The sequence below is a fragment of the Dasypus novemcinctus genome, chromosome 23 (assembly GCF_030445035.2).
Source record: "Dasypus novemcinctus isolate mDasNov1 chromosome 23, mDasNov1.1.hap2, whole genome shotgun sequence".
In the NCBI taxonomy this organism is placed as follows: domain Eukaryota; kingdom Metazoa; phylum Chordata; class Mammalia; order Cingulata; family Dasypodidae; genus Dasypus; species Dasypus novemcinctus.
In genome coordinates this window covers 4,133,499-4,277,677 of record NC_080695.1, presented here as the reverse complement: position 1 = coordinate 4,277,677, position 144,179 = coordinate 4,133,499, and positions in this window count along the sequence as shown.

Below are 144,179 nucleotides of genomic sequence, written 5' to 3'. Positions count from 1 at the left end.
AAGAACAAGGTGACAAAGAGAAGACATAACACACATGAACAACAATTAATTAATCCCCAAGACTAGACAAAGAAGCTAAGGAACTGATTAAACCCATCAAGAGAAAATGATGACCAGACAGCAACAAAAACTACAAACCAAACCAATAATCAGGAAAACATGGTGGAATCCAATGAACAAATGAAAAACCAGGAATGGGAGCAGAACATCGGGCAAGTAATTAAAGATCTCAAAAGATACATTAGAAACCAACTTAATGAAGTAAAGGAAAAGATAAACAATATGAAGAAAACACTTGGAAAGGAAATTGCAGACATACACAAAAAGATAACAGATATGATGGTGATGAACATCACAGTTCAAGGAATCAAAAATACACTTCCAAGCAAATAGCAGCAGATTAGAAGAAGCAGAGAAGAGAAATAGCAATGTGAAAGACAGTACATTTGAAATCAGATAGTAGAACTGATCAATAAAAAGAAAAAATCCAGCTGGGACTTAGGGACCTAGATGACAATTGAAAATACACAAACATACATATTATAGGCATCCCAGAAGGAGAAGAGAAGGAAAAAAGGGACAGAAGGGGTGTTGGCAGTATAATGGCTGAAAACTTCCCAAATCTACTGAGAGAATTGGATGTACATGTCCAGGAAGCACAACACAGCCCAAACACCATAAAACCCAACAGGCCCAACCCAAGATATACTTGACAAATTATCCAATGCTCAAGACAAAGAGAAAATTCTAAAAGCAGCAAGAGAAAAGAGAACCATCACATACAAGGGAGGCTCCAAAAGATTAAGTGCTGACTTCTCATATGAAACCATGGAGGCAAGAAGGCAGTGCTATGATATAGTCAAGGTATTAAAGGAAAAACATTTCCAACCAAGAATACTCTACCGAGCTAAGCTAGCATTCAAAAATAATAGAGAGTTTAAAATATTCACAGATAAATGGAAATTAAAAGAATATGCCAACAAGAACCCTGCTGTTCAAGAAATACTAAAGGCAGTTCACAGGAAGAGAGAAAAAAAAATGAGGCAAAGTTGGAGGAGAGTGTAAGAACAACAAAGACAAAAACAGAAGGAAAAAAATGAACAAACTATGATAAACACAAGTCAAAAAAAAATATGGCTAGCATCAATAACTCCTTGAAAGGAATAACACTGAATGTCAATGGATTAAACTCACCTGTCAAAAGATTCAGACTAGAAGATTGGATAAGAAAATATGATCCATCTATATTCTCTCTACAAGAAACATATCTTAGACCCAGGGATTCAAGGAGGTTGAAAGTGAATGGCTGGAAAACAATCTTACAAGAAAACAATAACCAAAAAAAGGCAGGAGTAGCTATATTAATATCAGACAAATAGACTTTAAATGCAAAACAATTGTGAGAGACAAAGATGGATATTACATATTAGTGAAAGGGACAATCTTTCAAGAAGAATGAACAATCATAAATATTTATGCTCCTGACAAAGGCGCCTCCAAATACGTAAGGCAAACACTGTAAAAACTAAGTAAAAGAATAGATGCCTCTACAATTATAGTGGGAGACTTTAATTCTCCACAATCAACTTTGGACAGAACATCTGAAAGAGAATCAATACAGAAACAAAAGCTTTGAACACTATATTAGAGGAGGTGGGCCTAATAGACATATACTGATCATTACACCCGAATACAGCAGAATATACATTTTTTCAAGTGCACATGGATCATTCTCCAAGATAGAACATATGCTAGTCCACAAAGAAAGGTTCAATGAATTCAGAAAGATCAAAATCATACAAAATAATATCCCTGACCACAGTGGAGTAAACTGGAAATCTGCAAAGGCCAGAGGCCCAGATTTCACACCAAGATGTGGAAATTAAACAGCACACTCTTAGAAAAACAGTAGGTCAAAAAGGAAATCTCAAAAGAAATTAATAAGTACCTTGAAACAAATGAAAATGATAACACAAAATACCAAAACTTATGTGCTGCACCAAAAGAAGTACTGAGAGGGAAATTTGCAGCCATAAATTCATACATCAAAAATAGAAGAAAGAGCAAAAATTGAAGAACTAGCTGCACATTTGGAGGAATTAGTAAAAAAACAACAAAGTAACCCCACAGGGAGAAGAAAGAGAGAAAGAAAGAATAAAGATAAGAGCAGAACTAAATGAAACAGAAAATAAGAAAGCACTTGAAAAGATAAACAAAACCAAGAGGTGATTCTTTGAGAAGATCAATAAAATTGATAAACCCTTAGCTAGACTAACCAAAAAAAAAAAAAAGAGAAGATGCAAAAACACAAAATAAGAAATGAGAAAGGAGATATCACCACTGACCCCACAGAAATAAAGACTATCATAAGAGCACACTTTGAAAAACTATTTTCCAACAAAAATGACAATTCAGAGAAAATGGACAAATTCCTAGAACCACATAAGCACCCTACATTGATGAAAGAAGAAATTGATGATCTCAAAAAACCAATCACAAGTAAAGAGATATAATCAGTCATTAAAAACCTCCCAACCAAGAAGGTCCCAGGCCAGACAGCTTCACAGCTGAATTTTAAAAAAACATTGTGGAAAGAACTAACACCAAACTTGCTGAAATTCTTCTGAAAAATCAAAACAGAAGGAACATTACCTAACTCATTCTATGATGCCAACATTACCCTAGTACCAAAGCCAAACAAAGACACCACAAGAAAGGAAAATTACAGACCTATTTCTCTAATGAACCTAGACGCAAAAATCCTCAACAAAATACTTGCTAACCGTATTCAACAACACTTTAAACGAATTGTACACCATGACCAAGTGGGATTCATTACGGGTATGCAAGGATAGTTCAACATAAGAAAATTAAAAAAAAAAAAAAAAAAAAAGATGGGATGTGGAGGCCTTTTTGGGACTTGGAGTTGTCCTGGGTGGTGCTGCAGGGACAATTACTGGACATTGTAGGTCCTCCCATGGCCCACTGAATGGAATGTGGGAGAGTGTGGGCTATGATGTGGACCATTGACTATGAGGTGCAGCCATGCTCAGAGATGTATTCAACAAATGCAATGAATGTCTCATTATGATGGAGGAGAATGTTGCTATGAGGGGAGTAGTGGGGTGAGAGAGGGTGGGGGGGTATATGGGACCTCATATTTTTTAATGTAATATTAAAAAATGAATACAGACCAAAAAAAATGAATACACTAAAAAAAAATCAATCAATGTAATACACCATATAAACAGATTGGAGGGGAAAAAATCACATGATTACATCTATAGATGCAGGAAAAGCATTTGACAAAATACAGCACCCTTTCTTGATAAAAACACTGCAAATGATTGGAATACAAGGAAATTTTCTGAACATGACAAAGAGTATATATGAAAAACCCACAGCCAATATCATTTAGAAAGGTGAAATCCTAAAATCCTTCCCTCTAAGATCAGGAACAAGACAAGGATGCCCACTATCACCCCTTCTATTTAACATTGTCTTAGAAGTACTTGCTTGAGCACTGAGGCAAGAATCAGATATAAAATGAACTCAAATTGGAAAGGAAGAAGTCAAAATTTCATTATTTGCAGATGACATGATCCTATACATAGAAAACACTGAGAGGTCTACAACAAAGCTTCTAGAACTCATCAATGAGTTTAGTAAAGTCACAGGTTATAAGATCAATGTGCAAAAATCAGTAGCATTTCTGTATACCAATAATGAGCAAGCTCAGGAGGAAATCAAGAAACAAATACCATTCACAATAGTCAATAAAAAAATCAAATACCTAGGAATAAATTTAGCTAAAGATGGAAAAAACTTATACACAGAGAACTACACAACACTGCTCAAGGAAATCAAAGAAGACCTAAATAAATGGAAGGATATTCCCTGTTCATGGATAGGAAGACTAAATATTATTAAGATGTCTATCCTACCAAAACTGACGTACATATTCAATGCAATCCCAATAAAAATCAACACAGCATTTTTTAAGGAACTAGAAAATCTGCTGATGAAATTTATTTGGAAAGGAAAGAAGCCCCAAATAGCAAAAGACATATTGAAACAGAAAGACGAAATTGGAGGAATCACACTACCTGACTTCAAAACATACTACAAAGCTACAGTAATGAAAACAGCATGCTATTGGCAGAAGGAGAGACACACAGACCAATGGAACCGAATTGAGAGTTCTCATATAGATCCTCATATATATAATCATATAATATTCAATAAAGCCACCAAACCTTCTCAACTGGGAGAGAATGGCCTATTCAACAAATGGTGCCTGGAGAACTGGATATCCATATGTAAAAGAATAAAAGAGGATTGCCAGCTCACACCACATACAAAAATCAACTCAAGATTGATCAAAGTCCTAAATATAAGAGCCAAGATCATAAAGACTTTGGAAAGCAGTGTAGGGAAGCATATACAAGACCTTGTAATAGGAAATGGCTTAATGAACTTCACACCAAAAGCACAATCAGCAAAAGAACAAATAGATAAATGGGACCTCCTCAAAATTAAAGCCTTCTGCACCTCAAAGGTGTTTGTCAAAAAAGTGAAAAGAGAGCCTACACAATGGGAGAAAATATTTGGTAACCATATATCTGATACCTGCATATATAAAGAACTCCTATACCTTGAAAATAAAAAGACAACCCATTTTAAAAATGGGAAAAAGATTTAAACAGACACTTCTCCAAAGAAGAAATACAAATGGCTAAAAAGCACATGAAAAAAATGCTCCAAATCTCTAGCTATTAGGGAAATGCAAATCAAAACTACAATGAGATATCATCTCGCTCCCATAAGATTGGCAGCTATGAAAAAAACAGAAGTCTACATGTGCTGGAGAGGATGTGGAGGAATGGGAACACTCATCCACTGCTGGTGGCAATGCAGAAGGATCCAGCCATTCTGGAGGACAGTTTTGCAGTTTCTCAAAAACCTAGCCATACATTTGCCATATGACCCAGCAATTCCACTGCTGGGTATATACCCAGGAGAACTGAAAACAAGGACACACACCAATATATGCACACCAATGTTCATAGCAGCATTGTTCACTATTGCCAAAAGTTGGAATCAACCAAAGTGCCCATCAACAGAGGAATGGATAAATAAAATGTGGTATATACATAGAATGGAATACTACTCAGTTTTAAGAATGAATACACTAAAAGCACACATGATAACATGGATGAATCTTGAGAACCTTATGTTGAGTGAAGCAGCCCAGGCATTGAAGGGCAAATACTACATGACCTCAATGATATGAAATAAGTAAGCCAAGCTGCCTCAGAGTGCTAGAGACTGGATGATAGACTTAAAGGAAATTTGGGAGTAAAGGAAGGATGTAAGCTGACACCTACGTGGGTGAAATCTATGATAAGCTGGAGGTAAGTATTTGTACAAGGAAGGGATAAAATGGGGGAATAGGGTTACCTTTGCATGGGGCTTGGCAGATTTGAGGGGGGCTAGGGATAGGAGGAGGGATAATATTGTCAAAGAAATTGGAGGGAGGGTGGGGCAACATACGAACATAGATTGTCAGGTATTTGTTTGAGAGTATAATGCTAAGAAAACTTTTTCAAAAATATAATAAGGAAAGTTGCCTGTTTAAGATGCTTAAAGGGCATAATCCGATGCAGGACAGGCTCCTAGGGAATATGTGAATGCTCATTTTGCCATAGTGGGTTATATCATTGGATATAGACCCATATAGTGAGAGTGAAGGTATACCCACACACTGGGGAGGACCAATGCTCTCAAATAGAGGGAATTGTATCTCTCAAGAGAAATTTTGGCTCCCAGTGCATTAGGGCAGTTGAGCATATCAAGTCCTCAACACTGTTACAAGTATCTCTGAACATGGCCCTTAAGCAATGAAGATTGGCTGTCACTGTGGGCCCTAAGGGGAGGGGGAAAGAGGTATTGAGTAGGTGGAACCAATATAACTGTGTGGGCAATAGAAGTGTTGGACAAGATTACGCAAGGATGGATATTAGACATGTTAAATTACACCAAAAATATATAGGGGCTGATAGGCTAAAGTGTAAATCATAATGTAAAACATAAGATAACTAAAAATTTAGAAAATTATATAGTCTAAAATATAAACCACAATGTAAACCCAAATGTTACCTTGTTTGAAAGCTATTGTCTCAATATCTGTACATCAGTTTCAGTAAATATAGTATGCATATGTAAAAAGATTATTGCTGTGGAAGGGAAAAGGGTTTTATGCTGGATATGTGGGAGTACTGTATATTTTATATATGAATTACTGTTATCTAAATATTTTGTGAAGATAAGCTTAATAATTAGAAAAAAAGAACAAGAAAGGACATAGACATTGAGGAAAAGATGGAAGCTGTTGCCTTGCCAATTTACATACAGAGCAACACTTATTGCAATGATGTAAGGCAAAACATTAAAAAGCTTTTGCATTTTAAATTTTTGATACCCCATTTTATTTTTACCTTAATTTTTCTAAATTAATATGTATTCTATATCTAACTTTTAAACTCATCATTAAATTTCATTTTACTATTAATGGAACCTGGCAATATATTGGGCTTCACTTTTGAAGAAGTTTTGGATCACAAAGGTTCAACAATGGTAGGGGAGGAATACTGGTGCGGGATGTTATTGATTGGTTGGCAGGGAGTCCTACAGGGCATATATTCAGGGTACATAAAAATGTATGGATATTTTCATAGTGGGTACAATTAAAAACAACAACTGAGGTAGTGCTGAGTTCCTAGCCAGGGGAGCTCTATCACAGTCCCTAAAGGAACAGCAACAATCCCCCAATTGCAATGGCAAAGACCAAAAAAGAAGTAAGGTCCAACAATCAGCCCTTGATACTAAGGACTATGCTTGTGAGTCTGTGCACCTGAAATAAGAACAAGGCCTTGAGCTGCAGGGTGCCTAAGAGTTACCTCCTGAGAGCCTCTGTGTTGCTCAAATGTGGCCAGTCTCAAAGCCAAACTCAGCATGTAAATGTGTTCCCTTCACCCCAGCATGGGACATGACTCCCGGGGATGAGCCTCCCTGGCACCAAGGGATTACTACCAAGTACCAGCTCATGATGTAACTAGAAAATGACCTTGAATAAAAGGGTCAACTCGGACCAGCAGAATATCTAAGTCTACATATAATACCAGGAGTTAAAAATGCTTTTTGCTCTAATTAAAAGGGGGAAATGGAAAGGACAAATGAGTTTATATGGCTATGAGTCTCCAAAAAGAGCCAGGAGGTTATCAGAGGTGTTACCCTTATTCACACCTGAGCAGAGTCCCAGAGACAGGTAAAGTAGATACAACCCCATGTACTGGTTCTTCTGAGGGCTACAGATACCCACAGGTTCTATGGTCATGGCAGATGGAGTTCAGTGCCTTGTCAGTTGGCCCTACTTTGGAGTTTGTGTTTCTGTGTGATGGAGTTGGACTCAGATGTGATCTTTGTTCACAAGCCTCTCCTGTTACTTTTACTGGAACGGTAGTTGATGCTGAGGTTTAATGTATACCAAGGGGACCTGAATCTCTGGACTGACCATGTGATAGTCAGGTCCTGAGCCTCAACAGACTTCAGCTCCTACACTCTGGTTTATTGCTTACCCCACTCAAGTTAACATGGAGGTGAAGAAGGTCAACCACCACACCATGGAGCCAAGAGTGCCTACAACTGAAAGCAGGAGAATTGCATCCAGTATCCATGTGGAATCTAAGCCCCCTCTTGATATAGATGTGGAGTGGACACAACCATCCCAATTTCCACAGGGTGGAGGAATAGAGTATGGATTAGAGTGGACTTACTGATATTCTATTCATGAACTATTTTGATTAGTAATTGAAGAAAATGTTGCATCGGTGTGGAGAAAGTGGCCATAGTGGCTGCTGGGGGTAGGGAGTGGGAGGAAGAGATGATAGGTGGGGGCTATTTTGGGACTTGGAGTTGTCCTGGGTGGTGCTGCAGGGACAGTTACCAGACATTGTAGGTCCTCCCATGGCCCACTGGGTGGACTGTGGGAGAGTGTGGGCTATGATGTGGACCATTGACCATGAGGATTAGCGGTGCTCAGAGACGTATTCACCAAATGCAATGAATGTGTCATGATGATGGAGTAGGTTGTTGTTATTGAGGGAGGTGGAGAATGAGGGGGTGGGGGATATATGAGAACCTCATATTATTTGAATGTAGTATTGAAAAAATAGACAAAAATTTTTTTAAAAAAATAAAGAGAAAGGAAAGGGCATGCCAGAATAAAGACTTGGATTGTACTTAAGACTGAGCAGTTCTCAGGTAGACAGAGTTGTTTGGCATAAGCAGAGGATTTATGTAAGGAGTTAATGGGAAGTAGAAGTGGAAATGTAGGATGGGGTCGCTAGTGTCATGAGAATTGTTAATAGATGGTTTATGAAAATAGAGTTCTTTGGTCAAATAAAGTTTGGAAATGCTGCATTCTAAAAAAAAAAAAAAAAGAATTTTCAGTAAGCACAGCGTCCTGCTCTCAGGAGCAGGGTTGGAAATTAAAAAAGGAAGCTCTGATGTGGTCAAAGTGTGAACCTTCAGGGGCAAGGTGAGTCATTAGCAGCAGTGCACCCTTCAAAAGATATCACAGAGGCACATAGTGCACCCACCACATGTGTGGTTAGCTAACACCTTTAGATTCCAGTCCCCACCCACTCCCTGGAACCATGGCCATACTTTTCTTGGCTCCCATGGTTCTTAAGCACCAGAGTATGAACTTTGATGGTTTTTCCAAGGACCCCAAGGACATTCACAAGAAGGACAAGTGCCAAGAAATAAGAATATCAGTATGGAAGTGGATTTGACTCAACTGATAGAGTGTCCACCTACCACATAAGAGGCCCAGGGTTCAAACCTAGGGCCTCCTGACCTGTGTTGTGAGCTGGCCCTCATGCAGTGCTGATGTACACAAGGAGTGCCATGCCATACAGGGGTGTCCCCCACATAGGGGAGCCCCATGCACAAGGAATGCACCCCTCGAGGAGAGCCAACCCATGTGAAAAAAGCACAGCCTGCCCAGGAGTGGTGCCATATACACAGAGAGCTGACACAGCAAGATGATGCAACAAAAAGAGACACAGATTCCTGGTGCTGCTGACAAGAATGCAAGCAGACAAAGAAGAACACACACAGCAAATGGACACAGAAAGCAGACACGGCGGGGGAGGGGAGAGAAATAAATTTAAAAATCTTTTTAAAAAAATCAGAAAACACAGAAGCGGAAGCAAGGCAGGCTCCAAGAGGTTGAGAGGGTTGGGTCTAGGATCCGCTCTGGGGAAGTGGCTGCTAATGCTATTTGAACAGCAGCCCCTCCTCCTCACCGAACTTTAACTCCAAACCAGGCTCTCCAACCCTGCTTCTCTTCCCAAGACTCTGGAAGAAGTTTCAAGGATATCTCTGCTTTTTCAGGGGTCCTGGGGCACCAATGCCTTTCCCATGTCTCCCACTGTCTCTTTTCCCTCTTTCAGTAGCATCTGGTCCTGTAATGTGACTCCACCCTTCCTACCCACAGCTTCCCTCTGGCTCTTGGTCAGGTTGTCCTTGGAGTGAAAAAGGGCAGAACTGGGTCAAATTCAGGAAAGCAAGACTGGACTCTAAGAGTTGGCAGTCTCAAATAACCAGGCATTGTCAAGGGGGGAGGGAAACAATGATGCCAGCCATGTACAGGGAAGGGTGTCAGCAGAGGGGCCCCCAGCAGTCTGTGGACTCAGCCTCTGAGCAAGCTGTACCTTTGTGTGATGTGTGCCATGTGCTTTATCCTTCCAGTGCACAAAGTGTGTTCATAGAGACACAGGAGTTGCTGAGATCAGGAAGAGGGGAGAACAGGTGTGATATGGGGGCATTTTTGGGACTTGGAGTTGTCCTGAATGATATCACAGGAACAGATGCAGAACATTATATATCCTGCCATAAGCCATTAAGTGGAATGTGGGAGAGTGTAATCTAAAATTTAAACTATAATCTATGCAGTGTAGCAGTACTCCAAAATGTATTCACCGAATGCAATGAATGTGCCACACTGATGAAAGAGGTTGTTGGTGTGGGAGAAATTGGGGTGGGGTGGGGGGTGGGGTGGGGGGTTATATTTTTAATGTAACATTTTGTGTGATTAATGTATCTTTAAAAAATAAGAAAATAAAAAAAATTCCAAAAAAAAAAAGAGCCAGGCAGAGGACCCTCTAAGAAGTGGAGGCAGAAGGAGCAGGAAGACATCTGGGACAGATGGAAACACTGATGTGTCAGTTCAGAAATTCATTCTCCAGAAAATAAATGGGTACATTTCAGAGGGCAAAGATTTGTGTAGACCTTATATTAAGTAGGTTGTCAATAGCCATATGTTGAATTCTGGACTTCCAGGTCTCTCTCTTTTTTTAAAAGATTTATTTATTTATATATTTTTATATAGTATTTTTCTCCCCTTCTGCCCCCCCCCCACAGTGTCTGCTCTCTGTACCCATTCTCTGTATGTTCTTCTGTTTCCACTTGCATTCTTATCAGTAGCACCAGGAATCTATGTCTCTTTTTGTTGTGTCATCACGCTGTGTCAGCTCTCCATGTGTGTGGCACAACTCCTGGGCAGCCTGCACCCTTCTCGTGCAGGACAGCTCTCCTTGTGTGGTGCACCCCCCCATGCATGGAGCTCCCCTACACAGTGGATACCCCTGTGTGGCACAGCTCTCCCTGCATGCATCAGCACAGCACATGGGCCAGGAGGCCCTCGGTTGAAACCCTGGACCTCCTATGTGGTAGGCAGATGCTCTTTTGGTTTAACCAAATCTGTTTCTCCCAGGACTCTTAAATGCACCAAGAGCTAAGGATCAGGGTCACCTTGACACAGGGCTCATTGATCAGGTGTCCATGAATGAAGGACCCACAGACTCCTACACCAGAAGCTAGCATGTAATTCCACCATGATGTATAAACTTTGCCAGCTTAAGTACAACCTCATGCCTGAATTGCAGGGAGTTTTATAATTAAGTGGTTCCTGAACTGTCTCCCTGTCATGCAATAGCACAACCGAGTAGTAAAAACCAAAATTTGTTCATAGACACCTAGTACTATTCTCTATGAATGCAGTGATTCCTGATTTTAGGACAGGGGATTCCATAACTGGTGTGTTAAGCAGAGCACCCAGCTGCCCTGAGTAGAGGCATGGTCTCCCTTTGCCCCATGACTCTTTCTGCTCACATGGGATTGATGCGGGCTATGGGTGGGAGGCTCTTTGTCTCTTCAGAGATAACCTTACCCTAAACTGTCTGTCCTGACTTGTGGGTGTGGAATGGTAAGAGGCTGCAGTCTGCTCTTGGTGACCATGGCAACGACTCCAGTCCCAGGAGGCAATTTAGCAATGCAGACTCTATAAATACCAGTCAGTCCAGGGAAACATGGTGGTAATGCCAAAACTTAAGGGAACTTAGACTTGGCCTCAAATAAGAAATATAATATAGACTGTGCATAAATTCAAAATCATCTAATTCTATATCCAAGTGTGCCTAGTCTCTAGAAATCCAGTTAAGTGATATGGGCTTTGAATGTTCAGAAAGGATGTAAGACTGAATGTGTATTCAAGGTTGCATCCAGATGGAATGTGGGCAAGATGCTAATTCAAGCTCACCTGAGGTGTGGGCGATATGTTCATTCAAAACCTACCTGGTACTCAGGCAAAGACTTAACTAACAAAGAAAGTAGTTTTCTTTGATAAAAGCACCATTTGTCTCCCCACGCTGTATAAAAAGAACTTGAAAATCTTGTTCGGGGCTCGGGTTTGAAACAGAAAGCACCCGAGTCTGGCCAGTCATCAATAAACCATTTTTCCTTCTCAAAATCATTCCTGAGTCCTGGCCTTTCTATACGCAAATAATTGAACCTCTCTCAAATTCTACAACAGGATGACCTGACCATTCCACTCTAGTTCTTGGGTCTTCAGGGAATATGTGCACAGGACTTTCTCATAGCCTCATGAGTGTTATTCCAGTCTCCCCATTCAACTCCTCAGCCTCTGGACCCCAGTGACTCTATATTTCTGACATATTTATGCATTGGAAGATGATGCTCATTCCCCCACTGCAATTTTTTAATTGCTTAACTCATTGCATTTATGCCAAAAGTTTTTATATGTGTTTTGAAAAATGGCCTAAACAGTCTACATTTAGCTAATAATACAATAAGGGCCCAATAATGAGTAATGTTTTTCATTATTCTATTATTTTATCATTAATAATTCCCATGTGACAGCAGTTCTTATTACTAGATGCAACATAAAGCAAGCACAGCCCAAGCTTCAAACTACATAAAACATAAATGTGAACCATGGAAGAATTTGACCTCAGGGATCAAAATCCCTGCTTATTTCCCACATTCATTTCCTTGGCTCAGAATCTTCAGTTGCCAGTGCTTGGAGTGTGAGACTTTTTAGTGAAAGAAAAATTGACAGAAGTAAAATATTCCCTGAATTTGAGAGGAAGTAGAAAGCAAAGTGCTGAGAAGGAGAGCAGATCTAGGACAACATGGATATTTCATGGGCACTGAAGGTGGGCAGACACAGATCTGCATGGATATGAGGCAGGATCTTAGAAACCCCAAGGGACCCAGTGGCCCACATCGGCTGGTGATTTTTCCCATCCAGCACTCATTGCTCTTCTGGCTCAGCCTCCATCTTCCTGGCAGTCTTGAAGGGCTCCTTGACACAGCAGGTGTGTCAGTTTCAACTGAGGTCACCCTCACAGGCTGGGTGTCCTGCCTACACCTCTGAGATGAGATGCAGCCCCAGGTTAAGAGTAAAGTCTGGAGTTGTGTGTGTGGGTTGGAGGTGTGTGTGTGTGGAGGAGTCATGGATGAGCTCTACTGAACAACAGCAGGGGCCTAGAAAGCATTCTAAAGGCCTACCCTTCCTCTTAGGGGCTGTGCCTCTCAGAAGTCCCAGGAAACCTCCTAGGAGAAGGGGGTCTGGATAAAGGGGCTAGATTTGTTTGATTTATTTTCCCTCAGTAGACTCCTGCAGTCCCATCCCCAGCACAGCTCATTGAGTAGGCACACTAGTATCTCCAGCCACCTCTCCAACTTTTGCTGAGGCTGAAGGCTGAGAACCACCCAATTCTTCTGAACATGACCTGACCCCATGCCCATCTCAGAGCAGGAGGGTCTGGAGGTGAGCAGGTGTCCTGAGAAAGAAGGAAAGTGACAGTCTGAAGAAACATTTAGGACTATGGCTTTTCACGAAAGTGACAATGGGCTGGAAGAATAAAGGACCCCAGCCAGGGTGGAAGTCAGGAAGGGATCCTGCTGGTACTGGAGGGGGGGTGGTCACTATTTGTCAGATGTGGGGCAGTAATCTTTGAGCTTCTGTGGTGTGGTGGGCAAGGCACAAAGTCCCTGGGCCTGGTCAAGCTTTGGGAGCAATAGGCAAATTGCCCAGACTGATGTAGGCTATGGGTGGGAGGCTCTTTGTCTCTTCAGAGATAACCTAAACTACCTGTGACATGTGGGTGTGGGATGATAAAAGGCTGCAGTCCTGCCCTTGGTGACCATGGCAAGGACTCCAGTCCCAGGAAACAGTTTAACAATGCAAGGTCTATAAACTTTAAGTATTTAGGGGAAATGCAAACCAAATATGCTAGAAGCTTATCTAGAATGCCTGAGGTCCATGCTAAAAGGTTACCTAAGATGTGGAAGATATATATGCTAATTCAAGCCTATTGAGAACTGAAACAAAAGGACCATTTGGCCTTTCCTCTCTGTATAAAAGGGACTCAAAAATCTTGTTCCGGGATCGGGATTGAAACAGAAAGCTCCCGAGTCTGGCCGACTGTCAATAAACCATTTTTCCTTCTCAAAATCATTCCTGAGTCCTGGCCTCTCTATACGCAAATAATTTGAACCTCTCAAATTCTACAAGACCTGCCTTCTGTCTGGGCCCATGCATGATGTCCCCATCTCCTGGCACTTTCCACATGTTCTTGCTGCCACTGGCAGACACTGGAACATTTGTGGACTGTTCAGGCTGCTCCATCCTTCACCTTGACCTGAACCCCCTTGCAAGAGCCAAACCCCAACCTCTCCTTGTTCTGCTCCCTTTGTGGCTCTTCTGGACCCCATGGCCAGAGACTCAGATCTCAGGCCTGGACCTTTGACTGATGACCTGGCCACAGTTGGGCACACCCTGGCATCTCTACCCAAGTCTGCAGCCCTTTCCTTTTGTCCCCACTCTAGGTTGAGCCCCAATCATGGAACCAGCACTTCTGTTCCTCTTGTCCAATGAAGCCATGCCCATTTGTGGCCTTAGTCAGAGGTTCACACTATGTGCTACATGTATTCAAACTCATATGACCCAGTGTAAATGGTACCTGGGTCAGTGCACAGGGTCAGTTTCTTCATGTGGTCTCATCAGGTTACCTGAGGCTATCTGTGTGTTGAGGTTTGGGTTAATAAAAATAACCCCTCCCTTGGTGGGGTTACAGAATGCCTGAGGGTGACTCAGGCCTTGCAGGTAGGTGTCTGGGCCTGGGGAGATGGCAGTATGGGAATGGGAAGCACAAGGAACAAGGAAGCCTGGGGTACTGTAGCACTAGGCAGGTCCTTGGCAGTCCAGGACAGGGACACCAAGGCCTTAGGTGTCAGCTCCATCTTCCCAGGCTCCATCTTGGGACTAGAGCAGTGACATTCAGTGTCTGGGAATTTGATTCAGATTATGCAGAGCTGCCCTTGGAGAAGCCCTAGAATTAAGTCCTCAAGTTGGAGGGAGTGAAGTGACTAAACTCTCTGGCTCTGGCCATGACTTCTGTACTACAATGGCAGGTTAAACCATGAGTAAGAGAGGCCTAAAGAAAAGAAAAAGAAGAAAAATTCAGAGAAGACAAAGGATATTGATGAAAGGAAGAAGTGAAAGGTAAAGAGCAGGGGCCTGGTTTGTTGGCCCCGCCACCACTGGGGAGAACCCCAAGTATGGGTCTGCTTTTTCCATAGGAAAACCTGGAATGTAGCAAAAAGTAAACAAAAATGTTAATTGTTTCTGGTCTGAGTTTATTAATTTTCTTTTCTAGGCCAGCCCTTTATGAGATAACTTGTAAGTTTCAGAAACCTGGATTAAGAAAATTCTCTGGAAAAGGATTTTTGTCTCATAACTTCATTTTGCCACTTAGAAACTGAGGCAGGAATATTTAAATTCCTAGTTGTTTCCAGTCTGGAGTGAGAATCCAGCAGCTCCATGGCCCTCATTACCTTGAGGCTGCCTCATAGGAAGATGAAAAGGAGCCCTAAATCAGATAAAGACACCATGGACTTTGACCCTGAGAAGAAAGCAGAGGGCTATAAGAGGGAGCCATCCTCAACCAGGTCAGTTTCAGGATTTCATCCAGACATTTCTACATCATCACAGCTTGTCTTTTTAATATGAGATTTGACAGAGTGCACTTTAGCTTTTAGGAAGAAGTACAGAAAGGAAGACAATAGGCATTTTATTTTCATTTTCAGGGCCTCACCAAGTGTCACCCTGCATCACAGTTTCCTGCCATCTTCCTTTTTGATTTTCTTTTTAACAAACCACAAGCTAAGAATTATTTATGTATTTTTAAAGACTTGCTATAAAAAGAAAGCATGACACAGAGACTAACCACACCAAAAAAGTCTAGAATATTTTTTATCTGACCTTTACAGAAAAGAAAATCCAATCACTTGTCTAAAAATTTTATATATCTGTCTTTACTAGCTCAAATAGATCAAATTTAGAAGAGGGTTCCCAGCTAAATCAACCTCCTAAGAGATAGACCTGTAAACCAAAGTGCAGATAATTCCATTTGTGAAGAAGGGAGGTCTCGCTTATGTTCAGGTCATTACTACCTGGTGTCAAGTCCACTTAAAGGCCCAAAAGACAGCTCTGAACTTACTGTAAGCATGCATTTGGAGCAAAGAAAGTTGAATATTCTTGATGAACTTTCTGTCATGATCTCTGGGAGAGATCACTGTATGCAAGGGATGGTGTTTGACTAGTATTTCCAACTGAAAATTCTTTCAGTATCGTGTCCCATTATATGTCACACACACAATTCACAGCAGTTACAGTATAAGTGGGGATATATGTACTTACCATGAAGGGTGCCTCTTCCTAGTGACCCAAATGTCCTGTGTTTAGGGTGCATCTCACAGATTGCAAGAAATTTTAAACAGTAAAGCCCATATGCACAACATCATGGACAGTTTGGGGATTCTGAGATTGGTTACTCAGACCACCAAAACTCACATAGCCATGCTGGTTTCCCCAAAGGAAAGACTTGGAATACTCGTGTGTCTTGTTATCCATGTGTGGTATTTTCCTGACACTCAAATAGTCAGATAGACAAGGTCAGTGAAAAGTTTGCTTTTTGACAAGGTCAGTGACAAAGTTTGATTTTAGGTTTGAGCATCTCCAATTAACAGGGGTGTAAAAGGTTCTATTGTATGCAGTAATTTGTGACAGGAGTGCTCTTTCTGGCAATGCTTCCATCCCTTATTTAGAGACATTGCCATGGTGAACAAGTAGAGCTTGTATGATTAAGGCCTTAGCTCTAAGCCCCAATGACCCACAGAAGAAGACTGCCCTCAGATGGCAAAGAAATGGGAGGAGGGATTGGAAGATTTTTCCACTGCCTCGGGTGGCCTCAGCCACTTGGGGAATTGCAGGGAGTATCCAGAGCTCCACCTCTCATCCCAGAGCCCCTGTGATCTGTAGGAACAAGGACACTCACAGTTCCCATCTCAGAGGGAATCTCCTCCCAGGTGGAGATGCCTTCAGATGGCCTGTCTCCAAGCCCATGGTCTCCCAGTCTACATTGGGGCTTATGGCTAGGGTTTCCTATGATAGCATATCTGATATGAGCCCCAACTTGGTTCTGACTGCTAAGAGAAAATCCCAAATGACAGTGAGTGTGTCCTGCATGAAGGCAGAAAGTTGGGCCAGGTGGGACCTTGGTGCCCACAGTCCTGCAGGCCCAGTCCTCAGGAAAGATATCAGCTTTCTGCCTTGGGTGGTTCCCAGTTGGGCTCTGAGGATGGAGCCTGGCAAGTGACAGGTGCTGTGCTCAATCAAGTTGGCCTATAGCAGGAATGCTGCAGCCACACTGGTGGGAGGATGATGGGTGGGATGGGTGGACATGATGGGAGGGGAGGGGAGGGGGAAGCCCAGTTGGGGCTCTCTAGATGTCCAGATCAGGCTTACTAGAGGACAGAATTTCCTGTGTATAGATGAAAAGTAAAGCCTCTGGCTTCCTCCCTTGTCTGCTGGTTCAAGCATGCTGAGTTGATGTGGCCCTGACCAGACTTGGTGGTAGACAGCATCCAAAGGAAGGCCTAGAAGGGCAGAATACCTCACTGCTGGGTGAGATGGCAAGCGTGAAGGTAGCTCCACGTGAGAAGTTGAAGAAATCTAGGTCCAGGCAGGGGTCAGCATAGGCTGGTGATGGGGTTGCACATGGTATTTCAATGGAATTGGGGCACCTTCCAGAGACTGAGCAGGGCTGAGCAGGGTCAGGTAGTGCTGCAGGACTGAAGGCACAAAACCCTGAATACCTGACCTGGTGGTGTGTTGGAAATCAAGGGGAGCCATGCTTCCTTGGAACCCTTATGGTGATTGTGTGCGACTCAGGGTAGGGACCTAAGCCTCTGGTCTACCTGAGAGGGAGATGGACACTGCTGGGCCTGCTCACCTTGAGCCTTGTGGCCACTGCACTTGCACTTGGAGTGTCAGCATTAGCAAGACTGGAAGTCTACCACAGCAGCTTGGATGTCTGACATAAATTTCTGTTGAGAAAGAAATAAGTAATTTATTATAAATTGTGCTTTTTTAAAAGCCACATTTCTTAGCACATACCTGTCACCTGGTGAACTGTGAGTATGGTGAGGAGTGTTTTTAAATTCTATCCTGGTCCACACTGACTCAGATTTGTATTGAGGTCCTTATCCTGTCACTTTTCCTGGGTCCAACTGTTTGCAGTGTACCACAGTGTCCCCAGACCCGAGAGACCATGATATGGTCAATACACATCCCAGTTGCAGACACACGATAGAGGGGATGCCACACTTTCAGAGGAATCAGGTCACAGGTTCTGCCTGGCATGCTGACTTGAATACTTATGGTTCTCATATGTCACTCTCCTCCTCTCCCACCTACTGTCAATCTGCCATGTGGTATCACTGAAGTCAGCAAAGCTTTCCCTTCTCATGACTATGTCCTTTTTTCTCTTCCAGTTCCCCCTAATTTCTGGATTCTGATGCCTTTGCATTTCTCTGTCTAGAAATGTTTTAATTGTGGTAAAATAAACATAATATAAAATTATTTTAACCATTTATAAGTTCATAATTATGTGACATTAAGTACACTGACAATTTTGTATAATATTTACCACTGTTTTTTCCAGAAACTCACTATCCCAAACAGAAACACACATTAAGCAAAATCCTCCGCACCCACCACCCACTGGTCACCACTCATCTGCTTACAGTCTTAACAAATTTGCTTATTCTATGTATTTCATATAAAAATCATGCAATATTTTTCTTTTTGTATTTGGCTTATTTCACTCAGCATGTTGTCATTGAGCTCATCCATGCTGTAGCACATATATTTTTTAAAAGCAGTTTTAGGGATTGTGGAAAGATGGCACTACACTAGCAGGCAGGGCTAAATTCCCTCACAAAAACAATGGGGAAGCATCCAAAAGATGCCTGTGGGAACAGCTTTGAGGGTCAGCAGAGTAGGACAGTGCTACAGAACTCCCAGAAGGGTGAGGGATAGAGAGGAAAAAAACTCAAAACAACAAACATGAGTTACCAAATCCCTGCATTGGCTGGGGAGGGTTTGCTTGCTGACCCCCAAGATATTAAGTTGGGGCAAAACCCCTGGCTCACTGACGCTGACAGAGAGGGGAACAGAAATCTTTCTCCATGTTGGCTACTTCAAGGGAAACTGGAGGAGTTGGAAAGATTTCCTTCGGTGAATTTGACCAGCAGAGCCTGCTTTAAATCTCTGCTCTGGAAATTCAACAAAGGAACACAGGAAAGCTCAGACTGAAATAGCTCTGTGGAAAGGTGCACGGATGAGCAACACTTGCTCACTAGTCTGGAAAATGCATGGACAAAAACTGTTTTTGGTTATCTCTGTATCCTAATACATGAGGGAAAATCTGTGCCCTGTTAGTGAGTCCCTGGAATGATTTTCATAATTTAAATTGGGCAATGAAGATTTAGGATAATTTGAATGAAATATTAAAGAAGTGCTGTGAAACAAAATAGGCAAGAGAGAGAAATTGGCCAACAGAGAAATTAACAAACATATTCAGATGCATAGATATCAGCAAAAACTTACAAGTCATAGTAGGAAACAGGAAAAGATGGCCCCATGAAAGGATCAAACTAAATATTCTGAAGAGATAAAGGATTTAGGACAATTAATCAGAGATAATCTCACAACTCTCCTGTCATTTCAAATAATTTAAAGAAAATATGACTAAAGTAATGGAAGGAATTGTAGCATTGATGTGCAGAAAGTGTTCATGGTAGTTGCTGAGGGAAGGGAGAGGGAAAAAGAGATGTGATGTGGGGGCATTTTCAGGACTTGGCATTGTCCTAAATGATATTGCAGGGACAGATGCTGGACATTATATAACCTGCCATAACCCACTGGATGTACTGTGGGAGAGGTAAACTTCAATGTCAACTATTATCCATGTGGTACAGCAGTGCTCCAAAATGTATTCACCAGATGAAATTAATGTGCCACAATGATGAAAGAGGTTGTTGATGTAGAAGGAGTGGGATGGGGGGTGGATATATGGGAACCTTTTATATTTTTTAATGTAACATACTTTGCGATCTAGGCATCTTCAAAAAAATACAATTAAAAATGATGGGGTGGGGAGTGGGGAGTTGGATATATGGGAACCTCTTATGTTTTTTAATGTAATGTTTTGCATGATCTATTAACTTTAAAAAAATAAAATAAAATAAATAATTTTTTTCTTATCCCTCCCCCCCCCCAAAAAAAGAAGATACTGGCTGAGCATAAAGAACAATTTGAAAGCCTGCAAAGAATAGTAACAGATCTTATGGGAATGAAAGAAATGATGGATGAGATTAAAAAGACAATAGAGGCACATAAGAGCAGATTTGAATTGCTCAAAGGCAGAATTAGTGATTTTGAAATTGGAACATCTGAACTGGAAAAAACAGAAGAACTGAAAGAGAGTAAGAGAATGGACAAAATGGAGCAAAATCTCAGAGAATGAATGATAAAGCAAAATGCACAAACATTCACATTATCAGTGCCCTAGAAAGATAAAAGAATGGAAAAGGGGTAGAAAGAATATTTTAAAAAATAATTACTGAGAACTTCCCAAATCCTTATGAAAGACATAAACATCAATATCCAAGAAGGGCAATGCACAACAAACAGAATAAATCTGAATAGACCTACCCTGAGACAACCCCTATTCAGAAAGACAAATATCAGTGATGGAGGATTCTGAAAGCAACAAGAGGAAATAAAAGCATCACATACAAGGGAAACTCAATAAGATTAAATGCTAACCTTCATCAGAAACCATGGAGGCAGGAAGAAAGTGGTATGATGTATTTAAAGTACTGAAAGAGAAAAACTGTAGTCAAGAATTTTATATTCTGAGTTCAAATTTTTCACAGACAAAAACTTGATAGAACACACTAACAAAAAACAAGAATTACAAGAGATACTAAAGGGAGTGGTGCAGACAAAAAGGGAAAAGAAAGGGTGAGAGACTTGGAGAAGAGTATAGAAGTGAATATTATTAGGAAGGGTATATTAAAGGGTAAAAAACCGATAATAGAACAGTATCACAGCAGAGAGCTAAAGAACAAAATGGTTGAAGTAACAAATACTTTTACTGTAACAGCATTGAATACTAATGGATTGAACTTCCTCATCAAAATACATAGACTGATATAATGGGTAAAAAACTATGAGCCATCTATATGTTGTCTACAAGAGACCTACCTCATAAGGTCACAACCAGGTTAAAAGTGAAAGATTTGGGGAGCTGATGTGATCAATGGTGGAGCACTGGCTTTCCACACTCCCACATAGGAGGTCTTGGGTTCAATCACTGGCCCCGGCACCTAAAAAAAAATGTTAAAGGTTGGAAAAAGATATTCCATGCAAATAGCAACAAAAAAGGACTGGAGTAGTTATACTACTAATGGACAAAATATATTTCAAATGTAAAACTGTTATAAGGGGTGAAGTTTATTATATATTGTAAAAGGGACAATTCACCAAGAAGAAATAACTATACTAAATATTTATGCACCTAACCTGAATTACCCAAAGAGACATGATGCAAACACTGGAAAAATTGAAGGGAGAAATAGATATTAATATTTGGAAAGTTTAATATACTACACTCAGTATTAGATAGACTATCTGGACAGAGGATAAATAAATAGAGAAGATGAATAATATGATAAATGAACTAGACCTAACAGATATCTATAAAAGAATGTATCCCAAAAGAACAATATATACAATCTTTTCAAGTGTTCATGGATCCTTCTCCAATATAGACTATATTTTGGGTTAAAACACAGGTCAAATTAAAATTTAAAAGTTTGAAATTATACAAAACACTTTCTCTGATCATAACAAAATGAAGCTGGAACACAAGAATGGATGGAAAAGGGGAAAGCCATAAATATATGGTGATTAAACAACATACACTTAAATAATCAGTGGGCCAAAGAAAAATTACATGAGAATCCAGAAAATATCTTGAGACAAATGAAAATGAGAAGACAACATATCAAAACCTATGGGACTCCATAAAGGCAGTACTGAGATGGAAATTTATAGCCCTCAATGCTTACCTTAAAAAAGAAGAGATAAACATGAAGATCTAACTGCACACCTGGAGGACCTAGAAAAAGAACAGTAAACTAATCCCGAAGCAAGCTGAAGCAAAGAAATAGTAAAGATCAGAGCAGAAAGAAATAAAATTGAGAACAAAAAAACATAGATACTCAACAAAACCAAAAGTTGTTTCTTTGAGAAGATAAACAAAATCGATAACACTTAGCTAGACTGACAAAGAAAGAAAAATACACAAATAAAATAAGAAATGAGAGAGAGGGGACATTTCAACTGAACACAGAAATAAGAGAGAGCATAAAAGGATACAATGAACAACTGTATGTCAAAAAAGTAGACATTGTAGATGAGATGGACAAACTCTTATAAATATATGAACCACCTACATTGATCCTAGAAGAAATAGAAGACCTCAACAAATCAACCATAAGTGAAGAGATTAAAACAGTCATCAAAAACCTCCCAAAGATTAAAAGCCTAAGACTAGATGGTTTCAAAGGTGAATTCAACCAGTATGTAAAGATGATCTAATGTCAATCTTGCTCAAGCTCTTCCAAAAATTGAACAGGAGAGAATGCTACCAAACTCATTCTAGGATGCCAACATCACCATAATACCCAAATCAGGTAAAGATGGTACAAAAAACAAAAAACAAAAAAACAACCCACACAAAATTACAGACCAGTATCAATGAATATAGGCAAAAATCCTCAACAAAATTCTTGCAAACAGAATCCAAAAGCACATTACAAGAATCATACAAGTGATCAAATGGGTTATATTCCAGGTATGCAAGGGTGACTCAACACAAGAAAATCAATTAGTGTTAGAGTTTCCCTCTTACAAGGTTTGCAATGATTAACAGGGAATAAGACTGTGACTCCATTATGATTTTTTAATTTTTAAAATAAATTAATTTATTTTTAATGTTACATTAAAAAAATATGAGGTCCCCATATACTCCTACCCCCCTCACCCCACTCCTCCCATAACCACAACCTCCTCCATCATCATGGGACATTCATTGCATTTGGTGAATACATTTCAGCACTGCTGCACCACACAGTCAGTGGTCCACATTATAGTTTACACTCTCCCCAAGTCCAGCCAGTAGGCCATGGGAAGACATACAATGTCCAGTAACTGTCCCTGCAATACCACCCAGGACTCCTCCAAGTCCTGAAAATGCCCCCACATCACATCTCTTTTTCCCATTCCCACCCTCAGCAGCTAACATGTCCACTTTCTCCATCTCAGTGTTACATTTACTTCCACTACTAATCACATTAGTTCCAGAATAGAGTATCAGTAAGTCCACTCTAATCCATACTCTATCCCTCCATTCTGTGGACCCTGGGATGGCTAAGTCCACTCCACCCCTCTATTGAGAGGGTGCCTTGACTCCACTTGCAGGATGGATGCAATTCTCCTGTTTGCAGTTGTAGGCACTCTTGGATCCCTAGTGTGGTGGTTGACCTTCTTCACCTCCCTGTTATCTGGCTGGGGTAAGTCCAATAAACCAGAGGGTAGGAGTTGCAAGTCTGTTGAGGCTCAGGGCCTGGCTATCACATGGACAGTCCAGAGATTCAGGTCCCCCAAGTATACACTAAACCGCAGCACCAACCACAGGTCTAGTAAAGTGACAGGAGAGGCTTGTGAACAAAGATCACACCTGAGTCCAACTCCATCACACTCAGGACCACAAACTCCAAAATAGGGCCAACTGACATGGCACTGAAGTCCATCTGCCATGACTGTAGAACCTGTGGGTCTCTGTAGCCCTCAGAAGAACCAATACCTGGGGTTTTATCTACTTTAGCTGTCTCTGGGACTCTGCTGAGGTGTGCATAAGGCAAACCACTCTGATGATTGATTAAGAAGTCAATGTGCAGAGTACAGCATATTTCCCCCCAAGGACGAGCCATATCACAGTGGGAATGGAGCAGATAAGGACCTTCATCAGGCCATCAGACTCTGCATGCCAAGAATACCCTACCTCCTGGCCCACTACCCCCAAGTCATGAATGAGAAGAATTCACTTTTACAACCCCTCCAAACCCCCTCCTCATGGACTAGTGTTTCTCTGCCTATTTTTGTACTGTATAAAGTCATATCCACCACATTTCATGAGCAGGCTGAAGTCTATTCTTCAGAACCCCTCTAATGGAAGAGTTTCCCAATAAATTTGCTGCCTGCCTGCAATCCTTAGTCTGTCTCCCGGTGACCACTGTTTTTTCTCTAACATTTGGTGTTGAAAACCCAGCTCTGGGACTATGTTGAGTCTGAATGATTGGTGAGGAGTTTCCACTCTGCCACTGTTGAATGCCCATCCAACACCAGACATTGAATCTCAGCTGGGTGATTTAAGGATTTCTCCACTGGAGAATCCTGCTGTCTCTCTCTCTCTTTTATCCATTGTCCAGAACAACCCACTGATTAAAGACCTAGTGCTAGGTCAGGATCCTCAGTGTTCCCTGAGGGTCACAGCAAACAAAAGACTTGTGTTTTTCTGGGAAGAGACCCGTGGCTCTTGAAATATCCAGTCCCAAGTGCAGTCTCCTCTTTCCTTGGAGATATCTGACTGATTCAGGGATGCCTGTCACAGAACCTCCCCTATGCTAGAGATCCTTAGTCTCACCCAGGCCACCTAAAATGGGGAAATCAATTTTGCCACACCCACAAAACCATGCCTCTGGGCTGTCTCCTTCAAAACCTTAAAATGTTGTACCCAAAAGGAGACATCCAACCCAAAAATCTCACTTCCTGTTTGACCTCTGTGTGGCTGCAATACCAATTGGACAATGTAAGTCAATGATGAGAAAATGCACTTAATTCTCAAGTTCTCTGAGACTTAAAGAACTTTATCCAGCATAGTGGCAGACCTGTGAGATTCCTTACACTCAGGCCTTCTCTCACCTTTGCATCCACCACTCCCTCTGTCAATCCTGTTCTTCTTTGATCTTAGGACAAAATAACTGTCTCTTTCCTTAACAATAAAAATATATTCTATACACCCTACATACATATGTTATTAAAATGATTTGGGAACTGTCTTAAAGCAAATTCTTACAACATACAATTACCATGATTACATTAGTTAACAGGTAGTTAACAGGTAAAAAAAAAACAAACCCTATTCTTCTTTTACATCAAAAACCTCCTCAAAAGCTTTCTTTTATCTCCTTTCTGTCCCCTAAATCCCCAAAAAACCTCGGCTGTAATCCAGCTGGTCAGGCTCCCCCTTAAACTCTTCCATATATACTTTGGACATCACCTCCACCTCACCCTCCTCATCCTCTGACTCCCCTTCCTCATAGTCACTGCTTTCTGCCCCAACTTTTTCCTCTCCTCATTCAGGCACCAGGGTTGGAGCTCTTCATAAAAAACTAGTTCTTGCCTAAATTGAAATGAATAGCTTGTTTTTCTTCACAGAAAGAAATGAAAGATGTGAAACTTTAATTGAAAGTTTGTAGCTGATTGAAATTTGATAAATTTGTTCAAGAAAAGTATGATTTTTTCCTAGGATGGGATGGCTGGTTTTCATAAAATCTGAATGGAAGTATGTAGGACAAGACTGGAATGAATATGGCAAGTTATAGAAGGTATTGTGGTGGCATTAGTTAAGGGAATGTGAAGGTGGAATTTGTCTTGAAATGAATCAACAATGCTCTATGTGGTTATAAATAGTTATAAGAGGTTTGTAGAAGCATTGCTTAAACTGAAATATTCAAATGGTTAATTAGAGGAAGTCACTTATAAACAGAAATTGAATTGATACAGAACAGGAAAACCTGTCAGAGGCCACTTCAATCTGAATATTAAAGTGGTGATAGGGAGAAGATAATTTAGATTCCATTGGGAATCTTAGGTTTTCATAAAATAATGGGGAAAGTAGTTTTTCCTGCACTGCTAAAATAAAATACCTGTTAACTAATGTAATCATGGTAATTGTATGTTGTAAGAATTTGCTTTAAGACAGTTCCCAAAATCATTTTAATAACATATGTATGTAGGGTGTATAGAATATATTTTTATTGTTAAGGAAAGAGACAGTTATTTTGTCCTAAGATCAAATTGGTTATATGAAGAAAAGTTAAAATATAAAACAAAATCTGAATGAATACAGAAATTTTTTGTAGTTAAAGTTGAGTAAAATTTATTGGGTCTATAAAGTTTCAAAAGCTGTAATATCAAATAGCATACTGATGCAAAGTTAAAATTTTGTTCTTTCTCTGTTAAAATAACAAAAACCAAATCAGTGGTCTGTTTCAGCAAAAGTTTGGAAAAAGTTTTTCTCCTGACTAATCAATATACAAAAGAAAAACCTCTTTTTATCAAAATAGCTTTATATACTTTAACCCTATCATTTCCTTGGCTGTTAAAAAATAAATAATCACTTTTAAAAGAACATAATGTTCAAAACCTGTCTTCTCAGAGTCAAGTCCTGAAAAATATCTTTCACCTTGGGAAATAATATAATAGTTGAGTTCATTTGCTATATTATAAGTTGGATGGAAAGTGTTTAAAAGTATTATGAAATTAAAAGGTGTTCTTTAACTCTCTGTTAATCAAAGTAGTATCAGTAAAATGCTCATATGAATACTGAAAAGAGTGCATCAAATTCCTGAAAACCTAAAAAATGTTTTGGCATAATATTAGCTACAGTATAATGTTGCTTATTTACTACTTTTTATTTATTTTTTATTTTTTATTTTTTTAGTATTTATTTATTATTATTTTTTAATTACATTAAAAAAAATATGAGGTCCCATTCAACCCCACCGCCCCCGCCCCCCACTCCCCCCACAGCAACACTCTCTCCAGGATACATCCATTGCACCTGGTAAGTTCATCTCTGAGCATCACTGCACCCCATAGTCAATGGTCCACATCATAGCCCAGACTCTCTCACGTTCCATCCAGTGGGCCCTGGGGGGATCTACAGTGTCCCGTAATTGTCCGTGAAGCACTATCCAGGACAACTCCACGTCCTGAAAACGCCTCCACATCTCATCTCTTCCTCCCGTTCCCCACACCCAGCAGCCCCCATGGCTACCATTCCCACACCCATTTCACATTTTCTCTGTGGACATTGGATTGGTTGTGTCCATTGCACACCTATGTCAAGTGAGGGCTTAGATTCCACATGGGTACTGGATGCACTCTTCCCGCTTCTAGTTGTAGACACTCTAGGCTCCATGTTGTGGTGGTTGACCTTCTTCAACTCCATGTTAGCTGAGTGGAGTAAGTCCAATAAGTCAAAGTGTAGGAGCTGAAGTCTGTTGAGGCTCTGGGCCTGGGTGTCATATTATCAGTCCAGAGATTCAAATCCCCTACATATATCTTAAACTCAGCACCAACTACAATTCCAATAAAGTAGCATGCAAGTCTTGTGAAAAGAGATCCCCTCTGAGTCCATTTCCATCATGCAGAAACACCAGCTCCAAAGAAGGGCCATCTGTCATGGCAGTGAACCCCTTCTGCCATGACCATAGAACCCATGGGTCTCTTTATCCCTCAAAAGAACCAATACCTGGGGTTGTATCTACCTTATCTGTCTCTTAGACTCTGTTCAGTTGTACATAGGGGTATTCCTTCTGACAACCTCCAGACTCTTTTTTAGAGACTCACAGCCTTATAATCTCATTTCTCCTTTCCATTTCCCCCTTACATTAGGTCAAACCGCTTCCCGAAGTCATGTTATTATATGTAGACAGGTATATTCTGCTGTTCCGCATTGAGTCTTTAATTCAAGGTCATTTTCTAGTTGCTTCTTCAGCTGGTATGTGGTAGTGATCCCTCGGTGCCAGGGAGGCTCATCCCCGGGTGTCGTGTCCCACGCTGGGGGGAATGCATCACATCTACACGCTGAGTTTGGCTGTGAGAGTGGCCACATTTGAGTAACATGAAGGCTGTCAGGAGGAAACCCCCAGGCACAATACTACTCTAGGTCTTGTTCTTATTGCAGGTGCATAGGCTCAAAAGTGTAGCCATTAGTATCAAGAGCCCACTGTTGGGCCCTCCTTCCTTCCTGGTTCTTGCCGTTGCACCTGGAGGATTGCTGCTGCTCTCCCAGGGCCCACAACAGTGACCCCCCAGCCAGGAGCCCAGTAACCCCCCAGCTGTTGTTTTTAATTGTTTCCACTATGAGTATATATAGACATTACCATATACCCTGGGCATATGCACTGTATAACTCCCTGTCAACCATATATATCCTGTCACTAACATCCCATATCAGTATTCCTCCGCTGCCATTGTTGAACCACTCTGTGATCCAAAACTTCCCGTAAAGTGAATCCCAACATAATGTCAGCTTCAGAAGAGTCTTAGATCACCAAAATTCATATATACAATATACAGTATTTCCCCAGATCCACCATAAAACCTTTTCCCTTCCACAGCAATAATCTTTTAACTTATTCATATCATATTTCCTGAAACTGATGTACAGATTCCGAAACTATAGTTTTCAAACAAGGTAACATTTGTGCCTACTATGTGGTCCATACTTTAGGTTGTACAGTTTTCTAAATTTTTTAGTTATCCTATGTTTTGTCTTATGGTTTTCATTATTAGTCTGTCATCCCCTCTATGTTTTTGGTGTAATATTAGCTGTTTTATATTCATCCTCGTGTACTCTCACATAACTCCTCTTTTGCCCCCTTATTTACCTTTGTTCTATCCATTGCACGTCCATTTTCCCCTCCCCTTAGGGCCCACAACGTCTGCCAATCTAATGCCCTGGGAGCTGTCCTTTCTCACGAGAGATACAGTTCTCTCTATTCGACGGCATTAGTCTTCCCCAGGATATGGATCCACCCCACCCAATGGTAGAACCCACCTTGGCAAAATGAGCCTTCAGCTATTCCCTCCGGAGTCCGTCCCGCATCAGACCATACCCCCTGAGCGTCCTAACCAGGTGACCCTCCTACTTATACTTTGATACGTTTTACTCAACATTTAGTTCTCAATGAATTTCTGGCACTCTCCCATGTTTGTATGTTGCCCCTCCCTCCCACCTATTTCTTGGACCATATTACCCCTCTTCCCATCCCCAGCCCCTCTCAAACCCAGAAAACCCCACCCGAAGGTAACCCCTTGCCCCCATTTTGTCCCTTCTTTGTGCTCATACTTACCCCCAGCTCATCACAGATTCCACCCCTACAGACATTAACTCACATCCTTCCTCCACCCCCCGATTTCCAGTAAGCCACTTTTCCAGACTCTAGCTCTCTGAGGCAGTTAACTTATTTCATATCATTGAGGTCATATAGTATTTGTCCTTCAATGCCTGGGTTGCTTCACTTAACATAAGATTCTCAAGGTTCATCCATGTTATCACATGCGATTGTAGTGTATTGGTTCTTACAGCTGAGTAGTATTCCATTGTGTGTATATACCACATTTTATTGATCCACTCATCTGTTGATGGACTTTTGGATTGATTCCAACTTTTGGCGATGGTGAACAATGCTGCTATGAACATTGGTGTACATATATCGGTTTGTGTCCTTGTTTTCAGATCTGATGGGTATATACCCAGCAGTGGTATTGCTGGGTCGTATGGCAAATCTATGGATAATTTTTTGAGAAACTGCCAAACTGTCCTCCAGAATGGTTGGATCCTTCTGCATTCCCACCAGCAATGGATGAGTGTTCCCCTTTCTTCACATCCTCTCCAACATTTGTATTCTACTGTTTTTTTCATGGCTGCCAATCTTATGGGAGTAAGATGGTATCTCATTGTAGTTTTGATTTGCATTTCCCTGATAGCTAGGGATTTGGAGCATTTTTTCATGTGCTTTTTAGCCATTTGTATTTCTTCTTTGGAGAAGTGTCTGTTTAAATCTTTTTCCCATTTTTTAAATGGGTTGTTTATCTTTTTGTTTTCGAGATATATGAGTTCTTTATATATGCAAGTTATAAGTCTCTTATCAGATATATGGTTGCCAAATATTTTCTCCCATTGTGTGGGTTCCCTTTTTACTTTCTTGACAAACTCCTTTGAGGTGCAGAAGGCTTTAATTTTGAGGTAGTCCCATTTATCTATTTGTTCTTTTGCTGCTCGTGCTTTTGGTGTGATATTCATGAAGCCATTTCCTATTACAAGGTCCTGTAGATGTTTCCCTACACTGCTTTCTAAGGTCTTTATGGTCTTGGCTCTTATATTTAGGTCTTTGATCCATCTTGAGTTGATCTTTGTATAAGGTGTGAGATGGTAATCCTCTTTCATTCTTCTACATATGGCTATCCAGTTCTCCAGGCACCATTTGTTGAATAGGCCATTCTCTCCCAGTTGAGAGGGTTTGGTGGCTTTATCGAATATTATATGGCTATATACATGAGGTTCTATATCTGAACTTTCAATTCGATTCCATTGGTCTGTGTGTCTCTCCTTATGCCAGTACCATGCTGTTTTCAATACCGTAGCTTTGTAGTATGTTTTGAAGTCAGGAAGTGTGATTCCTCCTATTTAGTTTTTCTTTTTCAATATGTCTTTGGCTATTCGGGGCCTCTTTTTATTCCAAATAAATTTCATAGTTAGTTTTTCTAGTTCCTTAAAGAAGGCTGTGTTGATTTTTATTGGGATTGCATTGAATGTGTAGATCACTTTTGGTAGGATAGACATCTTAATAATATTCAGTCTTCCTATCCATGAACAGGGAATATTCTTCCATTTATTTAGGTCTTCTTTGATTTCCTTGAACAATCTTGTATAGTTCTTGATGTATAAGTTTTTTACCTCTTTAGTTAAATTTATTCCTAAGTATTTGATTTTTTTATTTACTATTGTGAATGGTATTTGTTTCTTGATTTCCTCCTGATCTTGCTCATTATTGGTGTATAGAAATGCTACTGATTTTTGCGCATTGATCTTATAACCTGCGACTTTGCTAAACTCATTTATGAGTTCTAGGAGCTTTGTTGAAGATCCCTCAGGGTTTTCTACATATAGGATCATGTCATCTGCAAATAATGAAATTTTGACTTCTTCCCTTCCAATTTGAATGCCTTTTATGTCTGGTTCTTGTCTCAGTGCTCGAGCAAGTACTTCCAAGACAATGTTAAATAGGAGCGGAGACAAGGGGCATCCTTGTATTGTTCCTGATTTTAGAGGGAAGGATTTCAGGATTTCGCCATTGTAAACAATGTTGGCTTTAGGTTTTTCATATATACTCTTTATCATGTTCAAAAAGTTCCCTTGTATTCCAATCTTTTGGAGTGTTTTTATCAGGAAGGGGTGCTGTATTTTGTCAAATGCTTTTTCTGCATCTATAGATATAATCATGTGGTTTTCTTCTCTCAATCTGTTTATATGGTGTATTACATTGATTGATTTTCTTATGTTGAACCATCCTTGCATACCTGGGATAAATCCCACTTGGTCATGGTGTATAATTCATTTAATGTGTTGTTGAATACGATTAGCAAGTATTTTGTTAAGTATTTTTGTGTCTAGGTTCATGAGAGAAATTGGTCTGTAATTTTCCTTTCTTGTGGTGTCTTTGTTTGGCTTTGGTACTAGGGTAATGTTGGCATCATAGAAGGAATTAGGCAGTGTTCCTTCTGTTTCAATTTTTTGGAATAGTTTCAACAGGATTGGTGTTAGTTCTTTCCGGAATGTTATGTAGAATTCACCTGTGAAGCCGTCTGGCCGTGGGCTCTTCTTAGTTGGGAGATTTTTAATGACTGATTCTATCTCTTTGCTTGTGATTGGTTTGTTAAGATCATCAATTTCTTCTTTCGTCAGTATGGGCTGCTTATGTATTTCTAGGAATTTGTCCATTTCCTCTAAATTGTCATTTTTGTTGGAATATAGTTTTTCAAAGTATTCTCTTATGATAGTCTTTATTTCTGTGGGGTCAGTGGTGATATCACCTTTCTCATTTCTTATTTTGTGTATTTGCCTCTTTTCTCTTTTTTTCTTTGTTAGTCTCGCAAAAGGTTTGTCAATTTTGTTGATCTTCTCAAAAAACCAGCTCTTGGTCTTGTTTATTTTTTCAAGTGCTTTCTTATTTTCTATTTCATTTAGTTCTGCTCTTATCTTTGTTATTTCCTTCCTTCTTCTTCCTGTTGGGTTACTTTGTTGTTTTTTTTCTAATTCCTTCAAATGTGCAGTTAATTCTTCAATTTCTGCTCTTTCTTCTTTTTTGATATATGAATTTATGGCTATAAATTTCCCTCTCAGTACCGCTTTTGCTGCATCCCATAAATTTTGGTATGTTGTGCTATCATTATCATTTGTTTCAAGGTAGTCATTGATTTCTTTTGAGATTTCCTCTTTGACCCACTGTTTTTCTAAGAGTGTGCTGTTTAATTTCCAAATTGTCGTGTGAAGTCTGGGTCTCTGTCCCTTGCAAATTTCCAGCTTGACTCCACTGTGGTCAGAGATATTGTTTTGTATGATTTCGATCTTTCTGAATTCATTAAGCCTTTCTTTGTGGCCTAGCATATGGTCAATCTTGGAGAATGTTCCATGTGCGCTTGAGAAAAATGTATATCCTGCTGTGTTTGGGTGTAATGATCTATATATGTCTATTAGATCCAGCTCTTCTAATATACTGTTCAAATGTTTTGTTTCTTTAGTGATTCTCTTTTGAGATGTTCTGTCCAGAGTTGATAGTGGTGTATTAAAATCCCCCACTAGAATTGTAGATGCATCTATTCTTTCACTTAGTTTTTCCAGCATTTGCCTCACATATTTAGAGGCGCCCTTGTTAGGAGCATAAATATTTATGACTGTTCGATCTTCTTGACAAATTGTCCCTTTCACTAAAATATAGTATCCTTCTTTGACTCTCACAATTGTTTCACATTTAAAGTCTATTTTGTCTGATATTAATATAGCTACTCCTGCCTTTTTTTGGTTGTTGTTTGCTTGTATGATTGTTTTCCAGCCATTCACTTTCAACCTCCATGAGTCTCTGGGTCTAAGATGTGTCTCTTGTAGGCAGCATATAGATGGGTCGTATTTCCTTATCCAGTGTCCCAGTCTGAATCTTTTGATAGGTGAGTTTAATCCATTGACATTCAGTGTTATTACGTTTAGAGAGTTATTTATGGTAGCCATATTTTGGTTGGATTTGTGTTTGTTATATTTTGTTTGTATTATTTTATTTTTCCCTTCTATTTTTGTCTTTCTTGTTGCTTTTACACTCTCCTCCATCTCTGACTGTCCTGTTTTTTTCCTTTCTTCCTGCAGAATTCCCTTAAGAATTTCTTGAAGGGGAGGTTTCTTGTTGATATACTCTTTCAGTTTCTGTTTATCTGTGAATACTTTGAACTCTCCATCATTTTTGAATGCTAGTTTAGCTGGATAGAGTATTCTTGGTTGGAGATTTTTTCCTTTAGTACCTTGACTATATCGTACCACTGCCTTCTTGCCTCCATCGTTTCAGATGAGAAATCAGCACTTAATCTTATGGAGTTTCCCTTGTATGTGATGGTTTTCTTTTCTCTTGCTGCTTTTAGAATTTTTTCTTTGTCTTGAGCATTGGATAATTTGACAAGTATATGTCTTGGGGTGGGCCTGTTGGGGTTTATGACTTGTGGAGTGCGCTGTGCTTCTTGGATATGTACATCTGTCTCTTTTAGTAGATTTGGGAAGTTTTCATTCATTATTTCCTGCAACACTCCTTCTAACCCCTTTCCCTTCTCTTCTCCTTCTGGAATGCCTATAATACGTATGTTTGAGCGTTTTGCGTTATCATTCAGGTCCCTAAGTCCTATCTGGATTTTTTCTACCTTTTTATTGACCACTTCTACTATCTGTTTGATTTTCAATGCACTGTCTTCCACATCACTAATTCTCTGCTCTGCCTCTTCTAGTCTGCTGATATTTGCTGCAAGTGTATTTTTGATTTCTTGAATTGTGGTGTTCATTTCCATCATATCTGTTATTTTTTTGCGCATGTCTGCAATTTCCCCTCCAAGTGTTGTCTTCATGCTGTTAACCTCTTTCATTACTTCATCAAATTTGTCGGTGATAAATGTTCTGAGATCTTTCATTGCTTGTGCAAAGTCCTGCCCCCCTTCCTGATTTTCAGTTTGTTGATTGGATTCAGCCATGTTTTCCTGATTACTGGTTTGGTTTGTAGATTTTTGTTGCTGTCTTGTCAACATTTTTTCTTGACGGGTTTAATCAGTTCCTTAGCTTCTTTGTCTAGTCTTGGAGATTAATTAGCTGTTGTTTTTGCGTAAGTGTTATATCTTCTCTTTGTCACTTTGTTCTTCTTATTCCAATTTCTTATTGCTAGTTAAGCTCACTTTAAAGGAAAGTATTAATGCTGGGGAAAGTCAATTGTGTAAGGGAGGAAAAAGTGTGAAGTAGTATTGGTGATATATGTTTACAAAGCAACAATATGAGTTCTGGGAGGATGGAGGTTAGATCATGTAAATTGTGTAGAGTTATAGTAGTAGGAAAGTACCTATAATGAGGTAGACGACTGAATATGGGAGGAATGTGGTACGTACTAAGAGGCTATTGTTTTCGTGAGAGAGGGAAAGAGAAAAGAAAGGTAATAGTTTCAGGGACGAATACCAGATGGAAAACTAAACAAAGGTATTAGAAATTAAGAGTTAGACACTTTGTGGATCAAAGAAAGGGAGATGGAATATAGGAGAGATAGCAGATGGTGGAGGATATCAAGTTGTAGGGGAAAGGGGATAGTGTAGATAGGCTAAATCTATTCACAGAGAAATGAGGCATTGGAGGGTGAGGAAACCCAGCAAATGTGAGGTATTTCCTGTAGGACCTATTGTATTGTTAAGGTAAAATAGTATAAGAAGAATATTGGGGACAAGAAAAAGAGGATTGAAAAAAAAAAAGAACAATAAGAACAAGAACAAGAACAACAACAACAACAACAACAAAAAACCCCAAAGAACAGAAACCCCGCTGCCAGTCTCGGCTGGGCTCAGCTGGGCTCTGGTCCCCCACCCACCACCCACCGCGGCTCGGCTGGGCTCGGCTGGGCTCGGCTGGGCTCGGCTTCCCCTCCCGCCGCGGCTCGGCTGGGCTCGGCTGGGCTCGGCTTTCCCGCCCGCCGCCCAGCGCGGCGCAGCGTGGCTCGGCTCTCCCGCTCGCCACCCAGCGCGGCACGGCTGGGCTCGGCCGAGCTCAGCTGGGCTCGGCCCCCCCGCCCACCGTGGCTCAGCCAGGCTCGGCCGGACTCGGCTTCCCCACCCACCACCCGCTGCCGTGGCGCAGCGCGGCTCGGCTCTCCCGCCCGCCGCCCGCCGCGGCTAGGCTAGGCTCAGCTGGGCTCGGCTCCTTTGCCCGCCGCCCACCGCGGTGCTAGCTGCCTTGGCTCCGCCTACCCAAGGAGGGAGTCCTCCACACGTAGCTGGGATCTCCGTGTATATTTCACAGATGGATCCTCTCTGTTACCTTCCCTCCAAATCGATGTCCAGACACCTCCGGACCAGGAAAAATCCCGAAACAGCTGGTCCCAAAGAGTCTCCGACACCTCCCAGCCGATTCCCCCCAGGAGCTAGTAACCGGGAGGTTCACTCAGCCGCCATCTTGCCTCCCCCTCCTGAAAAGTCCCAAATTATATCTTATAGACCAGTCCTTTCCGTTATCTTCCCACCAAATCGATGTCCAGACACTTCCTGCCCTGAAAAAATCCTGAAAAAGCCTGGTCCTGGAGAACCTCCAGCGGTGCCCAGCTGCCTCTTCCCAGGAGAGATGGCAAGGCAAGCTCACTCAGCCACCATCTTGCCGGAAGATATTTACTACTTTTTAAAAAGTTTTAGGAGGTACAGGAATTGAACCTGGGACCTTGTATGAAAAGCAGCTATTTAATCAACTGAGCTACACCTGCTACCCTTTTTACTACTTAATACCATTCTAGGTAAAGAAAAAATATAATTTAAATTATTTGAAAGAATTTTATTGTTCATTATATTTATATTTCATTTTTAAATAGGATAAGAGCATTTAACGCATATGTGGAATCAAATTACACAATTCCTATTACATAGCTCTTATTTCATTGTACATGTATTTTATTTTTTGAAACTCTGTGCAAAAACAACACAACTGTTTTTATTTTGCTTTTTGGTATGTGCACATTTGACCTACACACTCTTCCTTTTGCTTGATGAATAAGAAAGCAAATGTGTGATGAATAAGAAAAGACTTAAGGAAAAGAACTATTAGTTGCCCTATCTTTCCCTTTCATTTTGTCCTTTTCATTAGTGTTTGACTAACAGAGTAAGAAATATATGATAGGGTTTACTGGTTGTTTCATGGTTTTAGAAGGCCATTCCCTTCCTTCTGCCTTGGAAGTAAGCTCTAATTTGGAAATGTTAGCATCCTCTTTTACTCACAGAGGTAACATGCTTACCTTTATACTCACATTCAGCCTTGCTGATCTCCCACCCATAATAGCTTCATTGTAATCTTGTGCTGCTGGGATATTGTTAATACTACATGCTAATAGGGTGGCAAGGAGTGGTAGATAAGCATTTTGTGTATATCTCCTCTGCTTCACTCCCTTTCTGTATTAACTAATAGAACACAAGTTCAAAGGTAAAATGGTTAAGAATTTCAGGATGATGAGAGCAAAGCATTAAAAAAAAGCACAGAGTTCTTCTGGGCATGATTCCCTGTGCACCTGCACAGGTCACAGGTCCAGGAAGTTGGCCTTAGCTCTGACTTCTTGCAACTGAAATAAAATCCAATCAAAAGCTGTCATCAAAGATGTCACAGGTTTGATAATAAAACTGAGCATCATAGATGTGTAAGTAGTGATGCATGTCAAAATGCTCTCTTTTTCATAATGCGATAAGTTTGGGTAGGGTATTTACCCAGAAACTGTTGGAAAAAGGCTCCAAATAGGAAGGTTCTAATTTTCTCTGAAGTGAGTTACTATGGTAAACAAATTAATAAATTTGAATTTTCAATGATCAGTTCTCCTCTTTCTTCAATGAGAGCTTTTGTTTAATGTTGTGTTTCCAAATCCTTTCCTCTGACTTACTTTTACCATCATGCCATACCCAGTTTTCAGACATTTTAATGTTGAGAAATACTGTGTATGGATGCCAGTCATGATGCTGCATGTTTATTTCCTCTACTTCTGACAAGAAGTTTCTTTCCACAAGAAAGTAATCAGATATGTGTAAGTTATGATTCTCAATTCCTGCCTCAAAAATATTTCAGTTAGTCCTTTCACCTCTTTCTCATCCAGAGAATCCTCTTTTAGTTTTACTTTGGATTAAATGGTACCTCTTCCTGACTGTCCAGGAAAAATTTGTCTCTCCCTCTGTGCTGTTCTTTGCTCCTCTCTCTTTGTGGAAATTACTGGTTTCTAATATAATGATAAATTTCTATGTCTGTTTTCTCCCCTGAGATTTCAAATATCCCCAGGGTAGGAATAGGATAATTTTCCTTTCTATGTCCCTGCTGCTTATGAAAGTGTCAAGCACATGGTCAACTTAAAAGGGAAACACTTAACAGCTCTTTATTCTTTGGGGCATTTTCTCACATTTTAGTCCTAGCATTTTTCTCAGTTGTGATGGCAAGTGTATTTAGCTGTTGAAAATGAAATGTAAAGATTGTCTCTTCAAAAGCTGATATGCGATTGAGGGGGAGGCAAGATGGTCGCTGAGTGAACTTGCCTTTGCGGTAGGTCCCGGGAGGAGATGGTTGGGCGCGGCTGCAGGCTCTCCAAGGCCGGGCTTTTTCAGGATTTTTGCAGGGCAGAAGTGCCTGGACATCGATTGGGTGGAAAGGTAACGGAGAGGATTGGTCTAGTAGATATAGTTTGGGTTCTATTGCCTGTGGGTGAGACCCACGTGCGGGCTCCTCCCTGCTGGGGGTGGGGGGAGTCGCGGTTCAGCCCAGCGGCACCACTTTTACATGGCTCTGAGCTGTTGAGGAGTTCACGAGCTCTGGGCGAGCTGTGCACGGGTTGATGCGATGGGTCGCCTTTGCAGTGCGATTTGGGAAGATAGACGGTGCTTTGTTGTGAAGCGGGAGAAACTTGTGATTGAGAACATAAACAATAGTGCTTCCGCCTGAAGCCCCGCCCCCAAAAGCCCAGCAGCCGGTCTCCCACCCAAATAGGCTGTAGGCAATAAAGAGACGTAATCGGAAAGTTGTATTAGGCTGCGGCAAGGGAGGGGGATACGTCTGGAAGCAGATTAGGGAATATTTTGCGAAGCTTGGGAAATCCGATTTTTGAATCTGTTTTCGGCGTCACAGGCCGGGCTTCAGATCTGTACTAGCAAAGTGGCTGCGGTGTAGAGGCGCCCTCTAGTGGCAGAGGTTTGGAATCACAGGACGGGAGCTGTCTAAAAGCTGAAGTGAAATATACTAATGAGCCCAGCTAAGTAAATGAATTGCAGGGTTCAGTCATAATATAGAGTTTGCGGATCTGACTTCCCCCTTAAGGCTGGCACCCAGCTGAGGGGATCCCTGAGGGCTGTGTTACACTGCGGGGCTCCCAGGCTTCCTGTAGACTAGATTGGAGGGTGCCAAGTCTGAATTCCCTAAAATCGGGTGGCCCACACCACAGAGACTCACATCTCTTGAGACCTCAATATCTCAGACTTTCCATCCCTGAATCCATCACGCACTGAGGTCCATCTGAGGTCCTTAAATGCCCTAGCCTTCAACGTTGGCGTTCTTTCCTTATCATTTCATTTTGCTTTGTTTTTATTTTCATTTTGACTTATTCTTTACTTTTTTCAATTTCCTGATTGCTAACACCGCATTATCCCCTAGTCTTCTCTCACAGCGTATCCCCCAAAGTCTTTATTTTACTCAGTTATTTGAGGCTTTTTTTCATGGTAGGTGCTGTGAAGTGGGTGTTTTAATTCTGGGTGATGCATATCTGTTTTTTTTTTTCTTTCCCCTATCTGTTCCCCACCCCTTGCCCATCCCCTTCTACTTTCTTCCTCTCGTCCCTTCCCCCTCACTTTCTTTTTTTTTTCTTTCTTTCTTTCTTTCTGTTGTCTCTCTCCCTCTTGTCCCTCATATTCTACTTAGTTTATTTTAACTCAATTATAAAATAGGTGCGGCAGGAAACACCTCACATTCGCTGGGGTTTTCTCATCCTCCACTGCCTCATTTCTGTGTGAACTGATTTAGCCTACCTGCACTATTCTCTTTCCCCTACATCTTGATATCCGCCACCATCTACTGGCTCTCCCATATTCCACCTCCCACCTCCCTTTCTTCGATCCACGAAGGGTCTAAGTCTTAATTTCTAATACCTATGTTTTGTTTTCTGTCTGTTATCCACTCTTGAAACTATTACCATTTTTTTTCTCTTTCCCTCTCTCACGAAATCAATAGCTTTTTAGCTCATACCATAATCCTCCCATATTCAATCACCTACCTCATAATAGGTACTCTACCTACTGCGATAACTCTACACAATTTACATAAATCTAACCTCCATCCTCCCAGATCTCATATTCTTGCTTTGTTAACATATATCACCAATACTACTTTACACTTTTCCCTTGCTTACACAATTGCCTTCCCCCAACACTAATACTTTCCTTTAAAGTGAACTTAACCAACAACAAGAAACTAGAATAAGAAGAAAAAAGTGACAAAGAGAAGATATAACACCTATGCAAAAATAAGAGCTAATTAACCTCCAAGAGCAGACAAAGAAGCTAAGGAACTGATTAAATCCGTCAAGATAAAGAGATGACCAGAAAGCAACAAAAATCTACAAACCAAACCAGTAATCAGGAAAACATGGCTGAATCCAATCAACAAACCAATAATCACAAAGGGGAGCAAAACTTGGCACAAGCAATGAAAGATCTCAGAACATTTATCACCGATAAATTTGACGAAGTAATGAAAGAGGTTAACAACATGAAGACATCACTTGGAGGGGAAATTGCAGACATACGAAAAAACATAATAGATATGATGGGAATGAACACCACAGTTCAAGAAATCAAAAATACACTAGCAGCAAATATCAGCAGACTAGAAGAGACAGAGCAGAGAATTAGTGATGTGGAAGACAGTACTTCAGAAATCAAACAGATAGTAGAAGGGGTCAATAAGAAGATAGAAAAAATCCAATTAGGATTTAGGGACCTGAATGACAATGCAAAACGCTCAAACATACGTATTATAGGCATTCCCGAAGGTGAAGAGAAGGGAAAGGGGTCAGAAGGAGTGTTGCAGGAAATAATGGCTGAAAACTTCCCAAATCTACTGAAAGAGACAGATGTACATATCCAAGAAGCACAGCGCACTCCACAAGTCATAAACCCCAACAGGCCCACCCCAAGACATATACTTGTCAAATTATCCAATGCTCAAGACAAAGAGAAAATCCTAAAAGCAGCAAGAGAAAAGAAAACCATCACATACAAGGGAAGCTCAATTAGATTAAGTGCTGATTTCTCTTCTGAAACCATGGAGGCAAGAAGGCAGTGGTATGATATAGTCAAGGTACTAAAGGAAAGAAATTTCCAACCAAGAATACTCTATCCAGCTAAATTAGCATTCAAACATGATGGAGAGTTCAAAATATTCACAGACAAACAGAAACTGAAAGAGTATACCAACAAGAAACCTCCCCTTCAAGAAATTCTAAAGGGAGTTCTACAGGAAGAAAGGAAAAAACAGGAAAGGAAGAGTTGGAGGAGAGTATAAGACCAACAACAATAACAAAAAAGACAAAAAAAAATATACAAACAAAATATGACAAACACAAATCCAATCAAAATATGGCTAGCACAAATAATTCCTTGATAGTAATAACACTGAATGTCAATGGATTAAACTCACCTATCAAAAGATTCAGACTGGGACATTGGATAAGGAAATATGACCCATCCATATGCTGTCTACAAGAGACACATCTTAGACCCAGAGACGCATGGAGATTGAAAGTGAATGGCTGGAAAACAATCATACAAGCTAACAATAACCAAGAAAAGGCAGGAGTAGCTATATTAATATCAGACAAAATAGACTTTAAATGTGAAACAATTGTGAGAGACAAAGAAGGATACTACATTTTAGTGAAAGGGAAAATCTGTCAAGAAGATCGAACAATCATAAATATCTATGCCCCTAACAAGGGTGCCTCTAAATACGTCAGGCAAACGCAGGAAAAACTAAGTGAAAGAATAGATACATCTACAATTATAGTGGGGGATTTTAATACACCACTATCAACTCTGGACAGAACATCTCAAAAGAGAATCACCAAAGAAACAAAGCATCTGAATAGTATATTAGAGGAGCTGGATCTAATAGATATATATAGATCGCTACACCCAAACACAGCAGGATATACATTTTTCTCAAGCGCAGATGGATCATTCTCCAAGATAGATCATATGCTAGGCCACAAAGAAAGGCTGAACGAATTCAGAAAGATTGAAATCATACAAAACATTATCTCTGACCACAGTGGAGTCAAGCTGGAGATTTGCAAGGGACAGAAGCCCAGATTTCACACCACGACTTGGAAATTAAACAGCACACGCTTAGAAAAACAGTGGGTCAAAGAGGAAATCTCAAAAGAAATCAATGACTACCTTGAAACAAATGATAATGATAACACAACATACCAAAATTTATGGGATGCAGCAAAAGCAGTACTGAGAGGGAAAACTATAGCCATAAATTCATATATCAAAAAAGAAGAAAGACCAAAAATTGAAGAACTAACTGCACATTTGAAGGAATTAGAAAAACAACAACAAAGTAACCCAACAGGAAGAAGAAGGAAGGAAATAACAAAGATAAGAGCAGAACTAAATGAAATAGAAAATAAGAAAGCACTTGAACAGATAAACAAGACCAAGAGCTGGTTTTTTGAGAAGATTAACAAAATTGACAAACCTTTAGCAACACTAACAAAGAAAAAAAGAGAGAAGATGCAAATACACAAAATAAGAAATGAGAAAGGCGATATCACCACTGACCCAACAGAAATAAAGACTATCATAAGAGGATATTTTGAAAAACTATATTCCAACAAAAATGACAATCTAGAGGAAATGGACAAATTCCTAGAAACACATAAGCAGCCCATATTGACAAAAGAAGAAATTGATGATCTTAACAAACCAAGCACAAGCAGAGAGATAGAATCAGTTATCAAAAATCTCCCAACTAAGAAGAGCCCAGGGCCAGATGGATTCACAGGTGAATTCTACAAAACATTCCGGAAAGAACTGACACCAATCCTGCTGAAACTATTCCAAAAAATCGAAACAGAAAGAACATTACCCAACTCCTTCTATGATGCCAACATTACCCTAGTACCAAAGCCAAACAAAGACATCACAAGAAAGGAAAATTACAGACCAATTTCTCTAATGAACCTAGATGCAAAAATACTTAACAAAATACTTGCTAATCGTATTCAACAACACATTAAACATATTATACACCACGACCAAGTGGGATTCATCCCAGGTATGCAAGGATGGTTCAACATAAGAAAATCAATCAACGTAATACACCATATAAACAGACTGAAGGAAAAAAATCACATGATTATATCTATTGATGCTGAAAAAGCATTTGACAAAATACAGCACCCTTTCTTGATAAAAACACTCCAAAAGATTGGAATACAAGGGAATTTTTTGAACATGATAAAGACTATATATGAAAAACCTAAAGCCAATATTGTTTACAATGGAGAAATCCTAGACTCCTTCCCTCTAAACTCAGGAACAAGACAAGGATGCCCACTGTCTCCGCTCCTATTTAATATTGTCTTAGAAGTACTTGCTCGAGCACTGAGGCAAGAACCAGAAATAAAAGGCATTCAAATTGGAAAGGAAGAAGTCAAAATTTCATTATTTGCAGATGACATGATCCTATACATAGAAAACCCTGAGAGATCTACAACGAAGATTCTAGAACTCATAAATGAGTTTAGTAAAGTCACAGGTGATAAGATTAATGCGCAAAAATCAGTAGCATTTCTGTACACTAATAATGAGCAAGATCAGGAGGAAATCAAGAAACAAATACCATTCACAATAGTAAATAAAAAAATCAAATACTTAGGAATAAATTTAACTAAAGAGGTAAAGAACTTATACACCGAGAACTATACAAGATTGTTCAACGAAATCAAAGAAGACCTGAATAAATGGAAGACTATTCCTTGTTCATGGATAGGAACACTGAATATTATTAAGATGTCTATCCTACCAAAAGTGATCTACACATTCAATGCAATCCCAATAAAAATCAATGCAGCCTTCTTTAAGGAACTAGAAAAACTAACTATGAAATTTATTTGGAAAGGAAAGAGACACCGAATAGCCAAAGACATACTGATAAAGAAAAACGAAATTGGAGGAATCACACTACCTGACTTCAAAACATACTACAAAGCTACGGTGGTGAAAACAGCATGGTATTGGCATAAGGAGAGACACATAGACCAATGGAATCGAATTGAAAGCTCTGATATAGAACCTCACATATACAGCCACATAATATTCGATAAAGCCACCAAACCCTCTCAACTGGGAGAGAGTGGCCTATTCAACAAATGGTGTCTGGAGAACTGGATAGCCATATGTAGAAGAATGGAAGAGGATTACCATCTCACACCTTATACAAAGATCAACTCAAGATGGATCAAAGACCTAAATATAAGAGCCAAGACCATAAAAACCTTAGAAAGCAGTGTAGGGAAACATCTACAGGACCTTGTAATAGGAAATGGATTTATGAATTTCTCACCAAAAGCACGAGCAGCAAAAGAACTAATAGATAAATGGGACTACCTCAAAATTAAAGCCTTCTGCACCTCAAAGGAGTTTGTCAAGAAAGTAAAAAGGGAGCCCACACAGTGGGAGAAAATATTTGGCAATCATATATCTGATAAGAAACTTATAACGTGCATATATAAAGAACTCCTATATCTTGAAAGTAAAAAGATAAACAACCCATTTAAAAAATGGGAAAAAGACTTAAACAGACACTTCTCCGAAGAAGAAATACAAATGGCAAAAAAGCACATGAAAAAACGTTCCAAATCTCTAGCTATCAGGGAAATGCAAATCAAAACTACATTGAGATACCATCTTACACCCATAAGATTGGCAGCTATGAAAAAAACAGAAGAATACAAGTGCTGGAGAGGATGTGAAGGAAGGGGAACACTCATCCACTGCTGGTGGGAATGCAGAAGGATCCAACCGTTCTGAAGGACAGTATGGCGGTTTCTCAAAAAACTAGCCATAGATTTGCCATATGACCCAGCAATACCACTGCTGGGTATATACCCAGCAGAACTGAAAACAAGGACACAAACAGATATATGTACACCAATGTTCATAGCAGCATTGTTCACTATTGCCAAAAGTTGGAATCAACCCAAATGCCCATCAACAGATGAGTGGATCAATAAAATGTGGTATATACACACAATGGAATACTACTCGGCTGTAAGAACAAACACACTACAAACACATGTGATAACATGGATGAATCTTGAGAACCTTATGTTGAGTGAAGCAACCCAGACATTGAAGGACAAATACTACATGACCTCAATGATATGAAATAAACAAGCTGCCTTAGATAGCAAGAGACTGAAAGATAGGCTTACAGGAAATCAGAGGGTGGAGGAAGGATATGAGCGGATGTCTGCAGGGGTGGAATTTTAGATGAGATGGTGGTAAGTATGAACACAAAGAAGAGATAAAAGGGGGGCAAGGGGTTGCCTTTGTTTGGGGCTTTGCGGGTTTGAGGGTGGCTGGGGAGGGATGGATGGGTAACATTGCCCAAAAGTGGGGGGAGGGAGGGCTAGCATACGAACACAGGAGAGTGTCAGGTGTTGGTGGAGAGTAAAATGCCGAGAAAATCATATCAAAATATAATAAAGAGGGTTACCTGTTTAGAATGCTCGGAGGGGAGAGTCTGATGCAGGACGGGCTCCTGGGGAATGTCTAAATGCTCATTCTGCCAGAGTGGGTGTCACCATGGGGTAGAAACCCAAGTAGTGAGAGTGGGGGTGGACCCACATCCTGGGGAGGACTAATGCCACCAAATAGAGGGAACTGTATCCCTCGAGAGAAAGGGTGACTCCCAGGGCATTGGGGCAGTTGAGCAAGTTAGGCCCTGAACACTATTCCATCTATCTCTGGAAGTGGCTCCTCAGGAAACGGAGGTTGGCTGTCACTGTGGGCACCAAGGTGGAAGGGAAAATGGACGTTAAATGTGTGGAACCAAGGTAAATGGGGGGTAAGAGAGGAGTTTCTTGAGAGTACACAAGGATGGATATAAAACATGTAATATTACACCATAACATATAGGAGATGACAGACTGATAATGTAAACCATAGGATAACTAAGAATGTAAAGAACTGTGTATCCTAAAGTATGCACCATAATGTAAGCACAGATGTCACCTTGTTAGAAAGCTAATGTCTCAGACTCTGTACATCACGTTAAGTAAATATGATGTGAATAGGATGTAAGAGTATCGCTGTGGAAAGAAAAAGGTTATGTGGTGGATGTATGGGAGTGCTGTATATTATATATATGCATTGCTGTGGTCTAGGACTCCTGTGAAGAGAAGCTGAATAATTAGGGGGAAAAAAAAAAAAGATAGGATGTAGAATTTTTTCAAGTCAACATTCTTTATCTAAGTTCTTTATCTAACTTTATCCAAGTTCTTTATCTAACCTTTAAATCTATCGCTATATGCCTTTCCCTACTAAGGGACCCTGACATTATATTGGGCTTCAAATTTTGGGGAGTTCTGGATCACAGAGTGTTTCAACAATGGCAATGGAGGGATACAGGTATGGGATACCAATGACAGGTGATACATGGCTGACAGGGAGCTGTACAGAACATATGTCCAGGGTGCATGGTAATGTTTGGATATACTCATAGTGGCAACAATTAAAAACCACAGCAGTGGGTTACTGGGTTCCTGGCCAGTGGTGCTCTGTCGTGGTCCCTAGGGGAGCAGCGACAGTCTCCCAGGTACAGCGGCGGGGACCGGGAGGGAGTGAGGGTTCAACAGTGAGCCCCTGATGCTAATGACTATGCTTGTGAGCTGATAAGCCTAAAATAAGAACAAGGCCTAGAGCAACATTGTGCCTGGGAATTTCCTCCTGTCAGCCTTCATGTTACTCAAATGTGGCCAGTCGCGAAGCCAAACTCAGCATGTAAATGCAATGCCTTCCCCCCAGCGTGGGACATGACACCCGGGGATGAGCCTCCCTCACACCGAGGGACCACTATCAACTACCAACTGATGATGCAACTGGAAAATGACCTTATACGGAAGGTTCAATGTGGATCAGCAGAATATCCCTGTCTACATAAAATAACATGACTTTAAAATGCTGTTAGACCTAAAGTAAGGGGGAAATGCAAAAGAGAAATGAGTTTATATGGCTACGAGTTTCTAAAAAAGAGTCTGGAGGCTGGCAGAAGGATTGCCCTCATGCAGAACTGAGCAGAGTCAGAGAGACAGATAAAGCAGATACAACCCCCAGATATTGGTTCCTTTGAGGGCTAAAGAGACCCATGGGAATTATGGTCATGGCCGATGGGGTTAACTACTAGGTCAGATGGCCCCTCTTTCGAAATGGTGTTTATGTGTGATGAATCTGGACTCAGATGGGATCTCCCTTCATAAGACTTTCATGCTAATGTGCTGGAGGTGCAGTTAATGTTGGGGTTTAAGATATATTTAGGGGATTTGAATCTCTGGACTGACAATGTGATAGCCAGGTCCTGAGCCTCAACAGACTCCAGCACCTAAAATATGATTTATTGGACTTACCATACTCAGCTAAGATGGAGTTGAAGAAGGACAACCACCACACCATGGAGCCTAGAGTGATTACAACTGAAAGTGGGAGGATTGCATCCAACATCCATGTGGAATCTGAGCCTCCTCTTGACATAGAGGTGCAATGGACACAACCAATCCAATGCCCACATAGAAGAGGTGGCATTGGATTGGCAAAAGTGGACATGGTGGCTGATGGGTATGGGGAAAGGCAGGAAGAGATGAGAGGTGGAGGCGTCTTTGGGACATGGAGCTGCCCTGGATGGTGCTTCAGAGGCAATCACTGGACATTGTAAATTGCGGTCACCCCTCGGGCTGAAGCGTGGTTTGCTGGCCTGGCAGGGGAGCGGCCGCGGTAGGCCAAGCCGCTGCCCCCATAATAGGGTGGCTGGTCGGACTCACCGCCACCCCTGAAGGAAGCTCAGCATGGGCGCAGAGTGCCCTCGGGTCTCCCCTTCTCGGCAGCCATGCTTCCGCGGCCGCCCCTCCTCCCAGATGGCGCCACCCGATGCCTTGTGGGGCGGCACCCTTCTTCTTCCTTCTCCCTGCACAGGCACAGGGCAGAAAGTTCCAGTCTGCCCTTTTCCCCTCCCCTGACAGCAGCAACAACCAGGTGTGGGCGGAAAAATCCAGCCCGCCCTTTTCCCTTCCCCCGACAGCAGCAACAGCCAGGCGTGGGCGGGAAACTCAAGTCTGCCCTCCACCCCAGCAACAGCAGCCACCAATCCCTGAACCCTGCCCCTTCCCCCAGCAACAGCGACAGCCAATCCCTAACCACCACCCCTCCCCCGTTCAGTACCGCCCACTGACCTTTCGCCGGCAACCAATCAGAACAGGGCATGGCTTCGACCAATCAGCCTTCCCCAGCCCCTATAAAACTGTTGCCTCTCCCTCAGTAAAGTGGACTTGCGTGTTTACCTTGTCTCCACGGTGGTTCTTCTGCCGTGCGCCCTCCAGTCCTGAGAGCCCCCGACAAGGGCCTGGCCTCCCTTGTCCCCAGTTCGTCGCCTGCTTCTCCGGGTGACCCCTTCGTCGCCGGCTTTGCTCGGTCGGTAGAGGTGGGGTCTGGCTGCGGACGAGGGGTCGGTCCAGCTCTGGACGAGGGGTCGGTCCCGCTTGGGATGAGGGGTCGGTCCCACTTGGGACGAGGGGTCGGTCCGGCAGCAGACGAGGGATCGGTCTCACAAGGGGAGGATAATAAACAGAAAGGAGATGGAGAGTAGAATTCATTGGCCGAGGTTCCAATCTTCTGGTGTGGTAGCGGCTAGACAGATGGCGGAAAATATTATCAAGAAAGCAAAGGTTATGAGGAAGAAATAAAGTATTAAAGGCTGTGGGGGAAGTGAGAAGATCACTTAGAGGATAGGGTTGAGAATGGTATGTTTAAGACAGAAGCTTTGTGGTTTGTAGGAGACTGCTTTATAAACGAAGGAGAATGAGGGCAGTAAATATAGTAACGATAGATAGGAAGATGACAGTGAGGAGGAGTCTTTGTTTAAGGTTCCAATCGTCCGGCGCAACAGTGGCTAGGCCAATAGCGAGGGGTGTTGCTAAATAGACAATGGCTGCAAAGACAAAATGATCTTCTGTTTCCTTAAGAATAACTTTTCTTTAAATACTTAGTAGCATGCAATATTAGAAACCGTTTCCTAAAAGCAAGTTGGCAGGGGAGCTTGGTTGCTGTTAATCTTTCCTGTTATAAAATTACCTTTTATTATTATTATCATCAATTCAGTTTTATATATATATATTTAAGAATGACCTTTTGGAATTAGCCATTTAATACCTTAATATAAACAATGCTTTATTAAACCTTTTATTATTATTTATAACCATATAGACTATTGAAGATAAATTTTATGTTTACAGAACACATTCCCTTACGTAAAGTTATCACAATACCTTTTACACTTGCCGCATGCAAATTAAATTTCAAGAGTTTATGAAAAATTAGCCATCCTACTTTAGGACAAAATACGTCTTTTTGCAAAACTTATTACATTTCCATTAGCATTTTTACAAACTTTTAACCTTTTTTAATATTCATATAAGTTTTACATTCTTTATATTGTCCTGTGAAGAAAAATAAGTTATTCATTTTAATCTAGGCAAGAACAACTTTTTATTAAGATGTACAGTTAATTTTGTTAATTAAGACTTACAATTTTTTTTAATTGTAGATATCTTATTAACATTTAAACTTATGTATTAATATAATAAACTTAAGTATTAATATAAGCGCTTATTTAATTTTTGGCCATTTGAATAGAGCTCTTTTAAAGATTTCTAGTAATTTATATTTACCATCCGGAGGTATCACAATATACGTTGACATTGAACGGACAGACAAACACAGAACAATTACAACACATTAACAGAAATATATAATTTATTTACAGTTGACTCATAATTCTTACTTTCTTGGTATAGCTGCTTTTAAATCCTTTTTTATATAGAAGCTGTTTGAAAGAGATCTTACACCGGTGAGTGTCTAGAAGACCGGCGAGGGCCCGAACTTGCGGGGCTTGCTTAGCAGATAGGATGTTACCCATTGCTAATGGCCTTTTGGAGCCGATAAGAAAAGGGGCCCTTACCTTGAGAGCATGGCGATGGGAGCCGAGGTGTGCGGTGAGATGAGGGGTCGGAGCCACTGGGGCTCCGACGGTGGTCACGGGCCAAGAGAAGGCCCCGACGAGGGGAGGGCGGGACGACGAGCAGTGGAGCAAGGCAAAGGGGAGCAAGCACAGAGGGGAGGAAGCAGAGGTGAAGGCAGGGGTGGAGGTGCTCAGGCACGTGCTCCTGAGAGTTTTATTGGCACCTCTTAATCATAGCGGGTCAGTATAAGCCCCCGACATGGAAGGAGAAAGCCATCCAGCGATTCTCCCAGACCGCCGTGGATCATATGAGGTCACCAAGGTTCAGGAGCAGCAATGCAGAGCGAAAAGATAGGGGTGAGAAGAGAGGAGAGTGTAGGGCTATGGTAGGGTTTCTTCAGACGTGCAAGCGCGCGCTCCCGAGAAATCCAAGGCTCCTCTTAATCATAGCAGGTCGGTATAAGCCCCCGACATGGAAGGAGAAAGCCATCCAGCGATTCTCCCAGACCGCCGTGGATCGTATGAGGTAGCCAAGGCTCAGGTAGCAGCAATGTTGCACGAGAGAAGTCCCACGGTGAGAAGAGAGGAGGGGGGGGGACGCCAGGTTATGGAGTGAGGCTGTGGTGGGGTTGCCTTGCCCCACGTTGGGCGCCAACTGCGACGGCTTGCTCGGTCGGTAGAGGTGGGGTCGGCTGCGGACGAGGGGTCGGTCCAGCTCTGGACGAGGGGTCGGTCCCGCTTGGGACAAGGGGTCGGTCCCACTTGGGACGAGGGGTCGGTCCGGCAGCAGATGAGGGATCGGTCTCACAAGGGGTTGTGCGGTTCGGCTGACGGGGTCGCCCGGCGAAGCCGGCGACGAAGGGGTCGCCCGGAGAAGCCGGCGACGAAGGGGTCGCCTGGAGAAGCAGGCGACGAACTGGGGATAAGGGAGGCCAGGCCCTTGTCGGGGGCTCTCAGGACTGGAGGGCGCACGGCAGAAGAATCACCGCGGAGACAAGGTAAACACGCAAGTCCACTTTACTGAGGGAGAGGCAACAGTTTTATAGGGGCTGGGGAAGGCTGATTGGTCGAAGCCACGCCCTGTTCTGATTGGTTGCCGGCGAAAGGTCAGTGGGCAGTACTGGATGGGGGAGGGGTGGTGGTTAAGGATTGGCTGTCGCTGTTGCTGGGGGAAGGGGCAGGGTTCAGGGATTGGTGGCTGCTGTTGCTGGGGTGGAGGGCAGACTTGAGTTTCCCGCCCAGGCCTGGCTGTTGCTGCTGTCGGGGGAAGGGAAAAGGGCGGGCTGGATTTTTCTGCCCACACCTGGCTGTTGCTGCTGTCAGGGGAGGGGAAAAGGGCGGGCTGGATTTTTCTGCCCACACCTGGCTGTTGCTGCTGTCAGGGGAGGGGAAAAGGGCAGACTGGAACTTTCTGCCCTGCGCCTGCGCAGGGAGAAGGAAGAAGAAGGGTGCCGCCCCACAAGGCATCGGGTGGCGCCATCTGAGAGGAGGGGCGGCCGCGGAAGCATGGCTGCCAAGAAGGGGAGACCCGAGGGCACTCTGCGCCCATGCCGAGCTTCCTTCAGGGGTGGCGGTGAGTCCGACCAGCCACCCTATTATGGGGGCAGCGGCTTGGCCTACCGCAGCCGCTCCCCTGCCAGGCCAGCAAACCATGCTTCAGCCTGAGGGGTGACCGCAGTAAATCCTCACAGGGCCCACTGGATGGAATGGAGGAGAGTATGGGCCATGATGTGGACCATTGACTATGAGGTGCAGAGGTGCCCAAAGATGTACTTACCAAATCCAATGGATGTGTCATGATGATGGGAACGAGTGTTGCTGGGGGGGGGGAGAGGTGGGGTGGGGGAGTGGGGTTGAATGGGACCTCACATATATATTTTTAATGTAATATTATTACAAAATCAATAAAAAAATAAAATAAAAAAGCTGATATGCTGGGAAACGGACTTTGGCCCAGTGGTTAGGGCGTCCATCTACCACATGGGAGGTCTGCGGTTCAAACCCCGGGCCTCCTTGACCCCTGTGGAGCTGGCCATGCGCAGTGCTGATGCGCACAAGGAGTGCCATGCCATGCAAGGGTGTCCCCTGCGTGGGGGAGCCCCACATGCAAGTAGCGTGCCCGTGAGGAGAGCCGCCCAGCGTGAAAAGAAAGAGCAGCCTGCCCAGGAATGGCGCCGCCCACACTTCCTGTGCCGCTGACGACAAAGAAACAAGACGCAGCAAATAGACACCAAGAACAGACAACCAGGGGAGGGGGGGAAATTAAATAAATAAATAAATCTTTAAAAAAAAAACCAAAAGCTGATATGCTCTTTTAAAGGCCTCTTGTTAACCATTCTGCATAGTCATTTCAATGAATTTAAGCTCTTAAGAGTTAAAAGGTTTAAAGACATTTGACTTTCCCCAATTTTTAAAAAAATTATCATTACTATTATTATTTTACTTTAATGGCACACACAGCTATTGATAAAATACATTTAAAGCACTTGCCTGGTGAGAACTAGCATAGGGATCTTTATCCTTTATGTCCTCCACCTGGACTCTAAGTGTCCATTTGTCTGTGGTTGAAATGGGCCTAGAATTGTCCCCAAGAGAAGTTACTGTCTCCTGCTGCTCTCCTGGTCATCTATACATGTAGGCAATGACCTTCTGTTCATGCATATTTTAGTTCATCCTACAAACCCTACCTGAACTCAATTCATGATCAAAGGATATGAGCTGCCCATAGTTTGCAACATGATATTTGCATTTTGCATAGTTGTCAAAGCAAAACTCTAAATGTTTTTCTGACCAATATTTATCAAAATCAAGAAATACTACTTATAGAAGTTGATCTGAAGAAAGGCACTTTTGCACTTCACATGTTAATCTTTCAATAATTAATAGAATTTTTCCTTTCACTGTCATCTGCTTTCTTCCTCTTTATTGTTAAATTGTTGTTGATACATTATGATAAAAGTAATGTAGGCAGTGGACTTGGCCCAGTGGTTAGTGCGTCCATCTACCACATGAGGGGTCCGCGGTTCAAACCCCGGGCCTCCTTGGCCAGTGTGGAGCTGGCCCATGCACAGTGCTGATGCCCACAGGGAAAGCCCTGCCACACAGGGGTGTCCCCCGTGTAGGGGAGCCCAACGGGCAAGGAGTGCACCCCCTTAAGGAGAACTGCCCAGCACAAAAGAAAGTGCAGCCTGCCCAGGAATGGTGCCACACACACAGAGAGCTGACACAACAAGATGACGCAACAAAAAGAAACACAGATTCCCATGCCACTGACAACAGAAGCGGACAGGGAGGATGCAGCAAATAGACACAGAGAACAGAGAACCTGGGTGAGGGGGGAAGGGGAGAGAGAAAAAAAAGTACAAAAAGTAATGTAGTCCATTTGTTCTCTAGTTCTGCTGGAAAACTCTAAAAATCCTTCTTAGTCCAGACCATTAGATTGCTGAGTGTATGTGCCTCATTATTGTGGTCTTTTGTAGACCTGAATTTATGGACTGGGTAAATGGTATAATTTGGAGATTGAGAGCTTGGGGTTTGGAGATAGATATTCCTGATTTGAATCCTGCTCTTAGTCTGGGATCTTCCTCTTGCTCTCTGTATGACCACTGTCACTTCCCCTGACCACTCTAAGGCTCAGCTCTCCCTCCCATAAGTAAAATAGGGTAAGATGATTCCTGACAGGATTGTGAAGACCACTAAAGGAATAATTTATATATTGCAGTGAACACAGTGCCTCATCTAGTAAGTGCTCAACATAAAACTATGGGCAACTTGGCATATTGTCATTGTTCTGCATGGGGTAACACTATATATGGCAGAGCTCCCCTAATCATGGTAGAGATGTTGCCAAGAATACTCATTCATTCATTTATTCAACATGCATTTTGTACCAGGCATAATTCCTCACACCAGCCATACAGCAATGAAAAAACAGGAAGTAATCCCAGCACTGAAGGAGCTTATATTCTAGGTGGGGTGTGTGGGATATTCATAATGTATAAGTAGATTATTTAATACAGGAGAAGGTGAGAGGGCTATGGAATTAAAAGTAAGAGCAATGTAGTGGGTGTGGGTAGTGTTGGGGAGGAGAATATATTTTTAAAGGTTGTCATGCAGGGCATCACCAAGAAGCATCACTTGAGGAATCCTTGAAGGAGGAATAAAGGAGGCATGCAGATATCTGGGGAAGAGAATCCCATCAACAACTGTGGCATGGAAGTGAGTTCCTGGTGTGTTGAAGGAATAGCCAGGGTACTAGTGGGGCTGGGGGGTAATTGGCTGGTTAGTCAGTGATGAGGTTAAGATTAGGTGTGGGGGAAGATTTGGACTGGGGCAAGATAGGAAAAGCTTATAGGCCTTGGGTTCTCCTTTGAGTGAAATGGGGGCAATTAGGAGGTACGAGTAGAGAGTAAGTTGTTCAGTTTATAGATCCTACAGTCTTCCTTCCTTCCTTCCTTCCTTCCTTCCTTCCTTCCTTCCTTCCTTCCTTCCTTCCTTCCTTCCTTCCTTCCTTCCTTCCTTCCTTCCCTCCCTCCCTCCTTCCCCTTTTCTCCCTTTCTTATTTTTCCTTCCCTTCCCTTTTTTATATTATCTCTCTCTTTCTCTCACTCTTCCTCTTAAATCCCATCTGTTCCATCTCATTATTGGCATCTATTGCTTGTCTTTTCTCATTCAAATTGAAAATTACCTGATTCTTGACATGGCCATTGGTTTTTTTTTTTTAAGATTTATTTATTTATTTATTTCTCTCCCCTCCCCCCCACCCCGGTTGTCTGTTCTCTGTGTCGATTTGCTGCATCTTTTTTGTCCACTTCAGTTGTTGTCAGTGGCATGGAAATCTGTGTTTCTTTTTGTTGCATCATCTTGTGTCAGCTCTCCGTGTGTGTGGCACCATTCCTGGGTAGGCTGCACTTTCTTTCATGCTGGGCAGCTCTCCTTAGGGGGTGCACTCCTTGCATGTGGGGCTCCCCTATGCGGAGGACACCCCTGCGTGTCAGGGCACTCCTTGCGTGCATCAGCACTGCACATGAGCCAGCTCCACACAGGTCAAGGAGGTCCAGGGTTTGAACTGTGGACCTCCCATGTGGTAGATGGATGCCCTAACCACTGGGCCAAGTCTGCTGCTGAATATTGTTGTTGTTTTTTTTCTAAATTCTACTCAATTTATTCATTTTTTAAAAAGATATTATGTTAAAAATATATGAGGTCCCCATTCGCCCCCACCACCCCCACCCCACCACTCCACCTCCAATAACACTCTCCCCCATCATCATGTCACATCCATTGCATCTGGTGAGTACATCTCCAGGCATCGCTGCACCTCATGTCCCGCGTTCCACACCATAGCCTACACTTTCCCCCGTTCCATCCAGTGGGCCATGGGAGAACATACAACATCCGACAATTGTCCCTGGGGACAACCCAGGACAACTCCAAGTCCCGAGAATGCCTCCAGATCTCTTCTCTTCCTCCCCTTCCCCGCACCCAGTAGCCACCATGGCCACTTTTTCCACATCGATGCCACATTTTCTCAATTATTAACCACAATCGTTCATGAATAGAATATCATTAAGTCCACTCTGATCCTTAATGTATTCCTCCTTCCTGTGGACCTTGGCTTGGTTGTGTCCATTCCACATCTATGTCAAGAGGGGATTTAGATTCCACATAGATATTGGATTATTGTACCTTAGACACTGGGGTTATGAGACTCTGGATCCTATTTAATTTTCTTCTTTGCAGGCAGTTATCCTTTTGAAGTACAGGATGCTTGTCCAGATGGAGGTAGAGGTTTATTTTTCCCTACTGGGATTCAATAGACAATACCCAGCAAAAATGAAGCTACAAATGACCTCACCTCACCTTGTCAGTTTCCACCCCATTTTGTAGCTTAAGGATGGGGTAGATATTCAGCTCCCAGCTTGACTTCACTGATATCGGGAAGAGTGGGTGCAGAGGGAGGGAAAGCAAAGTGTTGACTATCACCAACTTGCTTTGAGTCATTCCACCTCACTGCTGCTTAGTGAGGAAGGAGTTTCAGCTGCCTGATACCCTGTTCACACCACCCCTACAAAAGCAAAACACCAATTTTCAAAACCCCACTGTGGCTTGTTGCTTCCAGCTGGAGTGGACATTCAGCTGCCTACTTAATTCCACTGACAGCTTGGGCAGTTTTCCTTTGGAACTTGAGTGGATGGGTGGACATTATAAAAAAGTTTTTTATTATAATGTCCACCCATTTTTCTGGTCCTTTGGTTGGGGTGGCAAGCTCTTTTTCTTCAGCAATTAGTTCTGTGTTGTGGGCTTCTCTAGCACTTTATTTGGGATATATAGGAAGCATGGACTATTTTTGTTTTGTTTTGTTTTTTGGTTTTGTAATTGTTTTATTTTTTTAATTGATTTTGTAAAAATATTACATTAAAAAAAATATGAGGTCCCATTCGATCCCACCACCCCCACCGCACCCCTCCCCCCCCCAGCAACACTCACTCCCATCATCATGACACATCCATTGCATTTGGTAAGTACCTCTCTGGGTATCTCTGCACCTCATGGTCATTGGTCCACATCATGGCCCACACTCTCCCCCATTCCATCCAGTGAGCCCTGGGAGGATTTACAATGTCCGGTGATTGCCCCTGAAGCACCATCCAGGGCAACTCCAAGTCCCAAAGTCACCTCCACATCTCATCTCTTCCTGCCATTCCCCATACCCATCAGCCACCATGTCCACTTTTCCCACTCCATTGCCACCTTTTCTCTGAGGTCCTTGGATTGGTTGTGTCCATTGCACCTCTATGTCAAGAGGAGGAAGCATGGACTATTTACTGCCACATTTTCCTTCCAGTCTTTAGGTTCTTAGCCCACTCACTATTTTCCTTCCACTCTTGAGAGTCTTCCTATGTTTTTGTATTATGTCCAGAGATTTTTGTTGTAAGAGGGGAGACTAGCAAGGAATGTGGTTACACCCTCCTGACTTAGCCAGAAGTCTGATAGTTGAATTTATCAAATTGTGTCCCTTTTGAGACAGAGTGATGTCTGGATGTCTGAGCAAAAGGCACAAAGTAGAATATATGGTCATTACATCTATAATCCTTGTTCTGGGCAATCTCAAATAGAAATCACTTTGCCACTTTCATTCAATCTGCAGCCATATTTTCAAGATGGTGTGGAGGCTCTTGATTGCCTGTCTTGACTAATATCAGAGGGGTTTCCCCCCAGCCCTTGTCATTCTCCTCCCTTTTTTAAAAAAAAGTTCAGTAGTGGTAACACTGGATGTAGGGAGGGAGGATGCCCCCAGGTTGAGCTTTCTTTCATCACTTTGGGGGGTGTTTATTTGACCTCCCAGTAAGGTCACTAGCTGATAGGAGTTTGCATTTCGGTGTCTCCAAGATTCTTTGCCTTTGGTGCTCACTTTGTGAATCAAGAAAATACTTCTGGCTGTGAGTCTCCTGTGGTTCCAGGGCTCAGAAGTGTCTTTTCATTTGTTTAGGTCTTCACTGATTTCTTTTAGCCTTGTTTTGAAGTTTTTTGCATATGGATCCTATACTTCTTGAGTTAAATTGATTCCTACGTATTTGAGTCTTTTTATTGCTATTGTAATTGCAATTTCCCCAGTGATTTCCTTCTCAGATTGTTCACTGCTAGTGTACAAAAACATTACTGATTTTGTATTTTGATCTTGTATCCTGCCACTTTGCTGAACTCATTTATTAATTCATGTAGCTTGGGAAACGGACTTGGCCCAGTGGTTAGGGCATCCATCTACCACATGGGAGGTCTGCAGTTCAAACCCCAGGCCTCCTTGATCCATGTGGAGCTGGCCCATGCACAGTGCTGATGCGTGCAAGGGGTGCCCTGCCACGCAGGGGTGTCCCCCATGTAGGGGAGCTCCACGCGCAAAGAGTGCACCCGGTAAGGAGAGCTGCCCAGCATGAAAGAAAAGTGCAGCCTGCCCAGGAATGGCGCCACCCACACTTCCCGTGCCGCTGACGACAACAGAAGTGGACAAAGAAACAAGACACAGCAAATAGACACAGAGAACAGACAACCAGGGGAGGGGTGGGAATTAAATAAATAAATAAATCTTTAAAAGAAAAAAATTCATGTAGCTTAGTCCTATACATTTCAGAATTTTCTAAATATATGGTCATGCCATCAGCAAATAGTGAAAGTTTTGCTTCCTCTTTACCTCTTTGGATACCTTTAATTTTTTTCTTGTCTAATTGCTCTAGCTGGAACTTCTAGTAAAATGTTGAAAAACAGTGGTGATAGTGGGCACCCTTTTCTTGTACCCAATCTGAGAGGGAAAGCTTTCAACCTTTCCCCATTGAGTACAATGTTGGCTGTGGGTTTTTCATATATGATTTTATCATATCAAGGAATTTCCCTTTTATTATACTTTGAGGTGTTTTTAGCAAGAAAGGATGCTGGATTTAGTCAAATGCCTTTTCCACACCAATTGAGATAATCATTTGTGTTTTATTCCTTCAGGTTTTATATGTGGTGTATTACATTGATTTTCCTATGTTGAATCAGCCCTGCATACCAGAAATAAGTTCCACTTGGTACTGATATATAATTCTTTTGATATGCTATTGGATTCAATTTGCAAATATTACTTTGAGAATTTTTGCATTTATGTACATTAGAGAGATTGGCCTGTAATTTTTTTTTTATTTTTGTATTTATCTGGCTTTGGTATTTTGATGATGGCTTCATAAAATATGTTGGTAATTTTGCCTTCTCTTCAATTTTTTGGAAGAGTTTTAAAAGATAGGTGTTATTACTTTTCTAAATGCTTGATAGAGTTCACCTGTGAAGCCATATGGTCCTGGACTTTTCTTTGTTGGAAGATTTTTGATGATGGATTCAATCTCTTTAAATGTGATTTGTTTGTTAAGTTCCTGTATTTCTTGTAGTATTAGTTTAGGTTGTGGTTTTCTAGGTATTTGTCCCTTTCATCTAGGTTGTCTCATTTGTTGACACACAGCTTTCTTATAAGTATCTTATGATACTTATTTCTGTGAAATCAGACATTACTTCCCTCTTTTCATTTCTGATTGTATTTATTTGCATCTTCTCTCTTTCTTGTGTTATTAGTCTGGCAGGTTAAGGGTTTGTCAATTTTACTGATCTCAAAGAACCAGCTTTTGATTTTGCTGATTTTCTCTATTTTTTGTAGTTGTTGATCTCAATTTCATATAATTCAGTTCTTATCTCTATTATTTATTCTTGCTGACTTTGGGATTGGTATGCTGTTCTTTTTCTAGTTTTTCAGTTAAATGTTTAAGTTTATCTTTTTTTCCTTTTAATATAATTATTTAGGGGTATAAATTTCCCTCTCAAGACTGCCTTCACTGTATCCCATATGTTTTTTTAAGTTTTTAAAAAAATTTATTGAAATATATCACTCCTACATAAACATACATAAATAATAAGTGTATAATAGTTGTGAACTTACAAAACAAATATTTATGACATCAAATGAATATATATATAACATGTCACCCAACCACCAATAAATTGCATTGTTTTTAAACCTTTTTAATAGTTAAAGAGCACTGTCAAAATATTACTACTAAACAAAGTATTTTCCCCCTAACCAATCCTATTATTATCATTATATCATTTATAATGAACATACATAAACAATGACGTGTATAGTAAAAGTTGTGAACTTACAAAGAAAACATGCATAATATCATATAAGCGTCCCATACATCAACCCTCCACCAACACCTTGCATTGTCATGAGACTTTTGTTGCAAATTATGAAAGAATATTGTTAAAATCTTACTACTAATCATAGTCCTTATCTTACATTTGGTGTGTTTTTCCCCCAACTCACCCTATTATTTTTTTAAATATATTTTTTTGTAACAGAAGTTGTAAACTTATAAAACAATCATGCACATGTGCAGAATTTCCAAAAAACACTCTTCCACCAACATACCATAATGTGGTGTATCATTTGCAGAAGATAAAATAATATAATCTGATTGTTACCATGTCCATAGTGTACATTTGCCTCACATTTCCATGCTAGCTCAGTATCAACACAGGACATCTTTCACATAGATGCAATAATATTATATTATTACTACTAACCACAGTCCATAAGTCACTCCAGCTATATTTTCCCATGCTTCTCCACATTCCCAACACCCTGCAGTAGTGATATACATTTGTTCTAGCTAACAAAGGACACTCTTGCATCTGTACCATCAACCACAATTCTCATCCACCTCTTGGCTTAAAATGCTATCCAGTTCCTAGATTATTCTCTAGCATTCTGTCAATTGGCATTTACATATCTAGATTACCATTTTCAGTCATAACCCCATTTATAAACTAGCTTACTCACTGTGTGTTACCATCCACTCTATACATTTCCACAATTTTACAGTAAAGCTAATTAAAACTTTTACATACATTAAACATCAGTAGTCCACCCAGTCCTTCTCTTATCTCCTTTGAGAATTCACCACTTATCACCAGGTCTTGAAGATATTTTTCTACAATTTCTTCTAGAAGTTTTATGGTTCTTGCATTTATTTTTAGTTTTTTGATCCATTTTGAGTTAATTTTTGGATAAGGTGTGAGATAGGGGTCCTCTTTCCTTCTTTTAGTTATGGATGTCCAATTTTTGACCATACCTGTGATGGTCTGTTTCTGAACCATAAATTTAGTTCCATTGGTCTATTGTGTCTGTCTTTAGGCTAATACCATTCAGTTTTTACCACCAAATGTAGATATTATGATTTAATGTTTGGAGGAGAGGGTTCACTTTTCCTTTTTATGATGATTCTAGCTATTCAGGACTCCTTATCCTTCCAAATAAATTTTTTTTTAAATTTATTTATTTTTATTTATCTCCCCTCCCCCCCCAGTTGTCTGTCCTCTGTGTCCATTTGCTGCATGTTCTTGTCTGTGGCACAGGAATCTGTGTCTCTTTGGTGTTCTCTCATCTTGCTGTGTCAGCTCTCCGTGTGTGCAGCACCATTCCTGGGCAGGCTGCACTTTCTTTCGCTCTGGGCAGCTCTCCTTACAGGGTGCACTCCTTGCACGTGGGGCTCCCCTACACGGGGGACATCCCTGCATGGCACGGCACTCTTTGTGCACATCAGCACCGTGCATGGGCCAGCTCCACATGGGTCAAGGAGGCCAGGGGTTTGAACCATGGACCTCCCTTGTGGTAAGTGGACACCCTATCCACTGGGCCAAGTCTGCTTCCCCCAAATAAGTTTAATGGTCATATTTTCAATTTTTTCCTTAATGCTGGTAGACTTTTTATAGGGATTGTGGTAAATCTGTATATCAATTTGAGTAGAACTGACATCTTGATGATATTTAGTCTTCCAATCCATGAGCATGGGATGTTCTCCCAGTTATTTAGGGATTTTTTGATTTATTTAAACATTGAGTTGCAGTTTTCTGAATATAAGTGCTTTACATAATTGGTTAAGTTTATTCCTATTTGAGGTTTATCTGTCATATTTTATTTTCACCACTCTTTTGATACTTTTAATTACTTTTATTGATATAATGTTCATTTCTAGACCCACTTCCAGGCCTCTCTCTCCTGTCTGTCCTTTTCAGGCTCTAGCACATCCTTTAGTATTTCCTGGAAATCTGGTCTCTTGCTTAGGAATTCTCTCAGTTTCTGTTTATCTGTGAATATTCTAATCTCAACCGCATTTTTGAAAGACAGTCTTGCTGGATATAAGACTCTTGATTGGAAGCTTTTTTCTTGTAGTATCTTAAATATTATCAAGTGACTGTCTTCTTGCCTCCACGGTTTCTCTGGTGAGAAATCAGCACTTAATCTTATTGGATATCCTTTATATGTTATGCATTGCTTTTCTCTTGCTGCTCTCAGAATTCTCTCTTTGTCTTTGGCCTTTGACATTTTGATGAGTTGGTCTTGGAGTTGGTCTATTTGGATTTTTTCAGATGGGAGTATGTTGTGCTTCTTGGACAGGGATATCTATGTCCTTCAATAAGACTGGGAAGTTTTCTACCATTATTTTTAAAATATTCCTTCTGTCCCTTTTCCCTTCTCTTCTCCTTCTGGGACACCCATGACACATATGTTTGCATGCCTTTTGCTGTCATTTAGTTCCCTGAGACTTAGTTCAATTTTTTCCATTCTTTTCTTCATCTCTTCTTTTGTGCATTCACTTCCAGAGGTCATTTCTTCATGCTCACCAATCCTTTCTTCTGCCTCCTCAAATCTGTTATTATGATTCTGTTTTAAAAATTTCATTTATTGCACCTTTAATTCCCATAAGGTCTGCTATTTTTCTATGTAAGCTTTCAAATTCTTCTTTGTGCTCATCCAGTGTCCTCTTAATACACTTAGTCTCTTTAGACATCTCATTGAATTTATTAAGGAGATTTGTTTGAAAATATATAATTAGTTGTCTCAACTCCTTTATGTCATCTGGAGGCTTATCTTGTTCCTTTAACTGGGCCATAGCTTTCTGTTTCTTGGTGTGGATTGTAATTTTTTTTTGGTGTCTTCGCATCTGACTTACTAGGGTATTTATTCTGGGTGCAGTTTTTCTCCTTAGTTTAGGGCTTCCTATCATTTCTTCCTTGCTGGTTGTGCAGTAGGAGCCAAGCTTGTAGTTGGTGCTGTAAGCTGTGGGGGCTCAAGCTGCAGAGGCTCAAGCTGCCCTAATTGTGCCAGGGACCAAAGCAGCTTCTTCCAACTTTCTCCTTTGCCAGGGGTAGGGACAGAGTCACAGCTATGTGGAATAATCCAAGTCATGCAGGCCTGGACTGTAGTTGCCCAGAGAGACTGATGAAGTTTCACATCCCTTTCTCTCCTGTCTGGGGTGGGGAAGGAGCTGCAGGTGTGGGCAGCAATCTATACATTGCAGGTCCAAGATGACCACAGTTGCCCTGGTAGACTTCTGATTTTCAGTCTATGCCAGCCAAAGTTACCTGCAGTTACCTGTATAGGCTGGTGCAGTGCTCCTCAGCCTCCACCCTGCCAGAGGTAGGATTGAAACCTAGGCAGACTGCAGGATGATCTGCATGAAAGAAACTGGTTCCTGCTGACACTAAGAGTTTCAGTCAGCCTGGCTTCCCTTCAGGCTGGGGGCAGAGTCAGAATAGTGGCCCCTTTTTCTGACTTGGGTTGGTTCACACTCCAGCCATTCTCAGGGTTATCTCTTAACCAGCCAAGTCTCCCAATCAGTAGCTGAAATCAGCAGCCAACCATCTCCTCCTCCCCTGTTTCTGGAAAATGGAGCTTCCAATTCAAGCCACAGAATAGCTCCTGGAGTGGCTTGTGCCACCAGAGTAGGATAGTCACTGGCCTCTTTGGCTTCACCAGTAATTTCCTGGAGAGGCTGGCACAGGTCCCCACAGCCTCTTCCCTGCTGGAGGTGGCACTGGGGCCTAGGCTGGAGCTGCAATATGATCTGGATGGAAAGAAACAGGTACCCACTAGCACTGGGATCCTCGGTCCACCCTGCTTCCCTTCATGCCAGGGGCAGAGTTAAGATGGTGGCTCCTGGCCTCTTTCTGACTTGGACAGCCTCAAACTTTAGCTGTTCTCAGGATTATACTGTAGCTGCTGAATTTACTCATCAGTAGCTGAAATTGGTGCCCAACCATCTCTTTCCCCACAGTTTTGGGGAAGTGGAGCTTTCAATTCCAGCCACAAAACAGATCCTGAGGCTCCTTGTGCCTCCAGTGGAGGATGGACACTGGCCTCCACAGTGTGGAGCACTCTACTTATGAATCTTCTCTGCAGAAGGGCAGTCTCCCTCATTCCACTCCTTCAAGGATTTTGCAGAATGCTTTTCTGGTCTCCTGGAGCCCCCAAACAGGTGCTTCAGCAAGCTCCAGAGCACTCTGAGTGTTTGCTAACGTCCCTGTAGCAGGACCTGAGTCTAGAAGCTCCTTACTCCACTGCCATCTTGCTTGTTCCATCCCATATGTTTTGACAAGTTGTGTTCTTGTTTTAATTTGTCTCAAAATATTTACTGATTTCACTTGCAACTTCTTCTTTGACCCACTATATTTAGAAATATGCTGTTCAGCCTTCACACATTTGTAAATTTACCCCTTTCCTATTATTGATTTCCAGTTTCATTCCTTTATGATTTGAGAAGGTGCTTTGTATAATTTCAATATTTTTATATTTATTGAGAGCTACTTTGTGACATAAAATGTGATCTATCTTGGAGAAAGATCCATGGGTAATTGAGAAAAATATATATATTGCTCAGTTTTAATGCAACATCCTTTATATGTCTGTTAGGTTTAACTTATTTACCATGTTGTTTAAGTTCTCTGTTTCCTTGTTGATCTTCTGTCTAGTTGTTCTATTTAATATGAGTGGTGTGTTGAAGTCTCCAATAACTATTTTAGAGATGTCTATTTCTCCCTTCAGGAGATGTTTATTTCTCTCTTCAGTTTTGTAACTTTAACTCATATATTTTGTGGCACCCTGGTTAGGGGCATAGATATTTATGACATATCTTCCTTGTGGAGTGTCCCTTTTATTAATATATAGTGGCCATCTCTCTTTCTAGTAACATTTAGTATTTAAAATCTGTTTTGTCTGATAGTAGTATGGCAACCTTTGCTTCATTATTTGGTTACTTCTTGCATGGAGCACATTTTTCCAAACTTTCACTTTCAGATAGTTCGTATTAGTGTTCTATGATAAGTCTCTTGTAAGCAGCATATGGATGGTTCATGTTTACCTTTTATGCATTCTGCCAGCCTATATCTTTTGATTGGAAGTTGAATCCATTCACATTCAATATTACTGTAAATTCATTATTTACATCCACCATTTTATTCTTTTGTTCTCATGTCATATCATATTTTCATCTCCATTTTAGTATTTTGGTTATCTATTCTGCTCCTTTTTCTTCTGTACTCTCCTCCAAACCTCTCTCTCCTGTCTTTTTCTTTCAGAATCCAAGGCTTCCTTTAATATTTGCTGCAAACTTCCTCTGTTTTTTACAAACTCTGTTAGTTTCTGTTTGCTTGTAAACATTTTATACTCAGTTTCATAGTTGAAGGTCAATTTTGCTGGATAAAGAATTCTCAGCTGGCAGCTTTTCTCTCTCAGTATCCTAACTGCATCATATCACTGTCTTCTCACCTCCATTTCTGATGAGAAACCCACATTAAGTCTTACTGGGTTTCCCTTGTATGTGACTGTTTGTTTCTCCATTGCTGTTTTCAGAATTTTTTTTAACTTTGTTTGACATTCTGAGCAGTACATGTCTTGCAGTAGGTCTTAGTTAAATTGATTCTGATTGGGGTACATTGCACTTCTTGTAGAGGTAAGTTCATTTCTTTCAAGAGCATTGGGAAAATTTCAGCTATTATTTCCTCAAGTACTCTTTTTGCCCCTTTTTTCTTCTCTTGCTCTAGAACTCCCATGACATGTATATTGTTGCATTTTATGTTGCCAATTAACTCTCTCAATTTTTTCCATTCTTTTCTTTCTCTGTCCTTTGTTCCCTTCGATTTCATCTGTTCTGTCTTTGGTATCACTTATTCAATCTTCTATCATTTTGAGTCTGCTGTTGTATACTTCTAATGTGTTGGGTTTTTTAAAAAAGATTTCTTTCTCTCCCCAGTTGTCTGCTCTCTTGTGTCCATTCATTGTGTGTTCTGCTGTGTCCACTTGCATTCTCAGTGGCACCAGAAATCTCTTTTTTGTTGCGTCATCTTGCTATGTCAGCTCTCTCTGTGTGTGCTGCTCCTCCTGGGTAGGCTGCATTTTTCATGTGGGGTGGCTCCTTGTGGGGTGCACTCCTGGTGTGGGGGGTATCTCTATGTGGGGGCCATCCCTGTGTGGCATGGCACTCCTTGCTCACAGCAGCACCACCCATGGGCCAGCTCACCACATGGGCCAGGAAGTCCTGGGTTTGAACCCTGGAACTCCTATATAGTAGGCAGATGCTCTATCAGTTGAGCCACATCTGCTTCCCTCTAATGTGTTTCAATCTCATGTATTGTCTTTCATTTCCAATACAATGAAATCTTGTTCTATTCAAGATTTCAAATTCTTCTTTGTGATCACTCAATATCTTCTTGATGTCATTTATCTCTTTAGCAATACTGTCTTTCAACTCGATGTGATTTTGGAAACTTGTGTCCATCTCATTAATTATTTGTCTCAAATCTTGCATCTCTTAAGGGGCTTTGATATTCCTTTTCCTGGGCCATGTCTTCCATTTTGAGTATAGCTCATAATTTTTTGCTCATGTTTAAAAATCTGATTAAGATTGTAGTTTACTTAGGTGCTCATTTTCTCTTCCCATTTTAGGGATTTAGTGGAGGAGGTTATGTGTTACTGCTGTTCTTTGATCCTTGGTTCAACCTGTGTCTTTAGGATTATCCCTGTTAGTTGAATAAAACTGGGCTCTGGACACAGAAATGAGTTGCAGAACTGCTTCCTAGGGCTTTGGGGAGAGAGGATATAAAGGCCAGCAAAAGCTTCTTTTACTTATTTGCTTTTAATTTCCTCACATATACTTCTTTGTTCTGTCAGCAGATGGCATACTTTGGCAGCCATCTCAATTCAATGTCTAGTCAGAGTGTATTCTGCAACAGATGCTGAACCAATGTGATTGAGGTTCCTGTCTGGAGACTAAGAGCCCTGTCATTCAAATTTTCTCTGAGACAGACTTCCAACATTCCCGGAGAGACCCCTCCCTTTCCTGGGTAGGAAATAATTCTACTCCCTTTGCATCCACAAGAACCAGTCCCAGTTAATAGATGGGGAGATTGGGAGGGTTGGATCTCTTTAATCCTGGAATTCTTTAGTTCTCAGTTGTCTCCCAATGCAAAAAAAATGGCATTGCTAACCCAGCATGGAAGAGTTTGTGAACAAAGCAGATCAAATTTGTGGGTCAGAAGCTGAGTCTGCCTTAGGTTGTTTCCCTCTCTCTTCCCTTTCCCAGAGTGGTGGGTCCCTGGAGCCCCCTTTGTAGCCAGCCCAGAGGCCTGAGAATTCAAAAGTGTATTTAGTGTGAGGGGGGTGCTGGGAGTAGCAGCTGCTGGTTTAAAATCAGATTTGCAGCTGTACTCTTATCCCTTGTCCCTCTCTCTTCCAAGTGGTGTCCAGCTTTTGCCTGGTACTCTAAACCCTAGAAGATTTTTTTCCAGGACACTTCAGTCTGTCCTATAGCTGAGAAGAGAAGAGAGTTCTGTGTCTTTCTAGACTGCCATCTTCCCAGAAGTCAGAATTTTCAACAACTTGCAAAAATCATCAGTGTCCTCTTCTTCAAATTTCTGGTAATGTGTTAAAGGGCTGTGGTAATTGAGTGTGTGCTGAATCAAGAACATACAGATTTAAATATGGTAGCAACCCAAGGCACCTTGTTGGTACCTTTCCTTTGACTTTCCTTGTGTGATGGGGAGCTGGACTGTACTCCCATTGTGAATCCCTGGTCATGTTCCAGAGGGATCAAAATAACACTTATGCACATACAGGGGTGCCTCCATACCAGCACCAGTCCATCAGGTGGCAACATGGAAAACTTAATGAGGGAACTCGTCTCTGCTTGGCTTCCCAGAATTTGCCTTGTAAGCAGAAGCAGCTGCACACAGCTAATACAGTGTAAGAAGCAGTTAAGTCAAAGTGGCTTGGGAAAAATATCCGGTTTTTAGGCATATGATAGACTGTGAATGGGGGGAAAGGCTATTTCACAGGGTATGTCAGAAACATATGGATTCCTGTAAAGGGGAGAATTCTTAAGGCCATGGGTGAGCATAAGTCTAGGTCAAGACATGGGCTCAGAAAATATACAGAGGAACTTCCATTTCATTTTTGCCTCAGGGTGATCTTTTTGATGGGAAGGTAATACCCTGAAGGAAAGCAGCACCAAATGCAGAGTCAGTTTGCAAAGACTGTAAAAAGGTGTTCTTTTGATTTGGCTTGTTTGTTTTTGTTAGCTCCCGGCACTCAAAGAAATCTGTCATATCACTAGCTACATAAGGAACAAACACCTCAGGGGATAAATTTCAGAACTAACTCATTAAAATGTACAATGTGCAACAAAATAGTTCAAAACAAACAAACAAGATATGATGGCCCATTCAAAGGAAAAAGAGAAGTCCAGAAAACATCAATTAAGAATAGGTTATGAATATACCAGAAAGAATTTTATAAAAGGATCTTCAATATGGTCAAGGAGAAAATGGAAAACCTAGACAAAGAATAGTACAAAAGATATCAGGAAAACAAAATGGGCAAAATATGATCTCAATAAAAGAGTAAAATTTATTAAAAGTAATAAAAAAAAATCTAGAGTTGAAGACCATAATAAATTAAATAAAATATCCCTTAGGAATGTTTTAACAGCGAAGTGGAACTGGCAGAAGAAAGAATCAATGAAGCTGAAGATAAGACTATTGAAATGATTCCAGAAGAGGATGAGACAGAAAAAATAAATAAATAAATAAGAAAAGTGAACAGAACGTAAGAGAGCTGAAAGACACCATCAGGTAGATCAATACATATTAGGGAAGTCACAGAAGGAGAAGAGAGAAAGGAGCACAATGGCCATTCAAAGAAATAGTGGCATAAAACATCTCAAGTTTAACAAGATACATGAATGTACACATTCAAGTACCCCAAACTGGATGAAATTTAGAAGAGCCAAGTCCAGATAAATTACAATGAGTCTGATGAATGCTAAAGACCAAGGTAGAATTCTGAAAGCTGCAAAACAAAAGCAACATGTTAAATACAAGGGAACCCAATAAAATTAAGTCCTGGTTTTACATCAGAAATAAAGGAAGAAAAAAGGCAGTAGGCATTGTGATGAAATATTTAAAGGGCTGAAAGAAAGTAATTGCCAAAGAAGAATTTTATATCCAATTTCTCATGGTTTGGATTATGTGTTAACTTAGGTAATTGTGCCCAGAATTTCAGTCAAGCAAGTAGTGGCCTAATTTTTACTGTGAGATCATTTTGGGGACATAAATAATCAGTGAGTTGATTACATCTTTGCCTGTTTAACATCTACAATCAGCTAAGAATGCCTTCAGCAATGAAAGACAACTCATCCAATCAGTGGAAGGCTTTCAATGAGAAGCAATTCCAGCAGTCAGTGAGAGAATTCCCATCTCTACTTCAGGCAGACATCTTCTCCAAGGTAAATAGTTAATCAAGAACTTTCATGAGAGTTCTAGGCTTGCAGCCTCTCTACAAAACTTAGACCTGTGCATCCCTGCAGTCATGTGAGACAAGTTTATAATATCTCATATTTACAGATATTTCCTGTCAGTTCTGTTTCCCTTGAGAATCTGACAGAGTTGAAATTAAATTGTTATTAAAAAATTGATTGTCATAGATTTAGGATGTTAAATTTAACCCCCTATAAACATAAAACAAATATCTGAAAAATACACACAAATAGAAATGAGAAGGAACTAAAAATTGTTTACTACAAAAAGTCAAATCAATATGAAAGTAGGCAGAAAAGGGAGAATTGAGATATATGAAAGATTTAAGACCTACCCAATTAAATGCTATACCTATACTATTTTTCAAAGAAGGTTTAAAAAATCATTCCCTCCCATGAATTGTCATTACCATGTCCACCTCCCAGACACCAACACTATGCTGAATATGAGGAACACAGAGCACATAGATTGTTGGCATAAAGAATAAAGTATAGAAGACTTGCTTTCCATTGTTGTGGAACTCCTACACACTATATATTTAAAGAAAAGAAAGGGAGATAGTGAGATCTCTAGTTTTCGGAAGGTATAAATTATTCCAAATAAACTGGGAATACCAGTAAAAATTTAAAAATATGAATTATCTTTCCCTCAGCATTTTAAATACTAATAATATTCCTTATGCTTTAGGCAACAGAATACTTTTATGTAAAACCATGACATCACTTTAGTTGTGACATCATTTCAATTCCAATCATGCAGAGCTACAGAAAACAAATTGGATATTTTCAGTGTCAACATTATGAACACTTTCAAAGCCATATATTCTTACTAGTTATCAAACTAGAAATGTAGAATCCACTGGAGCATTCTAGGTTTTAATTTCTGATAAGAGAAACACCAAGCCCTTTGGGATCTTGAACATTTCTGTTAAAAGTGTAGTGAGTTATTGAGACCAAAAAGTGAGATGAGACCACTGAGTATGACCTACAGACCTTACAAGGAGCCATTGTTATGGAACTCCAAGTCCCTATATAAGTCCTATGACCTCAGATTTGTGTTCCAATATCCCAGAAAGCTCTTTTTGGTGACCTATTTGACAAAGACTGTTATTAGCTTATTTATTTCTCATTCTTGTGGATTATTAGTTTATTAGTTATTATATATATTTTTCTTTTTGTCCTTATTTTTCCAGATTTTCTTTTCTTTATTCTTTACATCCGATATATAATCAAGTCATTTGAAATCATTGGGAATGAGAGAAAACTATCTCATTATGGAGTATGCTAGTGGAGGAAAACTCTTTGACTCAAGGCCCTCTGCAAGAACAAGAAATCTGAGAGAAATTTCATCAAGCAGTATTTGCTCTGCAGTATTGCCACCAAAATTGTATTGTGCAAAATATTTTAATCAACATTTCTCCAAAGAGGAAATGGCCAAAAACAACATGAAAAAAATTGTTCTCTAACTAGCTATTAGTGAAATGCAAATCAAAGCAACAATGAAATACCATCTCACACTGCATAGAATGGACATTTTAAAAGTAACAGAAAACAATAAGTGCTGGAGAGGATGTGGAAAAATGGAAACACTTCTTCACTATTGGTGGGATTGTAAAATGGTACAGTCTCTGTGGAATAGAGTTTGGCAGTTCCTCAGGAAGCTACTGCCATATGACCCAACATTTCCTCTACTAAGAATGTATCCAGGAGAAATGAAAACTGTGACACAAACAGACATCTGCACACCGATGTTCATAGTGGCATTATTCACAGTTGCCAAAAGGTGGAAACAACCCAGGTGTCCATCAACCAATGATTAGATAAATAAAACATGATATATACATATGATGGAATACTCTACTGCAGTAAGAATAAATGAAATTTGGACACATATATAACTTGGTTGAATCTTGAAGACATTATGCTAAGTGAAGAAAGCCAGACACATAAGGACAAATATTGCATGGTCTCATTAATATAAACTAAATACAAAGAATGAATGCATGGAGGTAAAACTTAGAGGATAGGATATTAGTAGATAAGAGGAAAGCTGAGGAGGACTATTGATACTTAATGTATGTAGAAGTTTTAATTAACTGGACTATGAAAGTGTGAAAATGGATAAAGTTGATGGTAACACATTATAGTGAGTAGCAGCTGGTTTATAAATGGGATTGTGGCTGAAAAGGGCAGTCTAGGGATGTAACTGTTAATTGAATGAAAGCTAGAGAATAATCTGAGAACTGAATGGCACAGTGAACCCAGATGGATAAAATTGTTTTTGGATGGTACAGATTCAGGGTTGTCCTTTTGTGAGCTAGAGCAGATGTATGTCACTACTGCAGGGTGGTGGGAATGTGGAGAAGCATGGGAAAATACAATTGGTGTGACCTATGGACTGTGATTAACAAGAGTACTGTAATAGTCTTGAATCAATGCAAAGATATACTGTATTGATAATGGGAGGTATGGAAAAGATGTGCCAAATGTATGTTATGGACCATGGTCTGTGGTAATCTGTAACAAGTGTTCCACCACAGTGTGGTGTATGGATGGGGGGGAGTTGAGTCAGAATTCTATACATATGTGTTGGAAACTGAGGCACACTGGCCTCTCAAGGAGAGAGGTGCTGTCTCCAAGCTAGTGCTGTCTCCATGGCTATGCTTGCAACCTAAGGAATGCAGTAATCAAGAGTTCCCAGCAAATGGGATGAAGCTGTTAAAGGCTGAAAGAAAAGATAAGCACATAACTTTTGCAGTGAATATAACACTTAGACTTTGTACCTTGAGATAAGATTTTTTTAAATTCCTTAGACTATGGGTAATGCTGATAGTTAATACGTGTTGCTGCTTAATGTCAGGTACGCTATGTTTGTGCTTATTGGCAGATAGGCTATGTATGCCTGCTTCTTGGCACATACACTGGGGTATATAAAGAGCTCCTTGTAAACAATAAAGTCGTCTGAGGAGTCATTACTGGCAGACCTCCTGGTCCCAGCTCTCTCATTCTTTCTTTTTCTTTCTTTCACTTTCTTTCATTCCCGATACCCTTTGGGTCCAAATCTCCAACACATGTGCATGATTTTTTTTGTTGTTTCACAACTTCTGTAATAAAAATATATTTAAAAAATAATAGGGTGGGTTGGGGATAAAATAAACCAAATGTAAGTTATGGCCTAATATTTTTATGATATTCATTCAAATTTTGTAACAAATGTTTCACAATGCAAGGTGTTGTTTCTGGGGTGTTGTATGGATGTTATGCATGTTTGTTTTGTAAGTTCACAACTTTTACTATACATATATTGTTTATTCATGTTCATGTATGAATGACGCACTTAAATACAATTTTTTTAAATGAGGCAGAAAGGCAGAAAATCCCAGTTCTCCAACTTAAAGGAAATGAACTCTATGAATAATAGTCAAGCCTCCAAATTATAAGTCAGTTTTTAATTTTGATGAAGACAACCTTATAGATAGGTTATAGATATCATATTCTGTGAATCCCACATTTGTTTCATATAAAATAAATTTTTGTCTAGCCAAAGTCACACAAACTTTTCCTATATTTTCTCCTGATAATTGTATAGTTCTACTTCTTTTTAAAAATATTTTTACTTTTTTCATTTTTTTAAGACTTATTTTTTGTTTCTCTCCCCCCCCCCCGCCCCCCTTTGTCTGCTTTTTGTGTCCATTCACTGTGTGTTCTCCTGTATCTGCTTGCATTCTTGTCTTGCAGGGTTGGGAAGCTGTGTCATTTTTTTATTGCATAATCTTGCTGTGTCAGGTCTCTGTGTGTGTGGCACTACTCCTGAGCAGGCTGTTTTGTTTTGTTTTTTGCATGGGGTGGCTTTCCTTGTGGGATGCACAGGAGACACCCCTGCATGGCATGGCACTGCTTGCACATGGCAGCACTGCACATGGACCAGCTCACCACATGGGTCAGGGCCCTGGGTTTGAACCCTGGACCCTCCATATGGCAGACAGATGCTCTAGCAGTTGAGCCCCAACTGTTTCCCTAGCTCTATTTCTCACACACAGTTCTTTTTTCCAATTTTGTGTTGATTTTTTGCATGATGAGCCATAGGGGTCTACGTTCATTTTATTATTTTTTCTTCATTTATTAATGTCATATAGGGATGCATATATGCATGTGTATATGTATATATGTAGTTTTTCATGGATATCAAGGATGTGTGTTGCATAGGGTGCCATGAGTGGGGACCTACCTTTCAATTCACTGAACTCCAGGACCTGTGGAGGACTCATGGCCTGTGTAACTCATAAAAAAAAAAAGTAAAAATCTTAGACATCTGTTAGAGAACACTATATCATATAATGAGTGATCCCTGGGTAAATGTGGGCTATGAACTTCAAGAATTGAAGCCCTATGTGGCACCCCTCATAGATTACCAGGACCCTCAACAGTTATCATTGATAGTATCCATAAGATACAGCATAGAAGAGGTAAAGGAATTACTGGCTCATGAAAAAGCATGATGATGTCATGGCAACCTACCTGGAGGCCTCCACCATTGTTCTGTAGTCAGAGCCCTCACAGATCAGAAACAGCTGCAGTCCTTCCCCACATCATGTGGAACAACACGGTGTGCCTTCCAAGCCAATACTGCAAAAATACAGTGAATCTACATTTCCTGCTTCTGATTCTTATTCTAAAAACATAAAGGAATATAGGAAGTTCAAGTGTCATAAAAAGGATCAGAATTCAGGGAGAAAGACCTGGAGCAAAGTCACTATTCCTGCCCACCCCATGCCAAGCAAGGAGAGGGAGAAGCCCACCCCTGTCCTTCCAGGCAAAATGAATCACCAGCATTGGTCAACTGTGCAATACTACTCTTCAGGAGAAGAGCAGCCTTAGCCAGGCCTTCATTCAGAAGGACAGAAAAAGCAAAAATGCACCAGAGTCAGGATCTTCCAAGGCTTGTGCTTTAGCAATGTAGCCCCAGGTCCTGCCCCATCTGCAGCAACAACTCCTGATGGCCTTGGTGCAGCCTAGCCTGGCTGGGACTAGGAGGGACCCCAGCCAAGTCAGGCTCCGAGCTTTGCCCTATGGCCTCACATCTGTGTATATAAAGTACAGTTAGGATGGAGACCTTGATGGAACCAATTCCCTCCAAGCTGTTTCCAAGGGAAACTCCACGTGGGGCAACATCAAGTGATTGGGAAGCAGTAGAAAAGTCCTTGTGGTGTGAGGTCAGCCTCCCCTTCTGGCAACATCCAGGGTCAACAAGGGACCATGAGGCAGTTCATTAATTTTATATGACCTAAAGTATGCTTGGGATGTGCCAGCAGGAAGCAAGACAAATAGGGGAGCAAATACCAGGGAGAGATTTTCTGGCCCTTCAGCAGTCCAGCCATGTTCATGAAAATTGAAATGGAGGATGAAAGTCATGAGCTCCCTGGATCAGCAAGAATTGAGGCAGGAGATCTGTGAGGTGCTTTATGCACTTGAGGGTGAGTGGGACCTGACCAAGTGTTACAGATTGCTGTGCATGTGGTGCAAGAGGTTATCCACAGGGTGCAATTAAAATGGATACCTGGGATCCCTAGCACCTTTACAACTATTATGATGAAACTAAGAGAGGAATGTAGCTTAAAAGTGCTCCTAGGATTTGACTGGAAATGTAGAGGAGGTCTATAGGCTTTTACTGCCAGGTGGTCACTCTGCACACTGTCTGGGTGGACCTCCAGAGATTGGACTGAAATGTTTCCCCTGGGGTGCTGCTTTCTTGGCCTGTCCTTCTCCAAGTCTGGTAGTGATGGCCAGTGGCCATCATATTGACTCCCCCACACCACGTGGAAGACTGTTAAAATAGAATCCCCTTTGTGATTTTTGCAGCAATTTTTTGCAGGACAAGAAGGTGCTGGGGTCCTCCTTAGTGGAACTCTACTGAGAACCTGCTATAGTATCTACATATCTCCACCCTGCCCTGAAAAATATCTCCCACCCCTGTGTAACACATAAACAGGGATCAGTTTAGTTTTCACATAAAGGCAATATAGAGCACTGAGGAAAAAATATTAATTAATGTAACTTGGAAGCCTACTGCCTCAGTCTCCCACTCCCAGGTTAAGTAGGAACAAAGGAAACCAGCTTAAGCCAGTCTTATAGCTGGAAAAAAGGATGCACAAGAAAGAGCTAAGTCAATACCAATTCAAAACTAAATTCCATTTCTTATGTAGCAAAAGGAGAAGGTGAAAGCCAAAAAGGTTGGAATATGATGGGGAGAACTGTTAATCATAAACTGAAGGACTTACACTGGAAAGTTAGACTTCTCAGATAGTCTGTAACCTCTGAAGTATCCCATCTATGGAGAAACAGAAGAAGGGCTTACATGATAGGTTTAGGAGTATAAATTGTGTCATTTTTCCTTTGTTTGGGGTACCAGCCACATTTTCTGATTATGCACCCATTCTTGTAAGATTGAGAATAAATTCTTTTCTTCTCCACAATTGTGTGAGCCATATTTTCTTCCAGAAAAAGATTTCTTTCTTACAACTTTGGGGGCTCATCTGGGATTCTGAAGCTTCAGAGAGTGAACCCCCAGGGAGGATGATAGGGAAGTGGACCCCACTGTTAAAGCTGTCTTAGACTCCACCAGTGGAGGCCTCACCTTTGACAGGCAAGAGACCCAAGAACAGATGCTTAGATCTGCTGATTGTGGATGAGAAAAAGGGAAGGGAAAACTCCATGCATGGACCAAAGTAAGAATAAGGGCTATTAAGTATGACCTTGGTGGTTAGAAATTCTGATGAGTCTGAAGCTGATTGTGCATGCATGAGATGCATGAGAAACTATACAAAGTGAGTGTGGAGTTCCAATTCATGTTTTCCTTCTCCTGTAAGGGAAAGGACTGGAGATAGATGAAGGGAAAGATTTGAGAGAAAGAGACCCAGACAAAATTCAGAATGGGAAATAGAAGCAGTCAGTCGACTGGGAAAAAGGGAAAGGGGTATCTGTAGGATCCCCCAGAGATATTCCTCTGGATATTCCAATAGGGAGGATGTAAATCATTGGAAAGATAGTGATCAGACCAGGGGAAAAGACAAGAAGAAAATGATTAAATACTGCTGTTGTATCTAGACCAAGGAAAGTACTTCAGGGTCCAATGTAGTCTGTCCAAAATATGGGATAGATGAGGATTGGCTTTGTGCTGACTTGTACTGTGTGTTAATGGGAAAACACCCTACTCCAAAAAAATAATTCCGAATATGCCATGTGCTGGTTAAAAGGAAAGCTGAAAATCTAAATCCCAAGTATAAGATTGTAGAAACTAAGGCTGCAGAAACTAAGGTTGCAGAAACAAAAACAGCAGGCCCTAAAGCCTGGGACCCATTGTTGAATCTCCCTTCTCCTTATGTTCCCCCTCCCCTCCTGCGACAAAGGTCAGTAGACTTGGAGGGCTCCAGAGAACAGATTCTAAACCCTGAGGAACAGGAGAATCAAGTGGGGCAACAGCCCCACTGCTTACAACCTACCAAAAGCTGAAGAAAGAATTTGAACAGTGTAAGAAAGATAGAAAATTTTCCATTCTCCAGAGCACCTGAGGAAGAGTTGGTGAAAGAGCAAAACCCCACTGAGCCTTTGTATTCACTGACAGAAGTACCAACAGGGGTCAAGGGAAATTGGCTATGTAAATGCCCCACTGATGAGTACTGAAGTAAAGAACTTCAAAAAGTAGATGAAATCACTAATGGAAGATCCAGAGGGGCTGGCTGAGCAAGTATATCAATTCCTAGGTTCTAGTTTATATACCTGGCCTGAACTTATGTCCATACTGAATATTCTCTCTACAGGAGAAGAAAGGGGAATGGTGTGGAAGGCAGGTATGAAGGAGTAGGAAAGGCAGCATCTGCCCAAACAGGGGGTAATGACAGCAGAACAGAAGTACCAAACACAGATCCTAACTGGGATAATAATGACATATAGGAAAAAGCACAGATGAAAGATCTTAGAGACCTCATTATACAGGGGATCAAACTGGTTATACCCAAATCTCAAAACTTGAATAAAGCCATTGAAGTAGCCCAAGAGAGGGACAAAACTCCATCTGCTTACCTGCAATGATTGAGGGACCAAGTAAGGAAATATGCAGGGATGGACCCTGATGATCCTGTGGCTCAGGGGATATAAAAGTCAGCTAAATGAAGGGGTCTTGGCCTAATATTCATAAGAAGATTCAGAAAATAGAAAGATGAATGAGTAAGCCATTGAAAGAGTTACTGAGAGAGTCCCAGAGAGTATCAGTAAAGAGAGAGAAGGGAAAGCACAAACAGAAAGCAAAAGTTATGATAAGCAAGGTCAACCAAAAGGTCAGGAAAAGATTGGAGAGGAGTCAGGGAGGAAACATGCAAAGGCAGATAAAGATGCAAAAGGAGTTTATTTAGATAAGGGGGAAAGGGAAATGCAAGTCTCAGCAGAGTGCTATTGCTGTGGGAGGCCTGGTTACTTCAAAAGGTAATGCTTGAGTTTAAAAAAAGAGTGTTGGGTAAATCCCTTCATAAATTTTGAGAATTAAGAGGGTCTGAGGCTCCTTACTTCAAAAGCCCACCAGCAGGTCTGAGTAAGTACATCATAGTCATCTCTCTTGCAAAGGACCGTCTGAGTGGTGACAGAATCCTGCCAGAGGGGGCTGTTTTGGGAACCTACAAAGCCGGAGGTGTCTGGATGTTGATCTGGAGCAACTGTGACAGATTTAGTGCTCGCTCAAGGTAAAACTTCAGGTTTCTAACACTGAACTGGGAAGCAGTGGGAAGGTAAATCTTTCCCCTAGGGCTAAGTGCCGCAGCATTCCCTGAGAATTACTGGTCATGCTGCAGAGTTCCCAATCCCTGTGTTCCTGAAATGCTTGAATCACAACTCTGTGTTCCCTGAACTCCCACAAACCACATCTCACAGACCCATGTACCCTGAGTACACATTCTCCCCGCCGGCCTCTGTTTCCCAAACTCAGCACTCCCAGATATCCGGTATTGTCCTAGCCATCCAGTCTTGGAGTAACTCTCGGAGTGGAAGGGCTTAGGTGGGAGGATCAGAGGGGCCCAAGGAGTTCAGATTCAATTTTCTGGTCCCCCCTTTTATTGAGTTTGGAGGAGCATACCAACTGACTTGTGGAGAGCCTAGGAAGAGAGGATAGGTGAATCTGCTGAGAGACCCCGATTTCCCTAAATGCTCTAGGATAGGAAACTTGGTATGGGAGAAGGTGGAGTCAGAAAATTAACTAGCCCCTCTGTAGCACACCTAAGGGACAGGGACAGTAGGACTTGCTTTGCAGCTTCCAAGAGCACATTTAGGGTTCCTGTAAGGGGTGGGTGCTCTCTCTCAAGAAATTAAGAGATGTTATTTTCTGAAGTGAGTTGGTTCACCAGGGACCGATTTGAATCTCCTACAGGAGCCCTGACATAGCCTTCCTACTGTCCTGGGAGAGAGGGAAATGAGGAAGGCAGAATGGGGGAAAGTCTGGCTCCTAAGCAGTTTATTCAATTGCAAAGAGGATTCCATGTTTGAGGCCTTGCCAGGGAAATTCATAGTCATAAATTCATACCTCAAAAAAGAAGAAAGAGCTAAAATTGAAAAACTAATGGCACAATTGCAGGAATTAGTAAAAATTAAACAAACTAACTAACCCAAAGAAAGAAGAAAGCAATAAGAAAGATCAGAGCAAAACGAAATGGAATAGAAAATAAGAAAGCACTTGAAAAATTAAAAAAAACAAAGAGCTGGTTATTTGAGAAGATCAATAAAATTGACAAACCCTTAGCTAGACAAACAGAAAAAAAAGGGAAGATGCAAATACACAAAATAAGAAATGAGAAAGGGAATATCACCACCGACCCCACTGAAAGAAAGACTATCATAAGAGGATACTTTGAAAAACTGTATTCCAACAAGAAAGAGAATTTAGAGGAAATGCACAAATTCCTAGAAAAACATAAGAAGCCTATATTGACAACAGAAGAAATTGATGCTCTCAACAAACCAATCACAAGTAAAGAGATAGAATCAGTCATTAAAAACCTCCCACCTAAGAAGAGCCCTGGGACAGATGTTTTCACAGGTCATTTCTACCAAACATTCCAGAAAGAACAACCATTCCAAAAAATAGAAATACAAGGAACATTGCCCAACTCATTTTATGAAGCAAGGATTACTCTAATACCAAAGCCAAACAAAGACACCACGACAAATGAAAATAACAGAGCAAAAACTCTAATGAACCTAGATGTGACAATCCACAACAAAATATTTACTAATCATATTCAACAACACGTTAAGTGAATTATACACCATGGACAAGTGGGTTTCATGCCTGGTATGCAGACGGTTGCATATAAGAAAATCAATTAATGCAATCCACCACATAAACAGATTGAAGGAAAGAAAATCACATGATCATAACTATAGATGCAAAAAAAGCACTTGACAAAATACAGCACCCTTTCTTGATAAAAACACTGCAAAAATAAGAATGGAAGGAAGCTTTCTGAACATGATCAAAGGTTGATATTTAAAACCCACAGCTAATATAATTTACAATGGTGAAATCCTAAAATCTTTCTCTCTAAGTTCAGGAACAAGACAAGGATGCTGACTATAACCCCTTCTATTTAATATTCTGTTAGAAGTACTTGCTCGAGCACTGAGGCAAGAACCAGATATAAAAGGGATCCAAATATGAAAGGAAGGAGTCAAAATTTCACTACTTGCAGATGACATGATCCTATACATAGAAAGCCCTGAGAAATCTACATCAAAGCTTCTAGAACTTATAAATAAGTTCAGTAAAGTCACATATTATAAGCTTAATGCACAAAAATCAGTAGCATGTCTGTACATGGATGATGAGCATCGGAGGAGGAAATCAAGAAAAAAAATACCATTTACAACAGTAAATAAAAAAAATCAAATACCTAGGAATAAATTTAACTAAAGATGTAAAAGAGTTATACACAGAAAACTACATAACACTGTTCAAGGAAATCAAAGAAGACCTAAATAAATTGAAGAATGTTCCCTCTTCATGGATAGGAAGACTAAATATCCTTTACATGTTTATCCTACCAAAATTGATATACAGGTTCAATGCAATCCCAATAAAAATCAACATGCCACTTTTTAAATGAAATAGAAAAACTAACTATGAAATTTATTTGGAAAGGAAAGAGGCCCTGAATAGCCAAAGATATTGAAAAGGAAAAATGGAATTGGAAGAAACACACTACCTGACTTCAAAACATACTACAAAGGTACAGTAGTGAAAATGGCATGGTATCGGCACAAGGATAGATGCATTGACCAATGGAACTGAGTTGAGAGTTCTGATATAGATCCTCATATGTAAAGTCATCTGATATTTGACAAGGTCACCAAGCCCACTCAATTGGGAGAGAATGGCCTCTTCAACAAATGGTGCCTAGAGAATTGGATATCCATTTGCAAAAGAAGAAAAGAGGATTACCATCTCACGTCATATACAAAAATCAACTCGAGATGGATCAAAGACATAAATATAAGAGCCAACACCATAAAGACCTTGGAAAACAATGTAGGGAAGCATCTACAGGACCTTGTAATAGGAAATGGCTTCATGAACTTCACACCCAAATCATGAACAACAAAAGAACTAATAGGTAAATGAGACTTCCTCAAAATTAAAGCCTTCTGCACCTCAACAGAGTTTGTCAAGAAAGTGCAAAGAGAGCCTACCATGTGGGAAAGGATGTTTGATAACCATATATCTGACAGGAGACATAGCTTGTATATATAAAGAACTCCCATATCTCAAAATAAAAAGACAAACAATCCATTTTAAAAATGGGCAAAAGATCTGAACAGATGCCTCTCCAAAGAAGAAATACAAATGGATAAAAACACTTGAAAAAATGCTCAAAATCACTAGCTATTAGGGAAATGCAAACCAAAACTATGAGATACTGTCTTAGTCCCATAAGACTGGCAGCTATCAAAAAAACAAATTACAAATGCTGGAGAGGATGTGAAGGAAAGGGAACACTCATCCCCTGCTGTCGTGAATGCAGAATGACCGAGCCATTCTGGAGGACAGTCTGGAAGTTTCTCAAAAAGTTAGTTATAGCAGGAAGCAGGGCAACATGGCATCTAAGTGAGTGCACCTTATAGTCTCTGCTATGAAGAGGCTGCTGAGTGGGGTTGGAGTATTGCTGGAGCAGGCGGTCATGGGGGCTCACAGGGCAGAGAGTGTATGGACATCGATTTGGAGAGACAGTGATGGAGGTGGTGCTTGCTAAAGGTAGAATTGTGGGTTACAGGTACTGAGGTCAGAAGCTGTGGGCTGGCGGGACTCTTCCCTCTGGAGCTGGTGGCCATGGTGTTCCCTGAGAACTGCCTGTTTTGTGGTGGAGTTCCTGGCCTCTGTGGTCCCTGAATGTGTGGTCCCCAGGTCCATGTCCCCTGAGCCCCTGTAGCCCGTGTTCCATGGACCTATGTACCCTAGGTCTTCAGTGTCTCAGACTTCCCTTTCCTGAGTCCAGCACTCCTGGAGGTCCAGGAATGCCCTGGCCCTCCAGTTTTGGACTGATTCTGTCAGTAGGAGGGATTTGGTGGGGGGTGTAGCAGGGAGCCCTGGATAAAATGGATTGGAATTTCTGGTGTTTCCCGACCCTTTTTACCTTTTTTTTTTTCACTTGGAGGAGCATACCAGCTGCCTTGGGGAGAGCCTGGGTAGAAAGGAGTGGCGAATCTACTGAGAAAGCCCAATTCACTTAAATACCCTGGGATAGGATCTTGGTCTGGGAGAAGGGAGCCAGAAAATCAACTAGCCCTCTCATAGCACACCTAAAGGAGAGGGACTGTAAGAGGTGTTTTCCAAGCTTCCAATATCATACTTAGGGCTCCTCATGAGGTGTGGGTACTCTCTCTCTGGAAATTAAGAGTCATTGTTTTCTGTGCAGAGCTGATGCAGCAAGTACCCACTTGAATCTCCCACTGGACCTCTCAGGCAGCTTTACTGCTGCCCTGTGAGAGAGAAAAGCGAGGAAGGGAGAAAGGGAGAACAGCAAATCCCTAAGCATTTTATTTAACTGCAAAGAGGATTCCTGGTTTGAAACCTGCTCTGGTATTTTGTTGGTTTCTGTTCTTGTTTTTCTTTCCTCTTTATCCCCCCAAGGCCCTTTTTTCTTTCTTTTTGCTTTTTTTTCTTGCTTACTTCCCCCCTCTTTTTGTCCATTTTTTAATTTCTTTTTTTCATTCTCTTCTTTTTTATTCTTTTTATATTAGGTGCTGCAGGGAGCACTTCAGAATTGCTGTATTTACTCATCCTCCATTTCCTCTTTTCTGTGTGTATTGATTATGGCCACAAACACTACCCCCTTTCCTCTACATCTTTCTATCCTCCATCATTGATTGTTTCTCTTACATTATACCTCTTTTTGTTTGCCCCCTATGTTTCTGACTTTTTATTTCTAATACCTTTGTTCTGTTTTCAGTCTTAAATTCACTCTTTATATTATTGTCCTTTCTTTTCTCTTTCCCTCTCTCCTGAACACACTGGCCTTTTAATTCACACTATATTTCTCTGCATATTCAGTTTACTGTCTCATTATACATACTCTACTTTTCTTACTGTAATAACTCTACATACCTTACATAAGTCTAATATCCATTCTCCTAGACCTCACATGGTTCCTCTGTTAATATTTACTATCAATTCTACTATCATTCATTTCCTTTTCTTACTCCTTTTGCTTTCCCTGGCCCTAATATTTTCCTTCAAGTGAACTTAGCCAACCACAAGGAAATAGAATAATAAGAAGAAAGTGACAAAGAGAAAACACACACTCAAAAACAACTAATTAAACCCCAAACTAGACAAAGAAGCTAAGCAAGTGATTAAACTTATCAAGATAAAATGTTGACCGGATAGCAACAAAAAAATTACAAACCAAACCAATAATCAGGAAAACAAGGTCCAATCCAATGAACAAACTAAAAACCAGGAAAAGGAGCAGAACATTGAAGAAGTAATTAAAGCTCTGAAAACATATATTAGGATCCAATTCAATGAAGTGAAATAAGAGATTAAGATTATGAAGAAAGCACTTGGAGAGAATACAGATAGAGAAAAAGATAATGGATATGATGGTAATGAGCAGCACAATTCAAGATATCAAAAATACACTCTCAGCAAGTAACAGCAGAATTGAAGAGGCAGAGGAGAGAATTAGTGAGGTGGAAGAAAGTACATCAGAAATCAAACAGATAGTAGAACTGATTGAAAAAAAGATAAAAATTCCAGCAGGGACATAGGGACCTGAATGACAATGCAAAACATGCAGATATATGCATTATAGGCATCCCAAAAGGAGAAGAGAAGGGAAAGGGGACAGAAGGGGTGCTGGAGGAAATAATGGCTGAATATTTCCCAAATCTATTAAGGGAGATGGGTGTACATGTCCAGGAAGCACAACACAAACCCCAAACAGCATAAATTGCAACAGGCCTATCCCAAGACATATACTTGTCAAATTATCCAATGCTCAAGACAAAGAGGAAATAATAAAAGCATCAAGAGAAGAGAAAACCATCACAAACAAAGGAGGCTCCATAAATTAAGTGCTGATTTCTCATCTGAAACCATGGAGCCAAGAAGGAAGTGGTATGACATAGTCAAGTTACTAGAAGAAAAAAAATTCCAACCAGGAATACTCTATCCAGCAAAATTAGCATTCAGAAATGATGGGGAGTTCAAAATATTCACAGATAAAGAAAAACTAGGAGAGTATGCCAACAAGAATGCTCCCCTTCAAGAAATACTAAAGATAGTTGTGCAGGAAGAAAATATAAACAGACAAAGTTGAAGTGGAATGTAAGAGCAACTAAAAAGACAAAAACAGTAAAAAAAATCAAACAAAATATGACAAATCCAAATCCAAAGAAAATATGGCTAATATAAGTAACTCCTTGAAAGTAATAACACTGAATGTCAATGGAATAAACTCACCTGTCAAAAGATTCAGACTGAAAGATTGGATAAGGAAATATGACCCAACTATATGCTTTCTACAAGAAACACATCTTAGATTCAGGGATTCAAGGAGGTTGAAAGTGAATGGTTGGAAAATAATCTTACAAGCAAAAAATAAACAAAAATGTTCTGGAGTAGCTATATTAATATCATACAAAATAGACTTTAAATGCAAAATAATAGTGAGAGACAAAGATGGACACTACATATTAGTGAAAGTAATAATCTTTCAAGAAGAAAGATCATAAACATTTATGCTCCTAACAAGGGTGCCTCCAAATACATGAGCAAACACTGGAAAAACTAAGTGAAGGAATAGATGCTTCTACAATTATAGTGGGGGACTTTAATACACCACTATAAACTTTGGACAGAATATCTCAAAAGAAAGTCAATAAAGAAACAAAGAATTTGAACAATATATTAGAGGAGCTAAACCTAATAGACATATACAGAACATTGCACCCAAATACAGCAGGATATACATTCTTCTCAAGTGCACATGGATCATTCTCCAAGAGAGACTACCTGCTAGGACACAGAAAAAGCCTCAATGAATTCAGAAAGATTGACATCCTACAAAATGATTTCTGTGACCACAGTGGAATGAAGGTGGAAATTTGCAAGGGCCAGAAACCCAGACTTGGCACCAAGATTTGGAAGTTAAAAAACACACTCTTAGGAAAACAGTGGATCAAGAGGAAATCTCAAAAGAAATTAATAACCACCTTGAAATTAATGAAAATTGTAACACAACATATGCGAACTTATGGCATGCAGCAAAAGCAGTACAGGGAGGGAAATTTATAGCCATAAATTCATACTTCATAAAAGGAGAAAGAACTAAAATTAAAGAACTGACTGCACACTTGGAGGAATTAGTGAAAAAAACAACAAAATAACCCCAAAGGAAGAAGAAAGAAATAACTAAGATCAGATTAGAACTAAATGAAATAGAAAGTATGAAAGCACTTGAAAAAATAAACAAAACCAAGAGCTGGTTCTTTGAGATCAATAAAATTCACAAACCCTTAGCTAGACTGACAGAGAAAAAAGAGAGAAGATGCAAATACACAAAATAAGAAATGAGAAAGGAGATATCACCACTGATCCCACTGAAAAAAAGACTATCATAAGAGGATACTTTGAAAAACTATATTCCAATTAAAATGACCATTTAGAGGAAATGGACAAATTCCTAGAAACACATAAGCAGCCTATATTGACAAAAGAGGAATTGATGATCTCAACAAACCAAACAAAACTAAAGAAATAGAATCAGTCATTAAAGCCTATCAACTAAGAAGAGCCCTGGGCCAGATATCTTCACAAGTGAATTCTATCAAACATTCCTGAAAGAACTAACACCAGTCTTGCTTAAACTCTTCAAAAAAATTGAAACAGAAGGAACATTGCCTAACTCATTCTATCATGCCAACATTACCCATTTACCAAAGCTAAACAAAGACAGCACTCGAAAGGAAAATTACAGACCAATCTCTCTAATGAACCTCGATGTGAAAATCCTCAACAAAATATTTGCTAATCATATTCCATAAAAAATTATACACCATAACAAAAGTGGGATACATTCCTGGTATGCAGGGATGGTTAAACATAAGAAAATCAATTAATATAATACACCACATAAGAAGCAAAAAAATCACATGATCATATATATAGATGCAGAAAAAGCATTTGACAAAATACAGCACCCTTTCTTGATAAAAACACTGCAAAAGTTTGGAATAGGAGGAAAGTTTCTGAACATGAAAAAGAGTGTATATGAAAAACCCACAACTATCAGCATATACAGTGGTGCAATCCTATAATCTTTCCCTCTAAGATCAGGAACAACACAAGAATGCCCACTATCACCCCTTCTATTTAACATAGTCTTAAAAGTACTTCCTCAAGCACTGAGGGAAAAACAAGACATAAGAGGCATCCAAATTGGAAAGGAAGAAGTCAAAATTTCACTATTTGCAGATGATATGATCCTATCTATAGAAAACCCTGAGAAGTCTACAACAAAGCTTCTAGAACTTTTAAATGAGTTCAGCAAAGGTGCAGGTTACAAAATCAATGTGCAAAAATAAGTAACATTTCTGTACACAAGTAATGAGCAGCCTAAGGAGGAAATTTGGAATAAAATACCATTTATAATAGTAAATTAAAAAATCAAATACCTAGGAATAAATTTAACTAAAGATGTAAACGACTTATACGCAGAAAACTACACTTTTCAAGGAAATCAAAGAAGACCTAAATAAATGGAAGAATATTCCCTGTTCATGGATAGGAAGACTAAATATTAAGATGCCTATCCTACCAAAACTGATCTACAGACTCAATGAATCCCAATAAAAATCAACATAGCATTTTTTAATGAACTAGAGAAAATAACTATGGAATTCATTTGGAAAGGAAAGAAGCCCTGAATAACTAAAGACATATTGCAAAAGAAAAATTAAATTGGAAGATCACACTACCTGACTCCAAAACAGCATGGTATTTGCACAAGGTTAGATACACTGACCAATGGAACCGAATTGAGAGTTCTGATACAGATCCTTATATATACAGCCATATGACATTTGGAAAGGCCACCAAACCCTCTCAACTGGGAGAGAATGGCCTCTTCAACAAATGGTGCCTGGAGAATTGGATATCCATATGTAAAAGAATGAAAAAGGATTATCAACTCACACCCCATACAAAAATCAACTCAAGATGGATCAAAGAGCCAAGACCATAAAGACCTTGGAAAGAAAGTAGGGAAGCATCTACCAGCCCTTGCAATAGGAAACAGCTTCATGAACTTCACACCAAAAGCATGAGCAGCAAAAGAACAAATAGATAAATGTGACTTGCTCAAAATTAAAGCCTTCTCCAATTCAAAGGAGTTTGTCAAGAAAGTGAAAAGAGAGCCTACACAATTGGAGAAAACATTTGGTAACCATATATCTGAAAGGAGACATATCTTGCATATATAAAGAACTCCTATATATCGAAAATAAAAAGACAAACAGCCCCTTTTAAAAAATGGGGAAAAGATTTGAAAAGATATCTGAAGAAGATATGCAAAAGGCTAAAAAACACATGAAAAAAATGCTCAAAATCACTAGCTATTAGGGAAATGCAAATCAAAACAATGAGATACTATCTTACTCCCATAGGATTGACAGCTATCAAAAAATCAGAAGACTACAATTGTTGGAGAGGATGTGGAGAAATGGAAACACTGATCCACTGTTTTGGGAATCCAGAAGGATCCAGCCATTCTGGAGGACAGTTTGGCAGTTTCTCAAAAATACTGGCTAAAGATTTGCCATATGACCCAGCAATTCCACTGCTGGGTATATATCCAGTACAACTATAAATAAAGACACAAACTGATATATGCACACCAATATTCATAGCAGCATTATTCACTACTACCAAAAGTTGGAATCAACCCAAATACCCATCAACAGATGAAAGGATAAATAATATGTGGTGTATACATACAAAGGAATACTGCTCAGCTATAAGAACAAATACAGTACAAACACATGTCATAACATGGATGAAACTTGAGGACCTTATGTCGAGTGAAGCAGGCCAGGCATTGAAGGACAAATACTACATGACTTTTTAATATGATATAAGCAAACCAAGCTGCCTCAGAGAACTAGAGTCTACAAGATAGGCTTAAAGGAATTGGGGGTGGGGGAAAGGAAGGTTGTCAGCTGACGCCTTCATGGGTGAAGTCTATGATAAGCTGGAGGTAACTATTTGTACAGGGAAGGGATAAGATGGGGGCATAGGGTAACTTTGGGGGTGCTTTGTGGGCTGAGGAGAGCTAGGGTTGGGAGGATGAGTCAGATGGCCCTAGGAATTGGGAGAGGGCTGGGGGAGCAGTTGAATATGGGAGACCATCAGGTATATGGTTGAAACAATAAGGTTGAGAAAACTCTTTAGAAAATATAAGGAAGGATTACATGTTTAAGGTGCTTAAGGTGGTGCATCTGGCACGGGGCAGGCTTCAAGGGAGTGTGTGAATGCTCATTTTGTCATAGTATGTTAAATCATTGGGTGGAGACCATATAATGAGTGGGAAGGTGTACCCACATTCTGGGGAGGCCTGATGTTCTCAAAGAGAGGGAATTGTGCCCCTCAAGAGAATCAGTGGCTCCCAATGGGTTACAGAAGTCTAGTATGTCAAGCCCTCAGCATTGTTGCAAGTATCTGTAAATCTGGTCCCTCAAGTAGAGAAGATTGATTGTCAGTGTGGGCCTGAGGAGAGGGTGAGGGAGATATAGAATAGAGGGAAGCAGGGTAACTGTGGGAAAATTGAAGTGCTCCACAAGATTATGTAATGATGGATATAGGACATGTTAATGTACACCAAAAATATATAAAGTCTATAAACTAAAATGTAAATCATAATGTAAAACATAAGGAAACTAAAAATTTAGAAATTTGTGCAGTCTAAAATATAAATCATAATGTAAACCAAGGTGGAACGATATTTGAAAGCTATGTTTCAAAATCTGTATATCAGCTGCAGCAAATGTAGCATGAACATGTAAAAAAGCATTGCTGTTGAAGGGGGGAAAGGGATTGATGTTGGATATATGGGAGTCCCCTATATTGTATATATGAATTACTGTGATCTAAAACTTTTTTGAAAACAAAATTAAAAATTAGAAAAAAATAAAAGTTGTAAACACTGAGGAAGAAATGGAAGAAAGTTCCTTGCCACTGTACATAAAGGGCAACACCTATTACAGTGATGAATGGTAAAACATTGAAAATCAAGCTTTATATTTTTGTTTTAATACACCAATTTATTTTTACTTTATTTTAGTATTTGTAAATTAGTGTGTATATTTCTAATCTTTAAACCCATCACTATATTTCAATTTCCTATTAATTGAATTTGGCTACATATAAGGCTTCATTGTTGAAGAAATTTTGGACTACAGAGATGTTCTACTATGGCAGGGGAGGATCATTTGTGTAGGGTGTTATTGATGGGGGGTACATGGTTGGGAGGGAGTTCTCCGGCGCATGTATATAAGGGACATAAAAATGTTCTGACATATTTTGTGTATTTTCAAAGTAGTTACAATTACAAATAACAAATGAGTTACTACTCAGGGGAGCTCTGTCACATACCCCAATGGAACAGCAATAATCCCCCAAGTGCAACAGCAAAGACCAATGAAGAAGGATGACCAATGATGAGCACTTGATACTGATGGCTATGCTTATGAGTCTGTTTTCCTGAAATATGAACTAGGTCTTCTGCAGCAGGATGCCTAAAAATTACCTCCTGAGAGCCTCCATGTTGCTCAAATGTGGCCACTCTCTAAGCCAAACTCAGCATATAAATGCATTACCTTCCCCAAGCATGGGACATGACTCCCAGGGATAAGCCTCCTTGCTGAGGGATTACTATCATCACCAGCTGGGGATGCAACTAGAAAGAGACCTTGAATAAAAGGGTCAACTCAGACCAGCAGAATATCTCAGCCTACATGTATGATTATGTGTTGAAAATGGCTTTTTGCCCTTGAATAAAAGGGGGAAATGTTAAGGACAAATGAGTTTATATAGCTAAGAGTCTTCAAAAAAGAGTCAGGAGGTCATCAGAGGGCTTGCACTTATGCATGCCTCAGCAGGACCCCAGAAATAGCCACTGTAGATACAATCCTATGTACTGGTTCTCCTGAAGTCTTTGGAGACCAACAGGGTATATGGTCATGACAGATGGAACTGGAGTTCTGTGCCATGTCAATGGGCCCTACTTTGGAAATATGCTCTGGAGAGTGATGGAGCTGGACTCAGATGTGACCTTTCTACATATGCCTCTTCTGTCACTTTTACTGAACCTGTGGTTGGTGCTAAGGATGGTGTATACTCAGGGGACTTGAGTCTCTGGACTGCCCACATGCCAGCTGGGCCCTAAACCTCAGCAAAGTTGCAACTCCTACTCTCTGATCAGTTGGACTTACCCGTCTTAGCTAAAAGAGAGGTGAAGATGGTCAACTACCACAGCAGGGAACCAAGAGTGCCTACAACTGCAAGCAGAAGAGTTGCATCCATCATTCATGTGGAATCTAAGTCCCCTCTTGATATAGATTTGGAGTAGACATCACCATCGCAGGGTCCACAGAATGGAGGAATAAAATATGGATTAGAGTGGACTTACTGATATTCTAATATAAAACTATTGTGACTAGTAATAGAAGAAATTGTAGCAGGGTGTGGAGAAAGTGGCCACAGTAGTTGCTGAGGGCAGTGAGAGGGAAGAAGAGATGTGATGGGGGCATTTTGGGACTTGGAATTGTCCTAAGTGATATTGCAGGGTCAGATGCTGGACATTGTATGTTCTGCCATAAGTCACTCAATGTATTGGGGGAAAGTGTGAACTACAGGGTAAACTATTATCCATGTGGTACAGCAGTGCTCCAAAATGTGTTTGCCAAATGTAATGAGTATGGCACAATGTTGGGGGAGGATGCTGGTTTGGGAGAAGTGGGGTGGGGATGGGGGGGATATGGGAACCTCTTATGTTTTTTTGATGTAATCTTTTCTGAGATGTATGTTTCTTAAAAAATATACAATTTACAAAAATGATAGGGATGGGAGGGTGGGGAGTGGGTTATAAGGGAACCTCTTATGTTTTTTAAATGTAACATTCTGTGTGATCTATTAACTGTAATTTTAAAAGGTGTAGAAAAAAACAACAACAAAAAAAGCAAAAGCCCACTAGGAGCCTTTAGTAAATCTAAAGGTGGGTCCATATCAAGAAGAAATTACATTTTTAGTGGACACCAGGGCAGCCTGATCCTCTATGGCTCAACTCCCCAAAGGAACCAAACTCTCTGGCAGTTCCCTTACAGTCTCAGGGGTAAAAGGAGAAAGAATAATCCAAAAAGAATTAAGGCCATTACGGAATTACCTCTTCCCCAGACAAAAAAGGGGAATAAGATTTTTGGGATTGGTGAAATATTGTAAATTATGGATAAATTCTTATGCATCCCAAACCAAGAGATTATACCAAAACTGTTGGAGGAAGTGCCTGACAAATTAGAGTGGAAGGTGGAAGAAGTAAAAGCCTTAGAGGAGCTCAAATGAGGATTGGTGCAAGCTCCTGTTCTAGCCCTTACCTCCCTTGAAAACCTTTCCATCTGTTTGTTACAGCAGATAAAGGAAGAGAAGAGCCTTGGGGATCCTAACCCAAATCTGGGAAGGTCAAAAGAAGCCTGAGGCCTTCCTTTCCAAAATCCTGAATCCCATCTCCAGGGAATAGCTATGGCTTTATTTGACCTCAGTTTTGCTATCATCCATATGGGTTCCAAAGAAGGGAGTGTTAGATTCTATCCAGAGGGAGCGTAGGTGTTCTGGAGGATGTAAAGCTTGTTCTGTCTGGAAAGATGTCGAACAATCGAAGGCAGATTAGTGAGTGGAACTCAGGGTGAGTGAAGCAGCAATAGCAATGACATAGGGTGCGAAACAGCAAGGTATGTTTGGATAACTGTAGAAAGCCTGGCAACTATGGTTTTCAGGTGTATGGAAAGAGAATAGTGAGAAAAGAGAGATAGAGGTAAGGACTTTGAACTTTACTTTGTAAGGGCTCATAAGCCATAGGCTTTTCAATTATATTCATTTGTATTTTATTTTTAAGCCTTGACCATCCTGATTCAGAGATGTTATTATGGCCAATTACTACCATTGTGGATTGTTTGCAAACAATGCCATGATTCCTGTGCACTCTGCATTCATACCTTCCACTCTGATCATGTGCTTGTCCAATTAACTTGCTTTGGACACTGGGATGATAGCAAAACTGAGGTCAATAGAAGTTTGAAAAATGCTTTCACATTGGGGCTTGTCCTCTCTCACTGTCCGTGGGAACCATGCAGACATCACCACGTGAAGAAACTCAAGCTAGCCTGCTGGAGACACCTTATATGGTCTTCATCACCCGAGCCAACCAGCACCAACCTCCAGGTATGTGAGTGATGCCATGCTAGACCACTGCTTCCTCTTAACATATACTCATTAGGGAAAATTAGAAAGATAAGAAGGGGGGGGGAAAAAGATGTCATCAATAGTTACACAACTAAATATAACTTTATAGGCTTTCTCAGTATCATTATTTACAGTCTTTTTCTGCACAGATTTTTTTTCTACATGGCAATGATGGTTCTGTATGGACAATTCAGCATCATGATTTTAAAATTTATGAAATAAGTACATTCTCTCACATGTAACTCTTCAAAATATCATGCATATGGCTATATAATGGTCCATCCAGTGGATGAATTATAATATCTTAGCTATTGTTGGACAATTAAATATATGCTGCAATGAGCCTTCATAAGCATAAAGCTTTTCCTAAATTTAGAATGATTTCCTTAGAGTATTTCCATTAAGTAGAGCAATTAGACTAAAGGGTATGAATATCTTTTAGAACCAACACTTGTTGGCAACTTTCCCTAAAGAAAATTATACCAGTTTACACACCCAACAGCATTGTCTGAGTAACCATTTCACCAAAGCCTCTAGGACCCCATGGGTTTTTGTAGTTTTTGCTCATTTTGTTATAGACCAGCGATATTGACCAGACTCAGACTTTGAATATAGTTCCAATTGAGAGCTTTATTAGCTGCACGGTGACTGTCTCATTCCTCTGCAGAGGAGAGAGCAGCCCCGAGTCTCAGGGAAGGGGTGGTTTTATAGCTTTAGGAAGGGGGGTGTTTACTAATAAGCGAGCAAGCAAGCAGGCACAGAAGCGGACACTGTGGTTAGCTGAAGATAACGTATCTGTTTTTCTTTTTGAAAGGCTTCTTCTTGTAAGCAGTCCCATATTATTTATTGGCACTCTCCTTACAGGCCACCCTGTTATTTATTGGCACTCTCCTTACAGGCCGTCCTGTTATTTATTGGCACTCTCTTTACAGACTGTCCTAAGTTATTTATTGGCACTCTCTTTACAGACTGTCTTAAGTCATTTATCTATTTGAAGGCACTTGCAATTCCCACCTCCCAATGTAGTTCTATTCCTCTTTTCCCAATGTGGCCTTACCCTTACAATTTTGTGTTGTTTTTCATCCTTGTTAATTTGGGTGAAAAATGAGATCTATTTTCCATTTTAATTACTTCTTCAATAATCAATAAGGTGGAAGAGTTGGAAAGTCACATTTTCTCAGACTACCAGAACAAGGGGCTAGTTGATTTCTCAAAATTACATCCCTCATTTAACCCACACAATAGCTTAAGTAGCTCCCTGTTTGAATCTGTGTTGGCAGAACAACTTATAAATGTTGAGAAAATGTCGTCCATCTGTATTTAAGAATGGGCCTATCCTCATGAAAATTATTGGTGGCAGACCTAAACTCCTCCCAAGCCATCCCTTGGCCATATCCATTGTATTTCTTTCCTTAGGCTACCATAATAAAGTCCCACAAACTGGATGGCTTAAAGCAACAGAAATGTATTGTCTCACAGTTCTGGAGGCTGTAAGTTGAAAATCGAGATATCCAAAGGGCTAACTCCCTCTAAAGTCTGCTGGGAAGAATATCTTCCTTGCCTCTCTCTTGGCTTCTAGTGGTGGCTGGCAATCCTGGGTATTCCTTGGCTCCAACCTCTGCCTCCCTGATTGCATGGTGATCTTCTCTTATGTGTGCTGGTGTGCCTCTCCCCTTATAAGAATATCAGTCATATTGGATTATGGGTCCACACTACTCCAGTGTGACCTCAGTTTAACTTAACTAATGTCATCTGCAGTATTTCCAAAAAAAAGGTCACAGCCACAGATTAGGACTTCACTATATCATTTGGAGGGGACACAATTCAACTTATAACAGTCATGGTTTCCACACCACAATCTTCTTCCAATTTACAGATGAGTACCCTAGGCCTTGGAGACTTTAAGAAGTTTGCTTAAATGTCCCATAAATATATAAAATTATTTTTTAATAAGAAATTTAAATGGATTGTTGGGGGAAGTGGATGTAGCTCCTCAGTTCATAGCACAAGAAAAATGATAAAACATCATTATGAGACACAAAAGGACAAATATTGCATGTTCTCACTAATATGAACTAAACACAAAGAATAAATTCATGGAGTTAAAACCTAGAATATCAGTTGTTAGGAGATAAGAAGAGGATGGAGAACTAGTGATGCTTAATGTATGTAGAAGTTTTAATTAACTTGACTGTAGGTGTGTGGAAATGGATAGAATTGATGGTGACACATCATAGTGAGTAGAACTAATGCAACTGGTTTATAAATGGGATTGTGGCTGACAAGGGCAGTCTAAGGTTGTAAATGTCAACTGAAAGAATGCTAGAGAATAATCTAGGAACTGAATAATAGTGAACCCAGAGGTGGATGAGAATTATAGTCAATAGTATAAATGCAAGAATATCTTTCTGTGAACTAGAACAGATGTACATCCCTACTGCAGGGTGGTAGGAATGTGGAAAAGCATAGGAAAAATACAATTAATGTTACCTATAGACTATAGTTAACAGCAATACTGTAGTATTCCTGCAACAATGTCAAAGATGGACTGTGTTAGTAATGGGGGGTATGAGAAAAATATGCCAAAGTTACACTGTGGGCCATCATTAGTGGTAATAGTCTGATGAAACAAATGTCCCACACTGGAGTGGTGTGTTGGTGGAGGAGTGTTATATGGGAATGCCACACATGTGCATGATTATTTTGTAAGTTCACAACTTCTCTAATAAAATATATATTTTAAAAAATTGAAGACATTCAAATAGGAAAAGAGGAAGTAAAACCCCCACTATTTGTAGTTGACATAATCCTATATTTAGAAAATTCTGAAATGTCTACAACAAAGCTATTTCAGCTAATAAGTGAGTTCAGCAAAGTGGGATACAAGAAAACACACAAAAATCAGTGAGCTTTTAATATACCAGTATTGAACAATCTGAGGAGTGAATCAGGGAAAATTTTCCATTTGCAATAGCAAAAAAAAAAAGTGTCAAATACTTAGGAATAAATTTAATCAAAAAAGTATAGGAGCTATATGCAGAAAACTACAAAACAATGCCAAAAGAAATCAGTGAAAACCTAAACAAATGGAAAGACATTCCATGTTCATGGAATGAAAGATTAAATGTTGGAAATTGAAGCATGGTGGTCTTGCAAAGGGAGATGTGCTGTTTCCATGGCTACACTTTTAACATAGGAATGCAGCAATTAAGCCTTTCCAGTCAGCAGGATAGAGCTTTCGGGGGCAGGGAGAAATACGAGCAAACTCACTTTGTAGTTTGAAAGGAATACTAAATCTTTGTACTTTGAGATAAGTTCTTTAAGAGTCTTGTTAATGTGTAGTTACACTGCTTGTTATCTCGATAGTTTGAGTATAATGCCACATGTAGAAAATAGAAAATTAAGTTGTCTGAAGAGTGACTACTCACAGACGCCCTGATCCCAGCTCTCTCTCTCTCTCTCTCTCTTTCTTTCATTTCGGATACCCTTCAGGTCTGAATCTCCAACAATTAAATATTCTGTAAATGTCAATTCTACAAAAACTGATTTATAGATTCAATGCAATACCAACCAAAATTCCAATAGCCTACTTCACAGAAATATAAAATGGCAAATTCATTTGAAAAGGAAAGTGCTCCTGAGTAGTCAAAAGCATTCTAAGAAGAGTAATGTGGGAGGAATTTCATCTCCTGACCTTGAAACATCACAAAGCTACAGTGGTTAAAAAAAAAGTGGTCAAGGAAGTCACTGAGAGGGAAGAAGAGATGTGATGTGGGGGCATTTTCAGGACTTGGAGTTGTCTTGAGCGATAGTGCAGGGACAGATGCTGGACATTATATATCCTGCCATAGCCCACTGAATGTACTGGGGGAGAGTGTAAACTACAATGTAAACTATCATCCATGTGGTGCAGCAGTGCTCCAAAATGTACTCACCAAATGCAATCAGTGTGCCACAATGATAAAAGAGGTTGTTGATGTGGGAGGAGTGGGGGTGTGGAGTGTGAGATTTGTGGGAACATCTTATATTTTTTAATGTAATGTATTTTTGTGATTTATGTATCTTTTTAAAAAAGACAATTTAAACATATATATATATATATATATATGTATTATATTTATATATGAGCATGGTACTGGCATAAAGATAGAAATCAATCAGTGGAAGAGAATTGAGACTCCAGAAATAAACCCTCATAGCTCTGGTCAAATGGATTTTGACAAATACACCAAGTCTATGTTAATATGACAAAAGAACCTCTTCAACAAACCATGTTGGGAGAACTGGATATCTATAAATAAAAGATTGAAAGAGGACACCTATGTCATTCCTTATATAATAAGCAACACAAACATGGATCAAAGACCTAAATATAAAAATCAGGACCATAAAACTACTAGAAGAAAATATAGGGAAACATTTTTTTAAAATTTCATTATTTTTATTTTTAACACATTTTTTAAAAAGTTAATAGATTATGCAGAATGTTACATTAAAAAACATAAGAAGTTCCCATAGAACCCACTCCCTACCCCTCCACCCCCATCATTTTTTAAATTGTATTTTTGAAGATACATTCATCACAAAAAATGTCACATTAAAAAACATAAGAGGTTCCCATACAGCCCCCACCCCCTACCCTACTCCTTCCACACTAACAACCTCCCCCATGATTGTGGCACATTCATAACACTCAGTGAACACATTTTGGTGCATTTCTGTGCCACATGGATAATATTTTACCCTGTGGTTCACACTCTTAGGGAAGCATCTTAAAGACCTTGTGATATGTGGTAGTTTCTTGGACATTACACCCAAAGCATATGAAACAAAAGAAATCATAGATAAATGGGACCTCTTCAAAATTAAACATGTTTGCCCCTCACACAACTTTGTAAAAGGGTGAAAAGTAAGGAAATTTAATGGGAGAAAATAATTGGAAAAAATCACATGTCCAATAAAGGTTTAAAATCTGTGGTGTATAAACAGATGTTACTACACAACATTAAAAAGACAAATGATCCAATTAAAAAATGGCCAAAAGACTTCTAAAGACATTTGTCCAAAGAAGAAATACAAAGGAAAAGAAAAAAAATGTGAAAAAAATGTTCAAAATCACTCATGATTAGGGAAATGCAAATCAAAACTACAATGAGGTATCATATCACACCCATCAGAACGGCTGCTATGTAAAAGACCAAGAACTACAAATGTTGGAGAGATGTGGAGAGATAGGAACACTTCTTCAAAGTTGGTGGGAATGCAAAAAAGTACAGCCATTGTGGATAACTGTTTGGCAGTTCCTAAGGAAGCTGAATATAGATTTGCTTTGTGATACAGCAATACTACTACTGAGTATATACCCAACAAAACTGAAAGCATTGACACAAATAGACATCTACACACCTATGTTCATAGTGATGTTATTTACAATTGCCAAAGTTGAAAACAAAACAGGTGTCCTTTAACTACTGAATGTATAAAACAAACAAACAAACAAAAAAAAAACTGGCATATTCAGCAATAAGAAGAAATGAAGCTGTAAAGCATGTGAGAACATGAGAATGAACCTGGAGGATATTATGTTGAATGAAGCAAGCCAGACACAAAAGGGCAAATACTGTATGACTGCATTACTATGAAGTAAATATATTGTGTAACATATTTTATAATTCCATTTATATAAAATGTAAATACAAATCAATTTATAAAGATGAAATTAAATTAGTGGTTATGGAGGGCTACGAAAGACATCCTAAGGGGTATGGAGGTTTTTTTTTTTTTGAGTAATGAAATATTTCTGAAAATTTTTTCTGATGAGGAATGCATATTGTGATTATACAAAAAGTGGTTGCTCTTTCAACTTTAGATAGTTCATGGGGTATGTGAATATATCTCAAAAATGCTTAATAAAGAAATAATTGTGTAAGAATAGCCAGAAATAGGAGCTATGTATTGGAGGGGAAACAGACTGAAAGGTGAAAGAATTTTTGTGTCTGTTTTGTTTATTATTATTATTACTATTATTATGGAAATAATGAAAATGCTCTAATAATGATTGAGGTGAGGAATACAAAACCATGTGATTATAACAAATACCTTTAATATGTATCAATAAAATTGATTAACAAAAAGAAAATAGGTAAATGGGACCTCATCAAAATTTAAAAATTTTGTTGCTCAAAGGATTTTACCATAAGTGATAAATGACAGGCTATACAATGAGAGAAAATACTTGGAAAGCACATATCTGATAAAGGATTAATATCCAGTATGTATAATGAAATCTTTCAATTTAACAACAAAATGACAAGCAACCCCATTAAAAATTGGGTAAAAGACTTGAACATATATCTCCCCAAAGAAGATATTGAAATGTTGATCAAAAAAAATGAAAAGATGCTCAAATAATTTGCCATCAGGGGCAGGCAAATCAAAACCCCTTCATATTCAATCGAAAGGCTGCTCTTATCTTTAAAAAAGTGGAAAATAAGTTTTTGAGAGGATTTACAGAGAGAAGACTCATTCATTGCTGGTGACAATATAAAATGATTCAGACCCTGTGGAAAACAGTTTGGAAGTTCCTCAGAAAGCTAACTACCATATGACCTGGCAATCCCGATGCTAGGTATATACCAAAAAGAATTAAAAGCAACAGCCCAAACGATATTTACACACTGGTGCTCATAGTGCCATTATTCAGTTGCAAAAAGGTGGAAGAAGCTCATGTCCATAAATGAATGAATGAATAATAAAATATTATTGTATTAGCCAGAGTTCTCTAGGGAAACAGAATCAATAAGGGATATCTGTCGATAGTAAGAGATTTATCAGAGTCTCTCACACAGTTGTGGGGCTGCACAAGTCCAAGCTCCATAGGCATTTTGCAACCAGGGGCTCTGATGAAAGTCCAATGAAGGTTCTTGATGAGTTCTGGGAGATGTCTGCTGTTCAAAGACGAGCTGGGAAATTCTCACTCAATGCTGGAATCACTTCCCCTTTTAAATTATTCAACTCATTGGATAAAGCATCATTCATTGCTGATAGCAGTCTCCCTGACTGATGTAATTATAACCAGCTATCTATGATTTACCACTGCAATAAGTCAATGGTGACTAAAGTCTTTAAATGCCCTTGTATTACAGTTAGACCTGTGCTTGCTTAATCAAACAACTAGGCAAAAGTATCTCACCTGTTGACACATTAGCTTCACCATCACAATTATATACACACAATGGAATATTTTCAAGCATTGAAAAAGAAATGGAGTTCTGATACATTCAACAACATGGATGAACCCATGGTAACATGTTGAGTGAAACAAGGTAGACTCATAATATTGTGTGATCTCAATGATATGCAATAATTAACAGTCATAGATGCACAATATTAAAGGTAGACTACCAGGGATAAGGTGGTGATAGTTAATTCATAATCATTGCTTAAAATTTATGGAGTCTATACATATAAATCCTGCACCACTGCACATCTCAGCAGTTAATAAAATTTTATGTTCCCCATCCCAACAAATTCATGACTGGGGTGTGAAAGACCATGGACCCCCAATGTATGCAACACTTTGCATTGTCAGCGGCAGCAATACTGCCTTCCTGGTGGAGAAAAGGACCTTACAGACTCATAAAAGACCTTCTATCTGTGGCTGAGACAGCGCAACTCCTTCAAAAGGAAATGTGTTGTAGGTTCTTTGGCCTTGCTGGAAATGGGAAGGGTTATCAAGAGCTCTCAGGTCCTCCTGAGGCTAGAGAGCTCCATCTCATACTTGGTCCTGTGTAATCAGCACTGGGTCCTGGGTAATCAATGCCCAATGATAGTGTGTCATTTGTAAATTCAGGTCTATGCTTGCCATGGCCCCAGGAAATGACACAGTTGCATGTGTGGGTGGTGGAGATACCAGTGAATAATAATCCTGATGCAATGCCAGACAAAGGCCCTGCCATCCCTGCACTGGCATCCTGAAAATACCAAAACTCAGTGCTGGTTCACCGATGGATCAGCCAAGCTGAAGACATTTGGCATTATATCTATATAGAATGGAACTGATAAGAGAAGACACCATTTTTGTCTCTGTTTATAGTAAAGCATACTGTCTTTTAATATGACATAAAAGACAAGATGTAGTGGTAAGAACAGAAATAACTGTAGTAATCCCAATTTTAGTAGGAAAACATTCTGCAATCTTTTAAAACTAGGCATCAAATTAGCTGTAAAGTTTTGATATTTACAAGTTCTGGGGTCATTTTTTTAAATAACTAATGAACAGGACAGGATTTCCAAATCTTGACCATCATAATGGCATTCCCTATGGTCCCATAGGACCACAGGTTTTAGAATCTATTAAATATTTGATTATTAACAAGCCAATTATTGCAGTGCATTGTGACTGATACTCTCTACTGGGCCATTAATGAGGGGTAATAAGAATGATCTGAACTTCTCATTGGCAAAATGAAATACTATGTGGAAGACCCTCACAACCACCAATAAAGATTCTAATCACTGAAACTAAGTACTGTTTCCTCTAAGATCAGGAACAAAGCAACCCTCTTTTCCTATCATGTAGCTATGGAATCACTGACTCAGGAGAGCCATAAAAGGAATTATATTCACTTACCAAAGAAGATTAAAAAATCAAGAAACTGCACACATTCTCCTATCCCCTAAACCTACAACATGTCCACCAATTATATCCATAACTCAGTCCCCAGATACCCAATCTTTTGCCCAACTCTTTAAGTATTTATTGTTACCAAAACACAACAGATGCACACCACCTCCTCAATTGCTGAAAAAATGATTCCCCTGATTTTTTCTTTGAATACATTCTCCACCATAAATTTTCTGGAAATCCCTCAAGTGGTTTCATCCTTGTAATAAAGACATTTCCCTCTAATTTCATATTTTTCTGGTTATATATTTTTTCCTTTATATTTAAAGAAGTTTTAGGTTACCAAAATGTTAAATAAAAAATGGGGGATGCCCATATGCCCTGACCCCCTCTCACATTTTCCATTATGAATAACATCTTACATGAATATGACACATTTTTTAAAACTGATGAACAAATATCAAAACAGTGCTACTAACCATGGTTAAGAGTTTTCATTATGGTTTACAATTTGCACTGTATAATTTTATAGGCTTTGAAAAAATGGATAATGGTCTGTATCCATCATTGTAATATCATGCAGAACAATTCCAATATCCATTTATAATGTTTCATTTTTAAATGCCCTATGTTCCGCCTATTCTTGCCCCTCCCTCAGAACATCTGATAGCTACTATCTACATGTCAATGTTACAAGTTCTTCCATTACTACAATAATAAGTCTAATTTGGTCCATGCTTGCATTCCTCCTTAGGTTTCTCATTCCTCAGTCCTGAGGATTTTGGGGTAGTGATGCTTGCCCTGCTGCAGACTGAAAGGGGCTTAGACTTCATGGGAAAGATGGAAAGAACAGTTTTGTTTGCAGTTTTACTCTTTGCTTTTTGGAATGGGTGCTGTCTGTCATCATCATTTGTTCAGTCTCGGGCAAGTCTGGTGAACTGGAGAGTAGGTGTTGGCTTCAACAGTGCTGAGATTCAGAGTTCAACTGGCATATGCACAGCCTGAAGATTTAAGACCATGGCACTTACATTTAATGTATATAGTACTAATTATAGGTTCAAATACAAGGGGTAGAATAATGTTCTGAGGGAAATGATAAATGAGCCTTACTCTGTCATGTGGGGAAATAGGTTATCAAATATTCCAAGGTAAGGCACAGTGATGGAATTCTGATTTCATGGGTACATTCTGTGCCTTTGCTTATATTATCCGGGTATCTCTGGAGCTTTCAGGGGCACCCCAGTTTGAGGCTTTTTTTTACCATGGCACTTAGTGGGATCAACCTGACAAACCTCACCAATTCACTTTATCATACATAGATTCTCTTCAGATTGAGCATTGGCTCACCACTCTCTACTCACTTTTCATCCCGATAGCTTATATTAAGATTCTAGATCTGGAAGTCTGCTCAATATCCTTAGCTCACATCAGTGGGCTAATGCAACATTTGTCCTTTAATGACTGACTTACTTTACTCAACACTGTCTTCAAGATTCATCCATGTTGTCTCATGTGTCAATACTTCATTCCCTTTTAGGGCAGAGCAATATTCCATCATATGTGTATATTACATTTTATTTATCCATTCATCCAGTGATGAAAAATTGGGTTGCATCCATCTTCCAGCAATTATGAATAATGCTGTGATGAACACTGTTGTGTATATAGATTTGCATCCTTGCTTTCAATTCTTGTAATAATGGGATTGCCAGATCATATGACAATTCTATACCTAGAAGTGTGAATCTATCCTCCCAGTGGCTGCAGCATTTCACAATCCCACTGGCAGTGGATGAGGGTTCCTATTCCTCCACATCCTCTCCAACCCTTGTAGTTTTGTCTTGTTAATAGAAGTTAGGCTAATAGGTATAAGATGATATCCCATTGTAGTTTTTAATTTGCATTTCCCTAATAGTTGGTGTGGCTGTTTTGGATTATTTGTGAATTCCAAAAAGAGAGATTATTTTTGTAAACTGGTCTGTTCCTCTAGGTTTGGTAACCCTTTGGTTATAACAGATTCAGATGAGATGTCTGACTAAATTATGTTAAGATTAGATATTTAATTCAGTCTCATTATTAGAGTGGGACTCAGATACTTATAAAACAGACTCACACAGAAGTAGACATACAGGAGAAGAAGATAGAGAAATAGGGATGGTGCCAAGTCACAGAAGAGGCTCCAGGAAGAAAGATGAGCCAGATATTCCACACCTGACTTTTTGAAGAGACAGAGCAGCTGACTCCAGAAAGAAAAGAGTCTTGGGGAGAGAGATGAGTCTTATGCCAGGCTACAGCTGAGATCAGAAGAAGCTGGGACCATGGAGCCTTAAGAATAAGGAAGGCTGAACCCCCACAGATATTTCCCATCACCTAGCTTCAACATGTGGCAAATGACTTTGGGTGAGAAAGTACCTCTTATGGTACCTTGAGCTGGACTCTTTAGGGCCCTGTCTGTAAGCTTCTACCTCCAAATAAATACCCTTTATAAAAGTCAACAGATTTCTGGTATTTTGTTTCAGCACTCCGTTGGCTGACTAAGGCAGCTGGTGATGTTGAGCATCTTTTCAAGTAATTTTTAGCCATTTGTCTTTCTCTTTGGAAAAGTGTCTATTCAAATAACTTGCCCAAGTTTTAAATGGGTTGTTTTTATTTTTAAGATGTATGATTTCTTTATATATGCTGGATATTAAGCCCTTATCATGTAAGTGGTTTCCAAATATTTTCTACAATTGAGAGGGCTGCCTTTTCACTTTCTTGACAAACTCCTTTGAAGCACCAAGGTTTTAATTTTCAGGAGACCTCATTTATCTATTTCTTCTTTCATTGCTCATCCTTTGGGTGTAAAGTTTATGAAACCATTACCTCTAATGAGATCTCATAGAGGCATACCTACATTATCTTCTAGATTTTTATGGTCTTGCCTGTTACATTAAGGTCTTTGATCCATCTTGAGTTAAAATTGTATAGGGCATGAGATGACGGTCATCTTTCATTCTTTAAGATAGTGACATCCAGTTCAGGTTCAGGCCCCATTTATTGAGAAAACTATTCTGTCCCAGTTGAGTGGGTTTGGTGGTCTTTTCAAACATCTGTTGGCTGTATAGTGTGGGTCTATATCAGGACTCTTAGTTTGGCTCCATTGGTCAGTATGTCTATCCTTGTGACAGCATAATGCAGTTTTACCACTGTAGATTTGTACTATGTTCTAAAGTCAGGCAGTGTGATTCCTCCAATCTTAATTTTCTTTTTCAAGTTATTTAGGCTATTTTGAGCCCCTTGCTCTTCCAAATAAATTTGATAATTGGCTTTTACATTTCAGTAAAAATTTCTGTTGAAACTTTTATTGGGATTGCATTGGATTTGTTAATTTGTGCAGGATAGACATCTTAATGATGTTTAGTCTACCTATCCATGAACACAGAATATTCTTCCATGTATTTGAATCATCTTTAATTTCCAATAGCTATGTTGTGTAGTTTTCTGGGTACAAGTCCTTACCTACATAGTGAAGTTTATTACTAAATATTTGATTCTTTTTGTTGCTATTGTAAATGGTGATTCATTCTTGATTTCTCCCTGAGATTGCTTATTATTATTTTACAGAATTGCTATTGATTTTTATGTGTTCATCTTATATCCTACCACTTTATTGATCTGGTTTGTCAGCTCTGAAAGTTTTGTTGTGAATTTTTGGGACTTTCTACAAATAGGATTGTATCATCTGCAAAGAGTGGAATTGTTATTTTTCCTCTCCAGTTTGGATTCCTTTTGTTTCTTTTTCTCACCTAAGTGCTCAAGTAAGTACTTGTAATACAATATTAAACAAGAGCAGCAACAGTGTGCATTCTTGTCTTTTTTAGATCTTAAAGGGAAAGACTTTAGCATTTCACCATTGAGTATGATGTTCGCTATGGGTTTTTCATATATGCCCTTTATCATGTTGAGGAAGTATATTTCTAATACTATCTTTTGAAGTATTTGTAATAAAAAAATACATGCTATGTTTTGTCAGTTGCATTTTCTGCATCAATTGAGATAATTGCTTGATTCATTCTTTGACCTGTCAGTGTGGTGTATTATATTGATTTTCTTCTCTTGAACCACCCTTGCGTACATGAGATAAAACCCACCTCACCCTTGATACTAATGACTATGCTTGTGAGCCTGTACACCTGAAATAAGAACAAGGCCTAGAGCTGCAGGGTGCCTAAGACTTACCTCCTGAGAGCCTCTGTGTTGCCCAAATGTGGCCAATCTCAAAGCCAAACTCAGCATGTAAATGCATTGCCTACCCCCCTCCCCCATGTGGGCCATGACTCCCAGGGATGAGCCTCCCTGGCACCGAGGGATTACTACCAAGTACCAGCTGATGATGTGACTAGAAAATGACCTTGAATAAAAGGGTCAACTCAAACCAGCAGAATATCTCAGTCTACATATAATACCAGGAATTAAAAATGTTTTTTGACCTGAATCAAGGGGGAAATGGAAAGGACAAATGAGTTTATATGGCTATGAGTCTGCAAAAAGAGCCAGTAGGTTATCAGAGGGGTTGCCATTATGCACACCTCAGCAGAGTCCCAGAGACAGATAACATAGATAAAACCCCAGGGATTGGTTCTTCTGTGGGCTAAGAGACCCACAGGTTCTATGATCATGGCAGATGGAGTTCAGTGCCATATCAGTTGGCCCTTCTTTGGAGATTGTGTTTCTGTGTGATGGAGCTGGACTCAGATGTGATCTTTTTCCACAAGCCTCTCCTGTTACTTTTACCAGAACTGTAGCTGGTGTTGGGGTTTAATATATACCCAGGAGATCTGAATCTCTGGACTGACCATATGATAGCCAGGCCCTGAGCCTCAACAGCTTCAGCTCCTACACTCTGGATTATTGGACTTACCCCACTCAGCTAACATGGAGTTGAAGAAGGTCAACCACCACACCATGGAGCCAAGAGTGCCTACAACTGAAAGCAGGGGGATTGCATCCACCATCCATGTGGAATCTAAGTCCCCTTTTGATATAGATTTGGAGTGGACACAATCATTCCAAGGTCCACAGGATGGAGGAATAGAATATGGATTAGAGTGGACTTACTGATATTCTATTCATGAACTACTGTGATTAGTAATCAAAGAAAATGTGACATTGGTGTGGAGAACGTGGCCATGGTGGCTTCTGGGTGTGGGGAATGGGAGGAAGAGATGAGATGTGGAGGCATTTTCGGGACTTGGAGTTGTCCTCTGTGGTGCTGCAGGGACAATTACCGGACATTTTATGTCCTCCCATGGCCCACTGGATGGAACGTGGGAAAGTGTGGGCTATGATGTGGACCATTGACCATGAGGTGCAGTGGTGCTCAGAGATGTATTCACCAAATGCAATGAATGTCTCATGATGATGAAGGTGATTATTGCTATGGGGGGAGGAATGGGGTGAAGGGGGTGGTGGGTATTTGGGGACCTAATATTTTTTAATGTAATATTAAAAAAAATAAAGACAAAAAGATATATTTTGGAGATGAACTTGGCAAACAAACAAACAAACCCCACCTGATCATGGTGTATAATTTGTTGTGTGGTTGGATAGGATTAGTAAGGATATTTGGATATCTTTGATTATTTTTTCTATGTTGTGTGACTCCTCTTATATTTTAAATTGTTCATTAGACTGGGCCATGAATTCTGGTTTCTTAATATGGCTTAAAATTTTTTGCTGATATCTAGACTCAGTTTATTATGAGGTTCTCATTCAGTTGGTTAGTTCCTCTTTCTAGTCTAGGATTTTATTTTTGTTTGGTTTTCTGTTATGAGCCTCTTTATCACTCAGTTCCATTTTTTCCATACCCTTGTTATTGCCCATTTCAACAGAAAAAAAATATTAACTCCACAAAAAGGAGAGACAAAAGAAAAAGAGAAAAACTAAAAAAGCAAAAAAACACAATAAATAGAAAAAGTAAATAGTGAGAGAAATAGTAGATAGGAATAAAATTTTAAAATGTGAATAATAGAAAGGAAAAACTGAAAGTAAAATAATATAAATGACCTAATATGTGAGAAAAGATAAAACAGGGGAAGGCAGGAGGGAAGAAGAAAATTTGACAGAATATTAGAGATGAAAGAATAATTAAAAAGGAAGGAAAGAGAAATAAGAAAAAGGAGATGAAATAATAATATGAAAAGGGATGAAAAATAACAGATAAAAGGGAGGAAAATAAAAATAGAGAAAATTTAAAAAATAAGAGAAGTGGGAAGAAAAGGAATAACAAAAAAAACAGGAGAAGAAAGAATGAAAATGAGGAATTGGAGAAGAAACAAATAGGTAAAACAAAACAATTCAAAAGTAAACAAAATTTGGTTCTCCCTTTCAGACCACCTGACACACTCAGACTGCCTGTTTTGGGCAATTGATAACCCTACAAAATATACCAGGCCTCCAACTCAGGCCACCAGGACCTCACTAGTCTATTCTTATCCAGCTGCTTTTACCTGCCAATCAATCCACCCACAGCTAGCCTCTCTGCCAGAACCCAAATAAAGAAAAAAGTTTAAAAAACTTTAAAGAAAAGGAAACAGGAAAAAAAAACACTTTTGGCTAATTTCCCTCAGCTCCCTCCATGTTTAATTGAGCTCTACCTACTCTAAGCTGGCTGGGCACAGACCCACCTGTATGATTCCTCTGCAATAAATCCTGTGGTCCCTGAGAGCTAACTGTGTGGCTTCCCATCACCCAGGACCAGATGTGTGAATCTCCATTCCTGCATAGATAACATTAATGTGGTTTCTATATTGTGTGAGATCTCTAATGTTCTTTAAGGTAAAAATAGTCAGGAGGTTTCTCTACAGTGTGAGTTCCTTCATGCTTTTTACAAAAGTGGTGAAAGAGGCCTTTCTCACATAGATGACATTTATGGGGTTTCTCACCAGTGTGAGTTCTCTCATTTTATTTTGGGGAAGGAGATTGAACAAGACTTTCACACAAAGATGAAATTTATGGAGTTTTTCTCCAGTGTGACATTTCTCATGGTATTTAAGGGAAGAGGATGCAGTGAGGACTTTCTCACAAAGAGGCATTCATAGATTTCTCTCCAGTGTGAGTTCTTTCATGTCACTGAAGTTTGGAAAGTTACAAAAGCTTTCTCACATAGATGACATTCATGGGCTTTTCTCACCAGTGTGAGTTCTCTCATGTTGTTTATGTTTAGAATATTGACTGAAACCTTTGCCACATATATGACATGCATGGGTTTTCTCTCCAGTGTGAGGTTTCTTATGTCATTTAAGGGAAAAGCAATGAGTGAAGCATTTCCTACATAGTTGATATGCATAGGGTTTCTCACAAGTGTGAGTTTTCTCTTGTTGTTTAAATGTAGAAAATTCATTGAAACCTTTGCCACATAGATGACATTCATGAGGTTTCTCTCCAGTGTGAGTCTTCAAATTGTTTAAGGGAAGAACAATGAGCAAAATGTTCCCCACAAAGATGGCATAAGTAGTGTTTCTGGGCAGTATGAGTTCTTTCATGTTCTCTAAAATGAGAGTAGTGACTTTCATGAATCTGCTTATGCTGATTAAAAGCTGAATAGTCCCTGTGTACTTTTGCCATTGGACTGCTAAAACATGATTTCTTTGTCATGCAAAATAAAACATATTGAATCACTGTGGATCTGTCAGTGGTATCTTCTTGCAAATAATTGCATTTGAAGGAATTTCTTTTAATGTTAGATCTGTGCTGTGGGGAATTAAATGAGAGACTAAAACATTTGTCCGTGTACATCAATTCATTCATTTCCCTACATATAAATTCTAGACTAATCCTTTAGTGAAAGAATCCAGTTAAATAATTTGTTACATTCATAAATACATTATTCTTCTCCATACACAGATATTCTTTATTATAGCCATACAATTTGAGATCTATCTGATGAATTTTGAACTTCATTTAAGATTATATATGTGAAACCTGTCTATACAATTCTTTTTTATATGTTCTCAGGATAAAATTTTTGGCTTAGGTTAATTTTCCCTAAATTGAAACACAGATTTTTTGCTGGATTAGCATTTAATCCCCAAATTGATTACAATTAGGGTATTTTACTGAATTCCTAATTTATACATCTCCAGATATCTATGTGAAAACTAGGATTCACACAAATAAGTTTACCAATGACATGATTTTAGAAATGCCTTTCCTACAGATAGGTGGACTGATTATCAGTTATATCACTTAAGACACTTTTCTGCCTGTAATAATTGGAAAAAAATATCATGTTACAGTAAGATTAGAGGCATGAAAATGTTTGAAGTTTCCAAGTATCCATCTCAGTATGTTTTCAATATTCAGAATTATCTGGAAAAGAATATCAAATTGAATACTTTAAACATAAAAAACATTATATCCATATATAATGGGTAAAATTGCATATGACTTTTTCTTTGAAACTGAACAAATGTATGTTAATACTGCAAGATGTTAATATCAAACAAAAACATTATGCTAAGTGAAAGAAACCAGATGCAAAATACTATAAATTTTTTTATTCCATTTATCTAAAATGTAACTATAAATCAATTTATAAAGAAATAAGTTTACTCATTATGTAAGGCTGGGGAAGGATTGCTAAGTGGGATAGAGTTTTTCTTTTTGGAGTAATGACATTGTTCTAAAATTTTTTGTGTTGATGAATGCACAACATTTTGATTATACTAAAAAACATTGATTATACCCTTTGGATAGATTTTATGGTAAATGAATATATCTCAATAAAACTGCTTGATAAATAAATAAGCAAAAACAGCCAGAAATAGCAGCTATGTACAACAGGTGAAGCATAGATAAATTGAGAAGTGAAATATCTTCTTGTGTGTCTTGTTTTTGTTTATTATAATTATTGAAACAATGAAACTGCTCTAATAACATTAGTGATGCTTCAGAAAAGTAAAGAATCCTGTTAATTCTAATTAGGAATAAATCTATGTTTCCACGATGACTGAATGTTTTTTAAAACAATTCAGTATTATTGAAACATATTAGTAAAGCATATGATCCATCCAGGGTGTACAATCAATGATATTTGGAATAATCACATAGTTGTGCATCCGTCATGTCAATCATTATTAGAGCAGTTTCATTACTTCAATAATAATAAACATAAAACAAAGAAAAATATCATCACCCCTCAATCTCTGTATGCTTCATGAGATTCATTTTATGTTTAAAAAATCCAGTAAGCAAATTCCATCAGAATTACCTAAATTCTATCTGGGAAAGGGTACACACTTTTTTTTTTTGACTGATCTAAAAACTCAGCATAGCCCTTGGAGTAGAATACATATTTCACAACAGCTAATTATCCATTCAAAAAATATTCATTGAGTTCCCCACACTGCACTGTGTGTTCTAAATGGAGATTCACAAAAGACATTAAGTTGTGGTCAAGATTAAATTATATTGGGATGAAATAGAAGAAAAAATTTCATTTAGGCAGTTGTATGTGTTATAAAATCATATATTTAAATTATAATACATAAAATATGAGAAAATAATAATTATATGACAATACAGAAAAGCTGATCTAGATATTTGAATTAATAAATGGAATATATTTATAGTAAACAGATAGGTGAATAGTAGATACATAGGTTAGATAGATGGTAAACAGAGATAGATATAAATGATAGATACATTTTTAGATTCTTACCCACTGAGACCAGGTGATTGATATTCTCCAGCATCAACTCTCTGAATAGCATTCTCTGGGAGGAGTCTAGCATGTCCCATTCTTCCTGGGTGAAGTCCACAACTACATCTTTGAAGGTAACTATCTCCTAAAACATCATAGAAATTTCGGTTCACACAGGGTATCTGTAATAATGTCCTGAGTATTATGCTCAAATTAATAACATTAACCTCTAGAATAAACTTACATCTTATACTGAATTCTTTTAACCATAAAAACTCTTTCATGTTTAATGATTCCCCATTTTGACCAAGGTCTTTTTCCACATGCCTCACTAGTTTGTGCTTCATATTAATCCTCTGATGCCAGGGAGTCTCATCCCTGGAATTCATGTCCAACACAGAGGGTAAAGTAGTGCTTCTATTTGTTCATCAGAGGTTTGGCATTTTGTCTGTTTTCTATTATTAGGCATTGCTTATGTACTTGAGAGATTCTTGTCTCTCTACTTGAGAATGTAGCAGGAATCCCCAGGATGGGAGTTTAAAATTTTGTTGCTGTGTGGGTCTCTACCCACTTAAGATAACATTTCATGTCAACATGAATACATCTTATTTCAAAGGAGTATGTCCCAGGTGTACCCTTCCCCATACATCCCCACACTGACTACATCCTGCATCAGTGATCCTCTGTTGCCAAAATAACATTCCCACAAAATATTATTTACAGTCCTACACCTCCCCAAAGTTCACCTGTTCCTTACTCCTGCCCTCCCCTCAGCTCCATGGATAGCCCAAGCCATCCTCAAAACCTTCACACACTCACATTCTAGTACCACTGGCCCTACTCACACTATTCCTCCACCATTAGCCCATCTTTTGCCAAACCAAACCCATACACCTTATCATAGTTTCTCCCCAGATTGAGCATTACCTCACCACTCTCTACTCCCTTTCTATCTCCTGGCAAACTAGCTTCTGGAATCTATCTCTGTGAGTCTGCTAAATATCCTTAATATCAGTGAGATCATTCAATATTCCTCTTTTAGTGACTGGTCTAATATCACTCAACATAAAGTCTTCGGGTTCTTACATGTTGTCACATGTGTCAATACTTCATTCCTTCTTACAGCTGAATAATATATCATATTGTATACCACATCTTGTTTATCTATTCATCCCTTGATGTAAATTTGGGTTGCTTCCAACTTTTGGAAGTAAAGAATAAGACTGCAGTAAACAGTTTTATATTAATGGCCCTGCTTTCAATTCTTCTGGGTATATTCCTAATATTGGAATTATTTGGTCATATGGCAATTCTATACTTGGTTTCCTGAGGAACAACCAAACTCTCCTCCACAATGGCTGCACCATTCTACATTCCCACTAGCAGTGGAAGAGTGTTCCTATTCCTCCACATTCTCTCATATCAATGAACATTACCTTGCAACATATGACAACCAAAATTCCCCAATGTAACAGAGTTAGACTCATTTCTAATTTCCCTACACATGATTCTTTTACCCCCTTTGTTTGAGCCAATGAACAGTATACCAATTAAACATACATCTCTGAGACTTGAATCTATAGACTGTTCCTATGTTACTTGAGCCCTGAATCTCAGCAGAGGTGCAACCAACACCTAATCTCCAGTTCATCAGACTCACATAGGAGAACTAACATAATGTTGTTGCTGGAAAACCCCCATCCCACAAAACAGGGAGGATATACAACTGCAAGCAAGACAGTTCCTTCCACCTATTCCATAAGATCTAAGCATCCTCAATCTGAAGCAGTGTGGAAATTGCCATTGCATAATCCTCAAGAATGAGGAATTAACATACATAAAGGGGAATGCAACCATGGGCCAAAGTAGACATTATTATTGTAGCAATGAAAGAACTTGTAAAATTGATATAAATATAAGTTACCAGAGATTCTGAGGGGAAGGGGAGGGAAGAAAAGGTGGAAGTTAGGGCATTTTAAGGCTATTGGAAATGTTCTGCATGATATTGCTATGATGGATACAGGCGTTTATACATTTTTTCAAAGCCATAAAATTGTGTGGTGCAAAGTGTAAAAAGTAAGGTAAAATACAGACCTGGGTTAGTAGCAATGTTTAAATATGTATTCATCAGTTGTAGCAAATGTACCACTATATTGTAAAATGTTAATAGGGAGAATGTGGGAGAGGGAGAATTGGGGAATATGGGAATCTCTTATACTTTCCGTGTAACATTTCTGTAATATAAAACCTCTTTAAAAATAAAATTTATTATACAAAGAAAAAAATATTACAAAAATATCACCCAGCACAAAAAGCAGAGACTGTGCATGTAAAACTCAATGTGTGTGGATTTCCAGTATAATTATTATTAATGCTGAACTGTCATCTATCATTCTGAGATGTTCACAGTCACACATACACTTTGAATGCATAAAACTCTATAGTTAAGGAATATCACATGAAATGTACGATATACACCTGGAAATTTCACAATAAACTTGTAATTATGACTTCTTACTGCTGATTATAAAACTTTCACTCAAGCATTCATAACCAAAATAATCTTTTCCACCAATTTTAAATTAATTTACAGACATCATCAATATTATTTTAATTGTCCTATAAGTTTGAAAGTATTTAAAAATAAAGATTTAAAAGAAAAAAGAGTATGTTTAGACTGTAAATGTATATATATATATCATTTTCCTCTCACTTATACATTGTTTAAGAATATGTTATATATTTTGACAAATCTCACCAGCTAATGCATGAAGTGCTTTCTACCCAAATTAAATTCACAGGTCTATTGCTCATGGAAATGGCAGGGAGCTCTGAAGCAATGTCCAGAAATATGCAGAACAGTTTTCATACAGAACTCAGATTCAATAAGGTCTGCTTGCTTCAACTCTATATATTTCAAGTATTCACTATATTGTGAAAGTACAGATGGACCAGGGTTACAAGCCATGAACTTCTGAGACCATTGTACTGAAACTGGCCCTTGACTGACCAGTCCTATGTTAGGGAACCTCACAATCTCAACATTTTCTGAGGCCTACAAATACAAGTTTTCTTTGTCTCTCCTGTTTCTTCATGACATTTGTCTGATAAAAATTTTTAAAAAGCCTCTTCATTACTTCTGATATCTCTAAATCTTAAAAATAATAACAGGGACATAAATTTTACTCTGCTTATGATATACAATCTGAATACACAGCCATAATGGAGGAAAAAATAATTCTTACACATTGCACCCATTTAAAAATTGTGTATAAATTTGATTTAGAAAAACTGAAGTTGGGAAATTTAAAGGGTAGTAAGGAGAATTTTTTGAATATTTCAAAATGGGCAAAAACATTCTATAAAAACTTTAAAGAAAATTAAAATTAGGGAAAATAAATAAATGATTCCTCATTTCCTTTCACTTACTAAAATTCTTTTGCACTTCTGGTGAATATATTTAGCCTTACATCCTAGTATCTGTAACATTGCATTGATTGAATGCGCCAGTTGTAAATTAAGCCTTTTTTATAACTGTAAACTTATATTCTTACTTATCACTATCACCTCTACTCATGCATCCTAAACAATTTCAGGCACTAGCATGATTCATGAATACATTATTCTCTAATGAAGCCATAGGTTGGGAGAGAAAAAGAAAACATCCCTTATCTTTTCAGAGAATACACAGCCTTTGTAGAAGATGGAAGTGACTATTGTAATGGTTGGAAAGAGATTACTTATTAATCAGTGCCTAAATTACCATAATTATTCTAGAGTCCTGTATAATCATAATGTAAGACCAGATGCTTGAATAGGTCATGAATGCACTTGAATCATCCATGCCACTAGAAGAAATTTTCCCATCTGCTGTCAACAGAGGTGCAATTTCAGTTAAAGAATTCCCAATTTACCTGTGATTCCATTATCAATACCTCCACTGGCATCTAACTTCCTCAGATTTTCACTCAAATCCAGACAAGCAAAAGGAAAGGCAAGCTGAGAATGGAGAAAAAGCCTTAAGAGTCAAGACTTGGTCACAAATTCCAGGCCCACCTGTCATCAATGCCAAACTCTTCACTTGGTAATAAACATAGCCCAGTCAACAAGAGGAACATGAAGTGTGCTCGAAGGAAAATAAGGGGAGGACTCTTTTTTCTGAGGGTCAAGAGGCCAAGATCTTTTTGTCTCTGGCTAATAAAGATGATATGAATACCTTTACTGTACAGAAAAGAACATAAAAATCCATCAATTTTATTAATTAGTACATGATGTTCAGAGACTTTTTAAAAATTTTTAAAAAGGATAGATTACATAAATGTTACATAAAAAATATAGAGGATTCCTATATGCTCAGCTCCCTACACCACCCACATTTGCCCCCATTTACTACATTCCTTCATTAGTGTGGTAATTCATTGCAATTGAACACATTTTACAGCATTGCCACTAAGCATGGATTATAGTTTACACAATTCTGTTGGTTATGGCAAGATATATAATGGCCTATATCTGTCACTTCAATGTGATTCAGGAAAATTCCCAAGTCCTAAAAATGCCCTGTATTACACCTGTTTCCCTCTCCCTGACCTCAGAACCTCCAGTGGCCACTGCTTCCACATCAATGATATAAGTTCTTACATTTAAAATCACATTGTCTATAGAAAAATACCAGTAAGTCCACTCTAGTCCATATTTCATTCCCAATCCTGAGGATTCTGGGAAGGTAATGCTCATTCTAATTCTAATTGAGAGGGGCTTCCCATAGAGCTGATGGATGGGACTCACTTGCTTACAGTTATAGGCTCTCTTGATTCATTTGTATCATGGTTGTCCATCAGTGTTGTAGAATTTGAGAGAGGTTCAATTATTTGCGTATAGAAAGGCCAGGACTCAGGAATGATTTTGAGAAGGAAAAATGGTTTATTGATGGCTGGCCAGACTCGGGAGCTTTCTGTTGCAAATCTGAGCCCCAAACAAGATTTTGAGTTCCTTTTATACAGAAAGGAAAGGCCAAATGGTCCTTTTCTTACAGCTCTCAATAGGCTTGAATTAGTATATATCTTCCACATCCTAGGTAAGCTTTTTGCATGGACTTCATACATTCTAGATAAGCTTTTAGCACATTTGGTTTGCATTTTCCCTGAGTATTTAAAGTTTATAGAGTTTGCATTGATAAACTGTTTCCTGGGATTGGAGTCATTGCCATGGGCTGCAGCCTCTCAGCATCCCACACCCACAAGTCAGGACAGACAGCTTAGGTTAAGGTTATCTCCAAAGAGACAAAGAGCCTTCCACCCATAGCCCACATCATTTCCCCCCTTATGCTGAAACTTAACTTGAGAAGCTTTGGCTTAATTATTGTTGGAGCTATGAGGTGGATGGCTATTTGTTGTTTTGATTGATTACTTTACTTACCAACTTTTAGTGTAGCATCTAGGACTTTGTTTTTAAAACTTTAGAAGTTTCATTCTGGACAGCAGAATCCTGGGGCAGGGCCCCCCTGCAGTCATCCTGGGGTCACTGGTGCTCACGTGAATTTCCTGTCAGGCTCCAGATCTATCTATTAATTTTGTTTTCCCCTTAAAGAGTTTACTCCTTTAATCTTAGAGGGATGCTGAAGGGAGATGATCTCTTTTCTGTAACTGCTTCCTGCTGGCCATGGACTATAGTCATTGCCTAACAAGGTGTAAAACTCTTATTTTATTTTAACTAGAGGAAGATGGATCTGGCATTCTGTATGAAGTTGAATGAAGTTTTCATATGGTAAATAAGATGTTCACTCTGAAAGAAACAAACTTAATTAAAAATTTGGAATACCCATTTTTAAAAGAGGACATTGAATTACAGAGGTAGACAAGGTTAGGCGCTTATAAAGATGGAACCCCTTTTTAAAAGCTGGTGGGAACAGTATAAATATATATATTTTTCTCTAAGGTATTTTTAGAGAGAAATTGCAATAGATACTTTGCTTTGTTTTGAAGATGCATTTCAGGCTGTTAAATAATTGGCACTCATGTGTTTTGTTAGATGCTTCTGGTGAACTGGCACCTTTTGGACAATTGGTTTCATTCAGGATTAGTGCACTAATATGGAAATTTTCTTAGTTTTTAGCTGTGGAAGTGGATCAGAACTACAGAATAAAGTTTTTTTACATTTTGGTTTTAATTGTACAATTTCTGGTAATTTTGACTGTTTAATAGGTGACCCATTATTAGCAAGCAAGCCTCATTTTTGTTACACAATAGAGTACAGTAGAATAGTAAGTTGAGTGAGCCTGGCTGAGACTGCCACTTTATTCTATAGACATGTTTATTAACTGTTTAGAAAATGAATTTACCAGGAATTTAACATGTCTAATATACTTCTGCACTTGATCAAAAATAGAAAAATAACATTATAATTATTAGGCATATATTTAGTACAGGATAAAAGTACAGCACTTTAATATTTATCAATGTATTACTTAATGCATAAGGATTCTGAGTTGCAATTAATAGTTTTAAGTTTCAGGTTTGTAATCTCTTCATGTGAGTAGGTCATAATGCCAATTGTGTTTAAGTTTTACTTACAGTATCCTGGTATCATGGCTCTACTTAGCATGTTTTTCACATAGTGAGCAAGCCACAGCATCGTTGATCCCAGAGAGAGCTTCCAGTATTCTACTAGCCTGGTGCATAGTGCTCTCTGGCACTATGGAACAGTGCCAGCCTGGAGGCGATATCCATTATACCCTTGGCTGTACCAAGTTATCATTGGCTGCTGCAGGAGCTTGAAACTGCAACATAATTTCCATCAACTTCAGGAGCAGAACCAGAGGCTGATATAGCAAATATTTCTAATTGAGGGGTCAGTGACCAGCCTAGCCAATAACTCACATGGGGAGGCAACCTGTAATGTATTCAAGGCCTGGTTTGAATGCACAAGAGAGTTTGACAATGTTAAAGTTTATTCCTTGTTTTTATATATATTTTAAACAATTTAATGCTACACATCATATATCAATTGACTGTTTACTTATATAATTTTACCATTAAGATAATATTAGGTATTTTACTTTAGTAAAAGAGGGAAAAAACTATATTTCATTGTTAATTTGAAAACGGAAGATTCCCAATAGAATTAAGATAACTTTTTATTACCACTTACTTAAATATGCACCTTGCAGTGGCCTTCAGACAGGTTTTATTATCATGAAGTTATTCTTTGCCACCAATATCAATCCAAGTTTTTAGTTAACAATGACTTTTGGAACTAGAACTATTTAAACGTTTTCAGTTTGGAAGATGTTATACAAACTCTTTATAATTGACTACAACCACACTGACTGGTTACTTTACATTTAAATAAACTTGTTAAATTATAATTACCAACCAAAGAAATTTATTTATTTAAGAGAGCCTATCTACAATCTTTCTTCTTTAGCTTAATTTCATTAACATGAACCTACAATTTTTATTACTCTATAGATTTTGTATATATAATGTTAATTTATTTAATGGGCATTTTATAAACTAAGGGAGATTACACCCAAGCTAAATAAAATTGAAACAATTATACTTTAGGGAAACGGACTTTGGCCCAGTGGTTAGGGCATCCGTCTACCACATGGGAGGTCCGCGGTTCAAGCCCGGGGCCTCCTTGACCCGTGTGGAGCTGGCCCGTGGGCAGTGCTGATGCACGCAAGGAGTGACGTGCCACACGGGGTGTCCCCCGCATAGGGGAGCCCCACGCGCAAGGAGTGCACCCATAAGGAGAGCCGCCCAGCGCGAAGGAGGGAGCAGCCTGCCCAGGAATGGCACCGCCCACACTTCCCGTGCCGCTGACGACAACAGAAGCGGACAAAGAAACAAGACGCAGCAAAAAGACACAGAAAATAGACAACTGGGGGAGGGGAGGGGAATTAAATAAATAAAAATAAATCTTTAAAAAAAAATTATACTTTATACAAGAATGTTCTCTTTTTCCTTTACAGAAAGCTAAGAATGTCTTTTCTTTGTTTAAGTTATGAAAATGAATAATTTTTAAAAGCATATTGACTACCAGGTTTCAAAACACATTACACAATTACCTAATTTGTTTAATCATAATCCAGGAAAGATCTCTCCATAATTTTTATGGACCTTTTTTTTTTACTTACTGAAATTTGTTAGCAAGGCTACTAATTACCTTTGTTTTATGGCTGTTAAAAGGTTTCAACTGGGAAATTACAGGGCAAACTGATTCTTAATTCCCCAGCCTAGTAGATAGGTTTAATCTGCCACACCTAGTACTGCCTTCAAAGCTCTTAGAAAGAGGAGGCCCTTCCCCAATAGTTCCTATAATCAGATTTTTATATGACTTTTCCATCCTGCTTAGTCTAATTTGGGCTCCAAGAATATTTATTTACATATAACTGCATATTTAATTTTTAACAATTTGAATAGAGCTCTTTTAGGAATTTTCACTTGTTAATTTGATATTATCATCCTGATGTATGAAGACATACACTGAGCAAATGGGCAGACACAAATAGAGTTAGACACAGAAACACAACTCATTGATGTTACTTATAATTTGCATTATTTTATATACTGTTTAACTTAATTTGGGTTCCAGAAATATATATTACTTACATAACTGCATATTTAACTTCAACAATTTGAGCAAATAGGCAGACATGAATAGTTTGGCACAAAAACATAACTTTAGTTACTTAAAACTTCCATTTTTACAAAATAAGTGTGACTGCAAAACATTTTCAAAGACTCCTGAAACTTTTCTTAATTTGCACTATGACTGTGCAGTTTTACACTATGACCATGCAGTTTTACACAAGAATTTTGTTTCTTAACTAATGGATTGTAACCAAAATGTTCCCAATGTTTTAACACAATTCTTTTTGTTTCAGAACTTTATATTTTACCTTGAATTTAGCAGAATTTTGGATAAGCAATAAAATTAATTCTATGTATATTTACTGAGGCTATTTGAAGCCTCAGGGAGACAGACTGGTTTCTCTCATGAATTGCCACTCTTAGGAACACTGACAATTAAAGAAGGAGACTTCTTTTATTCCCCATCCCATTCCTTGGAGATAATAAAACTCCAGGGGTCATTTAACCCTAAGGGCTAAGAATTCCACCAGGTAGCAATTTAATTTACACTTGGATTCATGAGAGAAAGCAGGGTTACTAATACCAGGACAGGAGACAGGGATGTCCCAACTCTTCTCTGGACTGTAGGGGAAGAAGCTATTATGAAATAACCATAGGCAAAGGCAAGGGGTGAGGTTTAGGCTTGAAGTAACCATAAATGAAGGAAAGGTTAGTTTAGAATTTACACTTACAATAATAGTTTCAGGCTAAATTCACTCAGTTATAATTTCAGTTATTATTTTTCTGCTGTTTTGTAATATAAATGATCTTAACTCTTAGTTATAGTTTTCATTAAGTTTTAACTTTTAGGTGAATTGGATGCTTTTATTAATTAAGCTACAAGAATTTTATTAGTAACAATTCTGTGAAATTCTGCCTTTTCTTAGTAATGGAACAAATTCTCATCTGCAAGTTATGCATTTAATTCAACAACAAGAGAGTATTGGCATTTAAAGATTTATTTTAAACTACATTTTTACCTTTTTACTGTGAATTTTTAGGTGCCAGCAACTGACAAAAGCCAAACATAGATTTCAAAGTAGCATTTCATTCCTTTTTTCCTTCTTTTTTCTATGTAGTCTTACAACACTGAAGTTCCCAGCCAGACCATTGAAAAGGCTATCAAGTGATTAAAGGTCTTTTGTTTCAAGTGATAGCCTCCTTTCTTCAGATGAGTTTACAGTTCTAAAACATTCCAAAGTATTTCTACAGTCTTAAGGAGAGAGATTCAGAAAAATAAAGAACCTGGGCAGAATGCAAATGGATTCTGGGCTTTGAAACCCTAGGGAGGGAACTTTACTGCATTTATTTTGATTCTGCTTTTCATCCCCTTCACCTTCCCACTTTCGGGCGGTCAGATGCACAAGAATCAAATAGGAATGGGGCTTATGAATAAAAGGTGTGGACTCACTGGAAAGGGGCAAGCCACTTCTCCATTTCCAACTTTCTACCAAAATGAGCAGACAGAACCTACTCAATTCGGCACCCCTCGCAGGGACCCAGCCACCCTGACTGGGGCAGCCCCAACAAACCCGGTGTGTGGCATGGACAAAGATGGCCTCCAAGCCCCAGCAAAGGGGCAGACCAGAGATCAGGCAGCAGAGCATGCACAAACATCCAGACTCCTCAGTTTTGCCCCATAATCAATTCACCCCCTTGCCAATGGCAAGGGAGGGTTCCAGCTCAACTAAATTCCACCACGTTACATAACCACACAACTCCAACACCAGGATTGAGCTGACACAGACAGAAGCACAGAGGTCACAAATCTGACCCACAAGTTCTATATATATGTTTTTTTCAGCATGGCTGCTCCCACAGCCATAACAAATCTTAGAGAGAACACTTAACATTAACATCTGGTATAAAGAGAATTCATTTGCAATTCAGCGCCATAACAAAAGATTCCAGCTAGACCTTTTTCACTATTTAACTTTACATCCAGACCAAGCTTCACTAGAAAATCTGATCCATTTTCCTGTAACCAAGTTTTGTAAAAATCCAGACCAATTTCCAGGACATTAGGACTCAAACCTATAAATAGCCCTTCCTATTATAATCAAGCCTCCACTTTTTCAGTGGATATAAGACTAGTACCAGATTCCAACATGCAGTTAGAGAAACCCAAAACACCAGACATTTTCCTGGTTTTTCCATAGGGTGTTAGGACTCAAACTTATAAACAGCCTTTCCTATTAAAATCAAGCCTCCACTCCTTTGGTGGATATAAGACCAGTACCACATTCTAACATGCAGTTAGACAAACCTAAAACACCAGGCCTTTTCCCAATATTTCTCCTTTTTCCAGACCTAGAGAGAACAGTTTCCCCCCAGTTTTCTGGGGCTACTAGGGTTCTCCCAGGAGGTGATCAGCCTTCCTCCCTAGCAATTAAAGCTAGGGTTCTCCAGACTGTACTCACCTGGGGAGTCTTACCTTCGTCTATGTTCAGAGTTATTTTTCATTCCCAGAATCTTTCTCTTCAGACCTTCCATTGCCCTTGATTTTCATTGGGAAGATTCTGGTGGAGCCCACATCTTTTCTGGATTAAATTTAATCTAGGGGTGCCCAGATTTGGAGTTCACCTGAGTCCTCCTGGCTTCCTCAGGGATTTGGAAGGGGCAGCAAAATGCTACCATCTCTGGCCTTCATTTGCAATCCCAGGAGAGCACCCCCAAATGTTGTAGAATTTGAGAGAGGTTCAATTATTTGCATGTAGAAAGGCCAGGACTCAGGAATGATTTTGAGAAGGAAAAATGGTTTATTGATGGCTGGCCGGACTTGGGAGCTTTCTGTTGCAAACCCAAGCCCTGAACAAGATTTTTGAGTCCCTTTTATACAGGGAGGAAAGGCCAAATGGCCTTTTGGTTCAGTTCTCAATAGGCTTGATTAGTATATATCTTCCACATCCTAGGTAAACTTTTTGCATGGACTTCATACATTTTAGATAAGTTTTTAGCACATTTGGTTTGCATTTTCCCTGAGTATTTAAAGCTTATAGAGTTTGCATTGATAAACTGTTTCCTGGGATTGGAGTCATTGCCATACTTACCAAGGGCAGGGCTGCAGCCTCTCAGCATCCCACACTCACAAGTCAGGACAGACAGCTTAGGTTAAGGTTATCTCTGAAGAGACAAAGAGCCTCCCACCCATAGCCCACATCATCACCACCTCCTTATTAGCTGTCCTGGGTGAGTCCAATGAACTGGAGCATAGGTGTTGCAATTCTGTTGAAGCTTAGGGCGCAGGTGGTACATGGATAGTCCAAAGATTCAAGTTTCTTGAATGTACACCTAACAACTCCAACACTAAATGTAGGATCAAATAGATGGGACCAAAGAGCCATGTGTAGGGAAACAACTGAGCTCAATTCTGTCACACTGGAGCGCACAAACCCCAAAGTAGGGTCTGCTGACAAGGTATCAACTTCATGAACATTATCTACCCTGACCATAGTGCCTGGGTGTCTCCAGAGCCCTTACGAGCCCTGCTATTTGGGGTATTGTCTAATTTGGTAGTCAATGAGTGTTCTACATCATCTTGCAATGATGGATATGTGATGTTAAGTTTAATCAATATTTATAAAAGTGTATGGTCCAAATGTAAACCATCACATAAACCACTGACCATAGTTGGGAGATATGCTTCAATAGTTGTACATCATTTGTAACAAATGTACTATCCATGTATAAAATATTATTGATAGGAGAGTGCGAATGTGTTGTAACGCCACCCAGGGGAAGCTTGATCTTCTCAAACTGAGGGTTAGGTGTCTCTTGAGAGCATGGATGGCTCCCAACTGAGAAGGACAGACTTGTATGCCAAGCCCTCAGCATTGTTGCAAGTATCTGTGAATCTAGTCCTTCAAGCAGGGAAGCTTAGTTGTCACTGTGGGCCCTGAAGGGTGGGAGAGAGAGAAATAGAATAAATGGATGAGGGGGTAACTGCAGGGCAATGGATGTGTTCTGCATGATCATTCCATGATGGATGCAGGCCATGTTAAATGCCACCTAATCTATGTGGTGTGGCAGTGCCCCAAAATGTATTCACCAAATGCAATGAATGGGCCACAATGACAAAAGAGGTTGTTGATGTGCAAGGAGTGGAGGGGTGGGGTATGTGGAACCTCTTACATATATATATATTTAAAGATTTATTATTATTTATTTCTCTCCCCTTCCCCCACCTCATCCCAGTTGTCTGTTCTCTGTGCCCATTTGCTGTGCATTCTTCTGTGTCCACTTTTATTCTTTTCAGCAGCATCAGGAATCTCTGTCTCTTTTCATTGCATCATCCTGCTGCATCACCTCTCTGTGTGTGCAGCACCACTCCTGGGCAGGCTGAACTTTCTTTTGCACTGGGCAGCTCTCCTTACAGGGTGCAATCCTTCTGCATGGGGCTCCTCTATGAGGGGGACACCCCTGTATGGCACAGCACTCCTTGAGTGCATCAGCACTGTGCATGGGCCAGCTCCACACTGGTCAAGAGGGACCTGGGTTTGAACAGTGGACCTTCCATGTGGTAGATGGATGCTCTAACCATTGAGCCAAGTCCACATCTCCTCATGTTTTTAATGCAACATTTTTTGAGACCTATGTATCTTCAAAAAAAAACAATAAAAAATAAATGCTCATAAAAAGTGTATAGTGTAAAATGTAAACCATAGAGTAAACCATAATGTACCCCATCGATTGACTTAAAGTTTATTCCAATGTTTAAGACTGAGGTACCTGGAAATTTGTAATTCTCTTGTTCAAAGGAGAGAAGAACTGTATTCATTATATATAAAACTATGGAAAACATGGAAGCTACACACCTTTCCTTGATGATGCATTACCAAAACAATTAAGAATATCATATGTGCAACAAAATTACAACCTGTGACTTTTTCCCTCATTTATAAAATGTTCATTTTAAGAAATATACTTAGATCTTCCTAATCACCAGGGTTTAAGCACAGCAACATGAATGGATAGTCTTATTTATTGTTCCTACAGATCCTTGAGTGGTGTTCAATTTATTTTATTAATAGCACTATTAATATTTCTATAAACCTAAGACCAAACAAGAAAACTTTATATATTTTAAATGTTTACATTGTAGTAACATAAGCATATTTTAAAATTTGCATTTTAATCATATTCAACTATACAATTCATTGATGTTTATATGCAAAACAGATATTTACAATTAACATCATTTACCTAAACTGATTTATCACCTCAGACAGAAACTCTGCACACAGTAAGCAATAATCACTCCTCACCTTGGACCCGGGTAATGTAATCTACTATCCACCTGTGCATATTTTATATAAACAAGAACATACCACATGTGTTTTACCATTCCTGACTTTTTCCTCTCATGATGTATTCAATGTTCATCCATGTTGCAGCATGCATCAGAAATTCCATTATTTTGTTCCTGAATAATATTCTATTTAATGTATAAATCACCTTGGGCAAAGAGAAGATTCTTGGGACTAACATGTTCTGTTCTGGTTTGGGCTCTGATTCCACAAATACATCATTTTTGAAAATTCATTGAGCTTATGATATGGCACTTTTTTTTTGAGAGGATAAATTTTCATATTTGATAGAAAGGGTACATCATATAGTATAAGGAATATCTAATATTCTGCAAGTAAAGTCCAATTCCACTTGTAGCTACATCTCATACCATTTTATAAGTGACCATGGTAACTGCTGAGGGTAGGGAGAAGGAAAAAGAGATACAATGTGGGGGCATTTTCAAGACTTGGCATTATCCTGGGTGGTACCACAGGGGCAGATGCTGGGCACTGTATGTCCTGCCATGGCCCACTGGGTGGACTGTGGGAGAGTGTAAACTACAATGTAAACCATGATCCATGTGGTGCAGCAGTGCTCAAAAATGTATTCACTAAATGAATGTCCCAGGATGATGTAAGAGGTTGTTGATGTGGAAGGAGTGGGGTGAGGGGGGAAGGGGTATATGGGGACCTCTTGTGTTTTTTGAATGTAACGTTTTTTAAAAAGAGAGAAAAAAGTTATTAAAATAAAAGAATGAAAAATAAATATTGTAACTACAAAAACAAAAACAAACAAACAAAAAAAAGTAGGACATTTGGGCCCAAAGGGTATCAGGAATGAAACAAAGAGAAAGAGAGAACGAAGCAAAGAGAGAAGGGATCAGGGGATCTGTGAGTTGAGACTCATCAGACAACTTTATTATCTACAACTGGCTGTATATATACTCAAGCTACCGTGATAACAAGCAATGTAGTGACACATTAATAATACTCATAAATTAAAGAACTTATTTCAGAGTACAAAGATTTAGTGTTCCTTTTAAACTGCAAAGTGTGTTTGCTCATATTTCTCCAGGCCCAAGACAGCTTAGTCCTGTTTACCCAAAAGGCTTGATTGCTGCATTCCTTATGTTAAAAGCATAGCCATGGAAACAGCATTTCTCTTCCTGCAAGACCATTATGTCTTTTGTTCCCAAGAAAAATGCACTGAACTTGAAAAGACAAAGAATGAACCTTAAATATGCAAATAAAAACCATTGATAAAGTGAAGAGAATCCCAGGGTAGACTTGAAAGTTTTGCAAATTTATTGATCTGTTTTGCAAATGTATAATTTACCTTCATAGGAGACAATGGGTGAAAAAGTGCTGAAAGCAGTAATATTGGATATGACAGGTGTTTGTAAAATGAAGTCAAAAGAAACTGCATTAATAATGTACTCTAGTTGACACAGTAGCTGTCCACTATATACGGATTAACAGTTCTAATACTTTCACAAATGTACACTGAAATCAAAGAATTAATAAACAGGTGACAAATGGGAGAACATTTTCTCCGTGTGAAGTGAGAGGTTACAGATAAGCATGGGGAGGAGGCTAGAATGTTTATGTGATAATTGTTTAGAGTTAGACCTAACAGTATGAACTCATGTTTAGGTGAATATAGATAGAGGGTTTTATCTAGATTTATTAGTCATGTGTACATACACAGCTCAGTATATACACTTCCTTACAGTCTCTGAAAAGAGGACATAGAGGTCTCAGTAGCAAGGAGCACAGAATGTGCCCAGACCTTGGAATGTGGTATCATTCTCCAATAAGTGTCTTCTTGAATAATTAACTGACTCAAGGAAATACACAAGAAGTACCTGGATTATCTTGTAATACAAAAAAGAAAATAGGTGCTAAAGTAAACCTCTCAATGATGAGGGTATATTTAATATACAGAAGGCCCAGCTGAAAGAGCACCAATAGCCAAAATTGGAACAAACTGAACAACAAAAAAATTAAAGTAGTATTGTTTCATAACCCAAAGTATGAAATAAATGCCATGAGTCCATCTTGCTCTAAATAAATTATTGACTAAGGAAATAAGAAAAAAATTTCTCATACAGAATAATTCAATAATTTATATAGATATTGCTTTCTCATTGCAGTGGAGCAAAATTCCCTCTCCTGAAGTATGGGCTTCACCTAGTATCTTCTTTCCAAAGGTGATATATGGAAAGACAAATAAATAAGGAAATTTATACTGGAGGAACCTCAAAATATTGTTGATCTAGCATAACATCAATAGTGTTAAGTCAAGTTGATAGTATGTACTCTGGAAATGACATGATGAAAAGGAAATTTATCTCCTGTGTCTTCCACCAAAATCCCATATCCCCAGTCTAATCATGAGAATAACACCAGGCAAATTCCAACTGATGGACATTTTCCAATATACCTGATCTGCACTAGTCATCATAAATGAGGAGTATCTGAGAAGCTGTCACAGTCACAAAGGGACTAAGAATTTATGACAAATTCTGTAATTTTAAGTTTATTAAGAAGTAACTTATTAGTGAAATTCAAAAGCTTAAATGAAACTCCAAGATTTAATCCAGATACATTGTCATGTATTGCTCCTGAATACCGCACTGGTGTAAGTCTCATATTCTTCCTCCATTAAATCAGAACATTGAAACCAATTTCATAGAGAAATTGAATGAATATAAAATGTCTCACATTACTTGTAGTATTAATAGTGACTATTTTGTACATTATGATTCAATCCCACACAGACTCAGTCCTCACAACTTCTTCCCCATGTCCACTGTGCTATTTACAGACATCATCAATTCTCCAGGGTTTTGACAACAGCAATATTCACATTGAGGGAGAGTGAACTTTCCTCATGGCAAGCATTTTTCATGAATATCACATTCAATAAACCCCTCACTGATTCTACAATAAATTCAAACATATATACCCATCCTGTGGACAAAAAGCAAGGCTCTCTTTTATTTGGCTCCTACCAAATTTTCCATGCTTATGGTCCATTTTTCAAACTCTGTCTCTCATTGTATATCAGATATTATGAACCATATCTAAATCCTAACCACAACTTACATTATATTGATCCCATATTTGTGTCCCTGTCAACAATTCTTGATGTGATAAATCCCCTTCTCCTCTGGAATTAGTCCAATTCTTCCTTCAAGGATCAGCCCAATTATTACCTCCATTGTGAAGCCTTCACCTACCTCCTCAGTCTGTGTTCAAAATTTGGATGCTGTTCCTTAGGCTCTTAGTGCCTCCACAGAATATTGTATGTCCTCATTTGTACATTTCCTTTAATTTTTGAGGTAATCTCTTTAATATGAGGAGAAAAGTCTTGTTTATTTCTTTACTCCCAAAATAATATTTTGTGCCTAACAAGAAGCATTTCGTGAATAACTGTTGAAATGACTAAAATAAAAAAAAACAACAACAAATGAATGTGGTAAAACAGACAATTCTAGCAATTGTAGAATTAGAAGAAGCAGTGAAATAAGGAAAAATGCTGCTGAGACAGGAAATCCCCATGTGTGAAAATTAATGCCAGAGGACATAGCCTGGAGGAAAGATATTTTTAGTGTATTCATTCCTCCCTCCACAATCAGGCATTGTAGGTATAAACTGTATTGTATCATTACGATTTCTTTACTTGTATACCCTGTTGATGACTCTGAAATTATTACCAATAAAAGGAGTGCCTGAAGTCAAAATACATTCCCTCACCACCTGTGAGGATTCTTTGACTCACCCAGAATTTATCAAGGCAGGGTCTGAGTTCACTAATGCAGACACATCCTTGAATGTTGGATGAAGTTGGAAGCTCTGCTCTGAAGAAGGGGAGAAGATGGAAGCACTCATGAGGTCTTTATAAGACACAGTTGCATTTTCATCACTAGAGATAAGTAAACTAGGCTTAATGTAGGGGAAGCACTTAGAGTTTCCATGCCTAGGGATTTCATTCCTATTAGCCTCATTAGTGAAGTACACTTTTATCTCTCTACTCCCTGAGATAGTTCTCTGGAGGTAATAAAGAAACACACAATGCAAATTGGTGCTGGTTTTGACCTGTGGTAGAACCCTTTGGAGATCCTTTTTCATCTCTTATCCCAGTGGACTCCTTGCTCCCAAGAGGTCACATTTCTTTAGGTGCAGTAACCAGTACAGCAAGTTTCTCAAAACGTTTTCCCTATTGCTGATTCTGGAGAGAGATTCTTGGTACATTAAAATATCCTCAGCATTGATGTGGAAAAAGTGGCCACAGTAATTGCTGAGAGCAGGGAGAGGGTAGAAGAGATGTGATGTGGGAGCATTTTAGGGACTTGGGGCTGTCCTAAATGACATTGCATGGACAGGTGCTGGACATTATCTATCCTGCCATAACTCATTGAAGGTATTGGGGGAGAGTGTAAACTACAAGGTAAACTTTAATCCATGCAGTGCAACAGTGCTCCAGAATGTATTCCTCAAATGCAATGAATGTGCCACACCGATGAAAGAGGTTGTTGATATGGGAGGAGTGGTGTGGGTGGGGGTGGGGTTATATGGGAACCTCATATTTGTAATGTAACATTTTTTGTGAGCTATGTATCTTCAAAAAACACAAAAAAATAAATGCTCATAAAAATGTATATATTTTATTACTGCTAACCACTCTTGCTATGCAATTACTGTTTATGTATATTTGTGTGTCAGTGACATATTTTAATAAATTTTTTAAAAAGGGGAAAAAGTGTATAGTTTAAAATGTAAACCATAGTGTAAATCATAATATGACAAAAAATTAGAAAGATGAATGGTTTAAAATGTAAGCCATGATGTAGAACATAATGTAACCACGATTGATAGCTATGTTTAAATATTTGTGCATCATTTGTAGCAAATGTAGCATCTGCATGTGAAGGAATTGTTGCTGGGGAAGGGGGAAAAGGGTGAGGATGTTGTGTATATTGGAGTTCATTATATTCTTATGTGACTTTCATGTGACCTAAAACTTTTTTGAGGACATAATAAAAAAAAGATGTAAGATACTGGGGAAGAAATGGAAGAGATTGCCTTGCCACTGTACATACAGGACAACACCTGTTGCAATGATGAAAGGCAAAATGTTTAAAAAAATGATATTTTTCATTTCTTTAATACCTCAATTTATTTTTTCTTTATTTTAGTTTTTCCATATTATATATTTTAATTTTAACCTTTAAACCTATCGTTACTATTTCATTTTCTATTGGTTGAATTTGGCAATGTATTAGGCTTCATTTTTTAAGGCGTTTTGGACCATAGACTGGTTCTACTATGACAGGGGAGGAGCACTGGTGTGGGGTGTCACTGATGGGGGATTTTTGGGTGGGAGGGAGTGCACCAGGGCATGCCTGTTGGGTGTATGTATATATACAGATGTTCATGTTCATATAGTGTGTGGAGTTTCACATAATGGCTGAGGGAGCTGGGTTCCCATCATGGGGAGATCTGTTATTTTCCCCAGCACTGTGGTGGCAGGTTCCTGGGTGCAAGGACAGAGAACAGTGAAGAGGAATGGTCAAATTGTGGGCCCTTGATGGTGGTGACTATGCTTGTGAGCCTGTGTGCTTAAAATTTCAACATAGCCTAGAGCTGCAGGGTGCCTAAGAGTTACCTCCTGAAAGCCTCCAAGTTGCTCAAATGTGGCCACTCTCAGCATGTAAATGCATTCCCTTCACCCCAGCATGGGACATGACCTCTGGGGATGAGCCTCCCTGGCACTGAGGGATTACTACCAAGTACCAGCTGATGATGTAACAAGAAAAAGACAATGAATAAAAGGGTCAACTCAGACCAGCAGAATATTTCAGCCTACATGTAAAATCAGGTTCTAAAAACTGCTTTTTCACCTTGGATAAAAGGGGAAATTTTTAAAGGACAAAAGAGTTTATATGGCTATGAGTCTCCAAAAAAGAGTCAGGTGGTCATCAGAGGAATAATGCTTATGCATGCCTCAGCAGGGTACCAGAGACAGCCAAAGTAGATAGAAACCAAGGTACTGGTTCTCCTGAGAGCTATGGAGACCTATAGGTTCTATGGTCTTGGCAGATGGCTCTGGAGTTCAGGGCCATGTCAGTTGGCCCTACTTTGGAGTTTGTGTTCCTGTGATGGAGTTGGACTCAGATATGACCTTCTACACATGCCTCTTCTGTTACTTTTACCAGTCCTATGTTTGGTGCTGTGGTTGGTATATACTCAGGAGTCCTGAATCTCTGGACTGCCCATTTGACAGCGAGGTCCTGAGCCTCAGCAGACTTGTAACTCCAACACTCTGGTTTATTGGACTTACCCTGGCCAGCTAACAGGGAGGTGAAGAAGATCAACCACCACACCAGGGAGCCAAGAGTGCCTACAACTACAAGCAGGAGAACTGTATCCATCATCCATGTGGAATCTAAGGTCCCTCTTGATGTAGAGGGGGACTGGTCTTAACCATCCCAGGGTCCACAGGATGGAGGAATAGCGTATAGAGTAGAGTGGACTTACTGGTGTTCTGCTGAAGAACTATTGTGATTAGTAAGTGAAGAAGTAATATTGATGTGGAGTAAATGGCCATGGTAGCTGCTGATGGTAGGGAAAGGGAAGAAAAGAGATGATGTGGGTGCATTTTCAGGATTTGGAGTTGTTCTGGGTGGTGCTGCTGGGACAGATGCTGGACATTGTGCGTCCTGCCATGGCCCACTGGGTGGAATGGGGGACAGTGTAGACTACAATATAGACCACTGTTCATGTGGTACAGCAATGCTTCAAAATGTATTCATCATGTGTAGTGAATGTGCCACAATGATGGAAGAGGTTGTTGATGTGGGAGGAGTGGGGTAGGGGGGTTCAGGGTATATGGAGACCTCATATTTTTTTAGTGTAACATTTAAAAGAGAATAAAGAAGAAAAAAATTAAAAATCAACTAAAAAACTTAAAATGTATTTAATTATGGGGTTGATCAATTTAAAGTCTTCATCAATTGGGGGTGATCAATGACTCCCATCAAGCAAATCTAGTCATGAAAATCCCCTGCATCAATAAATAGTAGAAATATATAGGTCACAGTGTCTTAGTCATGTCCCACAATCCTCATAGGATTAGGAGGCTCAGATGATGCAGAATGAAGGAATTTTGGAGAAAATACATTTGAACACTTTGAAGTGATCAGTGAAATCTTGTTCTATACTAATCATCATCAGCTACAACATCTCTACATTTCATTATTTGTGTTTGAGAAAATGTGTATACTGCAAATTCTCCTCTAAACTATCAACAATTACACCCATTTCATGGGCAATTGATGAGAAGGCATCAAAAAAGAGCTAGGATTAACTTAGCTGTTTATACCTGAAGTCCAGGAAGAAAACGGTTGTATTCAATATGCTTGGAGAATTACAAATTAAAAAAAAAAATTTAGTCCTCACACTAACCCTGCTGCTAAATGCTAATTTACCAATTTAAAAGATTTCCTAAAGAGAGGTTCAGAAAGAAAAATATGACAAACTCACATGGCCAGAAAAAGACAGGAAGAGTTTGAAATTTTTCTTCCTGTATCCCAATCTCAAATAAAATGAGGGCTACTTGCTACTCTTAGGTATTACCTGGAATCTTACTACTCATATCAATAATCAGATCACCACCATGTTTTCAAAGTATTCTCTTTATATAGTCTGTTACCACAATTACACCCCATGCCCAGATTTTCCTGCCACAAGGAAAACTCCATTGCATTGGACCCACTTCCAAAACATCAGATTCTAACTCACTTAATGTTTATTACCAATCAATCCAAGCATACTTATTCATCATTTTCTTCCTGAGAATGACATTCCTGATGTTTCTTTATTTACCATATGTGTCAGTAAATACCTTATTATTTACCACTCCTACCCTCATAGGAGATAACTTTAATTATCTGTATTGTTTTTAACTCATCTGACACAGTACATTTCTAAGCTCTTACTTTAGGTCTCAATGAAGAATAAGTACTCCTAGTGCTTTCAAATATACCTGGGAAACACACTACAGCTTGAAAATTGAGTCAATTTTCCATACTCCATAATCACTTCACATCCTATAGTTTTCAACATCACACTCTCACATTTCACATTACCTCCTAATAACCAGTTGAATGATGTAATTTGAGAAATCACTTCAATCTAACATCATAATATTCCTGCATTCATTATTTCTCCATTCATACCCATTAGTTAATCCTTCCCTTTCATGAGTGTCATATCACCTGATTGAATGTCTCCAACTGAATTGCTACCTTTCCTGTTTCTTCTTGAAATCTTTACCAGCAACATGTCTCTTATCATAATCATCTCATCATTTAACATCATTTCTCTTCTATTAGAATGAAAATGTAAACTGTGCCTATTTCCTCTCATGCCTGATATCTTCCTCCTCTCACAATCAATCTGCATGAGCACTTTATCCTGTCATCACACAACCTAAAATGATGACTTAATAACATCACTCTCTTCCTCTTTAAAAACATGCTATCATCTCCAATGAACTCCTTATGAATAAATCCAGTTTGTGTGCCTCATTCTATAACTTAGAATTAAAGAATTAGACCTTTTGAGAACTTTCTTTTCCCTAGACTTCTCTGACCTCTCAGTCCCCTGAATGTATTCACTCTATTCTAGTTATTTCTTCCTTTTGTGTTCTGCATTGTACCACTCAATCCATATTATTAGAACATCTTTTTAAAATTAATTAATTTTAATTATATTTTTGAAAATATGTAGATCACAAAAAATGTTACATTAAAATATTAGATGTTCCCATATACCCCCTTTCTCTACCATTTCTGTAACTGGCATGACATTCTCCCACATTTATTCAATTGCTTCAATTTATTGTACTCTCAGCCCTAAAATGACAATGAAGATCTCTGTTTTCAAAGGCAGAGGCAGAGAAAATCAAATGTAACTCAAGACATTACCCACACAAACCCAGAAATCTAAAAAAAAATAATCCTCATATAGAGATTACTCTCTGGTTAACTTAGATGTCAATCAAGATAAATATAATCAATGTATGTTACTTTAACAAAATATTTCCCTTCAAATTGGATACATTTCATTTAGGATTTCTCCAGGTATCCAAGGATTAAAATAGAAATCACTGCCCAGGAATGTACAAATACATTTAAGGAAAGCTATTCTTTCAGCACTGACCACCATAATCATTCTTCATTTCCAGGACAACCCCGTCAAACATTGCCCCATATAAGAATATGTTCTTTTGGTCTTTATTTTGTCATATCTTCAGAAATCTCTTCACTGAATTCCAACCTAAGATAGTCTTTCCTTTCCTATAGCCTGTAGGGTGGCACCGTGTGGGAGCGCAACGACAGCAAGGGTCGGCTCATCTCCAGGCGCCGGTGCGAGTCGGACCCGGGTGGCGGGAACGGGCGTTAAGGCCCTCCGCTTGGGGTTCGGGCGTACTGCCCACCCCTCTGCCCAGCTGCACCCGCTTCCCCCTCGGTGGCCTAACCCCGCCTCTCCCCCGAGGGCCACCGCCATGCCATGACAGCCCCGCCTCGCTGCCGCCGAGAACCCTGGCTACCCCGTCTTCTGCCCGCAACCAGTGATGCACCCCTGCATGAACCTATCAGCCGTCTGATGCCCCCCAGCCACGCCCCCTGCCCCTCCCCCATCTTTGCCCTATATTAACCACTGTACTTCCTGAATAAATCAGACTTGCGCACAGATCCTGGTCTCCTCGGTAGTCTTCTTCCTACCGTGCGTCCTCCGCACCTTGCCGGCCCCGGAGCGCCTTCTCGGAAGGCCCCTCCATGTGTTGCAGCCCTCCGCCCGAGCCCACACCACCCCTGCAGCCGCCCTCTGGGCGAGCCCACACTGCGACATTTGGCATCCAACGTGGGGGCAACAACTTCCCGGCCGGACCCCCACCCGCCTCGCCCGCAAGGTAAGGACCCCCGTCTTCACTAGGCCCCGCCGTCGGTGCCACGGGCGGCCGTCTTTCCTCCCACCAGGCGCCTCAGGTTAGGGCCCTTACCGGCCTTTTAGACACCAATCATATGAATGTCTCAGTAAAGCAGCTCCAAACGTACTGGGACCTTTTGCTGCCTTTCAACCCCTGGCTCTCCACTTGCCAGCTGTGGGACCCGGACATGTACACTAATCTCATTGACCGTGTCAAGGCGGCTATGGAGTATGAGAACAAGCATTTTCCCCCCAGCCTTCTCCCCACGCTCATTGCCATTCGCTCGTGCCTCCAGGGCACCCCCGTCAATTGGGACACTTTCCACTGCACCTGCGGTAAGAGCAAGGGAGAGGGGTCTCAGACAGTGATTCCGACACCGAGTCCTTGTCCAGCCGCCTCAACAATGCCCTGGACTCTTGCCCGCCCAAACCAGACGCGCCTACCTCGCCCCAAGATGGCAAACTTCCGCCTTCTTCTTGGGAGGATAAAGGAAGTCCCTCCCCCTATATCCACCCCCTCCGGCCACGGCGCCATCTTGGCCCCCGCCGGAAGAGGAGTGGCCGCCATCTTATAAGCCGCCTACCCCCTGGGGCAGTCCGCCATCTTGTGAGGTGCTGCCATCTTGGGACGAGCCACGTTCTCGCCCCACCCCCTGGGCACCCCCCGCCGCGGATCCCTCATCCGCCAGAGGGCCCATGGGTACTTGGCCCCTGCGGGCAGAGGCCCCTGCGCATCAGACACCGCTCTTATACCCGCTGAATGCCGCCCCCTTGCGGCACCGTCTGCAGGATTGGTACCCCTTTACAGCCGATGAAATAAAAAACCTCTGCAAGGCTGTTAAAGAGGACGGCCTCGGTAGCCCGTACACCCAACATTTGCTTGAGGAGCTTAGCACTCAGCTCGCGGTTCCGTATGACTGGGTTTCCCTCGCTCGGGCCATTCTAACCCCCGGCCAACTCATTGACTGGCATGCTAACTTTACATCAGAGGCAGAAAAGCAAGTGGCACACAATGCCCGTGTCGGGGCTCGCCATCCCCCGGACACTTACACAGGCACGGGCCAATTCGCCAATCCGGCCCAATATCACAACGCCCCCCCTCGAGTTCTGGCTCCAACTTCGCGAGCTGGCTTTACGCACTTTCCGCAGCTGCTCCGCCACCAGACCTGAGCCACTTGCCAAGCTAGTCCAACGAAAAGATGAAGACTTCGCCGACTTCGTATCCCGGGTTCAGGAGGCCTGCAAGCGCAAGGTCCCTGGCGAGCGTGCGCAACAAGCCCTCGCCCAGGAACTCATTCTGGAAGGGGCCACCAATGCCTGCCGACAAGCCATCCTACCCAATGAAGGAAAGGGGAGTACACGACTGGATCCTGGCCTGCTCCCACATAGACCCGCAGGCCACCGCGCTGGCTCAGGCCATAGCCACGGCCATGTCCCTCTCCTCCGACTGCTTCAAATGTGGAGAAACTGGACATTTTGCCCGTGAATGCCCTCATGCCACCCGACCACGACCATCCACGAACATGCCTTGAGACACCGGAGGAGCCAGACCACGTGCGCCTCCCACCCCATGTCCCTGCTGTGGCAAAGGATACCATTGGGCCCGTGACTGCCGCACCGCCAACAGCCAACGGCAGCCTTTAAACGCGAGAGGGGGCAGGTCTCAGCCCCGCCAGCAAGAGGCCGCTCACCCACGCCACCACCCCCTGCCATAATGTGGACCATTCCACTGGGACCCAAGAAACCAATAATGGAGTTAGAGGTTGAAGGCCAATGGTTCGAGGGAATCCTTGACACCGGGGCAGAAATATCCTGCTTCCCAGAAACAGCCGCACACAACTGGGGTGTGCTCCCCGGCCCCTGCGTCATTGGAGCCACCGGAACAGCTCTCTCATTCCAAACCAGCCGAGATCTTATTTGGAAGGACAAGGAAGGCTGCCAAGGCACCTTCCGCCCCCTTGTCCTGCCCTGCATCGACAATATCCTCTGGGGCCGGGATGTCCTCTCAAACTGCGGAGCCATTCTATCCACGGCTCCCCCCCAATGATATACGCCACTGCTCGCATTACACCTCCAGAACCCACTCCTCTTGAATGGGATACCGAGGAGCCCATTTGGGTGGAGCAGTGGCCCATCTCATCCCAGAAACTGTTAGTTCTCTGAGCTCTTGTCTATGACCAGCTCGATGCAGGACACATTGAGCCATCCACCAGTCCATACAACTCACCCGTCTTCGTCATTCAGAAGAAGTCAGGCAAGTACCGGCTCCTCCGCGACCTGCGTGAGATCAACAAGCACATCCGCCCAATGGGCTCCCCCCAAACGGGGTGCCCCCACCCCATGGCTATACCTAGACACTGGTGCGCCACCACCATCGACATCAAGGACTGTTTCTTCTCCATTCCACTGCACCCAAAAGACCGTCCAAAATTCGCCTTCACGCTCCCATGCACCAATCACCAAGAAGTAGCTGAGCATTACCAATGGCGAGTCCTCCCGCAAGGGATGCGAAACAGCCCAGCCATCTGCCAGCTTTATGTCAATAAGGCAATTCAGCCATTAAAGAACTTTGCATACATTGTTCATTACATGGACAACCTTCTCGTGGCGCATGAAACCCCCGGAGGCCTCCAAGCCATCGTTATGGCATTACTGCACCATCTCAATGATCTTGGCCTACAAGTTCAACAAGATAAGGTACGCATGGAGCTCCCCTTCACCTTTCTAGGCTTCAACATCCACAATACCATCATGCCTGCGGCCCCCCAACTGGCCATTCCACAGAAGCTATCTCTGACAGAGCTACAGCAAATCTGTGGGCACATCAATTGGCTCCGTTCGGCTCTCCCGATCACCACCACTCAACTACAACCCCTCTTTGCCCTCCTGCAAAAAAACCACCACGCTGCTTCTGTCCAGTCCAGACATGCAAGTCCTTGGAGAACTCTTCCATGGTGAATTTGACAACCACTACCCCAGCCATCGGCTGCTTCAGGGCATCTCCCAGTTATCCTTCATCCCTCCGCCACACCACCCCTTCCCATCTCGCCACCCCTACCCACATGCCACCACCGCCTTCACTGACGCCTCTAAACACAAGTTCGCAGCTGTCATCTACTCGCCTGGTACGTCAGAGCCTCAAATACTCATCCACATCAACGTGAACTCTGTCCAGGTAGGAGAGCTCCAAGCCGTCGTCCTAGCTCTCCGCGCCTGTCCCGACAGACCCCTCAACATCTTCACCGACAGCCTGTACACCTTGCAAGTCTGCCAAGTCTTGGCTTTCGCCACGTTTTTTCCTGCCAAAAGGCCTATCAACCAAGCACTCCTAACTCTCCAGAGTCTCTTGGAAAACCGCACGGCGCCCTGGTACATCGCCCATGTGAGGAGCCATTCTGGCCTTCCTGGACCTATCGCCGCCGGCAATAACCTCGCCGATCAAGCCGTCCAAGCCCTCCCAGCCTCAGTAGAGCGCTCGGAAGGCCGACCGCCTGCCCCTCCACCTGGCAACCTCCTCAACCAAGCCAAGCTACTCCACTCTCGATTTCACTTCTCTGCCAGGAGCCTTCACAAGTTGTTCCTGGAACTTTCCATCCAGGCCTGCAAGCACATGGTCAGATGCTGCCGAACCTGTGCACCCCTTCTGCCCCTTGGGCCGCTACAGCTGCAAGGAGTTAATCCGCACAGGCTACGCCCCAATGCCCGATGGCAAATGGACGTCACCCACATGCCCCAGTTCGGCAGGCTCAAGTATCTCCATGTGGCCATCGATACCTTCTCCCACCTGTGCTATGCCATTCCCCTCCCAGGAGAAACAGCCAAGCACTGCATTCAGGCCCTCAGACAAGCCATCCTCTTCATGGGAGTCCCATGGGACCTGAAAACTGACAATGGACCAGCATATCACAGTGCTTCCTTCGCAGCGTTCCTGAGGCTATACAACATCACTCATCACTTTGGAATTCCATTCAACCCCCAAGGTCAAGGCATGGTTGAATGCACTCATCTCTTCCTTAAGCATTTTATTTAAAAGGAAAGGAGCAACCATCCCCGCCACACACCTGGAGAAATTGTCACCTCTGCCTTAATCCACCACAACCTCCTCTGCTTTGATGAGGATGGCCTTTCCCCAGTACATGCTCATTGGGGCCCATCCTACCGGCCCACACAGGCCCCCCTTGTTCAGTGGAAAGACCCCAAGACTAACATCTGGTCAGGGCTTGCCCCCCTCCTTGCCCAGGGAAGGAGTTTTGCTTGTGTCTTTCCAGATGACGCCGCCCAGCCCATCTGGATCCCAGGACGCCTCATCCGGCCTGCCACTGCCGAACCGCCTGACCTGGAGAGAGAAAACGTCGCCAGCGACACCTCGCCCCTCGGATGGCCATGATGACCCTGAATGCCAAACCCGACCCTCTCCGCCAACAAGTTCTGCAGCTACTCCACCTAGCCCAAGTTGAAAGGGCCCAGCAGCCACCGCCACCCACCTTCACCCCCCCCAAGATAGGCTTCTTGAACGCGCTGCCTGGCGAGGCCCCCCCCAACAAAATGAGCACTGGCCCTTCCTCTTCCACCTTCTTCGGTGCTTAATAAAAGGGGGAAATGTAGGGTGGCACCGTGTGGGAGCACGGCGACAGCAAGGGTCGGCTCGTCTCCAGGCACCGGTGCGAGTCGGACCCGGGTGGCGGGAACGGGTGTTAAGGCCCTCCGCTTGGGGTTCGGGCATATTGCCCACCCCTCTGCCCAGCTGCACCCGCTTCCCCCTCGGTGGCCTAACCCCGCCTCTCCCCCGAGGGCCACTGCCGCGCCATGACAGCCTTGCCTCGCTGCCGCCGAGAACCCTGGCTACCCTGTCTTCTGCCCGCAACCAGTGATGCACCCCTGCACGAACCTATCAGCTGTCTGCCGCCCCCGGCCACACCCCCTGCCCCTCCCCCTTCTTCGCCCTATATTAACCGCTGTACTTCCTGAATAAATCAGACTTGCGCACAGATCCTGGTCTCCTCGGTAGTCTTCTTCCTACCACGTGTCCTCCGCACCTTGCCAGCCCCGGAGCGCCTTCTCGGAAGGCCCCTCCGTGTGTTGCAGCCCTCCGCCCAAGCCCACACCACCCCTGCAGCGGCCCTCCGGGCAAGCCCACACTGCGACATCCACTGGAGGGAAAAGCCACCTCGGGAGTTGTTCCATGGCTGTAATTGAAAGCTCCACTTCCCAAAATGCAGGAGGAAGAGGTGGTTGGGTGCCAATTTCAGCTACTGATGAGTAAATTCAATAGCTACAGTATAATTATGAGAACAGCTAAAATTTGAGCCTGTCCAAGTCAGAAAGAGGCTGGGAGCCATCATCTGAACCCCGTGCCGGGCACGAGGGGAAGCAGGGCAGACTGAAAATCCCACTGGTGGTGGATACTGGCTTCTTTCCATCCAGATCATATTGCAGGTTTAGCCTAGGCCCCAGTGCCACCTCCATCAGGGAGGAAGCTGCGGACCTGCACCAGGCTCTCTGGGAAATTACCGACCAAGCCACAGAGGCCAGTGATCATCCTACTATGGCGGCATGAGCTGCCCCAGGAGCTGCTCTGTGACGGGAATTGGAAGCTCCATTTCCGACAAACAGGGGAGGAGGAAGACTGTTGGCTGCCAGTTTCAGCTATGGATTGGGAGACTTGGCTGGCTAAGAGATAACCTTGGGGATGGCTGGGGTGAGAAGCAGCCCAAGACAGAGAGAGGCCAGTAGCCACCATTCTGACTCTGCCCACAGCCTGAGGGGAAGCCAGGTTGACTGAAACTCTCTGGAACAAGTTTCTTTCATGCAGATCAGCCTGCAGCACTATCTTAGGCTTCAGCCCTGCCTCTGGAGGAGAGGAGGCTGAGGAGCCCAGCACCAGCCTATACAGGTAACTGCAGTTAACTTTGGCTGGCATAGACTCAGAATCAGCAGTCTACCAGGGCAACTACAGTCATCTTGGACCCACACTGCATAGATTGCTGCCCACACCTGCAGCTCCATCCCCACCCTAGGCAAAAAAGAAAGGGATATGAAGATTCATCGGTTTCTCTGGGTAACTACACTCTAGGTAGGCCTGCACTTGCATTATTCCACATAACTGTGACTCTGTCCCTACCCCTGGCAAAGCAGAAAGTTGGAAGAAGTTTCCTTGGTCCCTGGTGCAATGAGGGCAGCTTGAGCCTCCATAGCTTACAGAACCAACTACATTCTTGGCTCCTACTGCACAACCAGCAAGGGAGAAAGAATAGGAAACCCTAAACTAAAGAGAAAAACTGCACCCAAAATAAATACTCTAGTAAGTCAGATGCAAAGACACCAACCAAAAATCACAATCCACAGCAAGAAATAGGAAGCTATAGCCCCTTTATTTTATTTTATTTTTTTAAGATTTATTTATTTATTTAATTTCCCCCCTCTCCCCTGGTTGTCTGTTCTCTGTGTCTATTTGCTGCGTCTTGTTTCTTTGTCCGCTTCTGTTGTCGTCAGCGGCACCAGAAGTGTGGGTGGCACCATTCCTCAGCAGGCTGCACTTTCTTTTGCCCTGGGCAGCTCTCCTTATGGGGTGCACTCTTTGAGCGTGGGGCTCCCCTATGCGGGGGACACCCCTGCGTGGCGCGGCACTCCTTGCGCGCATCAGCACTGCACATGGTATAGCCCCTTTAAAGGAACAAGATAAGCCTCCAGATGACATAAAGAAGTTGAGACAACTAATTATAGATGTTCAAACAAATCTCCTTAATAAATTCAATGAGATGACTAAAGAGATTAAAGATATTAAGAAGACACTTGATGAGCACAAAGAAGAATCTGAAAGTATACATAGAAAAATAGCAGATCTTATAGGAATGAAAGATACAATCAATGAAATTAAATTGGAATCATATAATAGAAGATTTGAGGAGGCAGAAGAAAGGATTGGTGAGCTTGAAGAAATGGCCTCTGAAAGTGAACATACAAAAGAACAAATGAAGAAAAGAATGGAAAAAATTGAACAAGGTCTCGGAACTGAATGACAGCAAATGGCATGAAAACATATATGACACAGGCATCCCAAAAGGAGAATGGAAAAAGGGCAGAAGGAATATTTAAAGAAATAATGGGGCTGGTCCGGAGGTGTCTGGACATCGATTTGGAGGGAAGGTAACAGAGAGGATCCGTCTGTGAAATATACACGGAGATCCCAGCTACCTGTAGAGGATTCCCTCCTTGGGTAGGTGGAGACGAGGCATCTAGCCCCGCTCGGTGGGGCTGAGCCAGGCCGGGCCGCAGCGGCAGACGCCGGAGCCGGGCCGGGCTGCGCCAGCGGCGAGTGGGGCCGGGCGGGGCCGAGCCAGGCCGAGCCGGGCCGCGGTGGCGTGCGGAGCCGGGCGGGGCCGGTTCAGGCCGCGGCGGCGGGCAGCGGACGCCGGAGCCGGGCCTGGGCCGCTGTAGCGAGTGGAGCTGGGTGTAGCCGGGCTGGGCCGCGGTGGCGTACGGAGCTGGGCGGGGCCAGTCCAGGACGCGGCGGCGAGAGGTGGACGCCGGAGCCGGGCCGGGCCGCTGTAGCGAGTGGAGCCGGGCGTAGCCGGGCCGGGCCGCGGCGGCGTACGGAGCCGGGCAGGGCCGGTGCAGGCCGCAGCGGCAAGAGGCAGACGCCGGAGCTGGGCCGGGCCGCTGTAGTGAGTGGAGCCAGGTGGAGCCGGGTCAGGCCGCGGCAGCATACGGAGCCGGGCGGGGCCGGTCCAGGCCGCGGCAGCGGGAGGTGGACATGGGAGCTGGCTGGGCCGCTGTAGTGAGCGGAGCTGAACTGAGCCAGGCCAGGCCGCGGCGGCGTAAGGAGCCGGGCAGAGCCGGACCAGGCCTCCGTGGCGGGCAGCGGCGGGCGGAGCCGGGCCTGCGGAGGGGTTTCTGTTCTTTTTTTTTTTTTTTTTTTAATTTATTTTACTTAATTTTTTTTTTTTTGGAGCATCTGCAGTTCTGGGGAGTTCGTGGGCCCTGGGCGGCCTATTGGGGGTTTGTGGGAAGGCAGGTGCTTGCAGACCCATTTGGGCAGACAGACGGGGGGTTTTAGGGCAAAGCGGGGGGAAGTTGTTGTTTTAGATAGTGTTGCAATTGTGACACGTGTATACCTGTATCTCTCTTCCCCTTATCCGTTCCCCACCGTTTGCCCATCCTCTTTTTCCTTCTTCCTTTCTTCTTGTCTTTCTTTTTTTCTTTAATATAATTAGTTATTTTTTTCGGTTTTCTCTTTCCCTCTTGTCCCTCATCTTCCACTTATTTTATTTTAATTCAAGTATACAATAGGTGCTACAGGGAACACCTCACATTTGCTGGGTTTTCCCATCCTCCACTGCCTCATTTCTGTGTGAACTGATTTAGGCTACCTACACTACCCCCTTCCCCTGCATCTTGATATCCACTATCATCTACTGTCTCTCCTATATTCCACCCCCCACCTCCCGTTCTTTGATTCACAAAGTGTCTAACTCTTAATTTCTAATACCTTTGTTCTGTTTTCTGTCTGTTATCCACTCTTGAAACTATTACCTTTCTTTTCTTTTTCCCTCTCTCATGAAAACAATAGCTTTGTAGTTCATACCATATTCCTCCCATATTCAGTCATCTACTTCATAAAAGGTACTCTACCTACAGCTATAACTCTATACAATCTACATGAATCTAATCTCCATCCTCCCAGATCTCATATTCTTGCTTTGTTAACATACATCACCAATACTACTTTACACTTTTCCCTTGCTTACACAATTGCCTTTCCCCAACACTAATACTTTCCTCTAAAGTGAACTTAACCAACAACAAGTAACTAAAATAAGAAGAAAAAAGTGACAAAGAGAAGATAGAACACCTATGCAAAAATAACAACTAATTAACCTCCAAGAGCAGACAAAGAAGCTAAGGAACTGATTAAATTCGTCAAAATAAAGAGATGACCAGAAAGCAACAAAAATCTACAAACCAAACCAATAATCAGGAAAATATGGCTGAATCCAATCAACAAACCAATAATCACGAAGGGGAGCAAAACTTGGCACAAGCAATGAAAGATCTCAGAACATTTATCACCGACAAATTTGATGCAGTAATGAAAGAGATTAACAACATGAAGATATCACTTGGAGGGGAAATTGCAGACATATGCAAAAACATAACAGATATGATGGGAATGAACACCACAGTTCAAGAAATCAAAAATACACTTGCAGCAAATATCAGCAGACTAGAAGAGACAGAGCAGAGAATTAGTGATGTGGAAGACAGTACATCAGAAATCAAACAGATAGTAGAAGGGGTCAATAAGAAGATAGAAAAAATCCAATTAGGATTTAGGGACCTGAATGACAATGCAAAACGCTCAAACATACGTATTATAGCCATTCCAGAAGGTGAAGAGAAGGGAAAGGGGTCAGAAGGAGAGTTGCAGGAAATAATGGCTGAAAACTTCCCAAATCTACTGAAAGAGACAGATGTACATATCCAAGAAGCACAGCGCACTCCACAAGTCATAAACCCCAACAGGCCCACCCCAAGACATATACTTGTCAAATTATCCAATGCTCAAAACAAAGAGAAAATCCTAAAAGCAGCAAGAGAAAAGAAAACCATCACATACAAGGGAAGCTCAATTAGATTAAGTGCTGATTTCTCTTCTGAAACCATAGAGGCAAGAAGGCAGTGGTATGATATAGTCAAGGTACTAAAGGAAAGAAATTTCCAACCAAGAATACTCTATCCAGCTAAATTAGCATTCAAACATGATGGAGAGTTCAAAATATTCACAGACAAACAGAAACTGAAAGAGTATACCAACAAGAAACCTCCCCTTCAAGAAATTCTAAAGGGAGTTCTACAGGAAGAAAGGAAAAAACAGGAAAGGCAGAGTTGGAAGAGAGTATAAGACCAACAACAATAACAAAAAAGACAAAAAAAATATACAAACAAAATATGACAAACACAAATCCAATCAAAATATGGCTAGCACAAATAATTTCTTGATAGTAATAACACTGAATGTCAATGGATTAAACTCACCTATCAAAAGATTCAGACTGGGACATTGGATAAGGAAATATGACCCATCCATATGCTGTCTACAAGAGACACATCTTAGACCCAGAGACGCATGGAGATTGAAAGTGAATGGCTGGAAAACAATCATACAAGCTAACAATAACCAAGAAAAGGCAGGAGTAGCTATATTAATATCAGACAAAATAGACTTTAAATGTGAAACAATTGTGAGAGACAAAGAAGGATACTACATTTTAGTGAAAGGGAAAATCTGTCAAGAAGATCGAACAATCATAAATATTTATGCTCCTAACAAGGGCGCCTCTAAATATGTGACGCAAATGCTGGAAAAACTAAGTGAAAGAATAGATGCATCTACAATTCTAGTGGGGGATTTTAATACACCACTATCAACTCTGGACA